Raw genomic sequence first — 144,179 nt, forward strand, 5'->3', positions numbered from 1 at the left:
GGCCATTGAGTGGTACAGTGTTGCCGTCGGACTGACCTGGCTTAAAACTCTGATGGAAATGTCACTTTTTTTTTAAATGAGTCATGAATCACACAGGTTTTAAATCTACTTTTTAGGGGCTGACAGCTTGATGGCTGAAGTCATTTGTATTTCCTTAGAGGGAGCTGAAACTATATTTTATATATATAAAAAATTATTTTTTGCTGAGACACATAATTTTAGAACTTGAAGATTATTCATTTTCCAACTATTTATTAAAATTGATTTTTTGTGTATTGACCTTATATACTATGACCTTGATAAATTTAACTATTAATTCTATTTGGGTTTTTGCACATTTGTTAAGATGTTCTACATATACAATCATGCCATCAACACATACATACAGCTTTCTTATTTCCTCTCCAATCTCTACGCCCTTTACTTTTTTTATTGCCTTATTACACTGATTAGTACCTTTAGCACAATGTTGAATAGAAATGGATTAAAGCAAGAACCCCGGTTTTGTTGCCAAAATTTTCCCTAAGTTTGATGTTGGTGTAGTTTTCTGTTGATGCTCTTTATCAAGTTATAAAAATTCTCTTTTGCTGCCAGTTTTGCTGAGGGTTTTTGTCACAAATGGGTGTTGAATTGTCTTTTTTTTTCTCCTCCAAAATTTTGAGTAACATGATTGTGTGATTTTTCTCCTTTATTCTTTAAACGTGGCTAATTATGTCAATGAACTATTGACTATGAAGACAACTTGCTTGGCCCCTTCAGGATAAGCCCCTCTGGTCATGAGGTATTGTAGTATGAACGTGTTGCTGATTTGGCTTTGCTAACATCAGTTTAGAGATTTTTGTTTCTATCTTCTTAAGGCATAGAAGGCTGTTCTTTCGCTTCCTTGTAATATTGCTTCTGCTTTTGCAGAGTCATGCTGGCCTCATAAAATGAGTTGGAAGCGACCTCTCCTTTAAGTCCTTGGATAGACAGATAAATACGAGATATGGAGATATTAGCCAAATTTAAATTCAACACCCAATAATTTAATCATCGCTGTCATTTCTACATCTGTTTCTGTTGACTTGCTGGACCTCGTTATGGATCATAGTTTCCCACTTCATTATGTGTCTAATAATTTTTTATTATATGCTGAGCTTTGTAAATGTTACACTGTTGAATGTCTGGATTCTTCTTTCTTCCTCTGGAAACTATTTTTGAAATGCTGTTATATTATTATGAATCTGTCTGATTCTTTCATGACTTATTTTTAAGCATTGTTAAGTTTAAGAATAGGCTATACTCTAGGGCTAATTTAAATCTGTCTCACATGAGACAAGCCTAAGGTGTCATACTAAGGTGTGACCTTTCTAGGATCTCTACTGATTGCCACAGGTGTTCACAAGTTCTTTCCACCGTACAGTCAGAACTCTGCCTTTCCCCATACCAACGTGAGCTTTGAGGACTTTTCAGCTGAGAGCTATCTGGTAATCATTTGCCTGATCTCACACACAGTTTAATAGTTGGCAAGAGAATCAAGGGAATTCCTGTGCAGATTTCTGGAGTTCTTTCTCTACATAGATCCTTCCTTTCCAGTGGTATGTCCTGCAAATATCAGCCTTCCTAGCTTCCAGAACTCCAGTCTCTGTCCCCTTCACTCAACAAGCCAGGCACTGTGTGGGCCTCCTCTCCCTATTATTCAGCCTCAAAAGTGCCTCCAGGCAGACAGCCCAAAGGGTAAGAGACTTCGCTTCATTCCGTTCCCTTCTCTCAAGAAGCTCGAGTCAGTGAGGCCTAGTTGTTTACTCTTTGCGGGCAAGTCCAGGACCAGTTAATAAGTGCACTGCATAAGGTCTTAATAATATCTGAGTATTAATTGGAATTTAATACTCATGTATGTGAGTTCTTCAGCACAAAGTCAGGAATAGTGGTGTTAATAATTACTGTTTCCCCTCGCCTGCCCACCTTTCAGTTCACATAGCAATAAATCAACGTTTCGGAAATTATTTAATCACCATGTGTCTGTAAATAAACGAAAATCCACTGATTTGTACACTTTCAATGACTGAATTGTATACTATGTATTTATATTTCAATAAAGTTGTTTTTTTTTTTTAATACATGTGGCTCCCATTTGCAAACCAAGAGCTAAGCTTAGAGGTATCACCCCTAGAGTTTCTTCATTGCAAAAAAAAAAAAAAAAAATAGTGTGCTATTGAAAAAATCTTGAGCGATAATGGATTTAGAACTGGGGAAAAGCAGTGTATGGCAAATGGGAAATCTCACTGCCTTGCGGGATGGTGACAGAAAGGTGATGTCAACAAGAGGAAAGCATATTAATGAGACAGGAATTTCAATTTCCCCTTCCTAGGCTTTAGTCCAGAGAGGAATAGTATCCTAATAAGGAGAAGGGATGTAAGCAGATGCTACTGGTACCCTACCCATTGTCCTTCACTCACCTAGAGTTTACTGCACCTTCAGTGGACAATTTCCATCAGACTGTTGGCATTCCACCCCAAGTGCCTGCATCTCTTTACCTTTTTCAGAATGATTTTTTCTGGCTGCTAGAGTGTTCTTGGCTTGCAGGGACAGGTAGAACTTCATGAGAGTCATTCCTAGAAGCAACCTTTAATCAATGAGGAATGGAGTTGGTGGATAAAGACCCCATCTTATCCCTCCCTCAGCATAAGAATTCTGGACTTCGTTTTCAACAGTGTCTCTGAGGATTCTCGGTAAGGCTGAACTCTAGTTTCCGATAATGGTAGTCCACCGATAAACACATGCCTTATTCCCTGCCTCATCTTCTCAGTCCTTGGAATCACATCCTAAAGAAATCATTTCACCCAATCCTTATTGCATTCCCTGCAACAAGCATGGGAAGACTGAAAGCAGGAAGTACTTGCCCTGAGATCCAGTTGGGGTCTCAAGAAGGAAACTAGGAAGTTACATGGAGGACTCTGCACTAGTATGGACCAGCCCAGCATAGAAACAAAGAATGGATGGGTGTGATAAGGCAGACTATCTAGTTGTCCTCCTCAAGCCCCCCTCAACTCTTGTGTATAGTGGATCCTAAGCGGAGAACCTGTGGAACTGCCATTTAGCACCCTTGGGAGATGGAGGGCACTATCCAGCAGAGGTTGTCAGCAGGCCCCTGGGCCAGGGGGCCAGATGGGGCCATGACATAAGCTGAGAGGCAGCTAGCTAGCAAAACCTGAGGGCAAATAGAGCTGGCGGGAGGAAGATAGCTGCTCCCCCTGAGGTGTATTATCCATGCCAATGTCATGGGTTTACTTGTCCTAGGATGCCACCAGGTTCCCAGTGGCCACTCCTACAAGGGTCATTTGCCAAAGAACAGTGGAGAACAGTGCACATATACACTCCAAATCAGTGCGAGACAAGAGACCCTTCTCCCATTCCACATTTCCCTACACTAATAAACTGGAATGCCATCTTTGCTATAAGAAATAAGAAGGGAGGCAGGCTTCCTGAGAGACTGAGCATTTTTATCCAGGAATTACTGGGATTACCTAAGCATTCTGTTTGCTTCTTTGGATCCAACTAACTTGGAAACTGGGTAATGGTTAAAAATTATATTTCTAGGGACGCCTGGGGGGCTCAGTGGGCTAAGCCCCTGCCTTCAGCTCTGGTCATGATCTCAGGGTCCTGGGATCAAGCCCCTCATTGGGCTCTCTGCTCAGCAGGGAGCCTGCTTCCCCCTCTCCCTCTCTGCCTGCCTCTCTGCCTACTTGTGATCTCTGTCAAATAAATAAATAAAATCTTTTAAAAAATTTTATTTCTCAAAATATATATATTTCTCCTTGCTACCAGCAGGTGGCAATCAAGATAAAAGTAATTACAGAAAAACTTATCTCAATTTCAGATGTGAGTTAAACTGTGAACGCAACTGTATACACATGAAATTACAATTTTGTAGAACCTCCATATTAATTTTAACAAATAGACTGTGCTATATCCCAGAATGTTAACTTACTTAATCTTTACTAATTACTTTCAGGTTATTTCCAATATTTGCGAATTATAAACAATACTCCGGTGTAAAGAATATACTTAACTATCAACTTCCCACACAAATTTCTCTATCTACAGTTTACAAATTTTTTTTAAGGTTTTATTTATTTATTTAACAGAGAGAGAGAGAGAGAGAACACAAGTAGGCGAAGAGGCAGGCAGAAGGCGGGGAAGGGGATGGAGCAGGCTCCCCGCTGAGCAGAGAGCCCGATGCGGGGGCTCAATCCCAGGACCCCGAGATCATGACCTGAGCTGAAGGCAGAGGCTTAACCCACTGAGCCACCCAGGCGCCCCTACAATTTTTTTCTTATTTCTGTAACATAAATTTCTAGTTAAATTGCTTGTCAGACACTTTGTAGTTTGTTGTTGTTTTGACTGTTAATTGTGAAAGTCTTCAGACATATACAAAAGTAGAAAGAATAGCTCTTAAAACCCTTATGTCCCCAGTACCAAACTAGAACAAATGTGAACACTGGCAATCTTGTTTTATTTTTATCTCCTCCCATTTAATTCCCCTCCCTATCAGGGATCATTTTAAATGAAATAATCACAGTGTCATTTCACCCACAAATGGTTAGGATGTGTCTCTAAAAGAAACATACTCTCAAAATCATAGCAATAATGCCATTACCATACCTAAAATTTAAACATGATTCCATCATCCATTTTGAGATGAAAAAAGTAGTCTTCTGAAAGTTTTTATTATGAATGGGTGTTGGATTTTGTCAAGTGGCTTTTCTGTGTCTATTGATAAGATTATGTGATTTTTCTTCATTAGCCTGTTGGTCTGGTGGATTAACTAATTGATTTGTGAGGATTGAACCAGTCTAGCATTCCTGGGATGAGTGCCACTTAGCTGTGGTGCATAATTCTTTTTATACATTGTTGGATTTAATATTTTTCCTGCATAATAATGAAGTTGAGCTCTTTGTCATGTATTTATTGGCTATCTGGAATTTTTTTATATTGTCTGTTTAAGCTTCTTAACCATTTTCAATAACAGGTTGCCTATCTTACAAATTTGTAGCAGTTTCCAAAAATATTGTGGATATGTCTTTGTCAGAAATATATCTTGTTAATACCTTTTCCTATTCCACGGTTATAATTTCAATTTTTTATTGATGCATAATATTCACAGAGTATACTGAAGAGATATGTACAGCTTAATGAATCCACAGTTATGTATACACCTGTGTAACCACAACTCAAACGAAAATATAAAACATTTTCAATAGCCCAGAAAATTCCATCATGCATTCTCCCAAATGAAAACTCTCCCCAAAAGTAACAATTTTTCTGACCGCTATGATCATGGATTCATCTTGCCATGTTTTTCCACTTTATGGGTGTCAAAAATATGTACGTTAGACATGCAAATGTACTCCTTTGTTTTGAGCTTTTTTTATACTCTGTGAACTTTAATCATGATAGTTCATTATTTCATTGCTGTTAGCATTCTATTGACTTAATATAACACAACTTAATTCTCCATTATGTTGTTGCTAGATTTTTAGATGGTAGCTAGTTTGGAGTATAATAAATAAAGCTGCTACAGACCTTCTTTACATGTCTTCTGGTGGATTTAAGTATTTAAAAATTGTTCAGTCATAGGGTAAACTAATGTTTAGACTTAGTAGCTCATATCGAACAATTTTCAAAGTGTTGGTAATAATTTTCAGTCCCATCAGATGTGGATGAGTGTTCCACTGGCTTCTTTCCTTTCTGTATTGTTGGTCATTTCACGTCTACCATTTGGGTAGGGTTGTACTGGTCTAAACGGCATCTGTCTTATGACTAAGGGTGCCGTTTACCTTTCCATAGTTCATTGGTAATTTGGACTTTGGCAAAATGATTAAAGTTTTTTGCCCACTTTTAAAAATTGGGCCATCTCTTTTTATTATATTTACAGAACTTATACATATTCTGGGTACAAGCCATTTTGGAAATACTTTTTCTTTATCTGTGGCATATATTACCACAGTCTTAAGGTCTATTATTGAGTAGAATTTCCTAATTTTAAAGAAGTTAAGGTATCTTTCATTTCTTTAACGGTTATTGTTCTGCCTATCCCCAGCCATGAAGATAGTCTCCTGATTTTGGTAATTTGTGATTTCTCTTTCTCTTGATCATTTCTTGCTAGGTATTTATCAATTTTGTTAGCTTTTTCAAAGAATCAACTTTTGTCTTTGTTAATTTTCTCTGCTATATGCTTGCTTTCTATTTTATTTTTATTTTCTCTTTTCTCCATTCTTTAGCTTTATGTTGCTACTTTTATTCCTATACATTTGAGATGAAGCTTATCTTAATCTATTTTCATAATTTTGTCTAATGCATGCATTAAGATCCAGATTTTTTTTCTTAAAGCAGTGATTTAGCTTCTTCCCACAAATAATGAAATGTCAATATTCATTTTCATTTAAAAATGTTACCTAATATCCATTGAGATTTCTCCTCTAATCCATATGGCATTGAGAACTGTGTTGCTTAATTTCCAGGTATTTTGAATATTTTCTAGTTATCTTTCCGTTGCTGAGTTCTAGTTTAATCCACTGGACCAGAGAACATACTCTAAATGATTTTAGTTCTCTGAAATTGTATTTGCTCTGTGGCTCAGGATATGTTCCATTTTGGTAAATGTTTCATGTGCACCTGTGCAAGAAGGTGTATTTTGCTATTTTTGATGTAATTTTATCTCTAGCTCATGATGATTGATCGCACTGTTAAATATCCCATGTCCTTGTTGCATTTTCTTTTTCCTGCTTTGTCCACCAATTATGAGAGCATATTCTCATGGTTGTGGATTTACGATCCCTTCTAGTTCTACCAACATTTCTTTTATATATTTTCTTGTATTTATTAGATATACATCTTTAGTATGGTTATGTATTCTTTTAAAAATTACCATTTTCTCATTATAAAATATCCCAAATTCTAGTTATTATATTTTGCCTCACAATCTACTTTGCCTGACGTTTGTATAAATCTATCTTATTTCATTGAAATTAGTGTTTCCATGGAGTCTCTTTTTTCCATTCTGTGCCTTTCAACCTCTCTGTGTCCTTGTATGTATAGTCTCAACAGACAACTCTGGGATTGTACCAAGGCTTCTTATCTTTGGCGGGCCCTGAATTTAAATATTTTTCCCAAGCCCCAAGTCTGTTGAATGCTCAGCTCAGCTTCTCTCCCTCTCAGCTCTTACTTTTGCTTTTGGAATCTCCAATTTCCTCAAGGAGAAAAATCACCACAAACACGGGCTGGTCTTGCTCACTAGGTTTTCCTCCCCTCTCCTGGATACTGACTCTAAAAGGCTGCAAGTCCTCCTTGGCTATGTAGTTTTCTGATATTTTCAACTTTTTAAAACATTTTACCCAGCTTTTCTAGTTGTTCTCAGAGTTTCCGTGATCTGAACAAAACCCAGGCTATTACTACCGGAAGTGTAATTTCTTGTTGCTAATTATAAAAGGGTGGGTCTAACATATTCCCATTAAAAATAATGTTTTCTGTAAGGCTTTCATTAATTTCTCCTCTTAATTCACTTCTCCTTCCTTTTCCTGTTTACATTGCTGTTCTCTAACTTCTTTTGATGCTTAACCTATTTTTTCCTTTGTTCTGTTTGAAGAGCCTTACTGAAGTCTATACACTTTCCCTGAAAGCAACCCACCAGTATTGAGTACACTCACACAATTTGAGCTGCTCAGTACTTTTGGTTCCATGTAATTAGAATTATCTTCTATTTTCTATTTTTTTAAAGATTTTATTATTTATTTGACAGAGAGAGACACAGCCAGAGAGGGAACACAAGCAGGGGGAGTGGGAGAGAGAAAAGCAGGCTTTCGGCTGAGCAGGGAGCCCAACGCGGGGCTGGAGCTGGATCCCAGGACTCTGGGATCATGACCCCAGCTGAAGGCAGACGCTTAACAACTGAGCCACCCAGGTGCCCTTCTAGTTTCTATTTTGATTGATTTTTTTGGATTCATACGTTATTTCAAAATCTGTCACATAATTTTCTAGTTATTATTATTGTTTTCTCATTTCATTTTATTGTAGACAGAGAAAATTACCTTCGGATTGATTTTAGTTCTTCAAAATTTTCTGGTTTTGTTTTTGTTTTTGTTTTTTTATGGCCTTGCATTTGGTCAGATTTTGTACTGACAGTGTTCTTAGAAAGTCCTATTCTTAGTTATTGAATACAACATTTTATGAAGGCAGATTGGCTCTGTTTTTTAACCACATCATTCAAATGATCAATAGTTTCATTAATTTGGCAGTTTTGTTTATATGGTAGTTTTGGTTAAGCTGGAGCTGTAATTCCCACTCCCTTATCTGGTGTCTGGTGAGATTGGCAAAAAAGGCGGACAGAAGGGAAGCCGCTGCTCTTTGCCTCTAGAGAGCTTTGCAGTGACTGATGACAGGAATCTGGTCTCACTCTTCTCCACTGCATGTCCAGACCTTGCTGACCAGCAGGGAAGCTGGGCTGCAAACCACAAAAGTAGCTGTACAGAAGCAATGACCTTCCACACTTATCTTCGCCAAAAGCAAGACTCCTTCACTCGCCCTCCTTCCCAGTCTCACTTCAGCTCTTGAATATCCGTACCTGCTCGCATTTGTTCACCGATGGCAGCCTTCCAGGAGAGGTCAACAGTGTTTTTTTTCGGACTCTCTAAATCCCACTTCCGCACCATTGTTTCCCACTTTCTTCCACAGTTTCAAAAGGCCTATTTTTCTATAACAAATTCTTTATTCTACAATATTCATCATTTTGCTGTCCTGATTAAATTCTGAAAATCTGTGTACTCTTTCAACCTAAAATGTGTCTTTCATACAGAGAATGAATTCACCTTGATTTCTGGCCAGTGCGCACTTCTCTTTTCTTGAATACATTGGTAAAAGCAAATGTGTTTTATTTTATCCTCTCTCTCTTTTTTAATTAAGTAGAAACTACAAGTCTAGGGCTCTTAAGGTATAAAATTTGTATAACTTCTGCACACTGCAGAATTAGAACAGTTCTATGAACTTTGAAATCCTGAGTTTACCAGCCCTGACATATTTCCTTGATGAGTTGGAATGACAAGTTTGAGAGTTATTATGAAAAAGTGCTTTAGTAAGACTAGGAAATTTGGCATTCTTAGGAAACTGAGTCTTATACCCACCAAAATGTAACTTGGGAGATTTTTTTTTAAAGCTCCTCTCCCAAAGATTTTGTTCCTAGAGATCTGGATTAGGACCAAGGGATATGAATTTCTCACAACTATCCCAGATAATTCCAATGCATGTGGTTGTGGATTTTTCAGACCTTTATTCAGAATATAGGACTTTCTATTCACCTTTATCAATTTTCCAAAGTAGACAAAAATAGAGGCAAAACTATGAGAAGTACCGCTTTCTCCAAATTTTCTGGACCCCGCAGCCTCTTACTTTGAGGAATTGGCATCTCTACATGTGACAAACACGTAATCTGGTGAATTAAACATGTTAAAAGCAATATTTAATATTAATTGTTAATATTTAATATTAATTGCATTTAATATTTCTAAAAAAAGAGGTCTAAAAACCTTCGAGAGCACTCAAATTCAGAGCATTCAAATTATATCAATGTTTACTGGAAGAATAAGTTGAATTCATGTCAAAGTATTACTTTATTCACTGCATGAGTCTGAATCTCTTGAGGTTTATATACCCGTTACTAAAGAGCAACTTTCCCTGCATAACCCCATTCACATCCCTTCGGGGGAGGGGAAAAATGGAAGAAAGAAAAGAAAAAGAAGCACTTATTTTCTTGGTTAGGACCATGGCACAAAATCACTCATAGGAAAGACATTCCTAGTCAAATGTTTTGGAGTGGGGGAATGGGAGAAGGTATCTCATATACATTGAACCATGCTATTCTTTTTAATATTCTCACGGATTTCTGCACAATGCTGGAATAATTGACATACTTGAATTATCACACATAAAGCAGAAGAGTAAAAATTTGTCTAGAAAAGGAATAAGATAATAGTTATAGTGAATCCTGGTAGCAGACTTCCAAGCCTAGCCAATGGTACTTCTGGAAACAGTCTCTTCCCTATTAACATTCTTTGATAACTTAATAACTATTGCTAATTAAAAACAACTGTTATGGAGGGGTTCTTTCAAAACAATAGATTCCCCTTTTGAAGAAGCAGCATGAGCTCCTCACCCTGGACTGGAGTTGATCAACAGAGATTCACGGCTCTGCATAGCACCTGACAGTACAAAATCACTTTGGAATCAAAGTTTACTTTTGACAGGTAACAGTTTTCAACATGAAACTTCTTTGGCTTTTCTCTCACCCTCACTAAGATGGCTTAGGAGAGACATCCCCCTTACCACCCACGGCGCGCCATGCGGCCTCACCAATGCCTCCCCCCATGGAAGCATGCACGGCTTTATATGGAGAGAACTCTTTTACCCTGTTCATCCTCTGTCCCTCCTCCTCTTTATCATCTTCTTTCCATCTTCTCCTGGAAAACTGACTTAATGGCTTCGTTAAGAGAAGAACGTTAAAGCCAAGAGGAGTCATGAAATGTAGCAAAACTAGGACAGCATTCCATCTAATTAAGATACTCCCTTCTTGATGGAGTCCTCTAGAATAAATGTTTGGAAAGGATTCTGCTTCTTGTGTGCAAAGAAAAACTGATGAAGGCAAGGATTAGAAATGACATTTGAAAGAGTTACATAATTTTTTTTTGTTTTGCACTTTAAATTATTTCAAATAAAATCTCCAATGTTTCCTGGAACATTTCTGAAAAAAGTAAGTATGGGTTTGATCCGATGATGATAACACATCAGCCGTGCTGATAAATATCCACTTACACTTGGTGGTCAGGTGCTCTTAGTTCAGCCCTCCCAGAATAACATGAGTTTAATTAGATGGGCCAAATCTACCTGAATTGATTTGACATTAGATTTTGGTCAGCAAGCTTTTAGGAAAGTGAGGGATACTTTTATTTCATTTTAAAATCTGTGAAACAAGGAAAAGGTTCTTGGTAGAAAATTGAAACACGAATACAAAGTATTTATTAATAACATTTTAAAAGGAAATATCTACCAATCATAGGAACTATTTACTTGTCTTAAAACTTATTTCCTCTCTTGCCAGTTTCTCCATACATTCTAGAAACCCAACACGCGAGTTGGTTTGTTTTTAAGATTGCAGTGTACTGATAACTTTGTGAGTTAAATTTGTCTTTATTTATCTTAACACTCTAGGTCTATAAATACTGTTAAGCCATAGAAACTAAAACTTATATCCAAGAAACCGATTTCCACACTCTTCCTTATTTTTATTAGCACCTAGGAAGAAAGTAATATGTATGAGCTGTGCAAAGGGACAACATGGTAGTAACACAGAGTTCGATATGACAAGCCAAAGATACTGCATCTGTGGCTTATTTCATAGTAACACTCGTGTCCTCAAGCAAGAACTAGGCCTCCTCCTCCTATGAAATCATTCTTCAATAATGAGATCATTTTAAATTACACAAAAATGTTTTTTTTCAATAAAATCTACCCAATGGATGACAAGTTATTACTGCCAATATTGGGGTAACTGTCTCATGGTTTTATAAAATTCATAATCCTCATTTCTACATGTTTAATATCTATCATTAGTTAATACTACCTGCATTATAATTAATATTGGCAATTCTACAAAAATGAATTAGTATCAAATAATAAAACTACTTTAAAAATATCTTGTGATAAAGTTTCTTCTTTTGTATGGAATTAAAAAAAAACACTATTCTTTTGGAACTGAAGTGTAATTGAAAGCTAGAGATGCAAGTACTATATCTGAACTGTATCCCTCACTTTGTAGTGTTAAAAATGTATATGAAGTATTTTTCATAAGAGAAAAAGGAACTGGTGTATATGTGCCATAGGCCTAAGTATAAGAGAAATAATGCAATTAATTTTTTTTTCCACTTAGCAATCAAAGCCATCACCCCTTTCTTACTTGGTTGATCTACTTTTGGTGTTCAACTCTGTGACTGATGTTAAACTGACAATTTCTGTACAACAAGCTAATATTTGAGATGTTACATCACATCACATGAACAGCACAACCACTTCCTGTGTGTCAAAGGTAGAGGGACAAGGCACTGAGTATTGTATGAAGTGATGCATCAATAGAAAACAGGGTAAACTTATTAAAAGATTCAAGATTGCTTCAAACAGATCAAGTTTCATAAACAACTTGTACCTAACTTATACAAAGAGCTAATGTTCAAACAGGCTTCATGATGCAAAATACGCATTATAGAAGAAAAATGATTTTTTTAAAAATAAAATTTTTTTCAGATTAAGATCAATAAATTAATCAATATTCATTGTCTTGCATTTGTTAGCTACTAAGAAGACACATTTACTTCTCTATAATATCTTTCATTTACTTGAAGAGCTGAAGCAACCTAACAACTTGTTAAGGCTGTTTTCCAGATAAGACAATCCAGCCTTGAAACTACTATTACCAAAATGTTATCTTTAAAGACCAGAGTTGTTAGTCTTTCGTTGAAACCCAAATGTTCAGTCTCTTGAAAAATCAATTCTGCATTGACCTGGAAGGGGAATCTGGGATTCTGATGGAAGTTTAACTTAACTTACTCAGGATGATTTCAGAAACAAACCCCCGCCATGGTATCCACCCAACATTTTTAATATGTGAGTTTTCTTAAGTCGTCTGATTTTGTTTTTTCATTCACATAGTCTGCAATGGCAGGAGATACATGGCTCAGGAGGCCACTTCAATTCCTTTCCTTTTGTACCAACATTTTTCTTGATGGGAAGGAGTTATAAAACAACCCAACAGAAGACCATGAAAATGTGCAGATGCACTGGAACGTGATGGGACAGCCCAAGTCCAGTGTTTAATTCTAAACTGCAACATTCCATGATTTTCCAATATTCTGATTCAACATGCACTTTTAACAATCATTTCTAGAACTCTACAAAACAATATCTGGGAAGAGTTCAGCCAATAAAGCAGACAAGTGGTATTCTTCCAACCTCATAAAGTAGGCCTCTGTAAAAGTGTACAAAAACTCTGAATTAAAAAAGAAGAAGGAAGAGGACGTGGGGTGAAATTGACACATGCCTTCTGGCCTCTACCCAAAACCCAGGGAAAGTTGTGACACCAGAGAGGCAACCAACTGCTTGCTCGTTATGGTGATTAGACTGCTGAGTTAGCCAGTTGTGCTTTGTTTTCCTCAATCAAGACTTGTTTGGCAAGTTCATTAGAACTAATTTTCAAGTTCTCTTTTAATTTGTGAAGCTCAAAGTCATGAAGAATCTTGACAGTCATTAACTTTTCTCGCTTGATTCTGTCCAGAACAACTTTTGGAACATCAGGGATCATCCAGGCCAACAAAAATTTAACTAAAAACACAACATGCTGGAAGAAACATAAGAGAAAATCAAGGACACTGTTAGAACTGTCAAATGTTCAGCAGGAAGTTCTTACAAATCACTTCATTCATTCAATAAACTTTGCTCAATACAGAAGGTATCAGGAACAGCAAAAAGATAAGGTTCCTGTCCTGGAACTTTCCCAGAAAGACAGAAAGACAAACATTGAACAAATAAATGCTTATTAAAATGCATAATTACAGAAATTCCAGGTGATCATGGTTATTGAATATACTGTTTAACTGTACTCACTCCTGAAAACCTAATAAGATACTTGGAAGGGAATTTTAAAAAATGGTGTAACTCACAAAGACAAAAAAAAAAAAAAGGAGGGAACAGCGATAACAGATTCAAGAGAGTAAAGAAAGCTGGCACTTCAGCTTGCAATTGATGATATGATGGTGGTAAAACCCAACAAGTCAAAAGCCAACTTTGTTTAGATCTTCAATAGAGTTCAGGAAAAATGGTCCTAAGGACTGTGAAAGCATACCTGTGGGCAGCTAACCAGAGGATTAGCCAACATCTGGTATAAGGAAAAGCTGGAATTTTCAGGACCTCTCTCCCATTGCCATCCAGGTACTACTTCCCTCCAACCTCACCCTGGCAGCAACTGAGTAATTTGTGCAGAAATCAAAACAGAAAGCCATGAACTCAGGAGCACCAGAGACAGTGGAGGATGGAGGAGTGGCGCCATACTGAAAATAGGGCAAGTAAGTGAAATTCAGTGAATCCTAAGATCCTTAGTCATCTTTGTCTCACTCAGGTCTCAGAACACAGGCAGCCGTAAAAGAGCACAACAGAAAGGAGTTTGGAAGACTTTTCTCTGGGGAAAGTAAGTAGTCTGTGAAATTACAATGGCAGATACCAAATTTTGTAGGTTTCAGATGAAAAGGTCCCCTCACTACCTCATCACTCTACAGTGAAACCTGCCAAGTGACATTACTCCTGTAGGCACACAAAGGTTATAATTAGCTTTCACTTATTTGCTCTTAAGTAGAAGCAGATTGCCAAGAATCAGCAGGTATGTAAAAGAAAATATCTAATGCAAAAGAAAAAGACTGAAACAGACAAATAGAAACTAAGAGGAAACAGAGATAATGAAGAAGCAAAACAACTGCAAAACAAAAAGATAAAAATATGAGTTCATCTAAAGGACAGAAAATAATTACAATTTCAAAACAGGAAGTATAACACCTGAGTAATAGAACTTCTAGGAAGACAGAACAGAGAAAAGAAGGAAATAATTCAAAAAATAATATGTACAAGCGAATTTTCTCAACTTGAAGGGTAAGTACCTTTTCAGATTCACAAGGCTCAGCAAGTGTCCAGAAAAATGAATATTATCCAATAATAAGAACTTGTGATTTTTCATAAAAGAAGGACTAGTGAGAGAATCCTTAAAGCTTACTGATTTATAAAAAGATCATAAACAAAGTCTGGGGAATTGGAATTGTATCGCATTTTTTAACAACATTGAAGCAGACAGAAAAAAGAGCACTGTCTTCAAAAATGTCAGGAATAAGAAGAGTAAATGAAACAAGATGGGATTGGGAGGGAGACAAACCATAAGTGACTCTTAATCTCACAAAACAAACTGAGGGTTGATGGGGGGAGGGGGGTTGGGGGGGGTGGGGTTATGGACATTGGGGAGGGGTATGTGCTATGGTGAGTGCTGTGAAGTGTGTAAACCTGGCGATTCACAGACCTGTACCGCTGGGGATAAAAATATATTATATGTTTATAAAAAAAAATGTCAGGAATACCTAAATAAAGTTAGTTGAAAATTTTTCAGGGAAAATGACTTTTAATCTCGAATTCTATGCCATTTAGTCATCTGTGAGGAAAGAAAAAGAAATATTCAATATTCTCAAAAGTTCTCAACAATTGACCACTCATAATTTTCCTCAGAAAATTGCTGAAAAATGCACTTCATCAAAATAAGCTAGTAAACCAAGAATGGGAGAAACACAGACCACAGAAAATCATTTTCAGTACAAGAGAAGGTGAAGAGAAGGTGAAAGTCCCAGTGAGTCAGATGGGCATATCATCACAGATGGTGAGTCAGAGCCTGGCATAATTAAAAACATTAATAAGAATAATAGACAAAAATAAAAAAATCCCAGGTGCAACTGACCAGGGTGAAAGGTGATCTAAACTTACGATGGAAAATATGAGAACAAAAGAGTGATAAGGTCACAAAGAACAAGAGAGAGAAAGAGAGAAGAAAAACATAGGGAAGGATATACATAAGACTGCTCTCTTTTTCATCACATAGAATTTGTATGTGTTTGCAATAGACTTGACTACTACTGAACTTCACGGCAGAGTGAAAAAGTGCCTTCCCTTTATTTCTCTTTCCTTCATTGGCCCTCACGTCTTTTGATATAGAACGTCACCATGAAACTTACCCAAATCCCCCCTCTGTATTTGTTCTCTTTTAATGCATGCCCTATATCTACAATAAGAGTTGATATTCCACAAAGGGGGAAACATAATATAGTGGACAGAGCAGAGGCCTGGGAGGGATATGTAACTGGCATGGAAGCCCAGCTCCAACATTAGCTGATTATCTTTAAACCCACTGCCAATTCTGCTGAGTCTCAGATTCATTTTTCAGGAGTGAACAATAAAGTCTAACCTACAAGGTTATCATTACAATGTCTGGAACCAGTATGTAATAGCTGTTCAGTAAAATCAGTGCATTCTTTGTCCTTTTCCTGACCTCGAGGGAAGAGGCCCTATGTTTTCTTTTCATTATGTCACCTGGATATTTTCAACAATAGTAGGTGAATAATAGGCAACAACACATTGTACTGAAAATATCCCTATGTTGCTTTTCAGGACAACGAATACCTCCTTCAAAACAATTTCCTGAGATAATACTAATTTTCTGCCGAGCAGATACCATTAGAAATCTGGAGGGAGAGGACAGATTAAGTGGAATGTAAGTTAAGGGAGACTTACTTCCATAACAATGATGAAGGTCATCTTGGCAGCGAGGACGTGCCAGTACTGCATATTATGAAAATATTTCTGATCATGATCAGGAGGATACCTGTAATCTCTGTACCTGAAAAACAGAAGTAAATGCAAAAAATTAGCTATCGCTTCACATAGAGACCTAGCGCAAATTCTTACCATTTCTCTTAAGAGACACTTTTAATTTACTACAAAAGTCAAGTCATAGGAAGGTAACTGCCATTATGATACATTTCATTTTTGCACAGATAAAATCATGGCCACATGTTATTTATATATAGTTTGGTGTAGCAGGAGACACAGGTGAAACTTCTATCCTGCCCTTCAAAGTCAAATTTCACAAAAGAGTCAGCAAAATGATTCTGTCTCCATTCGCTCTCTTCCTACTCCTTAACACACTTAGTTCTGTCCACCACTCCACTGAAACGCGTTGTCTCCTGTCATTAAACTGACTAAACATGCTAATCCTTTTTTGATATTTCGAGAACAGGACTTGATATTGTTGACTGTTCTTATTTTTATTTTTTAAACTCTACTTTCTTTTGGCTTATCTGACACTGCATTGTTTTTATTTTTCTTACTATTCTTCTGGATTTTTCTTAGTGCTCGACTTTGTATGCCCACTGTTTTCTGCAAAGTTACTAGACATTGATGTTCTTCAAAGTCCACCTAGGAAGTGATGAAATCAAGAAAATGGACACATGCCCATGCTCATAAACACCATACTATGATTCCTCTATATGCAGATCTAAAATCGAACAATGGTTTGGCTACCTGTATGTCTACCAACATTTTGCTGTCTCTTGCTGTTTCCCAGAAGAAGTAGCTCGCTTAAGGTTTAAGTTAAGTGGTCTTGATGTACTAGATATATATTATATGTATAATCTTTATGTACTATATATATAATCTTTATGTCATATATATTTATCATATATAATCTTTAAATTAGATTAAAAAGACCCTCATAGCACAGGAGATGCTGAGTATGGAAACAGGTTCACAAACCTAATTTCATGCTCTCTGCCTGGAGGAAAACTTTTACATGGGACAGATGGTGAATTTATCATATTATTTCTCCTTTTCTCACTCTATCTCTTTTTAAGAACATATAGTTATATTCAAGTAGGTTTAATGCAGATATATGATCATGGTGTAAATTCAAATAGGTTAAATGCAGATACACTATGATCATGCTGTATGATCTAATAGATATTATTATATCGTGGTGCCAAGGGGCATTCATTGGTGAGATATCTCTCCAATAAATTTAGAAAATAAGAAACAATTCAAAATTGATACTATTTTTATCCATAATATCCTTTTACTTTTGGCCTTTCTACTTTTCCAAATAGTAAAGTCTAAAATCGATGCACTTTACCCAGGATATTTATTGCCCTAAGTAAATCCTTTGTATCTCAAGCCATGGGGGAAATGGAGAACTTAAAAAACACATTTTAAAAAGCAAAATTAAAAGCTAAGAAATTAAGAAGAAACCTGCAAGTGACGAAGTCTCGTTTTTCCGAAGGTGCAGTGTGGTTTGGAAAATCAGCTATAAGGAATGTTGACAGACTGTCATTAACATATCCTCTCATGGGTTCAGTGTCATCCGTTGAGTAGGCATAGTAGTAAACTAAACGGGGAATGATGTCCGATGTAAATGCCACAATAAAAGCCTAAAAGACAAAGCAAGAGGAAAATCTTGAGCTAACAATCTAGTTTTTAAGAAATGTCTGATTTGCATATTTCTCGGTTCCATATGGATGCAGGCAATTAAAATGCTATTACGAGTTACGTTAACATAGGAGTCTTTGGCCTGCAACATGAAATAGTCCTTTTCAAGTTTGTGATTAGTATTCCAAGACTTCCAAGCTAGAGAGCGGCCATGATGAAAACTGAACCTAAATGTATCTGGCTCCAAAAATCATGCTCTTTCCACCATGCCTTGTTATTTCTTACATCTGTTTCACAGCACATTTACACCATCCTTAGCCAAATTCATTTGCCCAAACCAACTCCATAAGCTGGGACCATGAGTGTGCACACATCCGTGCGTGTGTGTTCATGCCCTCGCACTGGTAGGTGGTTGGTGGTTGGTGGGGAGGGGATGGAGAGAGAAGACCATGCGATGGTTAATGTCCCACAGTTCAGTGCAATTAATTTCAATATTTGATTCTACAGGAATGGTATTTTTCCATCCTTCCCCAAGCTCTGGAATGGTATAAATATCATGTTTCTTTTTACCAGGTAAGTCCATTTAAAACCATCTGGCTCTGCCCTCTACATTTTTACTGGTAGGTTCTTTTGTTTAGTTTTGTTAACGATTTTATTTATTTGTTTGAGAGAGAGAGAGCGAGAGAGCAAGAGAGCGAGAGAGAGAGCATAAGCAGGGGGTAGAGGGAGAAGCACACTTCCTGCTGAGCAGGAAGCCCAGTGCCCATGGGGCTGGATTCCAGGACCCTGGGATCATGACCTGAAAAGAAGGCAGAGGCTTAATCACCAGAGCCACCCAGGCGCCCCTTAGTGGTAGCTTTTTAAAAAACTTTTAATACTTTGATAGCTACTGGTCCAATCAGGTTTTCTACCACTTACTGAATAAACTTTGGCAGTCTTTATTTTCTTAAAAAGGTGAGAATTTCAAAAATAGATTTTAAAATTTATTGGAATAAAGGAACATATATCAGTCTCACAATTTTCTCACCTGTATAACTCTTTTTCTTGATGGAGATTTTCAGAGTTCTATTTACTTTATATGTCTTTTCAATGAACCAACTCTTAATTCACTTAGTAATTATACTGCTTTTTATTTGTTTTCCATTTTTGTTATTTCTGATTGTATCTGTATTAATTTTTTCTTACTACTTTCTGTTGATTAGTTTTACATTTTTCCTTACGTTTCTGAACTAATGCTCAGCTCATGCTTTCAAGTCTTCTTATTTTAATAATAAAAGCATTTATTGCTATGAATTTTTCTGTAACTGTGGTTTTAGTTAATTCCTATTGGTTTTCATCTTAGTTAAGTGCTCTTTATAATTTCAATTTTGCTTCCTCTTTATATAATAAAGCTTACTTAGAAGTGTGAATGTTAGGTGGTTAGAGTTTTTTAAATTATCTTCATTATCAACTTCAATTTTTATACCATTTTTATATGTAAATATATATGTAAAAATTTCTGCTTTGGGGGAATTTAGTTTTATAATCATTTTTTAATAAGTGCTCTATAAACATAACATGTAAATGTTGTATATTCTCTATTTGTAGTATACAACATCATGTACAATCAAGCTTTAACTGTGTTATTCAAATCTTTTATGTACCATTACATATTTTCTATCTACTTTGTCATGTGTTATAAAACTGTACCATGGTATTTCAAGGACAGTGGTTTTACAATTTTCCTTGTATTTCTAAGAGTTTGCATGTCATAAATTTCTCTTTGTTGTTTAGTGCATAAAAATGAGGGGTGCCTGGGTGACTCAGTCAGTTTAGAATCTGACTCTTAATTTTGACTCAGGTCATGGTCTCTGGGTTGTGAGATCGAGCCAGGTGTCAGGCTCTGTGCTAGGTATGGAACCTGCTTAAGATTCTCTTTCCCTCTCCCTCTGCTCCTCCCCTGACCTCTATTTACACATATGCTCTCTCTCTCTCTCTTAAAAAAAAAAAAAAGCATAGGGATGATGTATCTTATGGACTGTCACCATGATGAAATCAACATAGCTAAAGATTGAGTTAAGCATCATGCACATCTTCCCATTGCCAAGAAAACAAAATGAAATACAAAGCCGCCCAAGCAAAATGGGCCACTTACATTAGTTGCCACAGAAAGGACAGCCATTCCATAAAGAATGTCTTGCCAAACACCTATGCTGTGAGCTTTAGCAGCCACGGGTCTCCTATACTGAGTTGTAAGTTTCCAGGCATCCACTCGGATCTCTATAATATTATTCAAGAGAGCAAGAAGAGGAGCCAGAGGAAAAGAGGCCACAAATAATGTAACAAATCCAAACTGGGTAACTGTAGGAAAAAAAGAAAAATTAGTGAACTCATTATCGTGAAGGAGAAAAGGGGAAAAACTCTGCCCAAATTCCGCAACGTCCTCCTTTTGGAGAGATATACACCAGCAAAACACTCCAGGCCTCTTTCCATTGGCCCACTTCCTCCTCCCCACTGGAAGCATAGTGACTTAGTTACTGGCTAGCACAGAGAGGAGAAACTGGGCATATATAGCTCAGTTCTGTCCTTGCTGTTTTCTTTTGACATCTGCTTGTCTGAAGAAAGCATCTCTTCTTGTTAGAGAAGAGATTCTTTTTATTCTTCTTAAAACCCACCCTTTTATTAGGGGCTATGTTTAGGTCTATGCTGGTCTAGTCTTTACACTGGTAGTGACACATTAGTGGGGCAATCAAGTTCTTCCATCTCGAGGAATCTATGAGATCAGTGAGAATGTCTGATTCATTTGTGTGTTTCCAAGAGCCAGCGTGTGTTGATTATACAAACATACTCAACTACAACAGTGCACAGACTACACTGTTTAAGGTTTGAAGGTGCTAACAGATGACAAGACAGTGCAAAGGAAGATGCTTGAGAATGAAACAGAAAATGAATCATCTAAAGCATTACAAACACATATAAATTATATGTGGGCCAAGGAAATATAACACAATTTTCTGGAAAGATGTATTTATGTATTTGTTTAGGTCCTGGTCCTCTATACTATCTTGACATTTTTCTAAATAAATTGTATTTTCTTTCCTCATTAAGACTTAACACCTATGTAAGTTAACTTCTCTTCCCATTTTTTTTTTTTTTTATTTCCAACAATGACTGAGGTACAAGCATACATTCAACTGGCAGTCTGGGCTTCCCCCATAAGTGGAAACCATATAATAAGAGATACAGGAATGGCTTTCCACTGAAGGGAGAGAGGAAGGTGCTTCTACTAGTCCTCTATTTTCAGATGAATCTCAAGTGTTTCTGGATTTCAACTCTTCTCACAAAAGTTTCTCAAAGGAATTAGTCTTGCCACTTTCCAACCCAGCTGAACACCTCTTCAGAGGAAGCATTATGTAGAAACAACTTGAATTTTCTGTGTTCAAATCCCACATTTTACTTAAAATCTTTTTGGCCCATAGCATAAATTGACCCATCCTAATTTTAGTATCCTCTAAAACAAAATGCAGTGAATGATGAGTTCTCTGTGGAATGTTTCAAGATGCTATGATGTATACAAGACATCCACAATAAACTAACTCAGCTGCACCTCAGTAAATGGTAGTTAATTTTCTTATGAAACTTTTATTTCATTTTTTAATTTCAGTGATAATCCCTAATGCATTTATGCACAAATGCATTTGATACACAATTAATTAAAAATTAGAGCCTTATCACCCCATAAAGCAAGGACTACCCAATTTTACAACTGGTTATATGAAACAGGCTGCTCTCAGTTTGTCCTAAATTTACCTATTTCATTTCAGGTATCTTGTGTATGTATCACAGTGGAGAAACCAGTAGCAATTTCAGGTCACTTTTTCATTTCACCATGCTTTCATGGGCCTTAAGAGTCTTAAGTAAAGCAAACTGTCCTCCTTAATTTCATCACAGAAGCAGAGAAGTAACTTCAGAGGAAACATTTACATAGACTTTACGAGCAGTCTCCTCATCATCCCTCCTAAAATTTCACCTCAAAGTCTCTTCTCTGTTCAATCCGTAGCATTTTTTATGCATTTCTTGTGTTCAATGTGAACTCCCCCTACACAACTGTTTTTAGCCTTCTTCTTTTCAGCCTGAAATAAAGGACTTGCTCTAAATGTATGTCAGACTCTGGAAATGTCTACCAAGTTATTCTCTCTCTGGGCTGTAAGTGAGGCAAACAGGGAACTATGCAAGCTAATCTGAGAGAGGAGTTAAAAAAAAGTGATTCTTCCTTTATTTGGTTTAACAATCTTAACATTCAGTTGACAGGAAATATATCTCTAACATGGGTGTTTGAAACTCAGCTTCATTCTGCATTCTACCTAGTAAGGAATACAACCATCCACCTGTCCTTTTATCTACATTCCAATGGTTTATTGGACACCTACTAGCTACAAGGCAGGAAGAAACATTAAGAGCTAAAACAAACAAACAAACAAACAAACAAACAAAAACCCCCAAAACTTACTTTACTCAGCCTGACTATGTTTCAAGACAGTGGTTAAAACTTACCTGTTTCTAAGTACTCATAAAAGAGCCCAAGAGATCCGAAAGTTTCAAGGTCATGATCCTGCTCCCATCGACTGTACAGCTTTTCAGAGTTGGTCCGAGCTTTTCGACGTCTCCACCAATTCAGAACCATACTGTTGGAAGTGATAAAAGTAAATACATGATTAGAATTTAAAAGAAAGTGGTCAGAAAACCAGGGTGTTAGATCTAGAAATTGGTGGTGAGAGAGGTTAAGTAACTTAAGATCACAGAGCAAAGAGAGTATAACTACAGCTAAAGTCAAATTAAGAATCTAGTGTTTGAGGTCAAAGTTCTTTATTGGTGTGTTAAGAAAATAAGACTACCCTGACTCTCCCCATGGAAATACTTTACTCAGAGACAGTTCTGTTAAAGATTATGTGGAAGAGAGGGTCACCATAGGACCACTTTTTTTTCCATTTAATTTACTAACCTTTAAGTTGTCATGATACTCAGAAGTATGCTCAAGGAAGGGAGAAATTGGTTACAAGAGAAAATATATAACAAAGGAAACACAGAGGCCCATCAAACACATGAAAATAAATGCAATAACCCTAAGCAAAATATTACCTAACTAAATTCCATAGAATTTGAAAAATAATGTATCATGGTAATGTTGGAATACTTTAGGAACAGAAAGGCTTTTTTATTAGAAAAGCAATCAATATAATAAATGACATTAACAGATTTAAGCAGAAAAATATAAAATTATGTTGACTAATGAGAAAAATGCATTTGATATATTTCAAGCACCTAGTAAAACCTATTGATGACAGAAAAGCAGAAAAAGAAGGAAATTACCTCATCTGATAAAAAACATCTGCCAAAATCCTGGGGCAAATATTCTGAACAGGGAAAACCTAAAAGCATTACCTTTAGAATCAAGAACAATGTAAGACATCTTTTTCAAGAATCTATTAGACACAGCAAAGGAAACAACCAACAAACTAAAAGACAACCTAATAAGTAGAAAATACTCACAAATGACATATCCAATAAATGATTAATATCCAAAATATATAAAGCACCGATACAACTCACCACCCAAAAAACAAATATTCCAATTTAAAAATGTCAACATGAAAAGCCATTTCTCCAAAGAAGACATATAGATGGCCAACAGACACATAAAAAGATGCTCAACACCTCTCATCATCAGGGAAATACAAATCAAAACCACAATGAGATATCACCTTGTATCCATCAGAATGGTTAACATCAAAAACATAAGAAACAATAAGTGTTGGCAAGGATGTGGAGAAAAAGGAATCCTCTTACACTGTTGGTGGGAATACAAACTGGTTCAACCATCGTGGAAGACAGTATGGAGGTTCCTCAAAAAGTAAAAATGGAACTACCCTATGATACAGTAATTGCACTACCAGGTATTTTCCCAAAGAATACAAAAACACTAATTCAAAGGGATATAAGCACCCCTATGTTTATTGCAGCATTATTTACAATAGCCAAATTATGGAAGCAACCAAAGTGTCCCCTGATAGATAAATGAATGGATGAAGAAGATGTGGTAGGGCACCTACGTGGCTCAGTTGGTTGAGTGTCTGAATCTTGATTTTGGCTCAGGTCATGATTTCAGGTTGTGGGATTGAGACCCTCATTGGATCCACACTCATAAGAAGCCTGCTTGAGATTCTCTCCCCCTCTTTACTTCCCTCCCCACAACTTATTTTCTCTTTCTGTCTAAAATAAATAAATAAATATTTTTAAAAAAATGATGTGATATGTGTGCATACACACACACACACCATGGAATATTATTCGGCCATAAAAAAGAATGAAACCTTGCCATTTACAACAATGGATCTAGAGAGCATAATGCTAAGCAAAACAAGTGTGAGAAAGACAAGTACCATAGGATATCACTCATATAAGGAATTTAAGAAATAAAACAAACAAAGGGGAAAAAAAAGAGAGGGACAAATAAACCAGACTCTTACCTGCAGAGAACAAACAAATGGTTACCAGAGAGGAGGTGGGTGAAGGAAAAGGTGAAATAGGTGAAGGGAATTAAGAGTACACTTATCTTGATGAGCACTGAGTAATATAAGGAATTATGGAATGACTATATTGTACATCTGAATTGAATACAACACTGTATGTTAACTACATAAATTAAAATTTAAAAAGTCATCTTATTTGAATAAAGTAGCCCTATACCAAGCAAATGTTATGAACTCATGGTCAATTTAATAAAAAAAATTTCTGCAAAAACCAAAAAAAAAAAAAAAAAAAAGACTCTATAGGAGATCTTAGCACAGCAAGATGAAAAAGAAAAAGGCAAAAGAATTGGAAATGAGGAGAAGAAATCTCTGATTCAGATTATGAATAGTAATGAGAATGAAATGCCTGCTTAAAAAACCCAAACGAAGTTCGATAAGAATTATTTTAAAAAATGGAGTTTATCTACGTATTTTATTCCTATATACCCATAAAACACAAGTACAAAACATAATTTTTTAAAAGATACCACTTACAAAAGCAACTAAAATTGAAAGTACTTTTAGATGGTTTTGACAAAAGATCTGTAAGACCTATATGCCTAAGTTTAAATCTCTTTACAGTCACTGAAGTCCAAAATAAACATTCATGAAATAAAAAGACTTGGTATTATTAAAATGCCAGTTGTTTTATTGAAAAAACTGAAATGTAATTTCAATAAAAACATCAAATATTTTTCCATATGAGGTCTGGCAAGCTGTTTCTAAAATCTGTACAGAAAGACAAAAGATAAAAGATAGCCAATATATTTCTATAGATGAAGAATAAGTTAGTAAGACTTGACCCACCAGAGATCAAGACTTACTATAAAGCTGTATTAATTAAGAGAGTATAGTATTGGTACAAGGACAGACAAATCCTGGAACAGAATGGAAACCTAGTACTAGCCTTGCACTTGCTATATGGCATAAGGTAATATGGTAGATCATGGAGAGAGGGGAGGAGGAACTTCTCAATAAATGGTAAACACAACAATTACATATATATGTGCACATGAGAAAGAAATTAAATTTGAACTTCAGATCAAACACAAAAATCTTTTCTGTCTATATTCAAACTTTAAAAGGTAAAGACAATAATGTTAAAATGTTAAAAATTTAGAAGTATATGAAAATATCTTTTTGATCTTGGGGTAGGGAAGGATTTATTAAATAAGACTTGAAAAATGTTAACCCATAAAAGAAAAGATTGGTAAATTCTACTGTATTAAAAGTATATTCTTTTATCCATGTATACCAGAGGTTCTGCAGAGAACACTTACATGCTGCTTATATCCAAACTGAAAAAGAAAGGGCACAGAACCCCTCACATTTTTCAGACAGTATCAAAAAGATGGGCATAGCTAGAACTGGAAAAACAAAGAAAAGGGGACCACCCAGTTTAAACAAGAAAAATCTCCTAGGAACCCCAGGAGCACTTCCATTTACTAACTCCTCAGTTCCCACATGGTAACCATTATCTTGAATTTTAAAATAAGTACTTCCTTGTTTTCCTAAATATGGTTTGATCATCTATGATCATTTTCAGTTAATTTTTAAATGAGGCATAAGATTTATAAGTTTTTCTATTTTGCAAATGGAGGTCCAATTGTTCTAGCATGCATTGTTGAAAGACTGTTCTTTCTTCAATAAACTGCCTTTGCACCTTTGTCAAATATAAAATGGTCATATTTATGTAGATCTATTTCTGCAATACCTACTCTGTTCCATTAATACAACTATGTGTTCTTTCACCAATCCCAACATCTTGATTAATACAGTTTTATAGGAAGCCTTCAAATCTAGTAGTATAATTTTTTCAACTTTATTTTTTATGAGAATTGTTTTCCTATTTTATTTCTTCATCTTCTATATAAATTCTAGAATATGCTACATGTACAGAAAGAAATTCTGCTGATATTTTGATTAGAATAACAAATTTATATTTCAACTTGGGGGATAACCGGCATCTTTACTAATTTGAGTCTTTCAATCCGTGAAGGCGTTTCTCTCCATTCATACAGATTAAAACTTTTTTTCCCCGTCAGGATCTGTAGTTTTCTGTATACTAATCCCATATACTTTTTAGATTCATATCAAAGTATTTCTTTTTTTTTTCTTTTTTTGGTGCTAACTACCTTTGTACTGATCAATGTTTCTTGCATCCCAAACTTTCATTTTGTAATCTTTTCTTGCTCAACTACACCATTCAGTGATGGTCTATGAATGTAAACTCTTGTTTTTAATGTCTAAAAGTTGTCTTTATTTCACCTGTACTTTTTACACTAGTTAAACTGCTTCTAGAAATCTAGGTGTATACTAATTTTACTCAGCATCTTGAAAATATTCTACTGTCTTCTGTATCTAATGCAAGGAGTAAGATATCTGTGGATAGTGTAGATGATATTCTTTTTTTCTCCTGAAAGATTTTAAGATATTTTTAGCTCTCATGTTCTTACATTATAGTGTATCTGGGTATGAATTTAATTTTATTTATCTTACTTCATACTCCAAGTTCTTTTTCATTTCTGAAACTCACATTTTTCTTCATTTCTGGAAAATTTTCAGCATTTACTAATTCAAAGAATTGGTAAGAAAGAATTGGTGAGAGCATTTTTTCCTCCAACATTTACTCAGTTCTCTTTTTCTGGAACAACTAGTAAGTTAATATGGAAACCTTTTTATGTAATATAGCTTCCTATTACTTCAATTTTTTAAATCTCATTGTCACTCTGTTTTATTATACAATGTGGAAATTTCTCAGTACTATTTTCCAATTCATTAATTCATTCTTCAGTTGTGTCTAATCTGCAATCAATGTCATCTACTGCACTCTTTATTTAAAGTAACATGTTTCATTTATGTAGAATTGGTTCTTTTTCATGTTAATTTGTTCTTGTTTCATTTATATGTTTTTAATTAAATTATTTTCTGACCCTTTTAAATAACGGTATTACCTCCTTTTATGTTTTTAGGCTTTGTCAGAATCTTCTAGCTAGAGTTAAGTTCACTTTCTAAAAACTGATTTTGCTAGCAGCCTCTGTAGCATGAAATCTCCTCAGCAGTTTTGGAACTTTGGTTTGTAGGCTTAATTCTACTTGCTTCTTTTTTCTTTTATCTCCCTGAGTGTTTCTTTTCCTCTGTGAATATTTACCCTCCCTCTTGTGTTTGGTTTAGGAGTTATCCCCATTCTGCCCTCCAGATTCTCAATCTAGAGTTAGGACTTAAGATAATAGCTTAGAGTTATTTCTCTATGGTAATTGGATGTGGTTTATCAAATACTTTTTGTAGAGTTACATCATGTTCTTCCTCTGTCAGTACATGAAATAGAACCCCAGGAGAACTAATGAACTGTGGGGAGAGGTGGAAGCAGAGGAGGTCTCAAACGTCTTTCACGAAGAGGTGAGAATAAACCCAATCCCTAACTTCAAGTACAGTTACATGGGCCAAGCCCTGGTCTTAAGTAGAGCACTTAAGTCCACCTGACATTGTAGGTGCTAAACCTTGATGCTGTCACTTCCTAAATAGGAGCCCTGCAAGATGATAGGCTTATGATTCTCTTTTTATTCATGGAAATTTTCAACTTTTATTTGAGATCAACTGTCATTTTGGTTTTCTCTTTTCATAACGTGTCTATTATTGTCATGCTTTTGGAATAGAAAACAATACTTTCATATACCAAAACTTAATTCATGACCAATTTTTGTGCCTAAGGTACACAACACATGGATATTTTTAGAGTTTAACTTTCAGTAATCTAGAGAAGTAATAGGCAACATATAGAATAATGTACAGAGGATAAAACATTTAGATTTCCCAATGGAACCTCCATAGGAGAAGGGAATAATACCTTTTCCTCAATTTCACTCAAGCAATAAAAATCCTTGTTTAACAGCCTATATTACCTCAATGCATTCCTGACTGTTGATTAAAAGTGAGTTTTTGTTGTTGACTCAACCATTTGCTAACAATGATACCATGATAATCACAGAATTCCATCTTCTTCCAGAGGAAATCTCTCAGGGTTACCTGACTCAAGAAAAACTTGTAAGTTGTACATACGGATAAATGGCTTCTTTGACATTTCCAAAGATCTGTTTTCCAGTCATTATGATGGTCAATTGGGCTGTCAATTCTATTAGACAGCCTCCAGGGTCACACTAGTCAGAAGCAAGGAAAAAAAGAAAAGGGAGCAATGAAAGATGGATTTTTGCCAACAAAAGAAATCTTAGACCCAAGATTACAATCTGAAGATTTTGACGGGAACGGATATTAAAGGGATACAGATATTAAGCTCAATAGTTTCAAACAGGATAACTAACCAGTTACAAGACAGCTGCAACACATTTGGATTGCTGGGTCTCATTCTTAGAACATCCTGAATCTTTCTGTTGGGGGTTAGGGGTAGGGGTTGTTATTTTCTCCATGTGATTTGGATGCAAGGCAGGTATGGAAACCATTGATGTGGTCTAGCTCTATGACCCATGGTGGAGCCTTCCTGCTGTACTTCTGGAACGCTATCGCTCATCCTTGGCAGGAAGCCTTCTAGAATAGAGAACTCACTTATTCCATTCCATAGCTCATATTTTATTCCTAAATAATAGGCACAAAATAACTCCTTGCCCAAAAGGAACTGGGACGTCTACCAGATGATAGGATGGTAAGACCAATACTCTCTATGGAGAGAGTTGGTGGCTTACACTTCTCTGGGATCCTGATAAAAATCTGAGTTACTGCTGGGCACACAACAAGTATTTAGTTAATACTGAGTTCCTGAAGCCACAAGCCTCTCAAGACAACTCTTACCTCTTCACTTCTCCACGCATGAAACAAATATGTGTATTTTCCGGGATAGCCCACGAACTTCCCTTTAAAGAAAGCTACGTAGAAGCAGGACGAGTAAAAATTCACAAACTGAAACAGGAACATTTTCAAGGTAAGACTGCTCTCATATTCCTGATAAGTTCGAGGAATTTCTGTTAAGTAATAAAACACCAAGGTTAAATTATGCACTTTCCTGTTTCTCCCTCAATTCTGTATTGCCTGGGACAAGTCACATTATTAGTCATATTATTCTGAGAGCCTGTTGAAATAGGAGCCATTCTTGTCCTAACAGACCAATATTAAGTAACAATTTGTGCTCAGCTTTCTGTTAAGAGGCTTTGTATTAATCCAATCACTGGAGAAGCCTAAGAAGCAGTTATTACTATACTTAGATGGATAAAATACTTTACCTGGAGTCACACAGAATATGGAATTCAAACCCATATCAGACTGGAGAGGCTTATGCTTACCCTGGTACACTGTATGATATCCTGTAAACATAATAGATCTCTCTCTGTCTGTTGTCAATCAGGTTTAAATAAAGTAAAGGGCATCTGCAAGGACAGAGGATGATTTCCAAACTAAATTGTGTTTTCCTCTCATGAATTAATGCTTATATCAATTTTGAAAAGAATGTCATACAATTGGTGGCAGTAATAATACACTTTCTCTCTCCTTTATTTAAAATGCAGGATCATGATCTAACATTTAGTGAATTCCAAAGACAAAAAAATGTTAGATTCCCTTCACATCACAGATAAGCATCAGGAGGTGTGAAAGAGTCAGGGATCATGTTTTTCTGAGCTGATGATCTCCCAGCAGCATGAGCTGATCTAGCCAAAGTGGTAACAGTTTCAATGATACTGAAATGGTAACAATATTATTCTAAAGACGCAGAGAATTCCTCCTTTTTAGAGAAATTATCTGCATTCTTTCAAAATCTCTAATGTGTATTTAAGTGATTTTTCTCACTGAAATCTCTGATTTTTTAGATGCTTTGTTTTTAAGTGCTATATGCTAGATTTTTTTCTTTTATTAACAAAAAAAGCAGTAAAGCTGAGCGAGAACTACAAATCTGAAGATAGCCTTTAATGAAAGTTGCTTCCTAGAGCAAACTCTGGTGCTGAATGAGTAATGTGCTCTTCCTGGTACCGTTGGGTGCAGTGATGGTATACGGACTTGGAGGAGGAACCTTGCGCACTCAGAGGAGAAGCTGACGCCTGGGACTGGGGTCTTGATCTCATTTCCAACTTGCCAGAGGCAAGGCAAGAAGCAACTGTGCTCCACACCCCTCTCCCTGACTAAATCTCCCACTTTGACTATGACTCCTTTACTGTCCCTCATGGCTATAGGAGAACTTTTAATAATTTAAAAGGAAAAGAGGGGCACCTGGGTGGCTCAGTCGGATGTGTCTGACTTGACTTTGGCTCAGGTCATATCAGGGTCATGATCTCAAGCTCCATGTAGGGTTCACCCTGGGCATAGAGCCTGCTTACGATTCTCTCTCTCCCTCTCATTTTGCCCACCCCTACCACAGCACGCATGCACGCTCCTCTCTCTCTCTCTCTCTCTCTCAAAATTAATTAATCAGTTCATTAATGAAGGAAAATAATCCAGGGTCTAAGACCCACGACAACTGAAAAAAAAAGTATTACATTTTAGATATATTCAGGAGGAGCTGATTGTTTTGTTTTTCCCACAATGGTTTTCAAAAGCAAATCCCTTCCAAACACCATATACATGAAATAAAAATTATCTGTGTCTTGAGAAAAGTGAGGCTTTTACTTAAAATTCAACTAGCCTGATCAAGGGAGGATTGAGACAAGAATACTCTGAAAGTTCTACTGAGTCCTAATTCTTCTTTTTAGTTCTTTTTCTTGCTTCCACCATAATGGGTCTAAATGTGGCTGTTAGGGAATTCTGATTACCAGCCTATGTGTCTACCTATAGAACAAAACTGCCTTAGGAGGTGCCTTTAAAAACTGCCTTTAAAAACGGCAGGTGTTGGTGAGTATGAGGAGCAAGGGGAACCCTCCTACACTATTGGTGGGAATGCAAGCTGGTGCAGCCACTTTGGAAAAAGCATGGAGGTTCCTCAAAGAGTTGAAAATTGAGCTACTCTATGACTCAGCAATTGCATGACTGGGTACTTATCCCAAAGATACAAATGTAGTGATTTGAAGGGGCACGTGCACCCAATGTTTATAGCAGCAATGTCCACGATAGCCAACCTATGGAAAAAGCCCAGATGTCCATCAACAGATGAATGGATAACAAAGATGTGATATATATATAGATATATCTATCTATCTATCTATCTATCTATATATATATATATATATAATGGAATATTATGCAGCCATCAAAAACCTGAAGTCTTGCCATTTGCAATGATGTGAATGGAACTAGAGGGTATTATGCTAAGCAAAATAAGTCAATCAGAGAAAGACAATTATCATATAGTATCTCTGATATGAGGAATTGGAGAGGCAGGGCAGGGGGTCGCGGTGGGCAGGGAGGGAAAAAAATGAAACAAAATGGAACTGGGGAGGGAGATAAACCATAAGAGACTCTTAATCTCAGGAAACAAACTGAGGGTTGCTGGGGGGTCAGGGGGAGGGATAGGGTGGCTGGGTTATGGACATGGGGGAGAGTATATGCTATGGTGAGTACTGTAAATTGTGTAAGACTGATGAATCACAGTCCTGTACCCTTGAAACAACTAATACCTTATATGTTAATTTAAAAAAAATGAACTCCCCAAGGGATGGTCCAAAACTGATGTATAGCACTGGTAGAATATTTTTTCAGTGCCACACAGATGACCTGGCCAACTTACCCATTTTTGTAATCCATACAGATATCTTTTCATAAATGAAATTCAAGATCAAGATGACGATAAAGTTCAAGCAGGATCCACTGAGTGACGTGGCTATCTGGGGAGTGAGGAAACTTTTGACATGCTTAAAGGATGCTTCACTTTCCATAAAGCTAGCAAATGTAGCAAACACTGACAGGCGGTACACAATCACAGCTACCATACAGGCGATGACAAGGGCCATCTGGAAAAGGGAAACAAGGAATCAGTCACTCTGGTCTCTATCTCTGCCATGTGTACCCATCTGAAACATACTATTCTCTTCATCTCATTATGTTAAGGTCAGCCCCTCTGACTTGGGAAGCAGACCAAGCCAGTCCCTCTTACATAGATGGCAGGGAAAGAACACTGTTAAGGCAAAAGGTTTATAGAGAAGACAAGACCTGTGGTTGTAGCTGGGTGAGTCTAAAACAGATGAGTAGCCATTGCCCATTCATCATCTGTCAAGCATTGGAAAATTAGGCACAAGGCCAAATCCTGCCTGTGGCCTTACTCACTCTTATATGGTTTTTGAGTTATAAATGGCTTTTTGCTGCTTTTTTTAAGGTTATAGGAAAAAACAAAGATGATTACATGCCAGAGACTGTCTGTGGCCCACAAAGCCTAAAATACATGTGGCCCCTCCACAGAAAACCGTTGCCAAACTGTCTGCCCCAGGTTGTAGTTAAACACGTAGTGTGAAGACCAAGTACTTTCCCAAGAAGGACACATTTAGAGATCCCGTCTCATTTCCCCTCAGAATGTTGCCATTTGTGTTCTGATATGCCTGGTAGTTTAAGATATTTATATAGATGCTACATAAATTTTAAACACTTCCCATATTGCAAAAACCCAAAGATCTGGTGAAGCCTTTACCTTGATGATTGGAAAATCTGACTGTGAAAGTTGAGGGACTGAATCAAATGGAATGAGTACTAGAAATAAAAGATAGAATAATCTTTCTGGAACCACACTCTAGATTATTTCTCAAGCAGTGCCCTGACTTGATTATTGCTCTATTATCAATAAAATATTATTTACACTATTACTTCTCCTCAGTGTCTGTTATATCATCTAAGAAAACACACATTTAAAAGAGAAAAACTGGGCGCCTGGGTGGCTCGGTGGGTTAAACCCTCTGCCTTCAGCTCAGGTCATGATCCCAGGGTCCTGGGATCGAGTCCCGCATCAGACAGCCCACTTCTCAGTCTCTCTCTGCCTACTTGTGATCTCTGTTCATCAAATAAATAAATAAAAGCTTAAAAAAAAATAAAAGAGAAAAACCAATACCTTTAACTAGAAATGTTAAAGATAAAAAATTATGGGATAATACGAACTATAAGGTTAAACTCTAGTCAACAACTGCTAATTATTTATTCTTCAACATGTTAAGCTCTGAGAGGGTTAACACTGCTTCTTTTCCTTAAAATTCAAGGCCAGCTGTGAGAGGACCCACATTTGGAAAGTGGAGGGTGGGAAATGAATTGTGGTGGTGGAGGAATCTGGTAGCTAAAAGGCATGGAAAAAAACCTGACTCCCTCACAATGGGACTCGCTAATTAAATTCTTCAAGTAGAAGTCATACTTTCTTCTATTTATTTCAGCAAGAAAATAAATTTTGACTATATGCTTTTTTTTCTTTGCATTTTGTGTAGATATTTTAAGTGGATATAAAGATAAATCAATGATTTTTTTTTAAGGAAACAAAAACCAAACAGTCTGCAAATGAATCTGTTACATGTGCTGGTTGCTGGGGGAGGGGGAGGGGCAGGCACTCAGATGAGGCACGGGTCTCTCCCCAAGCTCTTCTTACAAGATTCAGTTGTGGCACATCTATGTGGGTCACCCTTGAGTTTATATATGAGCTCTATTCAAAATAAAAAGACGGGGGGGGGGGGGGGGGGAGAGGGGCTCGAGAGCCATGGCAGATGAAACTACGGAGGTTATCCTAATAAGACTGCACATCAAGAGATGAGAGCAGGTTCCCAAACATGCTCACCCAAAATGTCACCGTAGCTCCTGATAAAAAGTACCATGGGAGACGACTCCACAGAGGCATGTATGGTTCCATCTCCTGCAATTTTGAAGAAATCACAGCAAAATTCAAAATCTACCCTCAACATTGGGACGCCAAGCAGTAGTCAAAACCACAAAACCCAGTTAGAGTAGAAACCTCCCCGAGTCCACGACAGCTCATGGGCAGCTACATTCTAGCCCTGGTTCCTTCCCTTCAGGTAGAGACCTTCAGGGCTCTCAGGTGAGATTGTTCACACATGATATGAGCCATAACGGATACACACTGTATCCTCAGGGTTGAATGAGAGTGGTGTTTAGGGCCTGGGAGAGAGGAAACGACGTCAGAACCCAAGAGCTGCTGCTTAAGTGGACATGCTTTAATGATACTACAGCTTGCTTCTAATTGAATTGAATCAAATTGCACTGCTCTATAATTGCTACACATGATATTAAACAGGGCACCATCTTTATATTTACAGGATTGTGTTCTTCTGCACAGTTCAGGGGACCAGGCTTTTCCACCTTGATGTTCTTCTAAGCCATTAACAGAAGATATTCATTATATCAGCTGAAATTCTTAGCTACATCAAGAGCCAGTGAGATCTTACCCCCCCAAAATTGCCATAGAGTAAAAAACAGCCGTCAGCAGAAATCTAAATCATATAATTCTATCTAAAGGATAGGATTTTTAGGGAGGATTTTTATACCTGGAGGATTTTTAGGGAAGACTGAATGCAAACAGAACTTGACAGGCAGAACAGCTGTCCAAGAGCTCTACTGAATGTGTGTGCATGTGTGCACATGTGTGTGTCCAATGTGTGTGTGTGTGTGTGTGCATGCTTTTTGTGCATGTGTGTGTGTGTGTGTGTGTGTGCCCATGCATACATGTATGTGTTCTCAATACAGACTCAAATGTGAGGGCTCTGGCCATACTGACCCGTTGAAGAAGCCCTGCAATTAAGTCAGAACCTTGATTTCAAAACCATTCAAGTGGATGATTCACAGCCAGTCCATTCATACTGTTTTTCAGCTGGTTTCATACGCAAACATTCAGTACCTCTGGTTTTTATGGCAATAATTTTAGGCCTGCTTTTAGTTTCCTTTTTATACCATGAAATATTAATAGATACACATCACATCATTATCATGGCAAGTCTCTTTTAATATGTTTTCTTAATGTCAGACAGCCACCCAAGTCGTTAATATATTGTCTGAGGCATTTTTTCCCTTTGCTCACTTACTGGATTTTTTCGTAATGTCTCAGTAAAGCCAATAGATGCCTAGTGAGTGCATGAATGCCTAAACTGTGAAGATAATTTTGAGTATTATACCACAAGAACAGTGTCCTGAACAGAATGGGAAATTCTGCTAGAGAGACTGTGTTAGAGACATATTCTGTTCTCCCTTTAACAGCTTTGGGCCACACAGTGACTATGGTTGATGGAAAGGTAGGGACGCTAAGAATATGTGGTCGAGTCTGGTCTTTGAAGGCAAAGTACTTTATATTTTTCACATTAAAAAACAAAAAACAAAAAATCAAAGAAAAAGCACCAAGAAGTCAAATTACTCAGTCGACAACATATAGGTGGTTTGCCAGTGAAGGAGCCCCAGACTTAGACATTGCCATCCAGACACTAGTGCAATGATCTTCCCATTATAATAAATTAAAAGAGACTGGGTGAATAAAATTTGGTCTAATAAAACAATCACTCATAAGTTCACTATCTTAAAATAATACTATTTTAATTTTGGTGTGTTAACTTAGTATCATTTCCATGTATATATATTTATATACTAAGTCCATTGCATATACATTCTTTTCCATTTTCCTTTTATTCCATTTGTTACAAAACTATGTTATATCATGACATGATGCTTTGTATTTGCTTCAAAATCATCCCATGGTGGAGAGGAGCAAGTGTAAATGTAACAAGACAGTCCGTGAATTAGTATTCACTGAAGCTGGGTGACAGGTCCATCCTGGGGTTCATTATACTTCTCTATCTACTTTTTTCGTATAGATTTTAAATACGTACGAGAAACAAGGAAAGAAGTTTGTAAGATTTCTCTGTTGGAAAATATTTTAAAAGCAAATTAAAACATCCACTATTATTTGTGTGGTTGTCCAGAGCGGGGACTCCACTGAGATATGCTGGCCGTCAGCGCGCTGACCCACCTTAGTCACTGCATTCATCTTCCTCTGTTTACACATAGCTTCAAACTCCGGTCTCAGCTGAAGCTGCTGCTGTTCCTCTTCAAAGTCCACCAGGTCCCACTCATATTCCATTCTGGCCTGTCGCTGTTTCCAAAACTCCAAGAACAATGTGACTGTAGACAAAGAAAAGCATAAAAACAACTGTAATCAAGGGATGGAGAATAAAATGCATAAGAAAATAATCTGGGTTTTTTTTCTCCACTTTAAAAAAAATGTTGGTTGAATGATGGTTCTTCTGTCACTACTATGTTGGCTTAATAACATGTGATAACACTGACGTAATTCATGTAAAAACTCAAGTCAATTTCATAGCAGTCCATGCAAGATAAACAATTTCAGGCACATTACTCTCTCTTCATTCAAATAATCTGAAGTAATATTAAACTTACCTTTTTGCTAAAACCTAGATTTTGTTTGCATGGTTGTTTTTTGTTTTTTTTTTTTTTTTCCCACTGAAATCATTCAAGCAATTATACAAGTTTTTCAGGCTTAGGTAAATTTAAGGAAAACATGAGAGTCATTCCCATAGCACAATCTCTGTCTCTCTGTCCCTGTCCACCTCTCTCTCTCTTTCTCTCTCTCTCTTTGTATATACATATAATTTTTAATAAACTTTCAATTGCATCATAACATACTCACAGAAAAGTACATAAAACACACCTGTAAAATTTAAAGAATTTTCACAAAATAAGCATTCCCATGGAACAGCATCAATATAAAAAAATAGAACATGACCAGCACCCCTAAAAACACACCCTATGACTCTTCTAAGATGTAAGTATAACTAGTATCCTAGCTTCTAACGTCATAGGATAGTTTCACCCATCTTTGAACTTTTCATAAATGGTCACATAATATAGGTAGTTTTTGCATTAGGTTTTGTTTCGGTTCAACTTTTCTTGTAAACTGAATCCATATTGGTGTGTGTAGCAAAAGTTCATTTATTTTCATTGCTGCAGTGTTCTATTATTTAAGTAAACCATAATTTTGTTTATTCTTGAACTCATAGACGTTTGGATTATTGCCAGGTTTTTTGTTATTACAAATACCGTTGCTGTGAATATTCTTGTACATATCTTTTGGTGGGCATATGCATGCCTTTCTGGTATATATCTAAGAATGGAATACTAACACAATCAATATTAACATATAATTTTATCACCTGTGATTCAAATTTTAATGTTTCATCTGACTCATTCCCTGCTTACTTTTATTTTCTTTAATTTTTTTATTTTTAATTTTTATTTTTAAATTTTTAAAAATAGGATCTCTACCCAACATGGGACTTGAACCTACAACCTTGAGATCAAGTCCTGAGCTGAGGTGAAGAATCAGACACTTAACTGACTGAGCCACCCAGGTGCCCTTTTTCTTCCTTTAAAAAAATTATTTTATTGTAAGAACAGCTAACCTGCTTTGTATCCTCTTAACAAATTTTAAGTCTATAGTACCTTATTATTGACTAGAGGCATGAGATTGTACAGTAGCTCTCTAGAGATTATTTATCTTATAACTAAGACTCTACGGCCTTTGATTAGTTACTCCCCTTTTCCCTCATTTCCACTAACCCCCAACAATCTCCATTCCACTCTCTGATTCTATAAATGTGACCATTTTAGATTGCTTCATGTAAATGGAATCAGGAAGGATTTCTCTGTCTGTAACTGGCATATTTCAAAGATCATAATGTCTTCAAGATTGATCGATGTTGTCACATATTTCAGAATTTCCTTCTTTTCAAGGGTGAATAACATATCAAATGTATATACCAATAGTATATATATACATATATACATATGTATATACACATAACACATTATATATATACATATATATGTATATATGTATATGCATAATGTGTGTGTATATATATATATATACACACACACACACACACATATATATATATGATCACAATTTCTTTATCCATTCATTTATCCATGGACATTTAGGTAGTTACTACCTCTCACTTACTGTGGATAGTGCTTTAATGAACACAGGAGTCCCAGCATCTCTTCAAGAACCTGATTTCAATTATCTGGAGTAAATTACTCATGAGTGGTATTGCTAGATCATATAGTAGTTCTATTTTTAGTTTTCTGAGGAATTTCCATACTGTTCTCCAGCTGCACTATTTAGCATACCCACTAACAATGTACAAAAATTTATGATAATTCTCCACATCCTCATCAGCTCTTGTCTTTTGTTATTTTGGTAATAGCCATCCTGACAGGTATGAGTTGACTTCTCATTGTGATTTCTGATTTGCATTTCTCTGGTAACTAGTAATCCTAAGCATTTCTTTATGTACCTATTGGCCATTTGTATATATTCTTGGGAGAATATCTATTCGAATCCTTCGTCCATTTTAAAATCAGGTTATTAGGGCTTTTTCACTATTTTTAAAAATATTTTATTTATTAGAGAGAGAGAGAGAGAGAGAAACAGCATGAGTTGGGAGGAAGAGAAGAAGAGGGAGAAAGAATTTGAAGCAGACTCCAGACTAAACACAGAGCCTAATGCAGGGCTCAATTCCATGACTGCAAGATCGTGACCTGAGCCAAAAGGGAGTCAGATGCCTAACCGACTGTGCCAACCAGGTGCCCTGGGTTTTTCCATTATTGAGTTTCAGGAATTCCTTAAGTATTTTGGAGATTCGCCCCTTATCAGAGATATGATTTGCAAATATCTTCTGCCATTCCATGGGTTGTCTTTTCACTATGCTGTTTTCTATGCTGCACAGAAACTTTTTTAGCTCAATGTAGTCCAGATTGGTTTTGGTTTCTGTTACCTGGGCTTTGATGTTATGTACAGGAAATCATTGCCAAGATCAATGTCATGAAGTTTTTCCTTAAATGTTCTTCTAGGAGCTTTATATAGTTTCAGGTCTTACATTTGATATTTTATCTGATTCTGAAGTGATTTTTGTGCATAGTGTAAGATAAAGATTTAATTTCATTCTTTTGCATGTGGATATCCAATTTCTCCACATCATTTGTTGAAGAGACTAGCCCTTCCCCATCGTGTATTCTTGGAACTCTTGTCGAAGAACAGTGAACCATACATGCGTGGGTTTATTTCTGAACTGCTGTCTGTTCTACTGGTCTGTGTATCTGTCTTTATGCCAGTGCCATATTGTTTTGATTACTGTAGACTTTGCAATTTTGAAATCAAGAAGTGTGATGTCTCCAGCTTTGTTCTTTCTCAAGACCGGCCTGCCTACTTCAAGAGTCTTGTGATTCCACATGAATTCTTTTCAGTTGTTTTTCCCATTTCTGTAAAAAATGTCATTGGGATTTTGGTAGAGATCATATTGAATATTTAGATCACTTTGGGTAGTATGGAAAAATTAATAATCTTAAGTCTTCCAATCCACGAGCATGGGGTGGCTTATTATTCCTCCAGATATTTAGCAATATGGGTATTGTTTGCTTTGCATGGTTCTAGTATGCATATTCCAGTTTCCATGGGTTAGTGACACAACACAAGTCCCCCAGCATGACTCAAAATTCAGGTACTACACTATATTAACTGTGAACTGTTGCATAAATAACAGCATAAATAACCTAACTTTAGACCACAAGAAACTAGAAAAAGAAGAATAAACTAAGCACAAAGTTAGTAGAAAGAAGGAAATAACAAAGATTAGAGTGCAAATGAATGAAACAGAGACTAAACAGACAATAGAAAAGATCGATAAAACTAAGAGCTGGTTTTCTTCTTCAAAAGATAAACAAAGTAGACAAACCTTTAGCTAGACTTATCAAGAAAAAAAATAGAGAGGACTCATATAAATAAAATTAGAAATGAAAGAGGAAACAGAACAACTGCTATCACGAAATACAAAGAATCACAAAAAGACTACTATGTATGCCATCAAATTGGACAAACTAGAAGAAATGCATAAATACCTATAAACAACAACCTACTAAGACTGAATCATGAAGAAATAGAAAATCTGAACAGACCACTGACTAGTAAGAATCTTGAATCAGTAATCAAAAACCTCCCCACAAAGACAAGTCCAGAAGAAGATAACTTCACTGGTACATTTTACTAATCATTTAAAGAACTAATGCCAATCTTTCTCAAACTCTTGCCAAACATATAGTAGGAGGGAAGACTTTCAGACTCGATTTACAAGGCCAGCATTACTCTGATACCAAAGCCAAAGACCTCAGGAGAAAAGAAAACCATGGCTCAATATCCCTGATGAACACAGATGCAAAACACCTGAATAAAATAGCAGCAAGTCAAATTCAACAATACAGTAAAAAGATCATACACCATGACTAAGTAAAATTTATGCCAGGATACAAGGATGGTTCTACATGCACAAATCAATCAATGTGGCATACTACATTAATAAAATGAATGATAAATCTTACAGTCATCTCAACTGATGAAGCAAAGGCATTTAAAAGAATTCATGATAAAAATTCTCAACATTATGGGTATGGAGGAAATGTAACAACATAATAGGAGGAAATGTACCAACATAGTAAGAGTCATATATGACAAGCCAACAGCTAAGATCATTCTCAGTGATGAAAAGCCAAAAGGTTTTCCTCTACCAAAGGATGCCCATTCTTGTCACTTGTTTTCAATAAAGTACTGAAGTCCTAGCTAGAGCAATTGGCCAAGAAAAAGGAAGAAATGGCATATAATTTGGAAAGGAAAAAGTAAAACCTTCTCTATTTGCAAATGGCAGTAAATTATGTATAGGAAGTCTAAAGAGTCCACCAAAAATAGAATAAGGGAATTCTGTAAAGTTTGAGGATAAAAATTAATATACAAAAATTTGTTGTTTCTATAAACTAACCACATACTGTCAGAAAGATAAATTAAGAAGACAATCCCATTTCCAATAGTATCAAAAGGAATAAAATATCTAGGAACAAATTTAACCCAGGAGGTAAAAGATATGTACACTGAACACTACAAGATACAGATAAAAGAAACCAAGAATACACAAATACATGGAAAGATATTCTACACTTATGGAGTGTAAGAATTAATATTGTAAAAATGTCCATATTACCCAAGCAATCTTCAGATTCAATGCAATCCCTATCAAAATTCCAATGACATTTTTCACAGAAATAGAACAAACAATAATAAAATTTGTATGGAACCACAAAAGATCTGGAATACTCAGAGCAATCTTGAGAAAGAAGAACTAAGCAGTAGCCATCACACTGCCTGATTTCAAACCTACAGTAATTATATAATTTTATATTTTATAATTTTATACTTTATAATTTTATATTTTTATATATTTATGTTTTATATTTTTAATTTATAATTAAATTAAATTTTATAATTTATAATTTTATAATTTATATTACAAAGCTATATTAGTCAAAACAATAGAAACCTTCAAAAAAACAGTCACATAGACCTATGTATCATCATCAATAGCCCAGATATAAACCCATGCATGTATGATCAACTAATATTTAACAAAGGAGCCAAGAATAGTCAAAGGGGAAAGGACTTTTCTTCAATAAATGGTTTTGTAAAAACTGGATATTCAGGTACAAAGGAACAAAGTTTAATCCCTTAGACCGTATGTCCAAATCAACTCAAAATAGATTACAGACTGAATGAGCATAAGACCTGAAACCAGAAAACTCCTGGAAGAAAATATCGTGGGTAATAAGCTCCTTGACATTGCCATGGCAATGATTTGCTAGATTTGACATTAAAGCTAAGGCAACAAAGGCAAAAATAAACAAGTGGGACTATATCAAACTAGAAAGCACAGCAAAGGAAACAATTAACAAAATGAAAAGGCAACCTACAGAATGGAAAGAAATATTTGCAAATTATATATCTGATAAGGGGTTAATATCATATACACAGAGAGAGAGAGAGAGAGAGAAAGAGATACACCTCAACAGCAAAACAAAACAAAACAACAATCCAATAAAAAAATGAACACAGGGGGTACCTGGGTGGCTCAGTGGGTTAAGGCCTCTGCCTTCGGCTCAGGTCATGATCCCAGGGTCCTGGGATCGAGCCCCACATTGGGCTCTCTGCTAGGCGGGGAGCCTGCTTCCCTTCCTCTCTCTCTGCCTCTCTCTCTGCCTACTTGTGATCTCTCTCTCTCTCTTTGTCAAATAAATAAACACAATCTTTTAAAAGAAAATGAACACAGAATCTAATTAGATATTTTTCCAAAGATAAAGAAATGGTCAACAGGGAGGCACCTGGGCGACTCAGTCTGTTAACTGACTGACTCTTGATTTCAGATCAGGTCATGATCTCAGCATTGTGAGCTCAAGCCCCATGTTGGGCTCTGCCCTGGGTGTGGAGCCTGCTCAAGATTCCCTCTCTCCTTCTCCCTCTGCCCCCCAACCCTGCTCACATGTACATATGCGCTGGCTCTCTCTCTTTAAAAAAAGAAAATTAACCAACAGGTAACCAAAAAGAGTCTCAACATCACTCATCATCAGGAAAATGAAAATCAAAACCACAATGAGATTATCACTTCACACCTGTCAGAATGGCTGTCATCAGAAAGACAAGACGTAACAAGTGTTAGGAAGGATGTAGAGATAAGGGACCCCTTGCACACTGATGGTGGGAATGTAAACTGATACAGCCATTTAGGAAAACAATATGGAGGTTCCTCAGAAAAATTAAAAATACAACTACCATATGATCCAGCAATTCTACTTCTACGTATATACCCAAAGGAAAGAAAAATCACGAATTTGAACTGATATTTGCATCCCCATGTTTACTGTGGCATGCCTTACAATAGCCAAGTCAGGGAGACAACCTGTGACCATCAATGCATGATGAACGGGTAAAGAAAATGTGGCATATACATATACAATGGAATGACATTCAGCCATAAAAAAGAACGAAATCCTGCTATTTGGGACAACATGGATGGACCCTAAGGATGTTATGCTAAATGGCATAAATCAGACAGAGAAATACAAATACTGTATGATCTCACTTATATGTGGAATATAAAAAAAAAAACACTTGTAGGAACAGATACAGATTGGTGGTTACTGGAGTTGGGGGTGGATGGGTGAAAGTGGTCAAAAAGTACAAATTTTGATTTAGAAGAGTAATAAGCCCTTGTGATATAATGAACAGCATGGTGATTATATTTAAAACTAAAAGTTGTTAAAGACTGGACCTTAAATGTTCTCATCATAAGAAAAATAAGTGAAATGACGGATGTTAACCAAACCTACTGTGGTAATCATTTTACAATATATAAATATATATGAAATCATCATGTTGTATACATTAAACTGATACAATATTATACGTCAAATATATCTCAATAAAACTTGGGGTGGGGGAGAAGAAGTGACCTAAATGTTTCAATAGAGAACTGGTTACATAAAATATGATAAGCTCATGTAAGGCAATTCTATTCAGTCATAAATACACGTACACACACACACACACACACACACACATCCACTGCTCTGGAAGGAGTCTCCTCACTCATTGTTTAAACAATGAGTAGATTTAAAACTGTGTATAACAGTTATGTAAAATTGTATGAATACACATACCCACACACACAGAGCAGAAGATTCTGAAAAATCATGGCCAAGATAATGTTTCTACTTCTAGTAATGTTAACATTATTTTCTCTCTACTTCTATATACTACTTGAATTTTCTATGATGGGTATGTATTTTTATTATGAACAAAAACGTAAAAAGTACTTCCTTTCTGCCAGTACAAAGCATAGTAAGCATTATTTTCAGGTCTCAACCCCTTGAACTAGTGTTGTTCCTTTAATCTAGGATATTTTATCGTCACACCTATTCCACCAACTCACCCTTTGGTTTGGCTCAATTATTTATTAGTGGTTGTACTAAAACAAATATCCCCAAAGTTCTGTTTTCCTAGAATTTGGCCACAATCCTCAAAAACCAAAGGTAAACCAATTCACTATAAGAGTAAACTTTTCCCAAAGAACAGATGGTGGCACCTTTCACCATATTTCCAGTGTCTGTGGGTCCCCCATGCGGCTGCTTCTCTATCTCTGACGAAATAGAAGGTGGCTGTGGGTGCACCATCTCTCTCATTGGAAACTTAACTGCAAACTATCGTATTTGTTGCCATTGGTGCACCTCTCCTGCACTGCTGATTCCGAGTCACGACAAAGGAAGGACTTGGTGGCCACAGGGATGAAGACACGTGGAGCTGGGCAACTAGAGGACTGTTGGTAAGATTTCTCTGTTCTCTGGTTTTCGAATCTAGGCTGCTCTCTTCAGAGCATAGCAGCTCTGCATTTAGCTCTGCTAAATCCCTCTGCTTCACACCACATCCCCATGTCTGGGTGTCTTTTTGGCTGGATTAAGCTACCCCGGTTCTCTTGCCCAGTTTTTAAATGCACATATTGTTGAAGACTTTTTTTTTTTTTTTTAAGTTGGAAAGAAAAGAAGTCTATTTTTCCCCAGAGTCCCCTGAGATTTGGGACATGTTTTAGAAGGCTTTAGGCTTCTTCCTGCTGACTTACTCTTACATAAAATATTTTCCTCACTGATGGCAGGAACAACTTCATGACACCTCTTCTTCTCATGTAAAATGAAAAAGATGAGATACTGGGACATTTCCAAAATTAAGGGGAACTCCACTTTACATGAAGATTTTTAACAAATGGAACTGGAAGCTGGAATCGGAATTAAACTCAGGGACTTTCAACTCAAACATGGATTTATTAGCCCTCAACAGTTGTTGATTCTTGTTCAACTTTGTGCCCATGATTCAGTGGCTTTCAGCCAACAAATATTCATGTGTACTCTCTCTTGCATTAAGTAGTTGTTGAACTGGGTTTTTACCACAGCCCTGGGAGACAGTGTAAGCTGAATGAATATATACAAAGCTTCAAAAATTATTATCTCAGAGAAATTAAGAGATAATTAATAAAGACCTTTTTGGACCAAAGACAAAGGACTACAGACCACTGATGCAGACTCCATCAGTGTACTGATGCTAGCTGGCAAAGACACAAAGGTCCAAAATCATCTTTGGTATAAGGTATGCCATCTGTATATGTTATACAAATGGGCCATAGAATACATAACACGGAGAAAGTTGTTTTTTATGTAACTATCTACTCACCCCAAATTCCCATGAATATTGCAAAGAACACTGTCGACTCGTTATCAAACAAATGGGAGATCTGTAAAAACGGCAATAACATCACAAAGTCTACTCAGTATCAAATGTCATACAAAAAGAGAGAAATTCCAACTCTTTTCATTGTTCTGTAGTACGTACATACCTTGGAAGCCAAACATGTGGTATTTAGTCTCCAATAATCACACACTTGATCACAGAGTGGGCACATGATAATCTGACCTCCAATTGTAGGGTCACAGATCTCAGAGCTGCAGAGGGAACAGCCAAGTTATTTGCAAAGTGATGTGTTTTCAGGTGGTAGAACCACTCTTTATATAGCTTCTCACATATAGCAGGGGGGGCAACAAAGCAGCAATTTCTGTAGTAGGTCAAGTCATGTTTTGAGAAACAGAACCTTTAGAGCGGATCATTAGAACAGATTGTCCCTAAAGCACCAGGTGAGGGACAGCTGTTACACTGGGATTTTTATTTTTTTAATATAAATTATCTGCCTGCCATCAGGAAACATTCTGAAACACATGCCAGGGAAATCATAGCAACAGCCTCAGTTAGCGTAACAGCAAAGTGTTCTCTCTGTGTGGGCAATTCAGCTGCACTCACCTGTTTGAGTTACTATGCATGGATAATAAGCCGTAAATGAAACACGCTAAGCCAACTATAGCTGCAAAGGACAGCATCTCAGTGTAAAATCCAAGAAAGACAAAATACATGGCAATTTTTTCTCCAAAATAATTCCTATGAAAGAAGGTAGAAATAAGATCAAAGGTTAGAAGCATGATACCCTCCAGAGAGCTTTGGTTTTTGTACTCAGACAAGACCTATATTCCTCTCTCCCTTGCTCTTTAGCCCTGAAATCTTGGTAAAGTTACTAAACTCTCCTCACTTTGGTTTCCAAAGCACAAAATGCAGGAGGGTGCTTATCCACAGAATTGGTATAAGGACTGAAGGAAAGAACACACGTAAGTCAGACACCAACTGAGCATAAGTTAAGCTTTAATTTTGAAACAGTAAGGTAATTTGAAAAGCTTCTAAGTTTTAAGGAGAGTTTAAATGTATTGAAATAAACTGTAGAACATTCTGCAATGTAACTTCTAGCAATTAACAAGATCAAAATCACTTTCACAATGTGAATGGAGTTTCATTTTATTTCTCTTTCTAATATAAAGAAGGTTCTCTGACTACATCAGACAAGAGTGGTTGTATGTATAAACTTCCTTCTTCCTGCAATTTTTAATCTCTGATGGATGTTTATAGGATTTTGAGATAGGTAGCAAAACAAGGAATTAAAAAGGACTACTTAATAAGAGTTCCATAAGGGGCGCCTGGGTGGCTCAGTGGGTTAAGCCTCTGCCTTTGGCTCAGGTCATGATCTCAGGGTCCTGGGATTTAGCCCCACATCAGACTCTGCTCAGCAGAGAGCTTGCTTCCCCATCCCCTCTCTACCTGCCTCTCTGCCTACTTGTGTTCTCTCTCTCTCTCTGTCAAATAAATAAATAAAAATCTTTAAAAAAAAAAGAGTTCCATAAAATACTCAGTTCAGCCATTGCTTTACAAAAAGTTAAAAAGTTAGAGCACTACTTGTCCTAAATGCTTTTTTTCTTGTTTCTGTTTTTGTTTTTAGACCAAGCCCCCCTTAAGGTATCCCTTAAGGAATCTAAGAATATAGTTCTCTCTGTCTCAAAAACCACATTTCTTAAAACCAGATTAATCCTACCTATCCATATAGAGTTCAGCTTATCAAATCTGTGAAACCTTTCCACAGTTTCCAAGACAGATAGGCGTGATCCCTTCTGGGTTCTAACAGCAAGCTGTATCACAATCTATTACATCATTTAATATTAGCTTGTAATGTCCATACATGTTCAAAAAGAAGATAATTATGAACATAAGGGTATAAACTTAATTTCCAAATATTTACATATTTTCTTGTATTCAATATTAATTTTATTGAACCTCATATTCTTCAGTACTCAAAATTCCTAATCTTTTCTAATTAAATAGGCATCTCACTGCTTCTACCATCTTTCATTTCTCTTGCTCTGTCCTCAAATCATTATAAACTTGAGATTAAATCACAACTCCACCATAGTCCCTTGTTAATTTGCCACTCACAAATTCCTTGTTCACTTACATTTGGGACAAGTGAACTTTTTTCTTTTCTTTTCTTTTTTGCTGAAAAATATAGCAATTACTTCAATACTGCATAACATCAAAATCTCTCTTTTTTTTAAGATTTTGTTTATTTACTTGAGAGAGAGAAAGAGAGAGAGCATGAGTGGGGGTAGGGACAGAGGGAGAAGGAGAAGCAGACTTCCTGTTGAGCACAGAGCCCAACACGGGTCTGGATTCCAGGAACCTGAGATCATGACCTGAGCTGAAGGCAGATGCTTAGCCAATGAGCAACCCAGGCACCCCATAACATCAAAATCTTTTAATAAAGGATAAAAATATTTGATTTTGTAGAATTCACTCTTCATCATATCTATTTCTATGTGCTGTTTTTTTTTTTTTTTTTAAGATTTTATTTATTTACTTGACAGAGATCACAAGTAGGCAGAGAGGCAGGCAGAGAGAGAGGGGGAAGCAGGCTCCCCTCTGAGCAGAAAGCCCAATGTGGGGCTTGATCCCAGGACCCCAAGATCATGACCCAAGCTGAAAGCGAAGGCTTAACCCACTGAGTCACCCAGGTGCCCCTCTATGTGCTGTTTTAAAAATTACAAAACCAATCATTTTTTGAAGTGAAGATATCAATACTACTGCTACAGATTTAACCTAAAAATTCTTTGGGAATTTATAAAGAAACCGGATATTTCAACAAACCTTATTTTTAAAGAACTATCTTTTTCTCCCTTTCAATTTTCAAGAATCTTATTCCTTGACAATTAAAAGAAGAAAGTCCTCAAGAACTCCAGACCTTTAATTAGTATTAAAAAAATATTTAAAAGAGAAATTCTCAGATGAGCATTTGTTATATGGAATCATAGAAGTTATTTTACTAAACTTTGGACTGGGAAGCTTAACAATCACAGATTAACAACTAATACATCTCTTACAAATGTAAAATGCAAAAGACATATCTCAAATTTGTATTACGATAAAAATGTACACAGTATTGAAACATTTAAGATGTTAAATTATCTCACTATTCATAACCAAGAAAATGAGAGAACTCTAATAATATGAGATATTCTATAAAGACTCAAATATAAAGAGAATCTTTCTTTTGAGTATTTATTTTTAGAAAAATGAGCCTTATATTCACACCTATAGTGTATGGTACTTCTTAATCTGCCCATTTCACTTAGTAGACTTTGAGCCCATCTGTGGCCCCAGAGCATCTCAACAGCCCACTGACAGGTAGGAGATACTCATTGATATTGTTCGTGAGATCTAGTGAGAAGGTATTGGTCCAATTTTGTATTTCCAAGACTTAGTGTAAGCCATAGCAAATAATCAAAAGAATGATGATATAATTGAGCTGAGTATGGGCTTGAAGAATGAGCAAACATGTGGAAACATTTGGTTAAAAGGGATTCATTTTTATAGTGAATTTATGGACATCTGAGACTCTTAGCTATTAAATTTAATAGCATTTGAATAGCACCATTATACTCACTATAAATAGATTTATTCTAAGCTATTAGCTATATAGGCATATACCAAGTATTAAGTCACTCAAAATAGGTGACATCAAAAGAAAAAATATAGAGAGCTCTTAAACTGGAAAGAAAAAATAGGATTGGAGGGCATATAACACTGAAGACTGATAAAACAATGACAGCAACCTCAGTATTTCTATTTTTTCTTTAAAAATAAAATGTAATGTGACAAAATGACCAGCACCCTAGAGACAGGAAAACTACAAATGTTTGAACATGGAACTTAAGTTTGGTGTAGAGGTCATGCGAACTATGTGAAATCTCAAAAATCAGACTCTTAAATTCTAAACCCCTTTCTACCAAGTCATCCCGTCTTCCTTTTTTTTTTTTTTAATTTTCCATGTTCAATCATCCACTAAATGCAATAAATTTTGTTATAAAAATATTTTTCTAATTCATAGTCTCCTCTCTTTTCTCTTACCAGTATCTTGCATATGACCTTGAATACCTATTACTGAAAATTTTTAATAGCCTCCTTACTTCCCTGACTTCAGTCTTGCATCCATCTTTCATCTTCCTTATTTCCAATGAGGTGATGGTTCTAAAGCAAAACCTGAACCATGTCCTTTTCCTCCTTCAAATGGTTTTTATCCCTTCTTTTAGCAATGTTCTGCATGATGTTGCTGATAAACATTTAAGTCTCACCTGCTTCGGCTCCTACATGAAGAACTAAAGGTGTAAAGCTCTTCCTCAGCCCCGTGCTCTGTACTACATTTCTCTGCCTGAAACATTCTTACCTAACTTGTTTACTTTGGAACTTACTGTCTATCTTTCAAGACACAGCTCCAGAATAAGTGCTGTGAAGAATTTCCCTGAGGTCGTCATAAAAGTAGGTGCTTTTTCATCTGTGCTCTGTTCTTTCATGAGTATCGCTCTGTTATAATTATTATATATTTGGGTGTCTTCCTGTGAATATATTCATATTAGGAAACCATGTTCTGATTATCTTTGTAGCCCTACTCTCTTGCCTGGTATCTAGTGATGTTCACTGGGTGCCTGGGTGGCTCAGTCGGTTAATCATCTGCCTTTGGCTCAGGTCATGATTCCAGAGTCCTAGGATCGAGCCCCACATCATGCTCTCTGCCCAGCATAGCCTGCTTCTCCCTCTCCCTGCTGCTACTCCTGCTTGTACTCTCTCTCTCTGTCAAATAAATAAATAAAATCTTTAAAATAAATCAATAGGGGCGCCTGGGTGGCTCAGTGGGTTAAGCCGCTGCCTTCGGCTCAGGTCATGATCTCAGGGTCCTGGGATCGAGTCCCGCATCGGGCTCTCTGCTCAGCAGGGAGCCTGCTTCCCTCTCTCTCTCTCTCTCTCTCTCTCTGCCTGCCTCTCCATCTACTTGTGATCTCTCTCTGTCAAATAAAAAAAAAAAAATCTTAAAAAAAAATAATAAATAAATACTCATTAAACGAACTGTGTGCATTGTAATCATGCATCTGTGGATAATTCCTTTCTCTTTTTAGGGATGTTTTTCTATCATCTTGCTATCAAGAGCTACCAAATCTCTAAAACTTTTCCTAAAAACCATAAGATCAACAAGGAGAAGAAATAAAACTACACCCAAAACAGGCCTTCAGCATCATGACAAAGAACACCATGATCTTCAAATTACCTGTAAGTAATTAAGCCCAATTCTAACAGAGCATCTGCCACCTGCTGCCACAAACCTGAGGTACCAGAGAGCAAGGAAGAAGATGCTTAAGAAGTTCCAGGTTAAAAAAAAAAAAAAAAAAAGTAAAGTAAGGAAAGACATTAGACAACTTTAGACAAAATAACCCCCAGGGGGAGAAAAAGACGTAATTAAATGTTATAATACTGAACACATGTTGGGACATGGTAATTCCTAGCACTGGCCAAAAGAAAGGGATCTGAAAATAAGCAAGAGTGGCAGCCTCAGAGAAGCAACATTCTGGGGGAAGACTCATATATAAAGGGCGGTACTCCTTAAAGTAGTGGCAGTATAGAGAAAGAAGAAAATAAGAGGGACAGTTAGGATCCTGTGGATCCTGTGGATCCTAGACAATAGCCACACACTATCATTCATAGAAGAAACTGCATGGAATAGTAAAGGACTAGCAGAAGAGTGCACTCTAATGATAGAAACTCTGTGATTTAATTACAAATAGAAAAAAGCAGACCATGTCCATACAAAACTATATTAGAAAAACCAACAATGTTAAACAAATAGTTTCAGCTAATGAATATTTCCCAAAGGAACATAAGAAATGGTGGACTAAAGCACTACAAATTGAATTAAATTTTCTCAAATAAATAATTGAGAACATAAGAAAATACCAGAAATATAAAAACAAGAAGTGTGGGAATTGGAATAAATAAAACAAGAGGTGAAAGAACTCCACAAAGAGAGGAAAAAGAAAAATTGCAAAAGGTTGTATCGGAATTGATGATGAAATTATGAGGCATTCAAAAGGGTAAATAAAGGGGGAATTAAGTGAAAATCTAATAAAAGACAATCAGAAAAACAGGAGACCTATCAGAAGAATGTGAATGACATGGAGAAGTAAAAGACTCTCAGGGAAATTGTTTGATAAAAGGGCAGGCAAAAGAAGACTCAACTTACATATAACTGGAGTCCAAAGAAAATCAAAATACTGGGAAAGCACTGGTATTTAAAAATTATAATCAAAGAACAGCTTCCAGAATTAAAAAAAAAAAAAAAAAGAAGAAGATATGCATTGAAAGGATCCAGTAGGAACCAGGGTAAACAGACTTAGAACAATCACCTCCAAAACATAATGTGTTAAAACTATCAGATTTTAAAACAAATGAGCAAGCAAACAAAACTCTCGAAGCTTCCTAGCAAAATGATAAAGTAATGTTCAAGGACAAAAGAATTTTCTACTCATGAGGACACACTGGAGACTTTTCCACAAGCCAAGGATACCCACTATCTCTACTACTATTTAATACCGTTCTGAAATTACTAGCCAATGCAACTGAACAAAAGAAAATAACTGGAGACCTAAGAATTGGTAAAGAATAAAGCAAACTATTCCTATTTAAAAATGACAGGGTGGGATGCCTGGATGGCATAGTTGGTTAAGTATCTGACTCTTGGTTTCAACTCAGGGTTGTGAGATCATGCTCCACATCAGGCTCTATGCTCAGTGTGGAGTCTGCTTGAGTTTCTCTCTCCCTCGGCCCCTTCTACTCATGCATGTGCTCTCTTTCTCTCAAATAAATAAATAAATATTTTTAAAAACAGTAAATAAATAAATATAAATAAGATATGGTAATATACTTGGATAACCTTAAAGAATCAGTGATAAAACTAATTCAATGAAGATTTCTTCAAGGTATCAGAATATAAAATTAAGATACAAAAATCAACAGCATTCAATATATAAATAATAACAAGTTAGAAGATATAGAATACATAAAATATAACAGCAACAAAAAATATAAAATACCTAGGATTAAGCCTAAGAGAGGTGCCTAATCTATACAAAGGATTGAAAATCCCAATTTAGACTTGAAAAAAGACATACCTTTTCCTTGACATGCCTTTTCCTTGATTAGAATGACTGAATTATTATCAAACTATTAGGTCTACCTAATAAATAAATGAACTTATTTATAAATTTAATGTGATCCCCATATAAATACCAACAATATGCTTTTTCGTAAAGAGCTAACCAAGTTGATACTCAAGTTTATATGGAAGAATAAATATGCAGAATGTACAAGGAAACACTGAGAGTAAAAGCTATGATAAAGTATTAGCCCAACCAGATTTTAAACATACTACGTAGTACTACATAGTAAAACATACTGTGGCAATGGTGCTGTAATGAAAACAGCTTGGTACAGACAATGAGTAGCCAGCCTGATCAAAGGAAAACAAAACAAAACAAAACAAACAACAACAACAACAACAAAAAACCAGAACATCCAGAAAGAAACTCAATTGCATGTAGAAATCTAGTACAAGATAAAGGTAGTACCTCAAATCACTGGGACATCAATAAACTTCTTAATAAATGGTATTGGGACAGTAGATAAAATTAGATCTACTCCTCACATGATATGGAAGAACAAATTCTAAATGGATCAGGAATCTAAACACAAAAATTGAAACTATGCAAGTAAAAGAAAATGTAGGAGAATTCCTCTATAACTTGTGTGTATAAAAAAGGCATTGTCTGGGTGCCTGGGGGGCTCAGCCATTACTCATCTGCCTTCCGCTCAGGTCATGATCCCAGAGTCACAGAATGGAGTCCCACCATCAGGCTCCCTGCTCAGCAGGAGTCTGCTTCTCCCTCTGACCCTCACTCCACTTGTTCTCTCTCTCTCTGTCTCTCACTCTAATAAGTAAAATCTTAAAAAAAAAAAAAGCATTGTCACTAAAAATCCAAAAGCAATGAAAATTTTGATAAAGTCGACTTCATATAAAATAAGAAAATATTCTACATAGCAAAAGCCAAACAACCAAACAAACAAATTTTAAAAATCTCATACGCAAAGTCAAAATGCAAATGACAAACTTGGAGAAAATATTAGCAATATGTGTTGTAAAGGGTTACAAAACCCCAATAAATAAAACACTTAAAAAAACTTAGAAGGCAAAAATTCTATAGAAAAATGGACAAAAGATACAAATATACAATTTATTAAAAAGCCTACAAAAATGTCTCTTAACATATGAAAGGATGTTCAATTTCAGCCATATTAAGGGAAATACAAATTAAAAGTAGACTAAAATACCATATCTCATCTGTCAGCTAGCGAGAATTGGAAAACTTGACAGTGTACTCTGCACTTTCATACATTGTTGGTGGGAATTCCAAATAGTACAATCCCACTGAGAGGGAATTTGGCAATTTTTAATACAACTACATATGCACTTACCCAGCAACCCAACAATCTCACTTCTATGGTTTTACCCTGAAGATACTCCCAACAATACAGAAATACACATATCCATTGTTAGTCACTGAAGCACTTTTGTTTGTAATTGTGAAGTACTGGAAACTACCTAAATGTCTAAGAACACATAATGGTGTACCATAAAGCAGAAAAACGAATGACGATGTCTCCATGAATTCATACACATTGATCTTTAGGACATACTGCTAAGTGAAAAGAGCAAAGTGCTGAGGGGTCTATATCGAATGCCACTTTTGTTTAGCAAGGAGAAATCTGAGAGAATACATATATCTGCTTCTTTTGATAAAGATAAATCAGGAAGTAATGAGGCTGGCAAACTATAAGGGATAAGGAATTAGAGAAGAGGGCAAGGTACAGTAAAAGGGATCTGGGAAGGAGTGCCTCTCCTTCCTTGGACTTTAGCTAATACTAAAAAGTACCTGAAATAAATCTTATTATGCCAGAAGCTAGAAGGGTAGAGTTTTGGGGAGGAAAAGGGAGAGATGTTTAAAAAGACACAGGAACTAGTTCCAAGGGCCCCCTCCCAGTGGAACTTTGGTAAAGGAATGTTGAGAGACAGCTAGTAAATGAGGAAGGAGTGCTGCAGTTGGATACTCATTTTGCAACCAAAACAGTGAATACTGGTGAGAATCCTTCTGTCTGCTAAGTCGAGGGAGAAATTGGAATGAGTAGCAGAACTTCCCACAGATTGTTTATTACTAGCAGGGTAAAAACAGTGGAGCAATCAAACAAATTCTTCAACTGGACAATCAAAATTAATATAAAATGAGGGGCTTATTGGAAGCAAGGGAAAATTATATAGAGAGTTGTGAAACAGCATCACACTATGACCAGATGCTCAAAATTATCATCAACAACCTGGTGCTCTCCGGAGCTAAAAGATAAAACACCCAGAAGATGGTGTTCTTAGCTGGTTCGCTCTCTCTAAAGTCACAGGAGGGGGCCTGTGGGGCTGGGACCCAGGTCTCTGAGGAGGAGGTACTGGCAGGCTGGCAGGCTATCTCAGAACAGACACGAGGTTGGATCTGCAAGTGTTGGCAGAACTATAAACAGCATTCCGCCCCGGCAATAGGAAGGCACTACCACAGCCAGGAAAGAAGCCTTGTTGGAGAAATGCTCATAGGAAGCAAAGAGGGAACACATTAAAAAAACAAAAAACAAAAACAAAAACAAAAAACAATAGAAACGCATCCTCTTCCCCCCCCCCCCGCCCCCTGCCCATCTTTCTGTCTCCTCAGTGCTTCTTGCTGGCAGAGCCCTGCAGTGAGCTAACCAGCAAAGCATACTGGTGACACTCAGAGCTCCAGCCTCAATCTCACAAAGCAGATTGTAGAAAGGTGGGCCGCAGCTGAGAAACAATAGCTTAATGACTGGTACATAAATGAGATCACATTCAGTGTTAATCTAGGAATCTGCTGTCCAATCTGCAGGCCTTGCCCCTCATCTCCTGTGTCATTTCCTTCCAGGCATCCTGGGGAGTGCCCAGATATGTCTCTCCTGTACTAGGAATATCTTTGGGGAACAGCTTTCAGCACTGTCTCCAGGTCACTGTGTAAGGATGGCAGCTCCTCCAAGCCAGTGGTGCTCATTTCTCCAAGAAGGAATTCCCCCTCCCCTCTCTGAGTTTCTCCACCAAACCCCATCTCACCCTCTATCCCAGAAAGTTAATCTTCTAAGAGGAGTGTTTTTTTTTTTTTAATTCAAATTGATTGGGGTATATTTCATATATAATAAAATATACCTAAGTGTATAATTTGATAAGTTCAAATGCACACACTCATGTAACTGAGTAAGAGACAGGTGAGGCTAGGTAGGGGACTACGTGACCAGGCTCACAGAAATCCTAGATGGGTTGGAGCGCCTGGGTGGCTCAGTCAGTTAAGTGTCTGCCTTTGGCTCAGGTCATGATGTTGGGGTCCAGGGATGGAGCCTCACCTCAGGCTCCCTATTCAGCAGGGAGTCTGCTTCTCCCTTTCCCTCTGCCTCCCCCTTCATGCTCTTTCTTGCTCTCAAACAAATAAAATCTAAAAAAAAAAAAAAGAAAAAAGAAAAAGAAAAAAGAAATTCCAGATGTGGAAAAATATTATGCACAAGATATTAACTAGAGAGAAGAAAAAATAACAAATCCCCTTTGTTCTAAATGTAGATGAGATATTTTCACAATATTTGCAAGTCTACCTTGTTTGTCTTAAATGTTATAGACAAGATATTTGCCAAGTTCCCTGGTCAGTTTTCTATAAAAGACCAACCATGAAAGCCCTCAGTGGCCACCCATTTGGGACCCCTCTCTAGAGAGTCTTCCTTTCTGTTCTCAACTTCCCTTAATAAACTTTCAGTTCACCTTATTTTCCATAAGATTTATACTTCAACTCCATGAGACAAGAACCCTGCAACATAACCACCAGCACGATCAACATATGGAGCATTACCATCATCTCAAAAAGTTCCCTTGAGACCCTTGCACTTAACCCCTTCCCCAATACCCAGATCTGGGCAACTCCTACTTTAATTTAGGTGCCTATAGTTTTTCCTCTTCCAGAATAATGTTTTATAAATGGAAACAAGACTATGCAACCTTTCGTGGCCTGCCTCTTTTTCTTAGCAAAATACATTGAAGATTCATCCTTTGATGTTGCATGTATCAGTAATGTATCCCAGAGGAAAAAAATCCATTGTGTGAATACATGATAATTTGTTTAACCATTTATCAATTGATGGACCTTTGGGTTGTTTCCAGTTTTTTCTTGTGAGTTAAGCTGCTATAAACACTCAAATAATTGTGTTTTTGTGGACATGTGCTTCAGTTTTCCTAGGAAAAGACTTAGTAGGGGAATTGTTGGGTCATACAAAAAGTACATATTTAACTTGATAAGAAACTGTCAAATTTTTTAGTAGAGTTGCTCCACCATTTGCATTCCAGCAGTACTTAGAGATTTCAAGTTGCTCCACATCCTTGTTAGCACTTACTACTGTCAATCTTTCAGATTTTAGCTATTAGAATGGGTGGTATACTAGTATCTCAGTGACAGACATTTTAATTTTTTTCCTCTAGTGGATACAGATGCTGTGTATTTCTTGATTACTAAGTGGCCATCCATAAATATCTTTCTTTGGTGAAGTATCTTTTATAATCTTTTGTCCATTTTTAATGATTTTGTCTTATTGAATTGTAAGAGTTCCTTAAATATTCTAGATGTCCTTTGTCAATATGTGTCTTTCAAGTATTTTCTCCAGTCTGTGGTTTGCCTTTTTATTTTTATAATGGTGTCTTTTATTATTTTTTATTTTTTTAATATTTTATTTATTTGTCAGAGAGAGAGAGAGCGAGCACAGGCAGACAGAGCGGCAGGCAGAGGCAGAGGGAGAAGCAGGCTCCCTGCCAAGCAAGGAGCCCGATATGGGACTCGATCCCAGGACACTAGGATCATGACCTGAGCCTAAGGCAGCCGCTTAACCAACTGAGCCACCCAGGCGTCCCTATAATGGTGTCTTTTAAAGAGCACTTTTTTTTATTTTTATGAAGTCAAATTTATGTATTTTTAAATTGTACTTTTTGTTTCTTTTCTGAAAAGTCCATACCAAATCCCAGGCCTTAAAAAATTTTCTCCTAAACATTCTTCTACAGAAGAGATATATATGTTTGTCTATCTGTGTATCTGTATCTATATATCAATATCTATCTTTGGATAATATATAGAGATATATAGAGATATGGATATAGATGTAGATATCTTTTGATGAGCCCTTTGGAAGTAAGTTGGTTGATTATGTCATGGTCCTTTACCCCTAAATAGTTCATTGTCTGTTCCTAGAAAAAGAATATTATCTTACATAAACACTAAAATGAAACCCTAGGGATAATAGCTATTTTCTGCAGTTGTTATCTCTATGATAACATAGTGTTTTCTTTTTTGCCTTTTCAGTTAACTAGTTAAAGACTTTTCACCTAAGTTATCAGTTCCTTAATTAAATTTTGTTAAAATTTTACATTTATTTAAAAATACCATTTCATTATTGAAATGGAAAAGCAGTATAGCTTGCTATAATATTATAAGATGAAAAATTTTTTAAAGTTATTAAATTTATGCTAGATACTGTCACCTGGTTAAATATCTGACTTTTCTTTTTTTTTTTTTTTTTGACTTTTCATTTTGTTGTAAAAGGAAATTTGCAAGGGCTAACAAAGTATTACAGATCTAGCCCCCACTGACCCAACAGGTAATGTGTTTGTAGGGTGATAAGTACGAACCTTTGGAGAATATTCATAGCAGAAACACCTGTTGATAGTTTAAAAATGTTAAGTGAATACATATTTTCTATATATTTTGAACACTAGAAACTATGTAAACCTTCATTCTGATGACCACGTTTCTTGTGAGGATGCGGAGAAAGGGGAACCTTCCTACACTGTTGGTGGGAATGCAAGCTGGTGCAGCCACTCTGGAAAACAGCGGGGAGGTTCCTCAAAAAGTTGAAAATAGAGCTACCTTATGACCCAGCAATTGCACTACTGGGTATTTACCCTAAAGATACAAATATAGTGATCCAAAGGGGCACATGCACCTGAATGTTCATAGCAGCAATGTCCACAATAGCCAAACTCTGGAAAGAACCTAGATGTCCATCAACAGATGAATGGATAAAGAAGAGGTGGTATATATATACAATGGAATACTATGCAGCCATCAAAAGAAATGAAATCTTGCCATTTGCAATGATGTGGATAGAACTAGAGGGTATTATGCTGAGCGAAATAAGTCAGTCGGAGAAAGACAACTATCATATCATCTCCCTGATATGAGGAAGTGGAGATGCAACATGGGGGGTTTGGGGGGATAGGAAAAGAATAAATGAAACAAGATGGGATTGAGGGGGAGACAAATGATAAGAGACTCTTAATGTCACAAAACAAACTGAGGGGGGCCGGGGGGACGGGGGTAGGGTGAGGGTGGTTGGGTTATGGACACTGGGGAGGGTATGTGCTATGGTGAGTGCTGTGAAGTGTGTAAACCTGGTGATTCACAGACCTGTACCCCTGGGGCTAATAATACATTATATAAAAATAAAAAAATTAAAAAAATTAAATGATGACCACGTTTCTTTAAAAATATGCTCTGAAAGCATTCTCCAACGGCCTGATGTCTGTAAATATCCTTGGCATCAGGTTTGTAACAGTAAAAAATCTGGGACAGCCTGTTTTCCGACAGAAGAACAGATAAGTGAATTATGAAACATTTATAATATGGCACTTTGTGTTCTGTTAAAAAGCACGAGATAGATCTAGATGTATCCACAGAAGGAGTACCAATAATATATTATTTAGAGCAAAAAGAAAATGGCCAAAAAAGTAAATAAAGATGCCGTTGTTTTTTCTAAGGAAAAAAATACGATTGCATGTGCATTTTATTATGCATGCACATAAAAATAGAATTGAGTAGATAACACCAAATCAAGGGCAGTTCCCTCTACAAAGTTCAACCGAGGTAGAATTTCACTTAAGACTTTGCGCATCTCTTTACGATTTGAAGGTTCATAAATGTGCTTCTTTTGTCATTTAGAAAATTAAATGGACATTATTCAAAACAAATAAAACATCCACCCAACGAAGAGTTCATATAATGGTTTAGAGGAAGTACCAGCTTACCTATGCTATCTGCCTTTCATTTATTCTTAAAAGTTTCCCCTTACTTATCTTAAAGGAAACTGGCGAGAAAGCCCTTCAGCTGATTTGGATGTGTGCGCCAACACCGGCCTCCTAAAAGGGACACCATGATGGTGCGCTAGCGTAGCACTGCCGGCATAAATCACCGAGCGGAACTCCAGGTGTGGAGCAACCAGAGCACTCACCGGGCTGTTCCTTTACTGAGATCATAGCACGAGTCTCCTGACACCCTGTATGCACGGGGCATTGTTAGGGCTCAAAGCAGGAATCTGCAACACAGGTCTTCTTGCTTAGCCAATGAAATGGTCTAAAGAACTGAGGTCAAGGAACAAGAGCCTTCAGGGATCTCTGAGATTTGCACGTGTGTGCGTACACACACACACACACACACCTCCATACAAAAGCTTTCTGGACTCAGAGAAAAACAAAACAAAACAAAACTAATTTGTACGAGGCACTAAGTGCTAGCCCCTATGCTTAAAAAAAAAAAAAAAATTCATGTCCCATTTCATTATTAAACAGCCCCCTAAGGAAAGCATCATTGTTACTCCCACTTTACAGACGAGCCTCACAGAGGTTAAGTAATTTGGCCAAGTTTATGTAGCCTCTAAGAGGAAGAACTTGGATCTGAACCCAGCCTACCTAACTACCAACACTCAACCTCTGAACTACCCAGCAACCATTGCAGGGTGGTTAGAAGTACTCTGGCAACGGCATTCTCGTCACGACTGACTGAGTGGCAGTGTAGATACAAACCTGGGAAGATGTAACACGCCGTGGATGAAGACAGTGGTAAAAGAAAGGGAATGTGATGCCACGTGAATAAAAACCACATCATCAAGTTTTAATCAGTTTGATAGTATGTAGGGAACTTACCTAACCAAATCTAAAGGTTGCTCCTTGTAAAAATAGGAAAACCGAGCCCAATTCTGGAAAAGTATGTACCTCTCGTTGATAGGATTGGGAGGTTCTGAAGGCTTCCAATATTGACCCTACAGATGTTCAAAAAGAAAGTACTTGAATGACATAGCAGAAGACAGGGGTGAAGTAAATAAACACAGCTTCTACAAGATTAGTGAATGAGGCAAATTTTTCTTTTGCTTTTGATTTGAGTTTTCATATTCCATTGATGTACAATTATCTCCTAAAATCTATAATAAACTATAACAATAGTGATAATCATTAAGATTTGGAAGGGGATCTCTCTCTGCCTGCCTCTCTGCCTACTTGTGATCTCTGTCAAATAAATAAAATCTTTAAAAAAAAAAGATTTGGAAGGGGAGGTGAACCATGAGAGACTATGGACTCTGAAAAACAATCAGGGTTTTGAAGGGGTGGGGGGTGGGAGTTTGGGGGAACCAGGTGGTGGGTACTAGAGAGGGCACGGATTGCATGGAGCACTGGGTGTGGTGCAAAAACAATGAATACTGTTATGCTGAAAAGAAATAAAAAAATAATAATAAAACATAAAAAAAAAAAAAAGATTCCTCCACCCAGTTAGTTAAAAATCCCAGTTAAAATTCGAGACTCTGGCTTGACTCCAGCTCTTCTTTCCTGTGGAATGCCCTTTCTTCTCTACTCAAATCCTACCAGAATATTCACAGCTCAGGGATTTATGCTAACAGTATGACTGTCTGGGACTTTAGAAATACACTAATACTTTTATTCTACAGATGGGAAAATTATACTCAAGCAAGGTTCAGTGAATGATCCAAAGTCACACTACTGTGACAGAAATTTCTTCCAGACTTGTCTGTTCCTCACTGGTAATCACTGACACAATTTCCCAGAAAATTTAAAACATGCATCGCAAACATTAGCACCTAAGAGCCACAGTACTGTGTCATGCATTTCCCCCATTGTTACATACTGAGTTGCCTTATTAATAATATCCCTTTGAGACATAGAGTACCGTCTACACATCATAGTTCAACACATTTTTTAACTGTATGCCCAGACAAGTGAACTGCTGAAGACAACATAAATAAATATCCAATTGAAAATTAAGCACATGAGAAAATCACGATATGATAAGGTATAAGATTTTTTATCACCTAGATTCCAACTTTTTTTCTTTTCTTCTTCTGTAGCTAATCCTACTGAATCTTGAGAAATGAAATAAATAAAAAGGCAGCCTATTTGGGTACCTTGAAAAATGATTCTTTAATGCACAGAAAATCCAGTACCTAACCTAGCACTCAGGATAGAAAAAAAGAAGAAAAAAAATTAAAACTAACAGTAAGTTACAACTACCTCTCACCACAGCTAAGTACCCTTGATTTTCTAGCGATCATAAATGACTCTACTGGGAGGCTGGATGTACAGATTAAAGTTGCTGTTGCCTGAGGATATTAGCTTGGCTTAATGACCTGGTAATAGTAAGAAGAGAATTAATACCCTAAAACAAACCCACAATCCTCAAAATCTTCTAAAAGGAAATGAGCCTTTTGGTGAAGAAAGACTGACAGAGAATCCATTGTATAGTGTTCTTTACCCCACTATATATCTCTCTACCAACATGAGGAAGAATTAAGTAACCTGTCATAAAAGAGGAAGCAAAGCGAAGAGTCTCTCTCCCAACAAGGTGACCTTTTAATGTCAGAGGGAAAATGGGCTCAGTATTTCAAAACCAATCTTATACTTACATCATGGAGTGGATAGGCAGATGAGTAAGTATTAGAAGTTAGCAGTCTTTCAATCCCAAACTTTTTCTTCCCATCTTCTACGCCAAAAGGACATCGTGAGAGAATGTAATAAACCTATGAGGTAAGCATTACACACACATTTCAGAACTTTATGCTATCCATATTTTTTCCCACCCCAATTTAGCAATGGCCAACTTTGTCTGAATGTAGATACAGGCTCCGATTACAGAAGGAACCTTCCCTCTATTGTTTGAGGGAAGATGGGGAGGGTGAGCTTGTGTGGAGTCTGTAGGTAGGTTAGCTCCTGGGTATGAACATTCTCCATTCCTTTGGGGAGAGGCAGGAATGGATCACGATTTATTTTGCTTCTCCTGTCCCAAGCTCCTCTGGAAGTCTTGCGCCAAAATTCTACAATCAGGCCTTCAAGTTTGGAGTGTAATATCACCACTAATGGTTTGTCTGGGGGAACGTGGGATAGAACGGATACTTAGCTAGGCTGATTACTTCAATTACTCTGAGGATTTCTGCAGGGCCCCTTCCTGACACCTGAATTTATTAACACAAGATTACCATATATCTACAACTACTTTGCAATCACCTGTCTCTTTGCATTCAGTTTTTTCCTCCATATAATTTGGGCTTTGGAGTCCTCTGCTTTCATATTCCTGCCATGTCAATTCTACCTGCATTTTGTTTTCCAGCAACTTTTCAGATTTTCTGCTTTTCTGCTGAATTTGGTCTTTTCAGCACTGTTCTCGATCTATTTCCCTTACCTCCCGTTTCTTACATCTCCCATGTTAAAGGTTTGTTGGCTGGTGTGCTAGAGTGCTGGTTGTTTTTGAATCACCATTAGCTAATACGGTAACACCTTTAAGTGCAGCTTACTATTTTATGCTGGCAAATATATCACAATTTATGAAAGCAGTTTTAATTTTTATAAATAAATAGATACTTATTATCTATTTATGTTATAGATATTAATTATTTTATATACTTTGGATTATTTCTTTAGGAAAGGGTCACCAAAATTAGAACTCTGTCCTAGGGTATTAACAAAGTAGAAAATTTTATTCCATCAGATACTGAGACTTATTATGAAGCCATGGTTAAAAAAAAAAATACAGCACGGTACTGTCAAATAGAAAATCTGGACTTAGAAAAAATATTATGTGAAAAGATTATAACAAGAGGAGGAGGGAAACTATTGTGATAGGGAGACCTGTGAACATCTGAAAAGTCAGGCAGAAAGGGACTTTTCATTTTATTCATTCATTCATTCACTTACTCCTTCACTCATTCACTTGGGAGAGGCCAGCCAGGTTCAGGGAGTGTCCTTCTTTGTGCTAAGAAAAGGCTATTATACAAGCCAGTGTTGGCCTGGGTTAAGGGTACAACACAGTTTAGGTTCCTGTGGGAGCAAAGTTTAATTAATGTTAGGTCAATTCAGCGAACACATACTTTGTTTTGATGGATTGGTGGGGATGAAGAGTTCAGCTGGCCGTTTATTAGACCAAGAGTGAGAATATGGAGGGCCTGTTTGACTCTTATTGCTACAAACTAATTACAAAAGGGAGAAAGTACAAGGCTAATTATAAATCTAAAAGAACTGAAATTTCTCTGGTGCCGAAATGTTGTTCTCAGAGCATTTCCTGTAGGGAACTTGTAAGTATAAATTCTTTCTCTATCCCTTTGAGATTTATGTAAATCTGCAGCAAAGCTAAATAAGCCTCCTTACAGTTTACAACCCAGGAAGTGTTTTCCCTTAAGTTTTCTAGGAGCCATCCCTTTTAAATGTAAACATGAAGCAAGATAGCATCCCTACAGCCCTGGCTCTACCGGTAAGGTAACTTGCGCACCTGACTCCAACCTGTAACTACTTGCTTGGCATAGAGATGTGAGAAGCTTAATTTTTTCTTGCTTTAAAAACAACTAACATAGATCGACACTTCCATCGCCAGGTGAATTTATGATAAACTATGTGGCAAGTAGTGCTGTCAAGTCAAATGGGAGATGGGGGCAGTGGTTATCCAGGAATACTCCTACGGTGGACGGTAGTCCTTTACAGGAAACAGTTTCCCAGAATGAGAAGAGTGGGGGATTTCTTTAACGGTCCCTGTTTTCTAGGACTAAGAACTCAAGTAAAGTTCAACATTGTCAGTATCTATACAAAAAGAGACAAAAAGATCAAAGCTGCAGAACTGGACCCAGAACTCGACCTATGAGTATACAGAAACTTGAGTATGACAAAGGTGGAACTGAAAAACGGTATGAAAAGTTGAATGTTTTCAATAATTATGACAAACTGAAGGATCACACGTACAGTGGTAAATGGCACCACGCACAAAAATGAACTCCAGGTGGACACTAGCTTTCCGTGTGGAAAGTAAAATAATACAACCTCTAAAAAATAACATAGGAAATTAACATCATGGTCTTGGTGGTAGTTAAAATATTAAGAGCATGATTCATAAAGAAAAGGCTGAGAAATTGGACTACATTAAAATTAAAAACATCTGATTAGCAAAAGAATCCATTAAAAGAAAGAAAAAGGAAGCATGGGTAGGAAAAGATCAGTAATGTATATGATAAGCATAGGAATACATAAACGATTTCTACCAATCAACCAGGAAAGACCTAACTGAGAAACAGACAAAAGACTTCACAAAAATGCCTATCTAAATAAGCCATACCACATCCAAACACACATTAGAGAAACGCAAATTAAAACCATAATGACACATACACAAATAAACTTCAGTACAAAGTAATGAAAATGAATGCACAAAAACTCACACAAGAGTTAAATCACCCAAACAAGCATTGAACCGAAGAAGCCTGAAGACTCAATATATACTGCATGATTCCATTTTTATAAAATGTAAGTCCGCTTCTGCTGAAGATGATGGGAATAGTGACTGGGAAGTTAGGAGGGCTTCTGGAGGGCTAACAAGTTTGTCTCCTTGATAGGGGTGGTAGTTACACAGCTGTGTAAGCTATTCAGTTACAACTTGGAGGCCTACCTCTATTCATACTATGTCACAATTAAAAAAGAGAGAAAAAGAAAGATCGGTAAATTCTAATGTTAAGAAAGATGTGGAACACAGAGCACTCTCATACATTGTCACTAGGACTCTAAACTAGTACATCGTTTTGTAAAGAGAGATAGTGCAATATAAAATTTTTTTATGTGTGTGCCCTTAGATCCAGAAATTTTGTATCTGGTATCAATTTTGCAGAAAAATTTACATAAATGCTGAAATATGTAAATACCAGGTTGAAAACTACAGAATTGTTTGTAAATCAGGAAAGTTGGGAATAAAGTTAATAGCTTTCAGAATGAGGAATATATACACATGCTAGATATTACAAAATATACATCATGAGGCTCAGATGTCATGATGGTTGTGAAGACACTTTGAGAAGTATGAAATTCAATACCAGTGTAAGATGCTCTTGGAATACTTTCCATGTGTACATACATAAACTCGAGAGTCCTGGATGAGGATAGGAAGGAAAGTTAATCTCCCCAATAGCTTCTTCAACAGAGCAAAAATAGTTCTGCTCCACTGTGAAGGAGGAAAAATTTGTTTTAATGCTGAATTCATCTAAGGCATCCATACTCTTTACACAGAACAAGAGAAATGGATACTGATATGTCTATACCTCATGAGGGTCCTAATACTCCTCCTGGTTCACTGGCCTTTCCTTAGCTACTTTTTAACATTGTAAGTCTATCCAAAGTACTCTACAGTTTGCAAAGTGCTTCACACGGAGTCTTTCATTTGGCTTTGACAATAATGCTAGTATTGACCATCATTATCTCTGTCTTAAGAGAGGTTATCTCATTGAGAAAGCAGCAGAGTTATGACTTGAAACCCGGTCTTCTGATTCCATGTCATATGCTCTTCATTCCCTTAAAAGTTGCCTCTCAGGTTTGTAGTTGTGGTTGTGGTGGTAGTATTTTATTTCTGTTAAGAAAAAGGAGAACACTTTTGGGTTTGTAGATTCCTATTTTTATATGTAAATCCTACACATTGTATTTTGTTTAGTATTCCTGTCTGTGATTAAAAAAAAAGAAAGAAACTAGAAAAATGATTATTTCAAAATCCTTCTTAAATACTGAAGAGTACTGAACCTAAAGGGAATATGGTCTCAAATCCAGAAAGAGAGTAAGTGACCTCCAGGAGGAGGATCCTGTGATTGCTAGAACCTTGGTGATCACATTCATAGGCAACAAGGAGACGGGACACCAAAGAACCAGAACTTTTTTCCCCTCTAAAGTCAGGTCAATAATAATAATACCTAACACTTACTAAGCACCTAGTATATTCAGATACTGGTCTTTCATACTTTAAGTTATGTAATTCTCAGAGTACCCTATGAGGTAGACTTTATTCCTATCTTAACATGAGGAAACAGTGGTAGTGGAAGCATGAGTCTTTTGGGGAGAGGCTTTTCACAGGAAACGTAAAGATGCTAGGAATACAAATAGAAAGGAAATATTATTATTCTAGACTGAAAACGGTTTTAAATGAGAGGAGAAAGTTTTGAGGTTTCTCAAATGCTATCTCTATATAAAGAAATTTTAAAATTCCATTTTCATTTGGAATGGCCAATATTCATCCTGCTGTGCACTGTGCTTATAAAACCCAACTCTAAGTTTATAAAACCATTTTACAAAGAACGAATTAAACCTAAGCCCTGGCTCTCAGTTAAGAGTTTTCCCCAGTATTACATGAAGCCTCTATCTTAACTATGTCTGCACTGTCAAACTTTGGTGTTTAAACAAGCTTGATAAGTCAGTAGGGGAACAGATTTACATGGTCCTGATGGACTTTTGAACCTGCTCATGTACTTATCAAATTGTATGCAGACACACGGTGCAGACAGAGCATCACACATGTATACACGCACAAGTACACAAGCACACGCAGGCACACATGCCTCACTTCAAGGGATGTGACCAAAGGTCTTCTCTACCTACAATTCTGTTTCTCATTGAGGATGGAAAGAAGCTTGACTTGTCTTCAATGAGGAAGAGTTCCTGCCGATGTCTGGTGAATTGAGCAGTGAAATATTCAGGACGAGGGTGCCTCACGTTCTTTGGGAGCTTCAGAGGCCCGAGCATATAACTAAAGGGGATATTCTCAGCTGGAGGAATATCACTCTCTTTAATAGGCATTTTGATTCCCAACACTTCAGCGTAAGTAACCAGTACCTCCCAAGGGGCATGGATCTTGACAAAATAAGTCCTTCCATCTTCGGAGTTCTGTCGAAAAAGGAGGCAAAATAACAGGCAGCATCATGATTTATTTGATACCAATCTGATTAAAGAAACAAAGTTTTATAAAATCTCAAACAAATTAATGATGTCACGGCATTTTCAATTTATTGAAAAATTTCAGCAAAACTTCTCGAGGAACAAATGCTCAAAACACATATCTGTATATTATATTGACATATACGTGTGTGTGTGTGTGTGTGTGTGTGTGTGTGTGTGTGTGTGACAGAGAAAGAATATTCTAAAAAATGTATTTAAGAGTCAATGTACACTAGCCCCAAATCCACAGACACATATGGGATTCTGGGCAAACTCTAAAGTTATTAGTGACTAACCATGAGCTCAGAACTGTGCTTAGGGTATATGAGGGATACATACAAAGTATAAGACACACTTACTCTTCTTCCCCAGCTATACCTACAGGAAGCACTTTTAAGTAATAAGGGTTCAGGACACAGAAGAATGACCTAGTTACACATTGCATGGTAGAACACATATTTATTAGTTCGGTAAAAAAAGATAAGCACTAGAGAACACCGGAGTTTCATGGACAGTTGGGGATCCAAAATAGGTCTTTAAAAACCATTTTGAAGGTAATTCTAGAAAACCAGTGCATGGCAAGAGAATTTTAAAAATAATGAAAGAATTTGCCATATTCATGAGGAGAGAAAGTCAACTTGGCTTACATAGTGGGTTGTGTTATAAGACAGCCAGGTTAACTAGAGTGGGAGATAACAGGCAGCCTTAAAAGTGAGGCATATGGAAAATACTTGTGTCTTCATTTTCTTTGCACCCTGAGTAGAATTATGTCTGTCTATTTTTACAATGTTCCACTCATCATCTTACATTCAGAGCGCTGACCTACTTATTTACCAGGAAGACCACAGGCCCTACCTCTACGTATCTGTAGCCAGAGAAACTACTATATCACTCCCAAACATGAAGTCCATCTGGTCAAAGGCTGTAGAAGAAAATGATGCTTTAAACACCAAGACTCTGGTAAAACTTAACAACTACACTTACCCTTTTGTCTTCAATTTCCAACTCAAGACCTGTTTTTCTAAGATTTTGTTCAAATTCTTTTCTCCTTTCCTATGGAAAAACAAATCGATAGAATTATTTAGGACACTCTTCTTTGCCCAGTGACAAAACAGGCTTATTATTCCAGATGGTCCTCTGCCCCTCCCATGGTTATTCGTAAAAGTGTTTTATGTATTACCTGCATCTTAGCACCATGGCCTGCTATTCACCTGTGCTAAAATTCACAATATAACTATAAAAAATCTAACATATCTAGGAATAATTTCCAGGAAATGTGCAGGACCTCCATCTGAAAATATGTGTAAAACTTTACTAAGTGAGATTTTTTTAAAACTTGGTAAACAGGGAGATATAAACAGCTCCTAGTTAGGAAGACTCCGTATGACAAACACAGCAATACTCTTAAAAAGAAATGATATATTTAACTCAATTTTAAGCCAAAATATCATTATGACTTTTTAATCTTTAAGGACAGAATAGCTTCACTTAGAAAAAAAAAATTAAATTAAATTAAATTAAATTAAAGCGATCATTACTTGTGGGCTTCAAACAATGCACTGATTGCTGAAAAATCCTTTGGCCTTCATTATAATTAAGTGTGAAGAATTCTATAGTTACTGAAAATTTAAAAGCTTTTATAATGATAATATAGAATGTTTACCTTCAAATGGATAGGTCTACCTTGCTATATCTTCAAACTTTACAAGGAGTAAAAGATAATTTAATGTCCTCTTTTTCTCCATTTGCAAAGTTTGCTACAGATGAGAAAAGGTCTGATACTGGTACAAAGTTTCCTCTCCACTACCCCTTCCTAATTGCCCTTCTTTTATGTTATCAGATTGAGGCAAATAGCAAACTTCAAGAAGATCAAAGAAAAAGAGGGGGAGGGGGAAGGGAACAAGGAAAAGTCGAGGAGATATTCAAAATACTCTTATCAGAACTGAGAAAGCAAACAACTCTTTTCATTCTAGTAACAAATGCTTTTCCAATTTACATGGCTGCCAATTCTCTGAGTTCAACAAAAGTGAAGATCTAATAGGACTGTTGCCGATGGACAATTAAACACTACTTTTATGATACACCACTATAATCTGGAGAGAGAATTCAGAAGTCCAAAAGAGATTAAAACTGCTTAAATAATAATCTTTCTATTTCAATCCACTTATTTACCTGAACAAGTTGAATTTATACTACCATGTAAAAACAAGGGAGAAATATAGTTGAAATTGAACCATCTTATTTGGGAGATAATTGTTGTTCATCTATAAATAAAATATATTTAAAGCCCCTCTGTCCATCTCATTAACTGATGAACTTATGATGAGTTTATTTTTCTATGTTTGATGATTGTCAAATTTTATAACACATTCATGATGCTTTATAAATGATATACTTGCACAATTGTTTAAAAAACTCAAAACCAAAGGAAACGTTTAAGGTTTAGACTGTTCTGGTTAAGGGATATAAAAACATTTCAATGTGTATACATATATTTGTTGCAGCAAACTTACAGATGAACAAACAAAAGACTCCCAAAGGTAAAACATTTATCTCAGGAAAAATTTAAGTGGGGAAAATGGGATGGAAATTTGAGGCAAAGGAGAAAAATAAATGATGTAAAATTTCAAATGTGGAAGAAGGATTTCTTCATGTAACACATATTTTTTTTAAATGAATGATGGTGGGTATCAAATTTCCATGATATTTAAGTTTTATGGGCATATGCTAAAAAGTGGTTAACTGGACCATTAGCAACACAGTGTAAATTACATACATACATACATACATACATATGTATGTAAAATACATAGTTTGAGACTTCTGAAATGTAGGATCAGTAACTGTAGATGAGGAAGACCTATAAATAGATCAGGATTTTAGGAGAGGTGGAGGATGTCCAGGAGCGCATTTTGGATCTGCCAAGTCTGAGAGGTCTATGAGACTTCCAAGTGGAGACAAAAAATAGTCATTTGGGAGAGAAGAATGGACCGGAAGGTGAACTTCAGAATTCACACAGATGTGGTTTTACAACTGCCCGAGACTGAATGTGTTGTCAAAGAAACGCATGCAGCATGGGAAAAGAAGAGGATTATGGATTGGACCTGGAGGCACCACAATAACAAAGGATCAGGGAGAGGAAAAGATTGAGAAGGAGCAACTAACAAAATAAGGGAAAAACTAAGAGGATATGGAGTTCTGGAAGTCAAGTGGAGAACATACATGTGAGAAGGGAATGGGAAACTGTGGCACCTGCTGCTAATAAGTCAAGTAAGATGTGGGTTGAGACTCTATCACTGAATTTATTTATATGAAAATGAGCAGAATGGTTGAGGTGATGGCCTGATGGGAATGGGTTTAAATGGGACAGAAAAGAGATTTGAGAAAAGAATAGTAGCTGGCAGGGAAACTGAGATCGAGTGAAGGTTTTTGTTCTTGCAGAGTGGGAAAGGGAACTGAATAAGGAGGTGAAGCATGAGTGCAGAGGCATGGTTGACTCCACTCAGCTGAGGTCCATGCGCACAGACATGAGCTAAAATCTGTAAGCGAACTGTGTGTCCTTTCTGCCTGGTTCTGGTGCCCAGTCGGTAGAAAGGTGAGTTTAACTGCAGTTGCTGTTTTGCCAAGGAAGCACAATGAGAGGGGGCAGGGGTCTGAAGGCAAACATAATAGAATGATTACATTCGTTGACCCTGAGATTTAAGCTGGATCAGCATAGGAAAGCAGTGGGTAAGGACCAGCAATGAAAAGGGGCTTACGGTAATTGTACCTTATCTGGTCCTGCTTGAAGGAAGGGTATTGGTCAGAAATATTTGAGGGGTTGGTCAGATAGTTAGATGCCCGGAACAAGATGATAAAGTCTTGAAGATATTAGTAATGACAAGTTCTAGGGAAGTGAATGGCAGAGCCAGAGACTAAGATAAATGGAAAGGGAGCTCAAGGAAGAAAGTGGATAGGATCCTAAAACAGTCATCTATATAATCAATGTCTTAAGAGAAATATTGGTGGACAGAATGAGAATGAACCAGGAGCTCAAACTGTTGAGAAATAAAATAGAAGACCCAGGGAAAGATTATTAATGACAGCAGCAAAGCAGAGCAATGATTAATCTGATGGGAGTTAAAGTTCAGGGAATTTTAGGGATAAGGTAGGAAGAACAGACTGTAATCAACAATTAGATGGGAGGAGGGCAGGCATTTACCCATCTCCAGAAAAGGTCCCATGAGTGAAAACCAACCACTAGCTGAGCGGACTCTTGGAGAAGGCAATGAACCTTAGTGAAGAGTCCATTTTCAGGGGGACATTTAGAGAAAAGGAAAATGATAACAGTGGGTGGATTTCGGAGGCCAGATAGAAGGGCTTCCAGGGAAAAATGGTGGAAGAAAGGGACAGGGTCTTACGGGATAATATCTATTGTTTTTTATTTTTATTTTATATGATATTTATTTCCCATGTAAGTAGTTAGCAAATGTGTGTACATGTTACACACATAGACTCATTTATCAATTCACTATTTCAAATATCTAATATTTATCGAGCATTGATACTGCCACCGGTGCTTAAGGCATCTGGGTATACAGCAGTGACCAGGACATAGTCCTCAGTCTCATGAACTTAATTTATGGTGCTGGACACAGTAAGCGAGTTAAACAACGAATACACTTAAGCTCAGAAACTGATGTCTTATAATAAAGAAAACAGGATAAGGAATAGAGCGTAATGTGAAGGCTATTTCAGACAGCATGGATTAGCCATACATGTTCAACATGAAAACTGCCTGCAAAAAATGAATATCATATTCAGACATACACCTCAAATTTTGAAGGTTACATTTAATACTGCGGAGTTATATTAAAAAGTACCAGTCACTTGGAAGAAGATAAAGAAGATAGGGTTCAGAAAAGTCCAAAAAAACCAAATCGACTTAACACATTCAATCCATTCTTAGGTTTCTGACCAAGTCTCAGCTTTCAGTGACTTTTATAATTTGATTCCATGGGAACAACCCTGTTGAACTACAGAAACGCCTTCTTTTAATGATTCCCATTTCTCTCACCTAAGTACTTACCGCCTTTAGTTCCGCTTCCTTCTTAATGTCATCAACATAAGAGAGCACAAAATCAATTTGCCTAATCCCATCTCGGAAGAAGATAGAATCTTTGCTTTGTTCATCTTTTTTAAACTGCAGGAGACATGAATGACACAACTTTTACAGTTTTATTTTCAAATGGCAAAAACATGAAAAGAATTAGCTAAAATTTGGTTTAATTTTTTTTTTTCAGTCTTGAAATGTCAGGTGAAGACAAATCACCAGAATTTTTATCAACAGATTATGTTTATTTTAGAAAGTGAAATTCCATAAAGAATATATATATATATAGATATAGATATAGATATAGATATCTGTATCTATATATATATGAAAGATTCAAGATGAGGTTAAGCATTTCCCTACTGCAATTATACCACAATATAAAATAAACATATGTATACATTGATCCCAAAATTCATATTCAGAGGGAGCCTTGTTATCTTCATTAAAACACATGCCAATTAGTCCAACAGATAATTCATGTTCACACACTACTTTGGAGGTGTAATTAATTATAGATCAATTAATGCATCTCACTCTAAGAAAACTGATTGATGACTCATGCTTATACTATTTTCATAAAACTGCCACTCTCCTTAATTCACCTTCCAAAGGGTTAAAATAAAATCAAGGTGCAGTTAAAAATTAGAAAGCAGGTAGCTTGCCAGCTGAGTTTACTGTAAGTAAACTACACTCATGCAGATCTCCTTTCAACACCAATCCCCAAGTGAGCCAGAATCCATCCTTTGCTTAAAATCTATGTTATCAACTCTCTCACTGTAATAGTCAGACGGACAAATTCAATGTTCCCATGTTGTATATTTCATTAATTTCTTCACTTTCAGAACCATAAAATCACGAGAGAGCTTCAGAAGAAAAGATTTCATGTTTGGCTAGTTTGGCTTTCCTCAGTTTATTTGTAATATGCAATATGTAATATTTGGAATATCCCACATACAATACTTAGAATGATGCAAATAGATGATGCAGTAGGTGTCAGTGATCTCTCTAACCCTAAGATGCATAATTTAACATGGGAAATTTTCCAAGTGCTTCAGCCAACTTGTGAATGGAGAACTGTATGTTTTTACATTTCATAACTGGTATTTATGTGAGTTTATGAGTCTCTGTTATGGCACTCTATGCTGTTTTTCACTCAAGGCAGGCCAAGGAGACCTCCCCTAAAAAGGAATGGGTACAGACCAGTCATGTATAAGACAAAAATTTCATGTTTGACCTGGTCTTTGAACAAAGTCACTGTATTTTATCTGAGTGAAGGCAGGGCTGGTGTGTCTTGGGAAAAACTAGCTCCCAATGCGCAGGAGGAAATGAGTGCGAAAATAAACAAAGAAACAACACACAGCCAGGGACTCGCCAGTGTCAATATCAGAATACAGTAATTCAAATGTTATGTCTGAGTTCTCTGTGCCCTAACAAAAGACGCATAATCATCTCCCTTTTCCTAAAAGAAAGTAAAAGAATCTGAGAAAACTCACTCTTATGTTACCTCTTGGTTTATATAAATCACTACAGGAAGGAAAAGCAATAAAACAAAAAAATCATTTGAGCTCTTGTAGATCATCATAATATTGGCATATTCTATGAAATCCACCAAAGCTCATGGAAGCCAAACTGGGGCAGGAAAAAAAAAAAAAAAAAGACTAATTGGACTACACATAATCAAAGCAAAAAATTAGGGGGAAAATAATTATTTTGCTCTTAGTTTGTAAAGGTTGAAATTTGCATGGTAGAGATTATTTTTGAAACAATATATATTTACAAGTGCTTTTATTGTTTGGCAAGCTAAATCTAGGTCCACCTAGAAGTTCTGATGACAGAAGACGTGTACATAGACATCAACAGAAATCACACTCAGAGTATTTAACCGTTAGGGAATAAACGAAGTAACTAGAAGAATAGTGAATCTAATTTTTCTGAGTGTTCAGTCAAAATGGGTATATACACTTCCCTTCTGAAAGCCAAATGCTACCTAGGAAAACCCAAACTTCCTTCATTATGTCATGCCCCAATATTAACTGTAAAATGTTTAAAAATATGGAGAATTCACTGGTAACCTTGTCAATCACCATGAGGCACATGACTTAGTACCATTAACAAAATACTGGTTGAAGGAAACTAGGGGAGAAAAGCCTGATAACCTTGTTACATATAACTGAAGGCTATTAAAAAAAATCATTCTTCTCTTTTGCTCAAGACATGACAATAAGATAATATTTTGCAATGTGTCTACTTATCTGTGTTTATATTTGATTTGTTCTTAGAAATGCCAATTTATAATGAGGCAAACATCCGAGTGCCTTTTCTTTGAATGAGGTAGTTGTTCTAAGTTTCATAGTCCAGGATCCCTATTGGGAGCTCATAAACTTCTAAAACTGTAGGCAAATTGTGTGTATGTGTGTATATGTATGTAATATATGTGTGTGTATGTGTGTATACATATGAACATGCCAAATATAAATATATATTATATATAACATATAATATATATTAGTATACATAATAACTAGAAATATGTATACACACCAAATATATATATTATATATAATATATACATAAATTATATGTATATGAACAGACACACATATACATTTTTTAGAAAAAGGGTCCACAGCTTTAATCAGATCCAGAAACAATTAAGAATCACCATTCTAAGATCTCAGTTGCCTGGGGACTGGGAATCAGTGACAAAGTCCCCCCAAATCACAGGTATACATTGAATAAAAGGGACTGGGGCTATCACTGCAGCCATCCAAAGCATAAGCAGCATCATTCAGGGCTTGTTTTACCATAAGACGTCGCCTCAGGAACAAATTGAATCGCTTTGCAGACTGTGAAACAATCAACAGAAAGTTAGCAAATTCTGCCTGACATTAAAGATCTCCAAAATGCAGGCATGCGAATACACAAACCTTCAGTATGATCACTCAAGTGAGTGTGTGTGTGTGTGTGTGTGTGTGGCAACTAAATCTGGAGGGTGGGATTAAGGAGGGCACATGATATGATGAGCACTTGGTGTTACATGCATCTGATAAATTATTGAACGCTACATCTGAAACTAATGATGTACTATATGCTGGCTTATTGAATTTAAATTTAAAAATTAAAAATAAAGTTCGAGGGTGGGAGAAGCTAGTCAGAGGGAAAGAAGAACAAATATAGGAAGAAAACAATAAAGAATAAAGGAAAGGGGGGGAAAAGAGACTTCAAGGTAAATTTCCCTAAGTTATTTATACAGTAACTTTAAATAATATGTATTTGTGGAACTGAATCAAGGAAGAAAGGAGAGAGAGGAAAAATAATGAAGGAAAACATGAGAAGGATGGAAAATATTAAGTATGCCCACATAAAGCAGGCAAAAAAAGTAAAATCAGTACAATTCTACTATATGGTATGGAAAGTTCACCTCATAGCATAAAATATTTCATAGCCTCCCAAAATACTGGGGTAAAGAAAGGGAAAGACATTTGGTTACTTAAATGCTGAGCTGTCTTCAATCTTCAGTCACTATGACTGTTATTTATTTATTTATTTATTTATTTATTTATTTTTAAAGATTTTATCCACTTATCCGACAGACAGAGATCACAAGCAGGCAGAGAGGCAGGCAGAGAGAGAGGAAGGGAAGCAGGCTCCCTGTTCAGCAGAGAGCCTGATGCGGGGTTCAATCCCAGGACCCTGGGATCATGACCTGAGCCGTAGGCAGAGGCTTTAACCCACTGAGCCACCCAGGCGCACCTATGACTGTTATTTTTAAAACACCAAGGCAATTACCTAAAACATTTGGGAAAATCAATAATATTTTAAAGAAAACAAAACAATGGCACAAAAAGGCAAGTGCTGTGTGTATTTTATAATACAATGAAATATAAATACTCTAATAAAACTGTCGATAAAAAGTTTTAGTTCTCGTCATGGAAAAATATTTTGCCAAAACTGTTGTTTTCTTACAATAAGCTAGACACCTAAGCAAAGGTGATTGCTGCAGTGAAAAATCCCTGTTCTACAAACCAAGGACCAGCTATGTAGAGCCAAGGTAATACCGCTGTTGCTTAATAACCAGAAGGATGTTGGTTATTGCATAAAGCATATTTTTTTTCTATTTTTTAAATCCTTTTATTTTTTAAATTTAAGATTTTATTTATTTGTCAGAGAAAGAGAGAGAGCACACGCTCCCACTGAGCAGGGAGCCTGATGTGGGACTCAATCCCAGGATCCTGGGATCATGACCTGAGTAGAAGGCAGACACTTAACTGACTGAGTCACACAGGCGTCCTGCATAAAGCACATTTTAAACGGCATTTTTCTGCTGGGCTGATATTTTTCATCTTAGCACTTTGATTTTCTTAGGATCTTTCATGAGATCCAAAAGTTACTGTTATTCTCAGATGCTTTTTCCTAAATTCATCACAGAATCATTAAGGGAAAGGAAAGAGTTGTACACTAAGGGGTCATGCAGGACCACATTATAACTTTCAAGGGCTCTGTCTGACCTATTTGCTTTCTGTGGGCTCCTTCCACCATTAAAATTTTTTTTTTCAATTTAAAAAGAAATAAATGAGGGGAACTTGGGTGGCTCAGTCAGTTAACTGTCTTTTTTCTGCTCAGATCACAATCCTGGAGTCCTGGGATGCAGCCTCACTTCAGGCTCCCCGTTCAGTGGGGAGCTGCTTCTCCCTCTGCCCCTGCTGCTCCTCCTGCTTGTACTCTCTCACTCTCTCTCTGACAAATAAATAGTAAAATATTTAAAAATTTTTAAATAAGTAAAATAAATGAATATACATATGTATGTGTATATATATTTTTTCATATATACATATATACAATTATATTTATGGTTTTTATTTAAAGAGTATATTTATTTATTTGACAGAGATCACAAGTAGGCAGAGAGGCAGGCAGAAAGAGAGGGAAGCAGGCTCCCCGCTGAGCAGAGAGCCCAACTCGGGGCTCGATCCCAAGACCCCTAGACCACAGCCCAAGCCGAAGGCAGTGGCCCAATCCACCGAGCCACCCAGGTGCCCTTTTATGGGTTCTTTTTGTTTAATTTTTATTTTAGAAGAAATTAAAACATTTCCATGGGCTCCAAAAAGTGTCGTAGGCCCGAGTAGGCACAGCGTCCACTGTGTCTATACCATAAGCTGGCCTATGGGACACCTGGGAGGCTCAGTCAGTGAAGCATCTGTCTTTGGATCAGGTCATGATCTCAGAGTCCTGGGATCCAGCCCTGCATCAGGTTCCCTCTCATTGGGGAGTCTACTTCTCCCTCTCCCACTGCCTTTCCCCCGGCTTGTGTGTGCTCTCTCTCTCTCTCAAATAAATAAATAAAATCTTAAGTTGGGCCTAGGGTCATGAATTAACTAAGTACCATCCATTTAAGACTTGCTAAGAGTGCAGGGTTTAAAAAGTTACTCAGATGATTGCTAAAAAGCCTTCTGCAATAAATACATCTAATATCAAGTTAGTTTGCAGCTTTTCCAATACATCTCTTCACAATATAAAAGCCAATGGGATCAATACCAGCAGTTGACTGTGAAAACATATTGCCTCAACAGTTAATAGGTTTTAAACTTAATTTTAAATATATTACAAGATCACCAGCAAAGGACTTGATCACAAAAAGATAAAATTATGTTCCAGTGATAAAAAATTAGAGAATTAATAACTTTGTTACAAATTTCCATCATGTGCTATGTTTAAATGGGTAACACTGAAACTAATGAAAAGGCATTTTTTTAAAATCAGTGCTATTTCCTTGTTACTTTAGTAACTATTTGATGTATTTATTTCTGGCTTTCTTCAAGCACTGAATTTTTTAATATAGTAAATCACTTAATGTATGCAGTTTCTTGCCTTTTTCATACTATTACCATAATATTAAAATAAACTTTCATATATTATAAAGTTTTCATAAAAGTTTTCCCTATGTAATTTTAATTCATTAAATTTAATTTATTCATACGAAGACACTTTCTTTAGGAGTAGTGTTGATAACCTGAATTACTGGAGCCACATAGTAGGAGTTGTCAACGGCATCATTCTCTCATTATATGTAATTCTGATCACTCATCTGCATTCCTCTCTCTTTATGTATTTTTTTTCTCACACCCTTCCTTGGCCATTTTTGAATGTCTTCAACAGACCAGCTACTGACCAATACAGGCATTACTCAGTGTGGGAGAGCAGGAAGCACTTGAGAGATTGCTGACTCTGGCTCCTGTCTCAGTTACTATATCACTGGTGACAGTGGAGCAGGGTATGACTGTCCAGTATCATAGACAATTCTGGTATACATACTGTAAGCGAATGAAAATCAGTACAACTCAGGGAGTTGTAATACAGGAAGCCATTCAGTGCTCTGAATTCCTAAGCAAGACAAAGCCCAGCTGCTCTTGAGGCTTTGATTTCACATTTAAATCTACATTAACCCTTGAGGTTAAGGATATAGACACTCAATCTACAAACTATGAAAATCACTTACTGAGTGGATCTTACACAAGTCCTAAATTTAAACAAAAACCACAGCAATTAAAAACTAATTAAAACTAATTAAAAGCTACCATATCTTAATTTCTTTGTGCCGAACACTGGGTACTCTGCATGTTTAATGTTATCAGGTAGATTCTTATTAATTATCAGCAAATGCTAATAAAGACAGAAAATCAACTAGGTACACAAGAGGCTTGCACACCCTTAGTGTTCACCCAATAAAATAATAAAAACAACAAAAAATCAACTACCAGCAAATTCTTATGACACTGGTAAAATATTCCTTCTTGAAAAATATGTTTGTCTAAATCCTAAACAAATTCTAAGTTGTATCTGATAAGTTTTAATATTGTATATGTAAGTTTCAATTTAGTAAATGGAAGTTAATTTGGAGAATCCCCAGTTATGTGTAACCATATCTGGATATGCCAATGCTTATGGATTGAGCAACAGACTTTGCTTTGACAGTATATGTGTAACTTCCTTGAAGATTGCTTTGAGTGTATTTCATAGTCTCAGCCCCTGTGGTCTACATATTTCTATGCTTATACTGTAGCTTCAAAATATACAGTAACAGCCATGTGGAATTTCCTTTCTATCTATTTTTCTAGTTTGAAATATTAAATGGGCTTATCAGACACAGAAATATTTGCATATACTTGCAATGGACCTTAAGAATGTATAGTGAAACACCAAGCTTTAATTAAGACTGTTCCTCAAAGACCAGCCATAAAAATCATAGAATAATTAACCATGTAGTAAAAAATTTAAGGAAATGGATATTTGCACATAAAAAGAGAATCCAACTTATGAGAAGAATCCTAGGAAAAATGACAAAAGATTCTGGTCTTACATGGCAAGAAAAATCAAAATTTCAGTATCTGAATTCCTCAATCAATTTCACCAAGAAGTCCCCTTTAAAAAAAAAAAGTTATTTATTTATTTATTTATTTATTTATTTATTTATTTATGAGAGAGACAGAAAGAGCACATGAGCAGTGGGAGGGAAAGAGGGAGAGTGAGAGGGGGAATCCCAAGCAGACTCCCCACTGAACATGGAGCCCAACACAGGGCTTGATCCCATGTCCCGGAGACCATGACCCCAGACAAAATCAAGAGTCAGATGCTTAACTGACTGAGCCACCCAGGTGCCCCAACACTCCTTCTATAGAAATAGGAAAAATAATGTCAATGCTCCCTCTCATTTGGTCATTTTCTTTGTTTTTGTTTTGGTGTGGTTTTGGGGGGGCAGTTTGCAGAAGAAAAGCTTTGGATTTTTTTGCAAAAAGAATTTAGGATGCATTTCCTGGTGAAGATAGTTCAAATGGAATTTTTTTTTTCCACTCTGAAGACATTTGAAGTGGATAGAACAGATCTCTAAAATTGAAGACATGTGAAGTATTATGACTTCTTGGGAATTTACTGTGAAATGGGATTTTATGAATCTCTAATCCCTTATGCTTAAGATTCTTCCTATTTGTTTATCATTGCTTCACAGGAAAGAAATTTTGGAAGTTCAAATGAATAAAATATATCATTTTTATCAACTATGAGTATATTTGACAAATTTGGCTATACACTATTAACTATAACCTTTCAAAGCTCAATTTTAAATACACCAATGACACATTTGCAAAAGGCCCCCAAACAGGCAACTGCAATTCATTGCTGAGATAGATCAATATGCAGGGATATGGTTGCTCCCTTTTTTCCAAAAATTCAACTAATATAATGTTAAAATATTCATTATTCCTTTTTTTAATAACATACTTACCTTTAAAAATTTTTTAACTAGTAAGAACATATGTGTGTGTGTGTGTGTGTGTGTGTGTGTGTATGTATGCACATACATACATACATGAAATGTAATTATATAAAATGTCCACTGATGCATTTATTTTCTGGCCAACATTTTTACTCATTTCATGATTAAACTTAAAATATATTTTGTCATGCAGGGGAGCTATGTTAAAAAAATTAATTATTCCAGGGTGCCTGGGAGGCTCGGTGGTTAAGCATCTGCCTTTGGCTTAGGTCATGATCCCAGGGTTCTGGGATCGAGCCCCACATCAGGCTCCCTCCTCAGCAGGAAGACTGCTTTTCCCTCTCCCACTCCTCCTGCTTTTGTTCCCTTTTTCACTGTGTCTCTCTCTGTCAAATAAATAAAAATCTTCTGTTAAGATTTTAAATTAAAAATTAAAATTAAATTAATTAATTAATAAATATTAAATTAATTAAAATAAATTAAAATTAATTAAAACAATTATTAAAATTAATTAAAAGTTAAATTAAAGAGAAGAAAGAGAATGAGTGTCTTCCTTCCAGAGGTCAGATTCAGGAAGGCTGTATCCCCCCCACTCAAGGTCATTGAGCCGCTCAAGAATCTTGTCAGTACATGACGCTCTCTTTTTCTTCCCTTCAGTTCTATCAATAATAATTGATGCATGAATACTATAGTTATACATAGTGGCATTCTCTAGCACCCTACATTTGTAAAAGTTTTTCATTCAGACCTCCCCATATTATCCTACTCTGAGTATGGCTGATAGAACCCTAATTGATACAGATTCTTCTTTTGTGATATTTCTGTGACATTAAAAGAAAATTTCCCTGGAGAAATGATTGATTCCAGGACTGATACAGAGAACAAATAAAATGATCTTAGGGCACATTGCAGTGCCACAAAGTAAGTAAATGTTAAAAACAAAGCAAAACAGAGGAGTCAAGATGGTGGAGAAGTAGCAGGCTGAGACTACTTCAGGTAGCCGGAGATCAGCTAGATAGCTTATCTAAAGATTGCAAACACCTACAAATCCAACGGGAGATCGAAGAGAAGAAGAACAGCAACTTTAGAAACAGAAAATCAACTACTTTCTGAAAGGTAGGACTGGCGGAGAAGTGAATCCAAAGCGACGGGAAGATAGACCGCGGGGGGAGGGGCCGGCTCCCGGCAAGCGGCGGAGCAACGGAGCACAAAATCAGGACTTTTAAAAGTCTGTTCCGCTGAGGGACATCGCTCCAGAGGCTTAACCGGGGTGAAGCCCACGCAGGGTCAGCGTGGCCTCAGGTCCCGCAGGGTCACAGAAGGATCAGGGTGTCTGAGTATCGCAGAGCTTACAGGTATTAGAACGGGGAAGCCGGCTACAGAGACAGAGCCGAGGAGTGAGCTCTAAACTCGGGGTTACCTTGAACCAGTCGCAGGCTCGGTCAGCTCGGAGCGCGGCCGGAGGCCAGGGTGACGGGAGTAATTGGGCGCAGTTCTCTGAGGGCGCACTGAGGAGTGGGGCCCCGGGCTCTCTGCTCCTCCGGCCCGGAGACCGGGAGGCCGCCATCTTCATTCCCGCCCTCCGGAACTCTACGGAAAGCACTCAGGGAACAAAAGCTCCCGAAAGCAAACCCGAGCGGATTACTCAGACCGGCCCCGGGTAAGGGCAGTGCAACTCCGCCTGGGGCAAAGACACTTGAGAATCACTACAACAGGCCCCTCCCCCAGAAGATCAACAAGAAACCCAGCCAGGACCAAGTTCACCTACCAAGGAGTGTAGTTTCAATACCAAGGAGAGCAGCGGAATTCCAGAGGAGGAGAGAGCAAAGCATGGAACTCATGGCTTTCTCCCCATGATTCTTTAGCCTTGCAGTTAATTTAATTTTTTTTTCTTTTTCAATTTTTTTTCTCCTTCTGCTAAATTTTTTTAACTTTTACCCTTTTCTTTTTTAAAGTTTTTAACTAGTTTATCTAATATATATATATATTTTTTTCCTTTTTATATTTTTTCTTTATTGGTTTTCTTTTTTTTAATCGTTTCTTTTTTTCTTTCCTTTTTTTTTTCTTTCTGAACCTCTTTTATCCCCTTTCTCCCCCCTCACGATTTGGGATCTCTTCTGATTTGGCTAAAGCATATTTTCCTGGGGTTGTTACCACCCTTTTAGTATTTTACTTGCTCCTTCATATACTCTTATCTGGACAAAATGACAAGGTGAAAAAATACACCACAAAAAAAAAGAACAAGAGGCAGTACCAAAGGCTAGGGACCTAATCAATACAGACATTGGTAATATGTCAGATCCAGAGTTCAGAATGACGATTCTCAAGGTTCTAGCCGGGCTCGAAAAAGGCATGGAAGATATTAGAGAAACCCTCTCGGGAGATATAAAAGCCCTTTCTGGAGCAATAAAAGAACTAAAATCTAACCAAGTTGAAATCAAAAAAGATATTAATGAGGTGCAAACAAAAATGGAGGCTCTGACTGCTAGGATAAATGAGGCAGAAGAAAGAATTAGCGATATAGAAGACCAAATGACAGAGAATAAAGAAGCTGAGCAAAAGAGGGACAAACAGCTACTGGACCATGAGGGGAGAATTCGAGAGATAAGTGACACCATAAAACGAAACAACATTAGAATAATTGGGATTCCAGAAGAAGAGGAAACAGAAAGGGGAGCAGAAGGTATATTGGAGAGAATTATTGGAGAGAATTTCCCCAATATGGCAAAGGGAACAAGCATCAAAATCCAGGAGGTTCAGAGAACCCCCCTCAAAATCAATAAGAATAGGTCCACACCCCGTCACCTAATAGTAAAATTTACAAGTCTTAGTGACAAAGAAAAGATCCTGAAAGCAGCCTGGGAAAAGAAGTCTGTAACGTACAATGGTAAAAATATTAGATTGGCAGCAGACTTATCCACAGAGACCTGGCAGGCCAGAAAGAGCTGGCATGATATATTCAGAGCACTCAACGAGAAAAACATGCAGCCAAGAATACTATATCCAGCTAGGCTATCATTGAAAATAGAAGGAGAGATGAAAAGCTTCCAGGACAAACAAAAACTGAAAGAATTTGCAAATACCAAACCAGCTCTACAGGAAATATTGAAAGGGGTCCTCTAAGCAAAGAGAGACCCTAAAAGTAGTAGGTCAGAAAGGAACAGAGACAATATACAATAACAGTCACCTTACAGGCAATACAATGGCACTAAATTCATAACTCTCAATACTTACCCTGAATGTTAATGGGCTAAATGCCCCAATCAAAAGACACAGGGTATCAGAATGGATAAAAAAACAAAACCCATCTATATGTTGCCTACAAGAAACTCATCTTAAACCCGAAGACACCTCCAGATTTAAAGTGAGGGGGTGGAAAAGAATTTACCATGCTAATGGATATCAGAAGAAAGCAGGAGTGGTAATCCTTATATCAGATCAATTAGATTTTAAGCCAAAGACTATAATAAGAGATGAGGAAGGACACTATATCATACTCAAAGGAACTATCCAACAAGAAGAGCTAACAATTTTATATATCTATGCCCCTAACGTGGGAGCAGCCAACTATATAAACCAATTAATAACAAAATCAAAGAAACACATCGACAATAATACAATAATAGTAGGGGACTTTAACACTCCCCTCACTGAAATGGACAGAACATCCAAGCAAAAGATCAACAAGGAAATAAAGGCCTTAAATGACACACTGGACCAGATGGACATCACAGATATATTCAGAATATTTCATCCCAAAGCAACAGAATACACATTCTTCTCTATTGCACATGGAACATTCTCCAGAATAGATCACATTCTCGGTCCTAAATCACGTCTCAACCGTTATCAAAAGATTGGAATCATTCCCTGCATATTTTCAGACCACAATGCTCTGAAGCTAGAACTCAATCACAAGAGGAAATTTGGAAAGAACCCAAATACATGGAGACTAAACAGCATCCTTCTAAAGAATGAATGGGTCAACCAGGAGATTAAAGAAGAATTGAAAAAAATCATGGAAACAAATGATAATGAAAACACAACGGTTCAAAATCTGTGGGACACAACAAAGGCAGTCCTGAGAGGAAAATATATAGAGGTACAAGCCTTTCTCAAGAAACAAGAAAGGTCTCAGGTACACAACCTAACCCTACACCTAAAGGAGCTGGAGAAAGAACAAGAAAGAAACCCTAAACCCAGCAGGAGAAGAGAAATCATAAAGATCAGAGCAGAAATCAATGAAATAGAAACCAAAAAAAACATAGAACAAATCAACGAAACGGAGCTGGTTCTTTGAAAGAATTAATAAGATCGATAAACCCCTGGCCAGACTTATCAAAAAGAAAAGAGAAAGGACCCAAATAAATAAAATCATGAATGAAAGAGGAGAGATCACAACGAACACCAAAGAAATACAGACAATTATAAGAACATACTATGAGCAACTCTACGCCAACAAATTTGACAATCTGGAAGAAATGGATGCATTCCTAGAGACATACAAACTACCACATCTGAACCAGGAAGAAATAGAAAGCCTCAACAGACCCATAAGCAGTAAGAAGATTGAAACAGTCATCAAAAATCTCCAAACAAACAAAAGCCCAGGGCCAGATGGCTTCCCAGGGGAATTCTACCAAACATTTAAAGAAGAACTAATTCCTATTCTCCTGAAACTGTTCCAAAAAATAGAAGTGGAAGGAAAACTTCCAAACTCATTTGATGAGGCCAGCATCACCTTGATCCCAAAACCAGACAAGGATCCCATCAAAAAAGAGAACTACAGACCAATATCCTTGATGAACACAGATGCAAAAATTCTCACCAAAATACTAGCCAGTAGGATTCAACAGTACATTAAAAGGATTATTCACCACAACCAAGTGGGATTTATTCCAGGGCTGCAAGGTTGGCTCAACATCCGCAAATCAATCAATGTGATACAACACATTAATAAAGGAAAGAACAAGAACCATATGATACTCTCCATAGATGCTGAAAAAGCATTTGACAAAGTACAGCAACCCTTCCTGATCAAAACTCTTCAAAGTGTAGGGATAGAGGGCACATACCTCAATATTATCAAAGCCATCTATGACAAACCCACCACAAATATCATTCTCAATGGAGAAAAATTGAAAGCTTTTCCGCTAAGGTCAGGAACACGGCAGGGATGTCCGTTATCACCACTGCTATTCAACATAGTACTAGAAGTCCTAGCCTCAGCAATCAGACAACAAAAGGAAATTAAAGGCATCCAAATCGGCAAAGAAGAAGTCAAACTATCACTCTTTGCAGATGATATGATACTATATGTGGAAAACCCAAAAGACGCCACTCCAAAACTGCTAGAACTTGTACAGGAATTCAGTAAAGTGTCAGGATATAACATCAATGCACAGAAATCAGTTGCATTTCTCTACACCAACAACAAGACAGAAGAAAGAGACATTAAGGAGTCCATCCCATTTACAATTGCACCCAAAACTATAAGATACCTAGGAATAAACCTAACCAAAGAGACTAAGAATCTATACACAGAAAACTATAAAGTACTCATGAAAGAAATTGAGGAAGACACACAGAAATGGAAAAATGTTCCATGCTCCTGGATTGGAAGAATAAATATTGTGAAAATGTCTATGCTACCTAAAGCAATCTACACATTTAATGCAATTCCTATCAAAGTACCATCCATTTTTTTTAAAGAAATGGAACAAATAATCCTAAAATGTATATGGAACCAGAAAAGACCTCGAATAGCCAAAGGAATATTGAAAAAGAAAGCCAAAGTTGGTGGCATCACAATTCCGGACTTCAAGCTCTATTACAAAGCTGTCATCATCAAGACAGCATGGTACTGGCACAAAAACAGACACATAGATCAATGGAACAGAATAGAGAGCCCAGAAATAGACCCTCAACTCTATGGTCAACTAATCTTCGACCAAGCAGGAAAGAATGTCCAATGGAAAAAAGATAGCCTCTTCAATAAATGGTGTTGGGAAAATTGGACAGCCACATGCAGAAAAATGAAATTGGATCATTTCCTTACACCACACACGAAAATAGACTTAAAATGGTTGAAGGATCTCAATGTGAGAAAGGAATCCATCAAAATCCTTGAGGAGAACACAGGCAGCAACCTCTTCGACCTCAGCCGCAGCAACATCTTCCTAGGAACATCGCCAAAGGCAAGGGAAGCAAGGGCAAAAATGAACTATTGGGATTTTATCAAGATCAAAAGCTTTTGCACAGCAAAGGAAACAGTTAACAAAACCAAAAGACAACTGACAGAATGGGAGAAGATATTTGCAAATGACATATCAGATAAAGGGCTAGTGTCCAAAATCTATAAAGAACTTAGCAAACTCAACACCCAAAGAACAAATAATCCAATCAAGAAATGGGCAGAAGACATGGACAGACATTTCTGCAAAGAAGACATCCAGATGGCCAACAGACACATGAAAAAGTGCTCCACATCACTCGGCATCAGGGAAATACAAATCAAAACCACAATGAGATATCACCTCACACCAGTCAGAATGGCTAAAATTAACAAGTTAGGAAATGACAGATGCTGGCGAGGATGCGGAGAAAGGGGAACCCTCCTACACTGTTGGTGGGAATGCAAGCTGGTGCAACCACTCTAGAAAACAGCATGGAGGTTCCTCAAAATGTTGAAAATAGAACTACCCTATGACCCAGCAATTGCACAGCTGGGTATTTACCCTAAAGATACAAACGTAGTGATCCGAAGGGGCACGTGCACCCGAATGTTTATAGCAGCAATGTCTACAATAGCGAAACTATGCAAAGAGCCTAATGTCCATCAACAGACGAATGGATAAAGAAGATGTGGTATATATACACAATGGAATACTATGCAGCCATCAAAAGAAATGAAATCTTGCCATTTGCGACGACGTGGATGGAACTAGAGGGTATCATGCTTAGCGAAATAAGTCAATCGGAGAAAGACAACTATCACATGATCTCCCTGATATGAGGGAGAGGAGATGCAACATGGGGGGTTAAGGGGGTAGGAGAAGAGTAAATGAAACAAGATGGGATTGGGAGGGAGACAAACCATAAGTGACTCTTAATCTCACAAAACAAACTGAGGGTTGATGGGGGGAGGGGGGTTGGGAGGGGGGGTGGGATTATGGACATTGGGGAGGGTATGTGCTATGGTGAGTGCTGTGAAGTGTGTAAACCTGGTGATTCACACACCTGTACCCCTGGGGATAAAAAGATATTATATGTTTATAAAAAATAAAATAAAAAAAAATAATAAAAAAAAATAAAATTGAAAAAAAAAAAAACAAAGCAAAACAAAATTAATAGGGTTAAGGAAGTTCCAAATAGCCACAGCAACAACAATTTGAGCAAAAAAATAAATAAATAGTATTGGGTTTGTAACACAAAATAGAAAATAAATATCTATGAGTCCATCATGATAGAAATGAATGAATGAATGAATGAATGAATGAATGAATGAGAGATAAATTTTCCATACAGAAGAATTCTAAATAGTTCATTTACCCTTACGGACTTGAATTGCAACCCCCTAGTCCTTAAGTGTAGGCTTCATAGGTTGCCTTTCTTCTAAAGAATATAGTATAGAAAGGGAGAAGAAAAAAGAATAACTTTATGGCAGAGTAAAATGACACACTCTACTTTAAACCAGACAATCAGAGTTAACATCAAGAATGGTAAGTCATGTTGACAGGGCATACACTTGATATAATGTGATGAAAATATCACTTAACTTCTATTGTCTTCCTCCCCAAAACACATTTACTCCAGTCTAATCATGAGAAAAACATCAGAAAAATCCTAATTGGGGGACAGTCTACAAAGTATCTAATTAGTGCTCCTCAACACTGTGAAGGTCATTAAAAACATGAAAAGTATAAGAAGCTGTCACAGCCAAGAGGAGACATGCCTACTGAATGCAGTGTAGTAAAAATAAATCAAAATGGGTTAAAGACCTAAATGTGAGAAATCCTAGAAGATAAGGGGTTATAGGAAGTAACCACTTTAAAAAAAAAAAAAAAAGGAAGTAACTACTTTGACACTGCTGTTGCAACTTTTTTCTAGCTAAGTCTCTTAGAGCAAAGGAAACAAAAGCAAAAGTAAGCTATTAGGATTACATCAAAATAAAAAGCTTCTGCACAGCAAAGGAAAAATCAACAAAAAATAAAAGGCAACCTATAGAATAGGAGAAGATATTTGCAAATATCTTGACATATCTGATAAAGGGTTAGGATCTAAAATATATAAAGAACTGAAACAACTCAAAAAACAAATAATCTTGGGGTGCCTGTGTGGCTCAATCAGTTAAGCATCTGCATTCGGCTCAGGTCATGATCCCAGGGTACTGGGATCTAGTTCCACATCGGGCTCCCTGCTCTGCTTGTACCAGCCCCTCCAAGTATTTCAAAGGACATTCTAACAATACGTCCTCATGGTCAAATAGTTTGTAAATTATTTAAAGTAAATTATTATTGTTCCATTATTCTTCTTAAAGAGTGACAGCAAAATAGCATAAGCTTTAGGTTCCATTAAACCTTATTTGATCTATGGCTTTCAACTTCGGAATCATATAAATGTTTTACATGATCCCCCCCAAAAAAAAGAACCAACAAAGTTTCAATTATTATAATTTGATCACCCCACATCCTTCATTCTGGAACATTACAGATCAGTATGCTAATGGAAAGCAAAATATCACCCATGTTAAAATTGTCAGTATAAGAATATAACTCTATGTCCCCATCTTCCCAAACAGCATCATTTTTTTTTTACTAAGCAATTAGTGAAAATTTTTAAATCCCTTTACCAACCTCTTAATTGATATTCAAATGTGATTATTAAATAAATTGTACTTCATGATTATTCTTAGGCATGTACTCAAAGGAGAAAGAAGTGAAGGGATGAAACAGGAAGAAAGAATACTGAACCACAGTTCAGAAACCCGAGTTCTAGTCCAGGATCCACCTCTTCAACGTCAGGATAATTTTGGTCAAGTCATTAAGCCTCTGAGATCCTTCATTTTTTTTCTCATTTGAAAAACTGATACATTAAAATGCAAGCAAACAACTATGCTTTATATTTATATGTATTTCTCATAGATACGTTTGATGTTACTTTTTTCCCCATCAGAAACTGATTTTTTCCCAAAGTAATAAATTCTCAAATATCACATATGAGGACCTGAAAGATAACTGACCTGGGAAAGAGAGCATCACCCGCTCTGACTACAGAATAATACCCCATTTGTGTCCATGCAGGAAAGTATAGTGATGGCTGCTTACCACTGGTTCTTCACTGATGAGAAAGCTGGTCTCTCTGCTGCTCAGGGACTGCTAACAGTAACATGGGGGAGACAGAACGCTGTTAATAACAATGCAAGTGGGGAGGATATAACTTTCAACTACAAAAACTCTAGGTTCTCAATACAGAAATACAAAACCTGCAATTCAGAGAACTTACAGAACACCTGAAATTGAATGCAAAACTGTGTGTGTGTGTGTGTGTGTGTGTGTGTGTGTGTGTGTGTGTGTGTGTGCAGGGAGAAAGAGCTTGAGAAAGAATGAGAATTTTGAAGGTAGCTTTATCAAATAAAAAAACCCAAGATGTGGGAAGTGGTTAAGAAACTACTATATCATAGAGAAATTAGCAAAGAATACCACCCTTTGAATGATGCTGAGTCGTGAGCAGGACCACAAGGAAAGGCAGAATTAACTGGCTATTTCAGGCCTTTCAACATTTTGGGGGGGATTATTGAACAAATATTTATTAAATTAAATAATTAAATAATTTTATTTATTAATTTATTAAATAAAGTAAATACCTTAGGAAACACACCACCAGAATTCTTAAGGATCTACACTTACAACCCAAGAAAAAAGCCATACTTGGCTATAAATACACACAGAACACTTATAATTAAAGTAATAGCTAGGCCTCTGTATATTGGATTTTAAATCCTCATATTCCCTGATCCACTGCACATCACAGCACACGCGCCTGGAGCTACACCCGAACACTTCTTGTGGTCTCTGGCATCAGGCACCAGGGGGTGCTATGGAGAGGCCGCAGTCAGCAAAAAAGAATCTTAAACTCAGAGCTAGATGGGGAATTCACTTACCTGGTTCTTGGAAAATCACAAACAGCATCATTATACCCAGGTGCCACAAGAAAAAAAAACAAAAACAAAAACAAAACAAAACTAATTTATCTGTTTTCTTAAGGAGGACAAGGAAAAGAATTTTGAACACCTATTGATTTTCATATTACGGTATTCAAAATAAATTCCATGAAAAGATAGATGTCATCTATGGTATTAAAGCTATGCTGAAACAGTTGGAAGAACTATGGTAAACTGAGTCAAAGAGTAAATATATATTCAAAATCCTCTTTTTACTGATGTGTGTTCTGCCTATGGACCTTAAATGAATCCCATTAACTCATCTAAAGACATCAGATATGAGCTAATGAATATCTCCATCCCTCAATTCTAGAGTAGCAGCCTCTATTAATAAATTGTACACCTATATTTCTGCCTTTAAGATAATATATAAATTTATTATAGCTTCACTTTATGCTGACTCCTCATAAAATAATCTTTTTCATTTATGGTAGAAAGCGGACAGTTGTTTACTTAAAAGAAGGTACAAAAAAAAAATACATTAAATGTCCCAAAAGCAACCAGGCTAGTCACTTTACGATCTCTCCCTTTAAGAAATATGAACCTGTTGTGACTTTCCAATCAAAACCTGTGGGTGTATCTTCAGTTTGCAAAATAAAATTCACATAGGTTCCTTCATACTTTTTGCTGAGTATTTCATTGTTTAATTTGTCACTGACCTTAGTCTCAGGCCAAGGGAGAATCCGTGCTGTTCTCAATTCTACATTTCCCCCTTCCATAGCTGTGACTTTCCTGTCTCAGGCTGCCTCCTTCCCGGACCCCAACCATTACGGAATGGAATGAAATGGTACAAAGTGTAATGAAATGAATAAATAGATGAATGATTGATGCAAACTTCCAGTAGCAAAAACAAAAACAAAACAAAACAAAAAGGAGGCAGTATGTAGATCTGTATATCACCATAGAAACTAAGTAGCAATCCCGGCAATTCTAAACATAGGAAGGAATTGTTTGGAAATTGAAATTCAGGGGGGAAAAAGTACTTCTACACAGGATTTTTTAAAGCAGTATTCTTAAAGAGGTAATACTGTAGAGTGATTAAGAGAGCAAGCTCTAGAATCAGCCTGCTTGGGTTCAGAAGCCCAACACCAGAATTTTATGGGTATAGCAAACTAGTTTAGTCTCATTTTAAAGACTTCATAACCTGCAAAACTAATGACTTGATACATAATCAACTTGAGCAAGTTAACCTCTCCATGCCACAATTTTAGTACAGTGAAATTAAATACGGTAACACATGGGAAGTTTTCAATATGTGTTGACATTTTAAAATTAATATTTGCTTAATTTCCAGTGATCATATCATAAGTTTAATATATTTATCATCCCATAAATTTTTAATTCACATGCATTCTCTGGATCTCCAAAAAAATACGAACAATGTTCAGTGATGACCTACATCAACTGTAGATCAGAGGTGATAGTCTAGAATTCAGTCCTTTTCAAGTTTAAGCAATTGTGAAAGAAGGGATCATTTGAAAGTGTAAGAAAATTTTAAAATAGTGAGCCTAGAATTTATATGTATTCTGTCTTGAATTGAATTCAATTGAATTATTCTGGTCATCTTTGCCTCAATCCAAAGCTTGGGTGAATATTCTCTTATTAATATGTCTTTTTAAAAAAATGGACTACAATGTAGATTTTGCATTTTTATAGCATTTGAGCATTTGAGTCGATAAAAGGAAATCAAATTGGCATTGAGGAAAAGTTACCTAAGTTGTATTTATTTTTTCTTTTCATTTTGAAATAATTATAGATTCCTAGAAATTTGCAAAGATAGAGGAGAAATCTCATGTGCCCATTACCCAATTTCCCCCAATGATTAATGCCTCACATACTTATGATACAACCTCAAAACCAGGAAACTGACATGAGTACAATGTGTGTGCATAGCTGCATAGCACTGTGTTGTATCACATCTGTACATTTGAGTAAGAACCAGTCCAATTAATACACAAAGGAATTCTAGCCAGAAGGATCTCCTTTTGCTACTCCTTTAAGAGTTATGTCTATATTCCTCCCCCAAACATCCATAACCACTAACAAGCACTAATTTTTTCTCCATCTCTATTATATTATTTCAAGAGATATAAAAATGGAATCATACAGTATGTGGCCTTTGAGTTTTTTTTTCATTAAGCTTAATGCCCTGGAGATCCATCTCGGCTGTGTGCATATCAATAATTGATTCCTTTTATTGGTGGGTAGTAGTTCATGGTGAGCTATGGCACAGTTGATTTAACCGGTCACCTACTGTAAGACATTCGGGTTATTTGTACTCTGGACTACTACAATAAAAGCTACTCAAAACAGTTGTTCCAAGGTTTTCATGTGATTATGTTTTCATTTCTGTGGGATAAATGCCCAGGCGTGTGATTAGTGAGTCATAGGTAAGTGTATGTTTAGTTTTTAGTTTTTTTTTTTTTTTTTTTTTTTATAAGAAACTGCCCCACAGGGCACCACAGTGGGTTAAGCCTCTGCCTTCAGCTCTGGTCATGATCCCAGGGTCCTGGGATGGAGTCCCGCATCAGGCTCTCTGATCAGCAGGAAGCCTGCTTCCTCCTCTCTCTCTGCCTCTCTGCCTACTTGTGATCTCTGTCAACTAAATAAATAAATTCTTAAAAAAAGAAAAGAAAAGAAAAGAAAAGAAAAAAGAAAAGAAAAGAAACTGCCCCACAGTTTCCTAATGTGACTGTTCCTATTTTCCATCCCTACCAACAATGTATGAGAGCCCCGGTTTCTCAGCATCTCCACCGCTGTTTGGTATCGTCACTATTTTCCATTCTAGTGGTTCTCGTGGGCATATATGATAGCTCACTTTGGTCTTATTTTGCAATTCCTTAATTGCTGGTCATATTGAACATCTTTTATTTGCCAGATGTATTTATTTGCCATCTATATCCTCTTTAAGGAAATATATCATGTATTTCACTCATTGGGGCTGGTTGTTTTTTAATACTGGGTTTTGCTGTTTCTTTATAATACTGTAGATAGGGATCTCTTGTCAGATATGCAGTGTGCACATGTTTTCTCCAGATCTGTGGCTTGTCTGTTCCTCTTACCACGATCTTACATAAAACAAAAGTTTTTAGGTTTGAAAAAGTCCAACTGATCAATTTTTCTTTTACAGATCATGCTTTTGTGTCATGTCTAATAGCTCTTTACAAAGACCTACTTCCCAAAGGTTTTCTCCTATTTTTTCTTCAAAAAGTTGTATAGTTTAATGATTTACATTGAAATATGTGATGAGTGTTGAACTGATTTTTGTATAAGGTGTGAGGCTAAAGTTAAAGTTCATAATTCTGCCTATATATATACAAATGTTCCAGCACCATTTGCTGAAAAGGCTGTTCTTTCTCCATCGAGTTGTTTTTACTCATCTGTCCAAAATCATTTGGGAGTAACTGTGTGGGGCTAGTTCCGAAGTTTCCATTCTGCTTCATTAACCTACATGCCTCTCTCTGGAAATAACACAGTATCTTGATTAAACTGTAGCTAAAAAAAAAAAGGATTCCTCCTACTTTCTTTTTTCAAAACTGTTTATCTCTTCTACTTTCTTTGCATTTTCATATAAATTTTAGAACAATTTTGTCTATGTCTATAAAAAGTCTTGCTGAGACTTTGATAGGAATTGGTTAACCCATAAACTGATTTGGGCTTCCATGTGTTTACTGGTCATATATAGAAATGCAATTGATTTCTTTTTTTTTTTTTTAAGATTTTATTTATTTATTTGACAGAGAGATCACAAGCAGGCAGAGAGGCAGGCAGAGAGAGAGGAGGAAGCAGGCTCCCCTAGAGAGCAGAGAGCCCGATGCGGGGCTCGATCCCAGGACCCTGAGATCATGACCTGAGCCGAAGGCAGCGGCTTAACCCACTGAGCCACCCAGGCGCCCTTACAATTGATTTCTGTATGAAATTAGCTTCTTTGTTCCAGGAGGGTTTTGGGGGGGTTTTGTTTTGGTTTGGTTTGTTTTTGGTTTTTGGAGGGGTTGGTTTTGTTTGTTTGTTTTGTAGTGTTCTTAGATTTTTCTGTTTAGACCACTGTGTCATCTACAACCTGGCAGAGTTTTATTTATTCCTTTCTTATCAATATGTGTTTTGATTGACCTTATTGCAAGAATTTTCAGTACTATGTTTAATAGGAGGGATAAAGGAAGATATTCTTGTCATGTTTTTGACCATAATGGAAAGCATTCAGTCTTTTACTGCTTAATATGATGCTATTGTTTTATGGATGTTCTTTTTCAGGTAAAGAAGTGCCTCTCTATTTCTAGTTTTCTGAGATTAAATATAGATACAGATACAGATACAGATATAGATATAGATAAATATGTGGGTGTATATATAAAATAAATGTTTTTTCTGAAAAAAGTTAAATCCTCTGATTTTTATTCTTTATCCTTTTTATATAATCAAGTACATCAACTGATTTTTGGAAAATGAATGAGCCTTCCATCATTGGAATAAACTTCACTTGGCTATGGTATTATATTCTTTTCATATTCCATTTGCAAAGTATTTTACTAAGGATTTTTGTGTCTGTGATCATGAAAAATATTAGTCTATAGTTTTCTCTCTCTTTTTTTTTGGTACTATTTTTGTTTGGTTTAGTACAAGGGTAACGCAAGCCTCTAAAATGAATTGGGAAGTGTTCATTCCTCTTCTATTGTCTGGAAAAGATTGGTGTTAATTATTCTTTAACCATTTGGTAGAATTCTCCAGTGAAGCCATCTGGGCCTAGAGATTTCTGTGGGGGAAGAAGTCCTTAAGTTACTCATTTTATTTCCTTAATAATTGTGGAACTATTCATATTATCAATTTAATATTGAATGGGTTAAGATAGTTTGTGATTTTTAGGAATTCATCCACTTTATTTAAGTTGTCAAATTTATATGTGTAGAATTATTCTTAGTATTCCTTTATTGTCATTTTGATATCTACAAAAACTATAGTGATATGCCTTATTTTATTCCTGATAGTATGTCTATCTCTTCTCTCTCCCTTGCTCTCTCTCTCTCTCCTGTACTTTTTTGGTAAGTCTTGCTAAAGGTCTGTCAATTTTATTATCTTTTCAAAGAAACAGCTTTTCATTTCAATTATTTTCTCTAACATTTTTCAATTTTCAATTCATTGATTTCTACTCTTACCTTTGTTATTTCCATGGTTTTGTTTTCTCTGGGTTTATTTTGCTCTTATTTCTTGAGATGGAAGCTTATTATTGACTTGAGACTTCTCCTTTCTACTAACAAACATTTAGGGCTACAATTTGCCTCTCAGCATTGCTTTGGCTACACCCTTCAAATGTTAGTATGTTGTATTTTCACTTTTATTCAGTTGAATGTTGTTTTGTTTTGGTTTTGTCTTTTTCTTGAGACTTTCTTTGTCCTTCAGATTGTTTAGAAGTATGTTGTTTAGTTTCCAAGTGTTGGAGCTGCTCCTGTTCTCTCTCTCTCTTACCAATTTTTAGTTTGATTTTATTGTGGTCAGAGAACTAACTCTGTATGATTTGAATTATTTTAAATTTGTTAAGGTTTTTCTATGGCTCACGCTATGGTATTTCCTGGCATATATTCCATCAACACTTGAGGTGGATGTGTATTCTGCTGTTAGGTATAATAGTCAATAAATGTCAATTATATCCCACTGGATAACAATCCTCTCCTATTGTTGAGCCCACCTATATCCTTGCTGGTTTTTATTTAGTTTTTTCATCTGTTGTTAAGAAAGAGGTGAAGTCTCCAATTATAATTATAGAGTTGTGTATTCCTTCCATTATATTAGTTTTTGCTTCACATATTGTGATGCTATTATTTGGTGCATACAAATTTAGCATTGCTATGTCTTACTGTTGAATGGACCCTTTTTATCATTATATAATGTCCCCCTCTGTCCATGGTAATTTTCTTTGCTCCAAAGTATACTTCATAGGATATTAATGTAACACCTCTACTTTATTCTTATTAATATTTGCATATATCTTCAGCCATAATGTATATTTTAAATTCTCTTATTGTCATGCTTTTTAAGCCACTTTTCAAATCTCTGTCTGTCTTACATTTCATGTAATTATTGACACACATTAGAGATTAATTCTTCCTTTTTATTTTTTGGTTTCTATTTGTTCCCTCCATTTTGTGTTTCTCTGTCTTTTCACGACTTCCTATGGGTTACTGAAACCTTATTTTATAATTCCACTTTTATTTATCGAAAGTTTTTGTTTTTGTTTTTTGTTTTTTTTAAAGATTCTGTTTATTTATTTGACAGAGACCACAAGTAGGCAGAGAGGCAAGCAGAGAGAAAGGAGGAAGCAAGCTCCCTGCTGGGTAGAGAGCCTGATGCAGGGCTTGATCCCAGGACCCTGGGATCATGACCTAAGCTGAAGGCAGAGGCTTTAGCCCACTGAGCCACCCAGGCGTCCCTCGAAACAGTTTTTGAATGTATCTCTTCATATAGTTTTAAAAATGGTTGCTTTTTATATTAAATTATATATACATTACTTATCACAGTTTACATGCTTTCTCTCTCAAGTAAGACATAAAATCCTCACCTTTCTTTATATCCCAGACTTTGTGTATAATTATCTTCTATATTTCTCTGCATACACTGAGAACCACATCAGATGTTGTTAAAATTTTTACTTCAACTGTCAAACATAAGTTTGATAAGAGGATAAAATCTTATTTTTATTCTTCCTGTTGTTGTTTTTTTCCTCCTCCCTCATGTTACAAAATTCTTTCTATTTTCTGTTGGAGAACTTCCTTTGATCAATCTGTTAAGGTAGATGTGCTGGTAAAAATTTGTAAAAAGTTTCCTCAGTCTTCTTTCACTTTCTTCACTTGAGAACGTCTTGCTCATTTCTAAGGATATTTTCACTGGCTGTAGAATTCTGGATTGGCTTTTTTTCTTTTTCTTCTTCTTTTTCTTTTCTTTTCTTTTTCTTTCTTTCTTTCTTTCTTTCTTTCTTTCTTTCTTTCTTTCTTTCTTTGTATTTGAAAAAACATGTGTACCAGTGGCTGTAGAATTCTGGATTGGCTTTTTTTCTTTTTCTTCTTCTTTTTCTTTTCTCTTTCTTTCTTTCTTTCTTTCCTTCTTTCTTTGTATTTGAAAAAACATGTGTACCAGTTCCTTCAGCCTCACGATTTCTGATAAGAAATCTACAGCAATTTTAATTATCGTTCCCTTGTAGTTAAGACGTTGTTTCTCTCTCACTGCCTTCAAAATTTTCTTTTTCTTGTATCTAGTTTTGTGAATTGGTGTGAATTTCTTTGGACTTACTTATTTCTGTGGTTCCCTCAGATTCTTGAATTTGTAGTTTTAGGTCTTTTGACAAATAAAAATTTCTATTCTATCTCCAGATTCAGTGATTTCTTTTATCCTTTCCACTTTGCTGTTGAGGGTTTTTTTTTGTTTGTTTGTTTTTTGTTTTTTGTTTTTAATTTCAGTTATTCTATTTTTCAGTTTTAAGCTTTCCATTATGTTCTTCATTAAAACTTCTATTTTTTTTTTTTTTGCTGAGAATTCTATTTTTTTATTTGTTCAAAGAATGTTCACAAATACTCACTGAAGCATTATTATGTTGCTCTACAATCCTTATCTCAATAATTCTAACACCCGGGTCACCTCAGTGTTGTTATCTGTCTTTTCTCATTCAAGCTGCTATCCTTCTGGTTCTTGGTATTACATTTGACTTTCCTCTAGAAGTCTGGACTTTAGAACTTTTGAGTATTATATTATGAGTAGATTTTCTTTAAACCTTTTGTTTTTTTTTAAATATTTTATCTATTTATTTGAGAGACACAATGGGAGGAGAGAGCGTGAGAGGGGAGAGGTCAGACGGAGAAGCAGACCCCCCTGCCGAGCAGGAAGCCTGATGTGGGACTAGATCCTGGGACTCTAGGATCATGACCTGAGCCAAAGGCAGTTGCTTAACCAACTGAGTCACCCAGGCGCCCCAAACCTTATATTTTATTAAGTCTCCTCTGATACTACTCTGGTGGTATCTGATCACTAGCTCATGCAAGTAGAAGTCCAGGTTCCCCACTCAGCCTCTGTGGACATGAAATGGTGGTAAAGGTGGTAGAAGTGTTTCTCATTAATGCTGGCTGGTGTTGGGGGTTCAAACTTACCATCAGACCTTCACTGATCCCAAGCTGGCTAGAAAGGGCAAGGGTGCCTCCTCCTGTTCCCCACATGGCCTTCACTGTCAGGGAGAGATAATGAGGTGGCTTTTCTCCCAGACCGTGGTGAAACTACTGGCTCTCCATTGGGCTACCTCTAATACCAACCCGGCAGAAAAGGGTTGGGCACCTTATTGCTACTGATGAGAGAGGAAGTCTAGCTGCTTACATGGTCTCCACTGACTTCATGCAGGGGATTGTGAGAGATGGACATGTTAACATCCAGTGGGGATGAAAGTCCTGGCTCCTCATTCACAGTTCTTTGACACAAACTCTAGGAGGATTTGGGGCATCCTGTTATCACCAGACAGGGGTTAAAGCCTAGTCTCCTCACTAAAACCTAGCGAACTAACTTCAGTGTTGTCCCTTGGGTCCTGAGGTCACTAGACAGTTTTCTTCCTCTCTCTAACTTTCAGAGTCTTCTTGTTTTATATATAATGCCCAGGTTTTTAGTAGTATTTAGCAGAAGGAACAGGGAAATTTTTTTCTATTCCATCTTTCTGGAAGTAAAAGCTACTTTTGGGCTGATTAATTTGATAATATATTCATTTAATAATTCCAACCTTTATTAGGCATTCTTTAATTATGTTTCAGAGAGATGCTATTTTTACTCCGAAGTACTTTATATGAAAAAAGTTAAGTCAAATGTAAAGCCTTAAAAATCTAAGCAAAATTGTTTCAAATGAAGACCCATCCAAGGTTGAAAGCAAGGAAGCAATATTCGTTGCTTTTTAAATATGCAAAGAGATAAGGAACAGAACAAATATGACTTGATGAAATTGTTTTTCTATTATAGAAGTTTAAGTCTAGAGTGTGTGTATGCAAATGAGAGATACACACAGAAGCAAAGAAATGAACTGTAATTGAAATTAACTTCAGCAATGCATATAGAGATCTGTGAGGAGTATATTACTATTATGTCAATATGAACAACATGAAAATGACAATCTATTTATTACCATTTAAATTGGATCAGTAAATCTCATATGATAACTGTTTCTTCAGTCCATTCCAGAGACATACAATATTTTTGTGTTATTTTTCACATAGTGACCTTGATACACTTACTTATTTAATAAATATGTTCCCTGGGTCATATTACATCACTTTAAGTTGTGGAGACTCTGCTTTGTGACAGTGTTTTCAAACTTCAGTAACAATAAAGATCACTTGGGGTGTTATTTTAATTCATGACTCTATAACATTATTCCCCAGTAATATGATCAGCAGTCCAAGATTGGACCCAGGAGTCTACATTTTAAAGAAAATTTTAATATAATTGTTATTCAGGTGGTCTACAAACTACACTGTAAAAGTCACTGAACTAAATGATTGTCATAGTCTCCTTGGTTGCCATATTCTATTTCTCCCAGCATTCTGGTCACAGGTTTTAAAGGAATCCCAGAACTTCTGTAAATCTTAAGTCAACCAGCTTATTCAGTCCATCTATCTGGTGGGTTGTGTTTTCCACGGTGCGAATTTCAGTCATTCTTAAAAAACTATCTATTTTTAAAGAACTTTTTTCCTATCTGGCTCAACACCCCAACCCAATTCAAAGAAGCCTACTTCTGTGAGTGCTTTTGTGTCAGCTAGAGCCTATCAGAAAGATTATTTTATCCAAAATATCTTTAGAATGCCTATATTCTGTATACAAGACATGTGAATTTTTAGTATATTTTTGCAAGTTTATATAAATAAAATAAGGCCTTTAGTTTTTTTTTTTACCTTTACAACTTGTATTTAATTTTATTATTATTTTATTTAATATATGTACTTAATTTGAGTTGAGTCGTTCAAATGTAGCATAGTCATCAATAAGCACTCTTCACATGCCAATAAGGGTAACATAAAAAGCTGTCACATATCCCACCCACATTATACTCTAACAAAGTTAAGCCAAATATTCTTCTCTTATACTGCAAGACTCAGAATATCTGAGTTTGTTTCACAGGGAGCCTCAAAACTAATCCAAACTTATATTTGCCCCCTTATCACATCTAGAAAGATCGAATATTAAATCTGTATGAAATATGGAATTTGCTTTCCTTACCAAAAACATGAATAGATCAGAGGACAAAATAAGAAGAATGTAGTATGAGTAAATAATAAATTACAAAGACCCAAGTATGCAGATGAAGTACATTTCTAACCTTGTCTTGATTCTCTGTTCTGACTTATAAGAAGCGAATACATACACATTTAACTTACCTCATTCATTCCGAAAACATATTCTGCTTCTATATTGGATAGTCTCTCTAAATTAAATAAGAAAGGAAAAAAAAACATGTTAGAATGACCAACTGATCAGAATAGGTTAAAAGTCTACATGAGGAGAAAAAAGAAATTCCAAAATTAAACAAAAATGTTCAAAGAAAAAATACCGGAAGGAAGCATCCAAAACCTTCCTGGAGCGAAGTTGTTCAAAATAGCTGTCAGTAGAAGTCAGCACCAAAAACTGTCTATAACCCGGGGAAAAATAAGCACTGATGTGTAAAGTATAATCTTACCCACTGAGAAATAAAATTAACTCTAATAAATGCAGTTATTAATCTGTAGCCACAAAACTGCAAAGAGGAAAGCATCCAATAGGGATGTCCATCGTTACCTCTTAGTTTTCACTGTGTGAGATTTAATATTCTGTCAGCGTGGTCTCCTGGAATTGAACCCAACTGTCTGCAAGGAAAGCACTGAAGGACACCACCAGTTCTAAACAGGCCAAATGACTTTCCTCATACACATGAGTATCTTTGTGATAGTTATGTGTTAAGTCATTTGGGCTGAAATACATCCTCGAATAAGTTTCTGATGCTAAAAAAATTAAACATAGAAGATTTTTATTCTCTAGTGATTCTACACTGGAGAAACACTGAGAAATACTTTTCAAGTCAAATCCTTCCTATATAAAAACATTTTTTGGAGAAAATCACAATAGGAATGGAATAAAGGGCCATCCACAGTAACCCTAACCTTGGGAAGTGTTCACATATTTTCTAAAAATATAGAAAATACAAATCTACCACTTGTATACCTCTTTCTATTTCTTTTTTCTTTCTTTTTTTTCTGTCCTTTCCCCATTTTTTTATTGTGTAAAATATAGATAACAAACTTTACTATCTAACCATTTTTAAGTGTATTGTTCAAAGGTACTAAATATATTCATAATATTGAGCAACCATCACCACCATCTATCTCCAGAATTAAATTTTATAAAACTGAAACACAATACCCATTAACAATAACTCCTCATTCTCCTCTCCTCCAGTCCCTGGCAACCACCATTCTACTTTCTGTCTCTACAGTCTTGACTACTCTATGTACCTTATAAAAGTGGAATCATACAGAATTTGTCATTATGTGAGTGGTTTATTTCACCTAGCATAATGTCCTCAAGGTTCATCAATGTTGTAGCATATATCCTTCCTTTTTGAGGCTACATAATATTCTACTGTATGTGTATAGCATCTTTTATTTATCCACTCATCTGTTAATGAACACTTGGAACTGTTTCCATATTTTAGCTATTAGGAATAATGCTGCTATCAACATGGCTGTAAAAATATCCCTTTGAGATCCTCCTTTCAATTATTTTGAGCATATACTGAAAAGTGGAATTGCTGGATCGTATGGCGATTCAAATTTTAGTTTTCTGAGGAAATGCCCTATTGTTTTCCACAGCAACTCTACCATTATACATTCTCATCAACAGTCCTTAAGATTCTAATGACTCCACATTCTCAACAAATCCTTTTACTTTTTTGTTTTTTTGATAGTGGCCATTTTCATGGCTTTGAGGCGGTAGCTCACGTTAGTTTTGATTTGCACTTTGCTAATGATTTTGCTATCGAGCATCTTTTCATGATCTTATTGGCCAATTTTATATTTTTATGTATGTGTATCCAAATCCTTTGCCTGTTTTTTAACCAGAATTTTTTTTATTGTTGAGTTTCAGGAGTTCCTTATATATTCCGAATCAGATATATGAATTGGAAACATTTTCTCCCACTCTGTGGTTTGCTTTTTTAGACTGTTTATAGTATCTTTTGATGCACAATTTTTTTTTCATATTCATGAGGTCATTTTGTCTCTTTCTTTTCTTGCATGTGCATTTGGTGTCACACTGCCAAATCCAACATTATGAAACTTGCTCTCTTTTCTTCTAAGAGGTTGATAGCTTTAGGTCTTACATTTAGGTTTGATCCATTTTGAGTTAACTTTTGTATATGGTGGTGGTAAGGGTCCAATTTCATTCTTTTGTATGTGGGTATCCAAATTTCCCAGCACCATCTGATGAAAAAACTGTCCTTTCCCCAGAAGTCACTTGATCATATATGTGAGAATTTGTTTCTGGGCTTTCTATTCTATTCCATTGGTCTATGTCTGTCTTCATGCCAGTTCCACACTGTTTTTATTACTGTAGCTCTGTGGTAAGTTTAGAAATCAGGAAGTGTGAATCTTCCAGCTTTCTTCTTCTTTTTTTTTTTTTTTAAGATTTTATTTATTTATTTGACAGACAGAGATCACAAATAAGCAGACAGACAGGCAGAGAGGGGGAAGCAGGCTCCCTGCTAAGCAGAGAGCCTGATGTGGGGCTCGATGCCAGGACCCTGGGATCATGACCAGAGCTGAAGGCAGAGGCTTTAACCCACTGAGCCACCCAGGTGCCCCTTATTTTTCTGTTTTAAGATTGATTGTCTATTCAGCATTCATTGAGAGTTCACATGAATTTTAGGATGTGTTTTTCTATTTCTGCAAAAAACATCATTGGAATTTTAATAGGGACTGCACTGAATCTATAGATCACTCTGGTTAGTATTGACATCTTATTAAGTCTTCCAATCTATGAACATGAGGTATGTTTGCATTTTTAAAATTTTTTTTCAGGAGTGTTTTATAGTTTTATTTATATAAGTCTTTCAATCTTTGGTTAATTCTTAAATATTGTTCTTTTCTTAAGTTTTCATTTTAATTTCAGTTAGTTAACAGTGTTACATTAGTTTCAGGTGTACAATAAGAAATTTCAACAGTTCCATACATCTCCCAGTGTTCATCACAAGTGCACTCCTGGATTAAAGACCCAAATGTCAGACCTGAAACCACAAAAATCCTGGAAGGCAGTAACTTTTTTGACATTAGCTGTAGCAACCTTTTTGTCGATATGTCTCTTATTCTGTAAATAGGATTGTTTTCCCAATTTCCTTTTCAGATTGTTCATTGTTAGTGTACAAAACTGCAACTGTATTTTTGTGTAGTGACTTTGTATTCTGCTTTTATCAATGCATTATAGGTTCTAAGAGGTTTTGGGGGGTACTTTTTTAGGGTTTTCTACATATAAGATCATATCATCTGTGAATAGAGAGAATTTTAATTGTTCTTTTCCAATGTGGATGCCTTTTATTTCTTTTTCTTGCCAAATAGTCTGGTGAGAACTTCTAATACTATTTTTAATAGAACAGGTAAAAATGGAAATCCTTAGTAAATAACAACAGACATAACTCACATAAACAAAAGCTCTTTGAGGTTCCTAATAATTGTTTAAAGTATGAAGAGAGATCCTGAGATCAAAATGTTTGAGATGTGCTATCTTAGGTATACTCAAAAGAAATACAGGCATTATGGGAATGTACAAGAATGTCCATAAAAGTATTGCTGGGAGTATCATCTCAATATCTTCATGCTGGGAATCATCTCAAATATCCAGAAATAGTGAAATGGATAAATACAAGTATGTGATATTATAGCCAATAATATATATAATAATACTAGGTATTGTATCTAGTAACAAAATTGAATGAATTTCAATTATATGCAAAAAGATGGATAAATCTCCAAAAAATATTATTTAGCAAAAAAAAGGGGGGGGGCAGAAACTTTAATATTTCACTTACATAAAGTTAATTATGCAAAACCCAAGTATGTTACTTAAGGATGAATACTTAAAGGCAGATATTGTTTAGAGACAATTCTCTGTGGGTCTCTCATGTTTCTGTGTTTCTTGCAAGTGAGACATTGACTGACCTCTGTTCTGGATTATCTTTTAAAGGATCCTGGTTGAGTGAACACCTTGGAAGATACAGCATCTCCTTCTGTAGCAAAGGGCAGGTTTGCTCACATCTGGGAGTACTGCAGTGGTGTCTTCCTCCAGAGCAAACAGAAGGCATAATTACTGACTAGAACAAAAGGCTCAAGTTCCTTAACTTGAGACTGCTCTCCTGTATTACAACCCACCACATACGCAGGTATTTTCTGGGTCTCTTTGAGTTGATTTTTGGCAACTTGGGCCCAAGAAATGGGAAGAAAATCCTGCTACTCAGGCTACTGTGAATGCTGTGAGTAATAAACTGTCCTTTGTCTCTGACCCATGTGTCTTATATCTTCTACCAGTATCCATGAAACTGTAATGGGATATTCTGTTAACTTCCAGCTTCAGACCTTTAACAGTTCTCAATATTGGATCATTAACATAACAATGATAATAATGTGATAATAGCTAACATGTGTTGATTCTCCATTGTTAAGAAGTTTCAGTTCTGCAGAGGAAGCAGACCAAAATTTGAGATAAATGCTATAAACAGAGCTGGGCAGGGGAGTAGTTTAGATATGAGAAATTCAAAAAATCTCTCTGAGGGACACCTGGGTGGCTCAGTTGCTAAGCATCTGCCTTCAGCTCGGGTCATGATCCCAGGGTCCTGGGATCGAGCCCCACATCGGGCTGAGTTGGAAGCCTGCTTCTCTCTCTCCCACTCCCCCTGCTTGTGTTCCCTCTCTCACTGTGTCTCTATCAAATAAATAAATAAAATCTTTAAAAAAAAAAATCTCTCTGAGGCAGGAATATATACACTAAGATCTGAAAGTTGAGCACACATCGCTTCTCAGCCTTTTGGCTAAGATCAAGTATGAAAGTTGAGCACATTCAAGCTGTATGAGAACACATAAATTCTGGAAGGCAGGAATGGTTTTGACGTGTTCAAAGAAGCGAAGGTCAAGCTGGAGATGAGGAGGTGAGGTTGAGGGGCAGGACAGAACAGAGAGGCACAGAGTTGGGGACAGTTTGTGGAAGACTCTGTATACCTGGATTTTTTTTTTTTTCTAAGTAAAATAGCCACAAAGGAGGTTTTTATTTTTGTTGTTGTTGTTGTTTTTAAGTAGACTCCAAGCTCAGGGTAGAGCTCAATGCAGGGGCTTCAACTCATGACCCTGAGATCAAGACCTGGGCTGAGATCAAGAGTCAGATGCTGAACCAATGGAACCACCAGGTCCCCCCACAAAAAAACTTTTAAGTCATATATATTTTTACACTGTATGGAAAGCACAGGTCCCTGAGTGAAGAATGGGTTAAAAGGAAGGCACAGGGATGGACCAAAGAGACAAATTAGGAGTTGCTGCAGTAAACCAGTAAACCAGGAAGAAGGTGTGGCTGTCTCTGCTGCAGTGGGGGCAAGTGTGTGTGAAAACACATCAATGACTCACAGATACTTATGTAAACATTTGAAATAAACTGCTGTCAAATTTCAGATGTACAAGTTGAGGACCCTCCTAGGCTTGAGCAATTTGAGAAGATTCTATTTAATAAAATGGGTAAGATTGTTAATGGTGGGCAAATACAGGAGAGGCTGCCACTGGCTGCCCAGAAGTATCCTTTCTCCACCTTCCTCTTCACTAATAAAATGCTAATTACTGGTGAAGCAATGTGCTCTAGCAAAACCAAAACCAAAACAAAACGCACATATCCCAGCCTTCCTTGCATAAATTGAAATTTATATGCATAAATTGAAAGCCTCCAAGTATCATATATACATGGGATTAATGTCCACCTCATCCGGTCTGTGCAAGCATTAAATGAGATAATGCATGTGAAGTGTTTCATGCAGCTATGAGGGCGCAGAGGTCAATGAATCTAAGTTATTTTTATTAATATTGTTATTATTATTAGGATATATTCTGTTACTGATTTTCAAATCTTAAATTCTTTGAGACAAATTTGAGAGTGTCAGAATAAAGACAAAAGAACTTCCTTGGTATTCAGATCTTTTTTTGTTGCAGGGTCTGCTATTAAAAAGTCAATAGCAAAAGCAATAGCAAAGCACAAAAACTAAACTGTGGCTATAGCTGTATCATTTAACTTTTCCAAGTGCAGGCTTTCTCATCTAAAAGACTAAAAGTATAAATAAAAATTATTTAAAAGATATAAAACATAGTCCAGCACCATCACCAAAATGTTTTACCCATGAGTACTTTCTAGATGTAGAGCTCAAAATTACCCAATATGGTGACCACCTTTCACTGGATTTTTTGAATGAGAAAAAAACCAATCTAGCAAACTCTTATAATAAGTACACAAAAAATAGAATTCCAAGGAATACATGCTTTGTCTTTCAATGTAGAGTACTTGAATTCTGACTGAGGAGAGGCTTTTATTTTCTTGAGAACAAAAAGAGTCATTATGCACAAGAATTGTTCAGAATACAGAGGGAAGAAGTGCAAACCTTAAGTTAGGATTATAGAGTATTTTAGAATTCTGTTTTTTAGAAGAGAGAGTTGAAAAACTGTAAGCACTAACCCTTCCTTCTCCTTAGCGTTTTTGCTGCATTTAACATAAAACAACTCATAGAAACAAAACATTTTCAAGTTGCTATCTGAGCTGGATGCAGTGTGTTTATTTGAGAATGTGGAAAAGGGAGAACACAGCTCCTCCAGGTTATTTCCTACCCCTACTAATTCTCTTACCCATTTCCTTTTCAACTTGCTTTCCTTCCTTAGAACTAACAACTCTCTTCTTCCTTAACTAACTATTGCTCATTTTTCACACTGTATCCTTCCTGACATTCTCCTTTCAGTGCTGGCCTGAAACCTCCTCCTCTGTCCCCTGTGTTTGTCTCCTTCCTGCTCCCCCCACCCCAATGGTGCCCTCTCTGGGTACCCAGCCCAATTACATCACCCTTTGTGAGAGGGCAAGCCCCCAGAGCCAGGTGGGACACACTTTGTAAACTATCCCTTTTTTGAAAAGCAGAAAGATTAGAAAAAAACAGATATATTTCCTCACACACTGTGCTCTCTCTCACACATAGTGCTGACACTAGCTCTGTCTCTCTGACACACACATGCACAATCAGATGCTCGCACATGCCAGAGACACAAACTGTCACACTCACTCACAAAGTATGAAATTGTCATAATTACACATAATCACCAAACCTTTGTCAAAACAAACATATCTGAGGCAGGTTGTGAAGCCAACAACTCTTAAATCAGCCTCTTGTCATTCCTCCGGCATCCTCTAAAATCAGTAGAAATAATTACACTCTTCCTATGGGCTTGAAACCAGAGATATAAAAGGTTTAACATCAAATGCTATGGAGAATCATAAAATATGAGCAAAAGTAAAGCCAACCCAAAGACTGGGCTTTGAGTTTTCTCTGAAAGCACATTGCTAAGAATACACACTCCAACAAACCCTGAGCCCAAAAATAGCCCTTGCATTTACCAAATAATCTTCTCAGTTTACACCTCTTCCAGCAGCCTAAAACAAAATGCATACACTCAAATATTCACAATCCTAAAGGAAGGGTGGTTTGGCTAAATACAATGCTTAAAGCAGTTGTAAAGATTCAAGCAACTTTACATTCAACTTTACTTGTGTCTTTTCTAATGTTAAACCCTTAAAACTGTCTTTTGCCATGTTGAATGTGTCATAAACTAACTAAAGAATGAATATTTCAAATCACAACTTCCTTACAATGTCAAGCAGTCAATAGTTCAATTTCAGCAACACTGACATTTTACCAGCAGTATCTGTTTATGAACTATTTAAACATTGTTATACTTGGGGTGCCTGGATGGCAAGGTTGGTTAAGTGACCAACTCTTGGTTTCCAGTCAGGTCATGATCTCAGGGTCCTGAGATTGAGACCTGAATCGGGCTCAATGCTCAGTGCAGAGTTTGAGGTTCTCTCTCCCTCTCCTCTGCCCCTCTCACTCATTCTCTCTCTCTCACAAAAGTAAATAAATAAATCATTTAAAAGTACACACGCAAACACACATATACACATATATATTTACTCATTGCCTTTACAATTCAGTTTAAAAATTATTAGATAGTGGGAAAACAGCTAACTGGATAAGATTGATTGCTTATGTATTCAATTTTGAAGAAAATAAACAAAGAAAACATAACAAATCCTAGAAACACCTCATTAAATATTATGTCTAAAAGGTAAAATGTTAGCATTCTGTCTCTAGGAAAAAATGTGTGTTCATGCAAAAACATGTCCATGAATTTCAGAGCAGCATTATCTGTGGTGATGGGAAAAAAAGGTACAACCCAATTTTCCACCAACTGATGACTAGATAAATTGTGGTATGTCTATAATGATGGAGTAGTACATCACAATAAAAAGGAAGGAGGCAAATTACAACACGGATGAACTTCAGAAACATTATGGTGAGAGACAGAAAACAGTTACAAAAGACCACACAATATAAGAGTCTGTTTTTTAGGAAGTGTCCGGAATAGGTACATTTGGACAGTAAATAGATTAATAACTGCCTAGAACTAAGTGTAGGAAGTAGGGGGATGGGGAGTGACAGCTAAGGTTTCTATTGGCTAAGGTTTCTATTTGAGGAGATGATTGCAAAACCGTAAATACACTAAAAAGCACCGATTGTACACTTCAAATAGATGACTTACGGTATCTAAATTACATGTCAATAAAATTGTTAAGAAAAGAGAGGAGGACTCAATAATGCATTGTATTTCTTGGTGACTCTGAAGACTCAATAATAAGGCCTACTTGGATGTTTTATCACTTAAAAAAAACTGTTTCCATGTTCAGTCCTAATACCAAACAAGACATGAAAAGAGAGTGTCTCCGAGGGAAGTGAGTGTCATTGAGAGTCCTGGAGATAGTCCCAAAAACATACGTGCATTCTTAGGCATATGTGTGTACTGAAAAAGATCCACAGAACATAGGTCTGTGCAACGGCCTTAGCAAACAATGAACATATATTTCTCAACGGAACTGAAGATTCAGTGAAAGCCAGTAAAACAGCAGCGTTTCCAGGTGCACAAGAATCTCAAGCCCAGGGACCGTAGGGTTCTGCCCCTCGCCTAATTACCAAGGATCTCGCAGCTTGATCAGTAATTGGCAAATGAAGAGAGGCAGAAGAACTCAAGGGCTAGCTCCGTACACCGGGGACCGCTGTCACACATCCAAACCGCGGCTCCGCGTGGGAATCTGAGGCCAGAGCGCCGCAGCTCCCGCGGCCAGCGCTCTCGCCTTGCCGCCCGCATTAGTCCACCGCCCGGCGGCGCACACTGGAGCAGCACGGCGCTCTCGGAACCTCCGGGGTCTCAGGACGCAGGTCCCGGGCTAGCGCGAGCGGCAGGGGAAATCACGGTGCGCTGACACCCAGCCACCCGCCGGGGTTAGGGACTGTGCGTCTTGCAGCCGCTGTCTCGCGCAGGGCACGCCACCCCGAGAACGTCCCCGGGATCCAGGCCGCAGGGCCGCCAACGTCCCCCGGGGTCCCCGCGCTCCCAGCCCGGCCCTCCCCCGCGCCACTGAGTCCGCCGGCTCCTACCTTCCTCCTGCACCATCTCCAGGACATCTGGATCGCCCATCTTGGCCAGCTCGTTAATGACACTGACCGAGTGGCGGCAGATGGGCCACTGCGACTGGAGGTGAGGTCTGGGGTAGACGTTGAATCGAACCGTGGCCCGCTGGCTTTGCTGCCCCGACACCCAGTTGCCCAAGTTTTCGTCAGTCTTCACTTTGAGGACCTCCCTCGGCTCGGTCCCCACCAGTGTCGGGTTCTTCAGCCAGTTGGGCTTCTTCTCCAGCTTGTACTTACTCTGGAACGGCCTCGCGCCCTTGGCCTTGCGCTTCACCTCCCTCTCCCGGTAGCGCTCCTGGGTGCCCTCCCAGTACCGTTCCCGGAGCTTCCTGGGCCCCGGGACGCCCAGGCTCCACAACTCCTCCTCTGGGCTGCTGATACTCACGGCCTCCCGGGACTGCCCCTCGGCTTCCACCCGGTCCCTTTCTCCCCGCCCCTCTCCGCCGCTCCCTCCCTCCAGCCCCGCCGCCGCCCCTCCCCCGGGGGCCGCCCTCTCCCCGCCCCTCGCCTCGGAGGGTTCCCACCCCGCCCGCCCTTCTCTGCTCCCGCCGCCCGAGCCCGTGGGCCTCGGCTCCTTCGCCTCCTCCGTGTCCGTCGCCTCCGGAACCCCAGGGGGCTCCGCCGCCTCCCGGCTTTCTTGGCCGCTCAGCCCCATCAACAGGTCTCGCTGGTCCCCTTCTACCCGGTTGGCCCACACCCGAGACTGCTGTCCCTCCTCGGCTGCCTCCTCCCATCTCTCCGAACCCTCCTTCTCCGGTCTCCGCCGACCGGCCGGGTCCTCCTCTTCCATCTGCCCAGCCCTCCGCCTTCCGCGGGTGGCACTCGGTGGGAACTCCCCTCCCAGTTGAAGAGTTATTTTTTGTCGGGGGAGGAAAAGCCCCCTTCCCTTAAGGGGGCTCCTGCCTTAAGCACGGCGCGTGGGCGGGTCTCCGTAGCCTGCAGCCCCTCCCTCCCCGCCTCTGCCACCTGTCGCGCAACTGCTCAATTTTCTCCCTTGGGCCTCTTTCCTGGGCCTAAACCAATCTCTCTAATATAGTTGGGGGCAAGTGCAGAGGTTTTTTGTTATTGTTGTTGTTTTACCTGAGTTCGAATTCAGCCAATGCCCCTTTCAAGTTGGACGGCATTGGGCTCGTTTCTAGAAGCCTCATTTTGAAAATAAGAACAGCAGCGCTCACCTCCCAGAGTGCTGTGAGGAGCGCAGAGTGGTAGTGCAATGTGCTAACACTTAGCTGCTCTCAGAACTCAGCCACAGGACATTGAGCCCTGCTCCACCGCCACCTTCCTGCCTTGAGCAGAGGAAATGGTCCCCCTCTTCACAGCCTCCTCTGAACTGGTTCTGTGTGGCTGAGACTCTATCAACTGCCAGCTCCCCAATACTTGGAGGTAAGAATCACCGTGCTAGGAGGGGAACTAGAGGAGTGCCGGTGAACTGAGGGTGCGGTAGTGGTCTGAGCGGAAAGCCTTGACGGTGTTGAAAAGGGAGTGACGGAGTTTGGAGCAGGGATGGGGTGATTTAAGAATGAGGAGGAGGAAGGGCGCCTGGGTGGCTCAGTGGGTTAAGCCTCTTATTCCGTGGTGGTCCTGGGATTAAGCCACATGGGCTCCCTGCTCAGTGTGGAGGCTGCTTCTTTCTCACACGCTCCCTCTGTGCTCTGTCTCTCTAATAACAAATAAAATCTTACACACACACACAAACACACACAACACCTCTAAAAAAAGAATAAGAAGGAAAGTCAGAGATGACAGGGAAAACCTGACCTTTCTTCATTTTCAAGCTATTCTTTTTTTTTTTTTTTTTCTATTGACATTTTGGAACTGAGAATTACCTTTTATAGGTGAGGAAACAGGCCCAGAAAGAAATGTTTTAGTGTAGGTCTTGGTTAACTGTGGAACTGAAAATCTTTTTTCTTTCTTTTTTTTTTTTGTCTCTTTTTCTTCTCTCTTCTTTCATTTTCTTTTTCTTTCTTCTTTCCTTCCTCTACTCCATTCTTTCCTTTTCTATACCATGCTATCCGTTCCCTATTTAAACTTCTAGGAATGGCATCAGTTCTGGTCAAGTGAATTGAGACTAGAGGCTATTCCTTACTGGATGCATTTTGAAATTGTGTTTGAAATACAAATGTAGGAGTACCTGGGTGGCGCAGCGGTTAAGCCTCTGCCTTCCGCTCAGGTCATGATCCCAGGGTCCTGGGATCCAGCACAGCATGGGGCTCTCTGCTCAGCAGGGAGCCTGCTCCCCGCCCCCCTTCTTTCTCTACCTGCCTCTCTGCCTACTTGTGATCTCTCTCTGTCAAATAAATAAATAAAATCTAAAAAAAAAACAAGAAAAAAGAAAAAAAGAAAAAAAAGAAATACGAATGTACATAGGTTAAGCAATAGTCTTAAATGTGATCATAATAAATCACTAGTTATGATATGAGTGTTTAGTTTTTGCCCCTTGATTATTAATAACTCTTTGATTCCAATAAGATGTGGAACAACATGATTTATTTCTTGTTCTTCCTCTGCTGGGTGCTGTGGATATGTGATTAAGCAGATGACAATAGTCTTTGTTGTACATAGATTAAATAAAAATAAATGCAATAAAGTTATTTTTTATAATTTTATAAAATTATATTTTATATTTCTTGATTGTCTACCATATTTGAAGTGACACATATAAGAAGACATTTCATATTGATGATTTTGCACAAAAGTAATTGGACTTTTTGATGGTGTATTTGCTGATATTTTATCAGTTTCTTGTAAACTGTTAAAAATTGGAAGGCTCCTTTTGCTCCTTTGATAAAGGTCTTTATCTTACCCACAATTCTTTTAGCTCTTGGAAATTTTCTCTGTATCCTTAACACTGAAATATTTTATGTTGCTTATCCATTTGTAATTTTAGGATCTGTCCATTTCCTCCATTGCTATATCCTACATCTTGTAACAGAATCATCAACCACACATTTCTAGAATTTTGTTCTGAATAATGAATACATGTTCTTTTAATGTAATTGAACACACAGTTAAGTATTGTATTGGGGTCAAAAATTGCCTTTAAGAAAAAAAAAAAGTGTCCTTTTTAGCCCTCTAGATGAATTCTGCGTTTGTTTCAAGATTATTTGGTCTTCGTTTCAGTGTTACTACAATCATCAGGTAGTGCTATTTAAAAAAAAAAATGCCTTTTGTTGATGAGGATTAAGGAATGTACTTATTGTGATGATTAAAATGAAAACTTAGGAGTGCCTAGCTCGTTCAGTCAGTAGAGCAGGTGACTCTTGATCTCAGGGTCATGAGTTTAAGCCCCACACTAGATGTGGAGGTCACTAAAAATAAAAAATAAAAATAAATAACTTGAAAAAATATTTGCTTTTGTTTCTTAGACTAAGGGGGTATGCAAAGGTATTTAAATAATAATGGAAACATAGCTGTAAAGATATATATAAATGGTGATACTTTGAAAATTAAACTGTTCACTGACAGATCAAAAGAATTATTTGCCAACTGACAGTTGAAAGTATGAATTTGCTATTGGAAAGACACTTCAGGGGTGTCAGTATATAATATGTGAAAGCCTGAGGTGTATGGAAGTGAAATGTATACACTTGAGCAACACTTACATATGAGTAATTTTTTATTCTAGCAACTTGATTGAAGAGCTGGATTTAACTCTGAAGAGGACAAGCTCATGAGCTAGACTCTGGAGACCAGAAAAGGCCTTGGGAAGTCATCTGATGAATTCTCCATTCTCCTGGTATTTCAAGAAAGAATGTGGCACCTCCAGTCCATGTTCTAGATCAGTCTGCTTTCTCGATTTCTCTGTATATCATACTTTACTTCCTAGACTAAGTTTCCTTCTTTTGGGCTATTAGGCATTTATTATTTTTTAACTCCTAAAAATTTCATTCATTCTATGTTTAGTTGACCCTCGAACAATACAGGGGTTAGGGGCATCAGCCCTCACACAGTCAAAAATCTGCATATAACTTTTGACTCCCCCAAAACTTAAACAATAGCCTATTGATGATCAGAAACCTTAACAAGGACATAAACAATTAACACATATTTTTTATGTTATATGTATTACATACTGTATTATTACAATAAAGTAAGAAAATGTTAAAATCATAAGGAAGAGAAAGTGGATTTACTGTTTTTATCAAAAATGACCATGTATAAGTGGATCAAACCTATGGGGCTCAAGGATCAACTATTTTTTTAAACTATGTATTGTTAGTCAGCATACGGTACATCATTAGTTTCTGATGTAGAGTTCCATGATTCATTGTTTGTGTATAATACCCAGTGCTCCATGCAATATGTGTGCTCCTTAATACCTGTCCCTGGGCTAAGCTATCCCCTAGCCCCCTCCCCTCTAAAACCCTCAGTTTGATTCCCGGAGTCCATAGTCTATCATGGTTCATCTCCCCCTCTGATTGCCGCCCCCTTAATTTTTCCCTTCCTTCTGCTAATGTCAGCTGTGTTTTTAATATCACTACAATCCTCATAAAAGAGCATGTTCTAAAGTATGGAGTTTTGACTCAGGAATCAAAAGACCTACATCCTATCCTTGTCTCTGTTCCTTAATAAGCAGAACAGCACAATGACCTTGAACTGATGACTTTGCTTCTATGAGCCACAGGTTCCCCCCCCCCCCCCATCTATCAATATAAAAGCTCTTACCGGTTCTGCCCATCTCCCAAAGTTGTGAAGTCAAACAGATGACATGCCTGAAAGGAATTTAGAAAACAAACGTGAGAAAGTTTTATTGACTGACACAAAGTTACAGATTTGCCATTGGGTAGGGGCACTAGTCCTGGGTTGCTTTCCCCCACAAAATGCTGCTTGAACCATCTCCCCAGAATTTCCAGACACTTTCTGACTCCATAAAGATTCCTCACGCTCTACTCCCTGATTTCAGAGGGTCTGCGTCTCTGTAGTTGCAAAACTTATTTCTTCAAATCTTGGCTTGCTTATTTATGTATGTATGTATGTATGTATGTATGTATGTATTTTAAGGTCCAGGACTTTTACAATGAGCCCTAGTCCTATGTATTAGTACCTTTATCACAGCTATCATCTTGACTTCTTCCCTCCTAGAAAAACCTCACTTCACGAGCTGGCTTCTGGAACCGTTGTAGTCATCAAAATAATTTAATACTTAGCCCTCATGCACATGCTTGTAAATGCCCAGGATGCCATGTCAGCTCTGCCTTGTTACTAGGAAAATGGCATTGGTTCCCAGACTAAAGAGGTCATGGGGAAGGGTCTCAGCAGAATATAAGGAACAAAGGTGTGTTATCCTCTCCCATGCCGGCTTGGGACGGCAACTGAGTTAGAAAGGATTCTACAACGCTTGTAATCCGCCAATGGCTGTCTATTACACATAAGGGAAAATGTGAATGCCTTTCTTGTCAGTAGGATTGCAAAGCTCTATTTCCATGATCTCGGCCTGGCTACATCTCTGTTATGATTTCCCACTTCTCCCATCACGCTCCCATCACACTCCAGCCAAGACAGCCATGTCTTATTGCTGTTCCTTAAAATAATAAGCACTTATTCATTACTTCCCCAAGCACTTTGCCCTTGCTCTTCTCCCATAAAGATCTTCACTCAGACGCTTGATCTCTTACTCTTACATCATTCAGTTTCTATGCAGATGTCACTTCCTTGGAAAGAACTTTGCCGAGCATCCTAAGGCAACAATCTCACACAACTATATTCTTGCCCTGTGTTATTTTTCTTCATAGCAGGTCTCTCCTCCTGACTCTATATTTATTTGCTCATGCGGATTTACTTGTGTATAAGCTCTGTGGAGGCTGAGGTTTTGTAGTTGTTTCTGTGGCACTTAGAATGCTGCCTGACCCAGAAAGGCTTTCAATAAATATTTCTTGAGTGAATGATATGGCCAAGGTTTATCATCAAATGTCCTATTCTTTTAGTCTAGCCAGTAGCTGACTCCCCCAACGCCCCATGCTTTCTAGTAGCTGGGCAAATAATCTTATTACACACTTGGAGTGGCTTGTGGCTTTAAAAATGTCAAGTGCCATTGTGAGAAATAATTTCTAATTCTGAGGAAACTATAAAATTTACCCAAAGAAACTACTACAATTAGCGCAGATACCCAGAGTAAATCAGGACTTCATCTCACCATCTGAGCACCAATCTCTTGGCTTCTCTTTGGACCCAGATGCTGGATCTTTGGCAAACAGTGGCAGCAAATAACAAGAAGAGGCAAGTTGACCCATCTGTGCTTTAGTGCGACTATCTTCCTGTACTAATATGTGTCCTTTAATATAAAATAATCACATTTTCTTCTTTAAATGGCAGATGTTTTGTATTGTTATTTTTCTTTGGCATACACATAAACAGGGGATAAAAATTTAAAATAATCCGTGTGCCTACACTGGCTGCATCAAAGAAGAATTGGCATCCTGGGCCTTGAGTGGATTTGCACCTATTACTATATTTCTCTTCCATCTTCCACAGATAAGCTTTTCCATCGATGAGTCTGTACTCACTAACCCTACATTTTCCCTACTGTCACATCTTTTACTGAACCTTATTATGCTCCTGAAAGGTTTTCATTGCCACCCTTAGAGGTTATCCCTCCCTGCTCTGTATCAGTCATTTCATGCAGTTTCTACTTCCAAATCCTCCCCGTGGTTCTCAAGACCTTTGCCATTCCGAGTCCCTATAATTCTCACTCTCCCACTCCTAAAGCGCACATTAAAGTCAGACTCTTCTGGACCAGGCAGACCTGTCTCAGGTTTGATTCCTCCCTCTGCTACCTAGTGGCTGCATAACCTTGAGCTCATGAGTTTACCTCTCTAAATCTTAATTCCTGCATCTATATCACAAAAACAGTTATGAAAATTAAATAGTAATGCCAAGTCCTTGGCACATAAGAGATATTAAATAAATATGAGTTTTCACCTTCCTTTTGTACACACTCAATGATTTCCTAGGCTCTTTCATCTTCTCTCAGCAAGCGGTCCCTTTTATTCACATTTACTATTTTTCCCCATTAACTATTCTTCTTTAAGGCTCTCTCTCAAATATATGGGTCCACACTTATTTCCCATTGAAAATTTGTAAGTTCCGGGGGAGTCTGGGTGGCTCAGTCTTTTGGGCATCTGAGTCTTGATTTTGGCTCAGGTCGTGATCTCAGGGTCGTGGGATTGAGCCCCATGATGGCTCTGTGCTCTGTGTGAAGTCTGCTTGTCCCTTTCCCTCTGCTCCTTTCCCTGATAAGGCTTACACATGCTCTCGCTCTATCTCTCTCTCTTTCTCAAATAAATTAATTAATTATTTAAAAAGAAAGAAAATTTCTAAGTTCCTCAGAAAATTTTTGTCACCTGTGTGTTCTAATATTACCTTTATTTGAACAAATCAGTCTTCCTTCAAATTAGTTCTGCTCCCAGCTCTCCTACTTATTTCAGAGTTATCAGGGTTATCTCAAGCTAGTGGTACTAATTATAATAGCTATTATTATTCATATATGTACTAAATAATGTGCTTTGCATATATTACTACATTGACTTTGCATGATGATATGAGTAGGTACTTATTACAGATACCTTTTGTGTGTGCTGAACATCTTAGTTCACCCTATCTTTTATTTTTTTTTAAGATATCATTTATTTTATCACTTATTTATTTGTAAGAGAGAGAGAGAGCACAAGCAGGGGAAGCAGCAGTTGGAGAAACAGGCTCCCTTCAGCGGGGAGCCTAACGTGGGGCTCCATCGCAGGACCCTGGGATCATGACCTAAGCTGAAGGCAGTCACCTAACTGACTGAACTACCCAGGCATCCCTCACCCCCTTTTTTTTAATCACTTTATTGGGGATAATTTATAAAAATTATGATTATATGAATAGTTAAATTCACCAATTAAAGTGTGCAATTAGATAAGTTTTGTGATATGTATGTCATCACAACATTTACTACATAGACTATTGCCCAAAACTATTCCATGCATTTGTAGTCAGTCCCCTTGTCCCATCCTGTGGCCCCTGACAATCACTGATACTCTTTCTGTCACCAGTACTGGAGCTCTCCTTTCCATTCCAGTTTTCACTATGGCCATTACTTATCCACATGTAAAATTGGAAAGGATCTTGCCTGAACTCCACTGAGAATCTCATGCTTTCTTCCCTAGGGTTTCTCTACCACCATGAAGTGGGGTTCCTAAGTGTGTCTGTGCTGCTACTCTGACACACGTGCAAACCTCTAAGAGGAAGGAAGTTAGCAGGGGCACCTGGGTAGCTCAGTTGGTTAAGTGTCTGCCTTTGGCTTGGGTCATGATCCAGGGGTCCTGGAATCTAGCCCTGCATCAAGCATCACAGAGCTCCCTGCTCAGCGGGGAGTCTGCTTCTCCCTCTCACTCTGCCCCTCCCCCACTCATGCATGCACTCTCTCTCTCTCTCTCTCACTCACTGTCTCTCTCAAATAAATGAATAAAATCCTTAAAAAAACAAACAAAACAAAACAAACAAACAAAAACAGGGAATTTACCAGAACATGGTCAACTGACTAGTAGGGGTTATTGCCATTCTTTGGTGGGGCATTTCTGAGGTATATTTAATGCAGCTCTTCAAGGGTATACCAGAGGGACCATCCCCCATTTGCCCTTCAATCATCTTTTTCTCCCTTCCCTGTGTGACTCTTTCCAGCATTCCCTTCCTCCCCACTCCGCTTCCTTAGAATCTCTTCCCAAAATAATCTTTCTGAACGCAAGTCCTATGTCAGACTATTAGAGAAAACCCTTACTAAGATAGAATGACTTTTGTATCCCTATTTTTTAAAAGCATTTAGGAAACTGAGGCCAAAAAAAAAAAAAATTAACCACCCAGAATTACATGGCTATTTTTTTTTATTTTATTAATATATAATGTATTATTTGCTTCAGGGGAACAGGTCTGTGAATCATCAGTCTTACACAATTCACAGCACTCACCATAGCACATAGCCTCTCCAATCTCCACAACCCAGCCACCCATCTCTCCCCACTCACCCACCAACAACCCTCAGTTTGTTTCCTGAGATTAAGAGTCTCTTAAGGTTGTCTCTCTCCCCAGTCCATCTTATTTCACTTTTTTTCCCTCCCTTCCCCCCAAAACCCCCCACCCTGCCTCTCAAATTCCTCATATCAAAGATGCCATATAATAATTGTCTTTCTCTAACTGACTTATTTTGCTTAGCATAATACCCTCTAGTTCCATCCACGTCATTGCAAATGGCAAGATTTCATTTCTGTTGATGGCTGCATAGTGTTCCATTGTATATATATAACACATCTTCTTTATCTATTCATCTGTTGATGGACATCTAGGTTCTTTCCATAGTTTGGCTACTGTGGACATTGCTGCTATAAACATTCGGGTGCATGTGCCCCTTCAGATCACTACGTTTGTATCTTTAAGGTAAATCCCCAATAGTGTGAATGCTGGGTCGTAGGGTAGCTCTATTTCCAACTTTTTGAGGAACCTCCATGTGTTTTCTAGAGTGGCTGCACCAGCTTGCATTCCCATCAACAGTATAGGAGGGTTTCCTTTTCTCCACATCTTTGCCAACACCTGTCATTTCCTGACTTGTTAATTTTAGCCATTCTGATTGGTGTAAGGTGATATCTCACTGTGATTTTGATTTATAGTTCCCAGGTGCCGAGTGATGTTGAGCACTTTTTCATGTGTCTGTTGGCCATGTGGATATCTTTTTTTGCAGAAATGTCTGTTCATGTCTTCTGCCCATTTCTTGATTGGATTTTTTGTTCTTCGGGTGTTGAGTTTAAAAAGTTCTTTTAGATTTTGGATACTAGCCCTTTATCTGATATGTCATGCAAATATCTTCTCCCATTCTGTCAGTTGTCTTTCAGTTTTGTTGACTGTTTCCTTTTCTGTGCAAAAACTTTTTATCATGATGAATTCCCAGTAGTTCATTTTTGCACTTGCTTCACTTGCCTTTGGCGATGTTTCTAGGAAGAAGTTGCTGTGACTGAAGTTGGTGAGGTTGCTGCCTGTGTTCTTCTCAAGGATTTTGATGGATTCCTGTCTAACATTGAGGTCTTTCATCATTTTGAGTCTATTTTTGCGTGTGGTGAAAGGAAATGGTCCAGTTTCGTTCTTCTGCATGTGGCTGTCCAATTTTCCCAAGCTTGAAGTCTGGAATTTTGATGCTGCCAACTTTGGCATTCTTTTTCAACATTCCTCTGGCTTTTCCGGGTCTTTTCTCGTTCCATATAAATTTTAGGATTATTTGTTCCATTTCTTTGAAAGAAATTGATGGTATTTTGATAGACATTTTCATAATATTTGTTCTTCCAGTGCATGAGCATACAACATTTTTCCATTTCTTTGTGTCTTCCTCAATTTCTTTCATAAGTACTCTATAGTTTTCTGCGTACAGATTCTTTGTCTCTTGGTTAGGTTTATTCCTAGATATCTTATGGTTTGGGGTGCAATTGTAAATGGGATTGACTCCTTAATTTCTCTTTCTTCTGTCTTGCTATTGGTGTATAAAAATGCAACTGATTTCTATGCTTTGGTTTTATATCCTAACACTTTACTAAATTCTTGTATGAGTTCTAGGAGTTTTGGAGTGGAGTCTTTTGGGTTTTCCACATAAAGTATCATATCATCTGCAAAGAGTGAGAGTTTGACTTCTTTGCTGATTTGAATGCCTTTTATTTCTTTTTGTTGTCTGATTGCTAAGGCTAGGACTTCTAGTACTATGTTGAATAGCAGTGGTGATACTAGACAGCCCTGCTGTGTTCCTGACCTTAGCGGGGAAAGCTCTCAGTTTTTCCCCATTGAAAATGATATTCGCAGGGCACCTGGGTGGCTCAGTGGGTTAAAGCCTCTGCTTTCGGCTCAGGTCATGGTCCCAGGGTCCTGGGATCGAGCCCCACATCGGGCTCTCCGCTCAGCAGGGAGCCTGTTCCCCCCCACCTCTCTCTGCCTGCCTCTCTGCCTACTTTTGATCTCTGTCTGTCAAATAAATAAAATCTTTAAAAAAAAAAAAAGAAAATGATACTTGCTGTGGGTTTTTCATAGATGGCTTTGATGATATTGAGGTATGTACCCTCTGTATGTACACTGTGAAGAGTTTTGATCACGAAAGGATGCTGTACTTTGTCAAATACTTTTTGAGCATCTATTGAGAGTATCCTGTGGTTCCTGTTCTTTCTTTTAATGTATTGTATCACATTGATTGATTTGCTTCTTTATAATATACACTAACCAAAATCAGAAGAGACCCAAAGCCATGGGGAGAAGAAAAAAAAAAAAAATACACACACACACACACACACACATATATATGTTTGTGTATATATATATATATGTGTGTGTGTGTGTGTGTGTGTGTGTGTGTGTATGTACATATATATATACATATATATATATGTGATTAGGCTAGTGAATAGAACAGAGCCACACACTTGATTTTGGGGGTATTTTGATCTGTTAGAAGAAACTGCCTCCCACAATTTTAAAGAAAGAAAATATATATATAGACATATGTATATGTGTATATATATGGGTAAACACAATAAAGGGATAGAATATGACTGTAAGGATGAAGATTAAAAAAGATTTTAAAAAAGGAATTGATCAGATAAGAAGTTGGTTGAAGAAGAAAAAAAAAGAGGAAAGAATGTGATCAGGCTGGAGACTAGAACAAAGCCATGTGCTACATTTAGGGTATATTTTGATCAGTTAGAAGAAACTGTATCTCACGATTTTAAAGAAAGAAAAACATATATTTACAAAAAATAAGGTTAAATAGAATGAAAAGATAAAATATAACTATAACAATGAAGATTAAAAAAAAATTTTAAGGTGTTGATAAGATAAAATAATTTAAAAAGGTTAAAACAGGAAAGAGGAAAACTTTTAAAAAATAGAATAAGAAAAAATAAAATTTAAAAAATTTAACTTTGAAAGGCTAAGGAATCATGGGAAAAGAGCCGTGAATTTGAGGTGTTACATTCCCCTAACTCTGGAGTTCCACTGTTCTCATTGATCAGTGAGCTTGGTCTTGGCTGGATGTTCTTGCTGATCTTCTGAGGGAGGGGTCTCTTGCCATGATTCTCAGATGTTTTTGCCCAAGGCGGAATTGCACCACCCTCGCCAGGGGCCAGGCTAAGCAAACTGTCCAGGTTTGCTCTGGGGAGCTTTTGTTCCCTGAACACTTTCCATAGAGCTCTGGAGGATGGGAATGAAAATGGCAGCCTCCTAATCTCTGGCCCATAGGAGCCAAGAGCTCGGGGCCCCACTTCTTGGTGCACCCTCGGAGAAAAGCGGTCAGTCACTCCTGTCTGCCTGGTCTCCAGCTGCGCTCCGCGCTCACCTGGCCTGTGACCGAGCGTTTCTGTCTCTGGCGCACGGCCCCATTTGGAGTCTCCAAATCCAGCTGGTTTCTGCAGCACGCTCCCATGCTGCTCCTCCCGGAGGAGGAAGGAGGAGGAGTCTCTCTGGATCTGCCACTTGTGGGGTCCCTGCTGGAACAGCAGTGGCCTAACTGTGCCTCAGATCATGGTTTAAGGTAACCCCGAGCTGAGAGCCCCCTCCTCACCTCCATCTCTGCAGCCAGCTTCCCTGCTCTGAAACTCAGGCACCCTTGCTCTTTTTGTGACACTGCCAGTCCTGAGACCACACTGTCCCTGCGAGGGCTCCACCCCTCACTTAGCCTCTAGAGCAATGTCCCTCAGTGGAGTAGACTTCTAAAAGTCCCGATTTTGTGCTGCCCTGCTCTGCCACTTGCTGGGAGCCGGCCCCAACCCCCACAGTCTCTCTTACCATATATCACCTCAGATTCACTTCTCCACACGTCCTACTATCCAGAAAGTGGTTGCTTTTCTGTTCCTAGAATTGCGGTGCTTCTTCTCTTCAGTCTCCTTTGAGTTTGTAGGTGTTCAGAATGGCTTGATAACTATCTAACTGAACCCCTGGGACCTGATAACATTTAGGTCTCCTACTCTTCTGCCATCTTGCTCCTCCCTCCCCTGCATTAAAACACAAAGCAAGAGAGCTTAGATCCAGAACAGCCTGACTCTAATCATGCTCTTAACCACTATATCGATTTTCAAAGTGGAAACTAAAATTAGCTTTGATTTTGTCTAACATGTTTATTATATATATCTAACTTACCAGTTTTCTGTCATTTCTTCTTTTAAAAATTTTCAGTCATCAGTTATTGAAAATGCATTTGTCTAATTGGAAGCCACACCAGGTAATTTCCTGCTGCTCTCACTTACAGCCTCCCTTGTAGGTCCCTATGACAGGCTGACAGCTGGTTTTCTTCCTTCCCATCAGACAATACTCTTTAGAGATAAGTGTGTTTGCTTTGGGGTTTGATAGAACTGATTCGAGTCTTAACTCTCTCAGTTATTCACTATGATATCTGGTGAGGCTCTTACTCTGTCTAAGCTTCCCTTCCCTTATTTGTAAAATGGAGAAAATAATTCCTAACTCACAGGATTGTTTGCTGCAATGATATAATAACTTGTGTGTTTTCCTTTGTTTAAATATTAAACCTTGGCATGCCATTTTCATTTTATCACATTTGTTATTATTGTTGTTCAGTTGATTTTAAGTGGTAGAGTTCTGGAAAAGCTAGAGCTGTTTATTGTTAAATGCTTATTCATCCCTTTGTTTTTCATGGAAGGATCTATTTTTATGAGTCTATAATACTTCTAGTAATCTATGAAGTAAACCCAAAGATTTCTGGACTTTGAAATCAAGTGCATGATGCATAAAATGTCAATATAAATATTGCTGGAGGCAATAGAAGGAACTCTTAAGACCCAATGGACTCACATATTGATTCAAGTGCTCCATTATGTGGCATTCAGAGGATCTTTTGTGCTGTGGCAATGAAATAAAAGCTTCTGAGAAATAGTAGATTCCCATTAAAAGATGATTTAATGCTTGTATTCAAATATGCTGTTTGCCAACTTGTGTTCCCTAAAATATATTATACCCATTACTGAAATTCTAATGAAGTCCTTAAAACTTGGGTTAAGTAGAAAACCAAAATTGACTGAAATACACAAGCTTTAAGTTAGTCAAAGTGTACAATTATGTATGCTAAAATTAGTGAGGCCTTTTATAAAATATGTTTATAAAATCATAGTCTATCTTCAAAGTATCTAATTTTGTTATAATTTCAACCATGAGTATAAAGAAAATGTGATTAAAGAGTTTCACTGCCTCCGTGGTCACAACTGGGGTTTTATCTACCATATTAAATCCTCTTTCAAGTACCCAACCCAGTGGCTACATGGTTTTCACCAGTAGCATCAGAAGCATCAAGAATATATTTGACTCTCCCCAAATCATGAGCATACTTGCAACTGATCCTGCTGTGGTTTGTAATTTCAAGTTTTCAGGAGAAAGATTTTAATCACATTCTTTATTTAGTTCCCCCAAGCTAGATACTTATTTGTTGTTGCAAGGTCACAGACAAAATGAGCCCACCCACCATAAGTACATATTTGCTTTACATTAAGGGGATGGTTCTAATCTGAATTGCCAGAAAAGTCATTCTTCAGAGTCCAGAGTGCTAACTGTTACACAGTCATACTTCAAGAACAGAGAAATGGGAATTTGTAAAATAAAAACAGGTCTGCTTCAAAAGTTAACTTATCTGCTAGATAAATTACTAATAATTTATGTATTCCACTGAGGTCAGGGAAGGCCTTGAAGATGACCCCAAGGCAGGGTCCGAAGAACCATGACTTGTCCAAGTAAGTAGAGTGTTGAATCATAGAGGAAAGAACTGATGGGAACCTCAAGTATATTTTACATCTGTAGTTATTTAATTATTTGTTCACTATCCTTTCCTGCATTACCCCATGAGGACACAAGCCGTGTCTCTTTTACTCATCACTGCATCCACCAGAGGCAAGCACCATGCTTGACATATGAATTTTCATGGATGGATAGCCAGATGAATTTCTCCTTCATTGTTTTGCTCTCTTCTAGTTCTTTTGTGATTGTCTTATCTCCCCAACTAGATTGTAATCATCTGAGAGCAGAGACCATATCTCACATTCCTCCAAAATCCTTCCCAATGGTGTTTCATTCAAATCAATGTCAATACCGACTGATTAAGCTGTCAAGGTGTGAATTTGAAAAGAGAGGGAGGCAAGAATTTGAAAAGATAGGTAGGCAAGAGGATTAGCAAGGAGTTGTCATGTCAAATATGTATATAGCATGTACATATACGTATATAGTATCTAGCATATAACTGACATATCTCTAAGTACACATCGAATTATATGAAATTCTCAGATATGACCATTTAATTTCATATTCGTTTCATATGGTTCCTTCTAACTACTAAAGAGTGATAGAAGCTGAGAACCCAAGAAAAACCATGACATTTTGAATGGGCAAACTGAACTTTAAATCATAATTCTGCTACTTACTAGCTTTATAACCTTGCACAAGCTTCCAATTTTTATTGGAGCTCAGTTTCCTCAGTTGTGAAATGGGCGTGGTGACTTTTGGGAAAGTTGTAGAGGTTATATGAACTGAAAACTCTAAAATATCTAGCCCATTACAGAAGCTCAGTGAAAGTTCCAGTCCCCAATATTCTTATGCAAGTATCTTAACATCTCCTTTTCTCAATCTGCTTCTCTGCAAAACAAGCAGAAGACATAAGGGAATTAAGAATGGTTCAGGGCTCCTGCTTATAACTACTATACTATACTATCTATACTATAATATACTATCTATACTATACTATATTATACTACACTATACTATATCATACTATACTGTACTGTACTAAATCATGTTATACAATATGGTACTATAGTTTTTATAATGGTTTTGAATTCAACTTGCATAAAATTAATAATCTTTCAGACAACAAGATATAGACCGAGTCTAAAAGATAAACAGGGGAAAAAATGGTGTGTGTGTGTGTGTGTGTGTGTGTGTGTGTGTGTGTGTGTGGTGGGGGGTTATAGGTGTGTGTCTGGCTCTGGTCACTTTTTTTTTTTCTCAATGCATAAATGAATGACTAGTATGTGTCATACTTTATAAAACTCTGTGTGCCTTACTTTCATTTGGTAGGAGCCTGTCATGTTTCTTTTTGGGTCAGAGTTTGCAACTCAACTCACACTGTAAGTTGAGCTGTTTTGAATAAGAAAAGATTAATAGTACAAGAATATGTGTCCTTTGCTTTACATTTAAGGATATTCTTCTTAATCATTTTAATCAACTGATTTCAGTTGTATCTCTGGCACTGTTCTAAGGACTTTACACATATTAACTCATTTACTCTTTTTAACAACCTCATATAACAGGTGGTATCCTCTCTCTTTTTCAGATAAGGAAACTGAGGCACAGGGGTTTTAGTACCTTGCCCAAAGTCACCTAGCTCATAAGTGATGGAGTCAGAATTTTCATGGAGGTAAATAGACTCCAGAACTCGTGCTGTCCCTTTCTGTGCTCTTCTACCTCCTAATGGTTTATAAATTTTGTACATTACAGCTGAAAACTCCTACTACCTAGCACATGTGTTATAGGCAAAAGTGATTACCTATTACTGTTATGGAGATGCCCCTCAGTGATGTCCTGACAAAGATCACTCACCAACTGCTTCTAAGTGCACCACTAGAGTTCCATTTATTTGTATCACAAGTTATTCTAAGGTGGATGAGAACCTAAGACTGGTCACGGGAGGGGAGAAAGAGAGAAATGAATCCTGGGGCACTGGAGAGCTGTGGGAAGGTCAGAACTGGGTTTGGTGCCTCAGTAAGAGGAAGGCAGAAGGGACAGAAAGGGACTTCCCTATCAGGTAAACTACAACAACAGTGATACCATTACTGCGAGTCCCTGTTTGTGAATGAGGAAACTAAACAGCAGAGAGGTTAGAGACTCATCCACAGTCACATAGCTGGTAAGCAGCAGAGCATGGATTGGAAATCATGTCTAACTGACACCATCTTAAAGTGCTATTTCCTTCATTATCTTTGGTAGCTTCTGGGGAATGGGAGAATAAGGGGCTATACTTCTCTACTTTAGGGTCCTAAAAAGGGAAATAGGAGAGGATAGGGATAAACAAGCCTCTTTCTAATTTTCTAAGATGGTCCTGCTCTCTGACTTTCTATTTATATTCTTTGATTATGAATTTATGTCAACTTGTTATCCTCAATATTCTGCTTTACTTGAAAGGACTTTATTGATCACTTTGATGCACTTTGATGTACTGTTCTTGCTGTTGTATATTTTTGTAGTTGGCAGCGTGGGGTGGTAGTGGGGTGGAGAGATATATATTTTACCTTCTAAACCATCAAAGGAATTTATGATCTGGTTAGAGAAATAATATGCACATTTTCTCCTGGATACAGCCTAAATTTCTGAACCCAGCATCAAGGCTCTTCCCAACTGGACCACAGCCTTCCTTAATGTTCTCAAAACACTCTCCTCCTCATCGCGACCACCCTTGAGAACTTCCGACTATGCACCATGCAGGTTCTTGCCTTTGTTTCCTGGTAAGTACAGTTCTCGTCCCTGCGTCTCTCATTTCAGTTACTTCCCTCTCTCCTAACACAGACACCGCCGGAGTAGCAGCTAAGGAACGGTCAATGACCTTGAGTTTGCCAGTCACATGCTCCCATTTGATTTGTTGCAACTTCAGCAAATGACACAGAAACAAAAGAAGATATGAACGCATTTGCCATGGTGGCATGTGGGATCTCACAGAGGCACCGTGCTCAGGCATGTCCTGGTAGCAGCAGCGCAAGATGGCCCGGTGTTCTGCCTAGACCATTACTACTACAAGATGGCTATTGTCCCTCCTGTTCCTGGGCCCTTTGAAATCGCTTTGATTTGTCTCTTTCCTAAACCCAGCCCTCCTGAGATATGTGGACTCTCTGAGCCCTTTTTGTCTCTTGCTAAGTCCCCTTCTGTTGCTACAACCAAACACAGCAAATTTGTTCTCAACCTGTGAAAACTTTTGTCTCAAGCATTTTCTGATACTGGTGAGCCAAATTAATTATTCTCCTCTTTGTGAAATATGCCGGTTACTATGTGAGGTACATGGAAAAATAGAGCTAACTAATTTGAAAGAATGGTATTCTTTAAGGATATAGTATACTACATAGCAGGTCCTTTTACTGAATAAGGAAGAGGTAAACTCAGGACTTACTGATGAAAGTTTATTGTACATAACAAGAGATCTTCTTGGGTGTTCTACTAGTTCTCTCTTCCTATCCTTCTTTTCTCTCCCTCTTCTGTCCCTGGTCACTCATTTAGCAGACATCACTGAGCATCTGCTTTGTTGACCGGCATTATTCTGAGCTCTGGGGACACAGCAGCAGCCAAGACAAATAAGGCCGCTATTCAAATGAAACATCTAGGGTCTGGAGGAGAGAGAAATAAAAAGGTAAACCATTTAAAATGATTATTTCAAAGGGTTATAGGAATAACAACAGAATAATGTGATCAAGAATTACTGGGGTGGGGGCATGAGGGAGGTTGCTTTTCCTGTAGTTTATACAGGAACATCTAGGACGTCTTTGGGAGGATGAAACTTAAGTTGAGACCTGAATAATGAAAAGAAGCTAATTTTAGAAAGCAGCAGAGGAAGAGTAATCCAGGTAGAAAAAGTAGCATACAGAGAGAGAGAAATGTTCAAGTCTAGGAAAGAAACCAGAGTGAAGGGAATCCAGCGAGGAAGGTGTGGGTGTTAGAAGAGGGGGGTTAAGAGGAAGAAGTAGGGGCTATTTTGTTAGAACATAATGAATCACTGAAATATTTAAATTTTATTCTTTCATTTTCATTGGAATCTCCTCCACCACACCCCATTCTGTGTTTCTGAATTTCTTTTTTTTTTTTTAAGATTTTATTTATTTATTTGACAGAGAGAGAGAGATCACAAGTAGGCAGAGACGCAGGCAGAGAGAGAGGGGGAGGCAGACTCCCTGCCGAGCAGAGAGCCTGATGTGGGGCTCGATCCCAGGACTCTGGGATCATGACCTGAGCCAAAGGCAGAGGCTTTAATCCACTGAGCCACCCAGGCGCCCCCTGAATTTCTAATTAGGAAAGATTGGAGGTGAGTCCCAGATTGTCCTAATCTTTCCTAATTAGGAAAGATTTAATTTAATAGATTACTCATCACCGGAGTTGCTGGTATTAATCAAGAAAAGGTTTACTCTTCTAAGAGATAATCCTCATAATCTCCCTGACTTAATACTGACTGGAAGAGAAGTATATTTCTTTTCTTTCTTTCTTTTTTTTTTAAGATTTTATTTATTTATTTGACAGAGAGAGAGAGAGATCACAAGTAGGCAGAGATCACAAGTAGGCTCGATCCCAGGACCCTGAGATCATGACCTGAGCCAAAGGCAGAGGCTTAACCCACTGAACCACCAAGGTGCCCCAAGAGAAGTATATTTCTTACTCCATTAAATTCCAAGCTAGTTCCAGATCAGTGTCGGGATCTCTCTTTTACTTAATCATTCACAAACCTAGACTGATAAAAGATTAACCATCTTTCACACGTGGCTTTCAAATTTGCCCTGAATGCAGATATCCAGACTGGAAGGGATTAGGAAATTTGGGGAGAGAAGGTGTGATCTCATGCGAGGTTTGATGGGCCAGCTGGAAGAGATGTGAAACACTTCTGCTCATGTCCCTTTGGGCAGAATTTAGTTACCAAACTGCAAAGCAGAGTGGAAAATGTAGTCTGGATGGTGCCCAGGAATAAAGAGTAATGGTTCAATCAATCACGGCCAGTGTCATGAGTCGCCTAAAGCTGCCTTTCTTGGTATGTATTAGTAGAGCACGGTGTAACTGACAGGCATTTGGGGCTTTCTACTCCATGGGGATGGGAGGTGAGTAAAGACAGAATGTATTTTGAAAAATGAGATTCAAGTAAATATGATTTTATCCCTAGAAAATGAAAAACACTGAAGCTTTGATAATGCAAAACTGCACAGAAAATAAAGCTGGAACAAATTTTCTCACCTGGTTGAAATGAACAGAAAATAGAGTGATATTCAATGGAAAGAACACTTCTTTCGCTAGGGCAGTGTAGTGGGTCGAACAGTGCCCCCCAAAAGATATGTCCAAGTCCTTACTCTTGGGACCTGTGAATGTGAACTTATTTGAAAATAGGATCTTTGTAGAAGTAGGGTTTGGGTTAGGGTATTACTGTGGGATCTAAATCCATCCTGGATTTAGAGGTCCCTCTACATGGGAACATGGGGCAAAAAGAAAGTAAATCCCCACCTTAAAATTTCCCTAGTCAGTATTTCCAATGTCTCCCCCTACGGCCTCGGCACACGAAGTATCTCCCCTTACCATTTTGAGGGGTCTTTAAAGAGCATCTGTAAAACATGCTCAAGATTCAGTCTCTCCACTCAGCCCCAGCCAGCGAATGGCTGTGCAGCCTCGGCTGGGTCCCCTCAGCTCCCCCTTGTCCGATGCTGGCATCTCACAGCTGCTCGAAGGAACCTCAGCAGGCCTGGGATAATACACACAGCCAGTCAGGCTAAAGCTGCTCATGTTCCTGGAGGTCCCAGCAGATATTCTTCTTTTTAAGATTTTATTTGTTAATTTGACACACAGAGAGAGATCATAAGTAGGCAGAGAGGCAGGCAGAGAGAGAGAGAGGAGGAAGCAGGCTCCCTGCTGAGCAGAGAGCCCCATGCGGTGCTCGATCCCAGGACCCTGAGATCATGACCTGAGCCGAAGGCAGAGGCTTAACCCTCTAAGCCACCCAGGTGCCCCCAAGCAGAGTATTTTTAGGAAAGAGGGGACACATCCTCTCTTCAGCTTCCTGGTGACTGAGTCCCATGGCAGCAGTGTGGCTTCCTAGACTCTCACTGGGGCCCTCATGACAGGGGTCCATCACGCTCAGGTCCTAACTCCCTTTTGACCAGAAGCTCTCATGGGACCTGAGGGATCTTGTGGGGGGCAAACATCATCCAATTGCCTCTACTCTTTCCACCTCTTCCATTGTCTTGGCACCTCTTTCTTAAAAAAAGACAAAAATAAAAACAAAAAACTAAGCTGTGTTCCTTCAGCCAAAGCAAAAGCGCCACGAGCCCCACCTATAACAAATTAGGTAAAAAGAACCTTGGTGAGAGAGAAGAATGTCGCCTAACCACACATCGCTCCACTCCAGGTAACATCCCCTTTGCGTAAGGAAAAAGAAGGGAAGGAGAGGATTGTTGGTATAGGGTAAGTGTGGGGTTGTCAGAGACAAACAGCTTCTGTCCTATGGTTCTGCCTGTTGTGCTGAAGAGCCATCAACAACCTGAACTTGTACTCCAGGTTTTGCGCTGCTACAGGATTTCTTTGTTTGGTGCCGTCATTCTTGGTCATGTTGCTTGGAAGAAAGAAAAAGTAGATGGACCGAGAGTGGTGGGCAGCAAAGCAGTTTATTGAATGATAGTTCAAAACTCCAGAGCGGGGAGGGGACCCGGGAGGGTTGCCACCAGAGTTTCTATGTCTAGGGGTTTTTTATGTTCTAATCTGATTACCCTCCTTGGGCCTTTTACCCAATCAGGCTTTTGTCACCTACCTACCACGTGGTAAAGGGTGGGGAGCTCCTTCCAGGATGGTGTAAAATCCCTTAAAGGGTGGTTAAGGGTGGTTTCCTCTTAGGAAGTGGTCCCCTTGCCCCTGCCTGCTTTCTTCTGACTATCCTTCATTACTGTCACTTGTTACTATTTCCAGTGCCCACCTAGAGGAAGGCAGTTCACTTCTCCAAGTCTTGGTGGGATATTCGTTGATGAGACGTTTGTCAGGTATAGTTTCCAGGCTTTGGCCCAATTCAGCCACAGGATTTGGGTTGAGAATAGAAAGGATGGGATTTGGTGGTCCATTAGCCCAGTGAAAGAGATCTCAGGAAAAGCACCAGCATCCATTTAGATCGATTTTGTACCCATAGAAGAGAAAAGCAGGCCCAATATAGGAGAAGAGATGCCAATTACAACTAAGGAAAGAAGCCAAGAGCAATAACCAAGAAGAAGAATGAATTAGGTTTGAGGAATGAGTCCTGGGTCAGAAACAGAGAACAGGAAGGAAAATTAAGTGTGATATGTCAAATAGGTGATATTGTATTCATTTGCTAGGGTTACCTTAACACGATACCACTGATTGGGTGACTTAACAGAAATTTATTTTCTCCAAGTTCTGGAGGCTAGAAGTCCGAGATCAAGGTATTCACAGTTTCTTTTCAGTTCAGTTCAATTTCTCCTGAGGCTTACACATGGTCATCTTTTCTCTGTATCTTCACATGGTCACCCCTCGGTGATGTGTCTCTGTGTACTCAAATTTCTTCTTCTTTTAAGGATACTAATAATATTGGATTGGGGCCCATTTTATCAGCCTTATTTTAACTTAATTATTTCCTTAAATAAATACTTTATCTTTAAACATAATCACCCTAAAGAACTCCATTCCAAGACAGCCACATTGGGGATTAAAGCTTTAGCACATGAATTTTGGGGACACAGACATCCATCCAGCCCATGACAGGTACAGAGGCATCATGATTAGGCTGAACAGCTTTGCGATCTCAAGACGCCTTAGCAATCGCCATCAGTGATCACCTCTTTCCATCAATTCCCTTGACCTGGGTGGATGCTCCATTATTCTAAGTAGTTGCTTATAGTTCATTTCCTTAGTCCCCAGGAATCTATTGGTGAAAACCAACTTTTTGCAGCTAGGGCTCCTCTGCACTTCCTGACAGCTTTGTTGGAGAGGCCCCAAGAGAACCCAATACTGCCTCTTGCTCCTGCATGCTTTACCTCGTGGAAAGTTCGTGGAAAATTCTCATTTCCCTTGCTTCAACAAAGTCCGAGAGTTCAGGCCTATGCCAGTATGGACAGCAGAGCTCCCTCTAGGACTTTGCTGCCATAGACTATGTTGGTATTCTCAGACATAAATCAGTTACTGGTCCTCGGGGTTTCTCAATTGCAGAAACACATTTTAAATCTTGGGCGTGGTCCTGTAAATATTATCCTGCCTCGATAAGCTTCAAGTAAAGGTTTATTCAGTGCCTGGGGTGGGGTGGAGTGAGGACTCACAGGGTAGAAACAGCTCTAATTAAGGACATGTCTTCATTAATTCTTCTGCCCACTTTCTAGTCCTATATTCTCAATGTGGTTGATGTTTTCAAGAGTCAGTTAAGACTTCACATCTGTTTTATTTTGGGACACATATACTCACCCAAAGAGAGTCCGTCCATATAAGAGAAAGGAAAAGGAACGCAAAGAACTCCATTTGAAAGAAATGGAGAGAGAAATGGATACAGATAAATAAGGAGAGAGGAAAGAAGAAAAGGAGGAAAGGAGGGAGAGAGAGAGATACGTTAAAATATTGAAGGTACTTATGGCAGAAATGGTGGGAAAATGATTTAAGTTTTCCACTCCATAAACTTTGCATTTTCCAAGTATTTTGTAGTGATTTTTAAAATAGAATATTTATTTTAAAATACTTTTAGACTTATAGAAAAATTTCATAGGTAGTAGGGAGTGTTCCCATATACCCTACAACATGTTTTACTTATTATTAATGTCTTACAATAGTATAATACATTTGTTACATTAATAAACCAAAATTAGTATACTGTGATTAACTAAAATTCGTATTTGTTCAAGTTTCCCTACTTTTTACCTAATGTCCTATTTCTGTTGCAAGATCCCACTGAGATACCACATTACATTTAGTAGGTCATGTCTCCATAGGCTCCTTTGGCTTTGATATTTTCTCATTTGTTCCTTATTTCTGATGACTTTGGCAGTTTTAAAGAGTACTGGTCAAAATTTTGTAGAATGTCACTCAACTGGGATTTGTCTGATGTTTTTCTGATGATTAGACTGGGGTAATGTATTTTGGGCAGGAAGAGGTAAAGTGCCACTTTCATCCCATTCTACCAAGGGTAAATAAATCAACAGGACTTATCACTAGTGATGTTAACCTTGATTAATTGGATGAGGTAGACTTTGGTAGATTTCTTTAAATAAAGTCACTTTTTTTTAACTTCCTTTTTATACTGTACTCTTTGGAAGGAAGTCACAGTGCACAGCTCACACTTAGTAAAGAGTTTTGCTCTACCTCCTTGAGGATGAAATAACTCCATAATTATTTGGAATTCTTCTAAATGGAAGATTCATCTCTTGTTCCCTGTTTATTTATTCAATTATTTACTTGTATCAGGATGGATTCTTTGATATTTATTTTATACTTTAGGTTATACGATGCTTTTCATTCTCAAAAATAAACATTGTAAAAATGAAATAAGTGAAAATATTTCTAAATTGGCATTGAATGGAAATGCATTAATAAACCCATAAGAAACTTCCATTTAACTTTTTAAAAAAAAAGATTTTATTTGTTTGAGAGAGTGAGATCACAAGCAGGGGGAGCAGCAGAGGGAGAAGCAAACTCCCCACTGAATAGGGAGCCAGATGCAGGGCTTGATCCCAGGACCCCGAGAACATGACCTGAGCCAAAGGTAGAGGCTTCCCGACCAAATATAATTTTCTTTGTAAAAAAAATAATTTTTCAAATAATACAGTCACAATGAAGAAGATAAAAAGATTAACCAAATAACTTCTAAAAATATTTTTAAAACTCAAATAACTTTTAGGCTCTATCATTCTAAACACAAAAAGAACAGTAAACTAAGCCTTCACTCTAGTTGGTAAATTTCGCAGTAGTATGAGTATAGTAAATCTGAAATTATTCTTTGTTTTGCAGTATTGAGTGAATAAGTAAAGACACTGAAGATATTCAGAGTCAGGGTTTTCACTCTTAGAGAAGGGAGATACTAATATGGAAGGGAAGAAGGCTACAGAGAACGCTGTACTGTTAGACTGGAATTTTCCATGGTTGAGACAGGAAAAGTACAAGACGAGTTTGGAACATTTTGTGGTGCCACTAAGTAAGGAAGTGCTGAAAAAAAAATGATGGGAGCTTATCAATAGGACAAAGGGCTCTCCTGAAGGGCTTCCAGTGGTCAAATCTGGCACAATTGGATACCAAAATTAAAAATAGTAATAATGGATTATAACTCATTGATTAAAAAAAAGAATCCATATGCCTATACTGCTAATATAGATGAAGAGAAAGCACAACTTTTATAATAGAAGAAAACTATTAAAGAAGAAGGAATGATGGTATTGAAAATCACCATCTTGTGATTAACTTAGGAATATTTGATTCAGGCATAAATCATCAAAGGATGATAAAACTATAGTGTAAATTTTGATGAGCTATAGGCTATGTACATTATCTCAAAGCATCTTTCCAGAAATTAGTTATTAATCACCAAGAATGGAACATCTGATGTGATTCACTGAGAAGAAACGTTACGTTTTTGTTGTCCCAGACAAAAATGTATAACCTGAACTGGATTATAAGCACAAAAAATACCCACAAACTGTTGAGAGATGTTCTGCAAAGTAACTGGATTATGGTCTTCAAAAACAGTCAGTGTTGCCAGGGACAAAGAAAGCCTGAAGAACTGTTCCAGATTAAAAGCAACTAAGGGAATATTGCAACTAAATGCATTGTGTAATCCTGGATTGGTTTCTTGATTGAAGAAAAAAAATTCTGAAATGAAAATTTTTGGTATAGAGGTGAAATATGAATATGGTCTGTGCATCATACAGTAAAAATTCACTGCAGTAATACAATTACTAATGGCCAAAAATATCATAAGTCATATTCAGCTTCAACAATAGACAAACAAGGTAATATAAAATAAAACAAATTATATTATTCAATGCTGATAAGTACATTGCAAAGTAAGTACTCTCACATACCACCCATATGTGTGTGTGTTGATAGACGGATGGATGGATGGATAGATAGATGGCAATACATGTTTTAACCTGAGTATTTTCAGCTCTTTAAGCCTATCCTAATAACATTTTCTTTTACTATCCTTGAATATTTTGGGAAATTTTTTGCTTTTTTCAAGATACAAGTTAAGAGCATTCTTTTCTCTAATCATAAGATTGGTATGTTTAGAACATTTAGAAAATGTGAAAAGCTTAGGAAGAACATAAGAAGTATCTGTAATACTACTATATAAATCTAACCACCATTAATAAAAGAATATTTTACAATGTATTGGAAACGTACTGGGTAAATACTTGTATTTTCTATTTTTTTTTATTTAACATTATATTATGATTTTATCAAATATCATTTAATAATTTTGAAGACATATTTTAATGAAAGCATAATATCATATGGCTCTAATAGTAATTTATTATAACATTTTCTTTACTATAAGATACTAAGTTTACTTCCACTTTGTTATTATTATATTGGTCTGGCAAAATGCCTCTGTACATTTATATTTTAATTATCTCTTATTATTTTCTTTTTTTTTTAAGAATTTTTTTTAAAGATTTTATTTATTTGACAGACAGAGATCACAAGTAGGCAGAGAGGCAGGCAGAGAGAGAGGAAGGGAAGCAAGCTCCCCGGTGAGCAGAGAGCCCGACGTGGGGCTCGATCCCAGGACCCTGGGATCGGGACCTGAGCTGAAGGCAGAGGCTTTAACCCACTGAGCCACCCAGGTGCCCCATCTCTTATTATTTTCTTAAGGAAGCTTTAAAGAAGTAAAGATTTTCAGGTTAAAAGCATCTACCTATTTATCTATCTACACATATGATCTCCACATTGCTTTCTGGAATTTTTTTTAAACCAAGTTAATACTCCTGCCAATGGTATATGAAGGTCCCTATTATATAATATAATTACTAGCTTTTAACACTATCATCTTTTGTTTTATCTTTTATTGCTTTTTACTAGATGGACTTTTTTCCTTATTTTTCTTGCCACGTTATTACTATGATTCCTGTTTTTATGTTTTACTTACTTTTCTATTGAGAAGCTATAGTTCTCACTGTTTGCTTTATGTGACATGAAGAGACATATTGATAAACATATTGATAGTCCTATATCTAGAGATGGAGATAGAAACAATGGCATAAGTATAGGAGGGAAAAGGGAGAAAAGGAGAGAAACAGAGACAGGGAGAGAATAGCAAGGATGTGTCTGGTACAGATACAGATTTTCCATCTGTTCAGGATTCCTGAGGAAGAGATTATCTTTTCTGGTTAGTTTTTATTATAATTCTGCTGATAGTAATATGTTTCTCTAGAGTAAAATAAATATATATTCCCCATATCTTAAAGTTGCATATACATTCTACACAGGCTTTTTCAAGAGTATGCACAGTGTATTATTGTAACTTCTTTGCTCCCTCTAGTGAGAAAATCTATTTATGTGCAGTTTGTAACATTTCTGATTTCTTTTCCAGTATTTAGTGCCCTCTGCTGTTTGCAAAGCAGAAATAACAATATATTTTGCCTCTAACTCGTTTCTTGCTTATAAGGACTCCTTGGCAGGAATGGACCTATTTATAAATATCCATATTCAGAGGTAACGCTTGAATATTTTCAAATTCACTTCAGAAACAAAAATGAGTGAGTCAATTAGTTATTTGAGGAAAGTTCTGGCATTTTAAAAATGTCTGCCATCTCCATCTGGAAAATGACAGAATGAACATTGCCTGGGAAACTTAAACTTATGAGAAATGGTTGTCCTTTACAAAGCCAGATAGTGAGGCACTCACGTTCAGTCTGTGAAGTCCATTCTTGCTAACATAACAAATACTATGGAGTAAAAGCAGCAGCAGGAGGAAATGGGAACTACCAAGGAGGAGGAAGGAGGAGAGGGAAAAGAACCGTTTTGCTTTGTTATTAGAGGACTACTTACATTTTTCCCAAGGAATTTTCCTCCTCTTGGGGATTCTTTATTTTTTCCTCAAATATAGAGATTGTACATTAGCCACCTCTGCAATTTGGAGTTATTTCACTGACATAACGTGGTCTTCTATTTTCTTATCTGGCCATTGAAATTTACTAGTTCAGTCATTTTTTTCTTTCTTTTTTTTTTAAGATTTTATTTATTTATTTCAGAGAGAGTGGGAGAGAGCACAAGCAGGGAGAGGAGTAGAGGCAGAGGGAGAAGCAGATTCCCTGCTGAGCAAGAAGCCCGATGCGGGGCTCCATCCCAGGACTTTGGGATCATGACCTGAGCTGAAGGTAGAGGCCTAACCCACTGAGGCACCCAGGCACCCCTAGTTTAGTCATTTTCAAACCTTTTTGATGGGGAAGGAGAGTGGACACTTATTAAAAAAAAATAGCCCATAGAAGTCTAATGTAAATACAGGAAAATTGAAGTTATCTGGTTCAAGTGTGGGGGAGGGGCTGACAGGGGTTCTGGTTCCCCAACATGTAACCTTCTCTTTGTTTAATTTCAGTTGCGCTCTGGATCGGCTTAGAGGCTTTCCAAGTTCTTGAGGAGCACATTTTGACCAATAAGGGAAATTTACAAAATTTACAAAATGCCTCCTTCCCATAAAGGGTTAAATGTTATCCTCAAATGCAGAAAGTTTGTTCTCTTGTGAGTGATTTTTGTATTCAAAAATAAGTAAAATTTCTTTTTTTTAATTTATGTGCTTAACAAATACTTAATGACAACCAGACACTATGCTCGATTCTGATATGCTCCCTGTCCCCTGTAAGTATATGGTCCTGTACGGAAGATTAGATTAATGAAATTATTACATAAATAAATATAATGTTTTGAAGGTGTACCACTATAAAAAGAAGTGAACACTACCATGGTGTCATATAATAAGAAGATTTGATCTAGACAGGAATATTAGGAAGGCTTTCTAGGGGAGGTGATGAGTGAAGTGGGATCTGATGATAAGCATTTCTAAGGTAGGGGAGCCTGGGTGCCTCAGTCATTAAGCAGCAGCCTTCGGCTCAGGTCACGATCCCCAGGTCCTGGGATCAAGCCCCACATGGGGCTCCCTGCTCAGTGGGAAGCCTGCTTCTCCCTCTCCCACTCCTCATGCTTGTGTTCCCTCTCTTGCTGTATCTCTCTCTGTCAAATAAATAAATAAATAAATAAACAAAAAAAATAAATAAAATCTTAAATAAAAGTTACCAGGGTAAAGCAAAGAAGTAGGAGTATTTCATGCAGAACACAAGACAAGAAGCAGCATGACACTTCAATTCATTGAAGGTGAAGGTGAAAAGAAAGCAAAGGACAGGGGAGAAATGGGGTGACCAGGGGGCAGGACAAAAAGAGCCTTGTAAACTACTCAAGGATTCTGATCTGTATCTATATCTATATATCTATATCTATGAAAATGGACAGCTACAAAGTGTTTTAAGCAGAGGTAACATCATCAGATCACTCTGGTTATTTATTGGGGGATGTACCAGGGTGGGCGAAGCAAGAAGTACAAACAGGGACAGGGATACATGTGTGGACATATTTTAATGTCTGGTAGAGAGATTATGTTGTCTTGGACTGGGATTTGTTCATGAAGACAGAAAAGTAGGTATATTTCATTAAGTCTTAAGGGACAGAATTGACTCAGCTGGGTGATGGATTGGATATAGAAGGTATGGGAAAGGAAGGTGTCAAGGATAACCCCCAAGTATCTGTTTTATTCAACTGAATGGATAAGAGATAGACCATCGAAAGAAAGGTGCAGCTTCTGGCTATAGGAGGGGAGTCATGAATGTGGTTTGGCTGTGTTATGTCTGAAGAATTTTTGAAACAATTTTTCAAGTTGACTATTGCAAATTCACACTTGAAATGCAAAGGAATTATCCATGATGAAGAAACGGATCTGGGAGTCATCTATGTTTGGGAGCAATGGAGACATGAGTGTAGATGATGGTTCCAAGAAAGACAGTGCAAAGTTACAGTTGGGGCTCTGATAGAACTTTTAGTAGTTTTGATGTCAGATGGCTAAGAAAAGAAGGCAAAGAGGTTAAAGAGAGCAGCCACAGCCAAGAGAGTATTGGATCCTGTAATAATGAGCAAGAAGATGCTTCAAGAAGAAAGAAGTAATCTGCAGAATCAAATAATGCTGAGAAGTTAAAAGAGGCTTACAAATATTCATGGGCTTTAGCAACAATAGGTTTTGAGGGCCCTTTGGGAGACCTGTTTCTGTTCAATGATGGAATCCAAACTCCAGATTAGTGTAGTTAGAAGAGTGAGTTGGAAATGAGTTGAAACATTTCTTTGTATACATCCGGCCTTAAAGGTGAAGAGAGAGAGAGATTCCTAACTGGTGCAGAATGGTTGCATTTGAGGAAAGGATTTCAATTTTTAAATAATAGAGACTTGAGTATGTGTAAACACCAGTGGAACAATCCAAAGAGATGTCACAATGTATAAGGAAAAAAAAAAAGAATAAGGGGGATTATCAATAATGCAATTTAACACAGAAGAGTGAAGATGATAAGATTGAAAACATACAAGGAGATACTGCCCTTGGATGGTCAAAATAGCTGTACATCCTCTCTATCCAAGGAGAAACACTGTTAGCTTACTTTGGTATACATGGTGAGTTCAAATACTTGGTGGCAAGGGAAGCAGGTGTGTGTGTGTGCCTATATATACATATATATATATATATAAATCTTGTATGTTCTCTGTAAAGTAAATGATGACATCATCTGCTTAATTTTGTGAAAGAGAAAGGAGAGTTAAGATTTGAGGTTTCTGGTACCTGGGTGGCTCAGTTGGTTAAGCGTTTGCCTTCAGCTTGGGCCATGATCCCAGAGTCCTGGGATGGAGTCCCACATCAGGCTCCCTGCTCAGCGGGGAGTCTGCTTCTCCTTCTACCCTTCCCCCTTGCTTGTGATCCCTCTTACTTACTCTCTCAAATAAGCAAATAAAATCTTAAAAAAAAAAAAAAAAAAGATTTGAGGTTGAGGTCAAAATAATAGAAGAAGTTGACCAGACAAATGTAGGAGAATAGACTGTCAGTGTTAACTGTATATTAAGGTTGGTTACCATGGATTTATGGGTATCCAATCTGCTTTCCTTGTCTGACTCACCTTTATTTCATTTTGTCTTTTACCGCATACAGTTTAGCTGGGACAAACATAATAAGTAGGGAACCATGGAAATAAAATTTTTTATCTATTTCAAACAGTTTGAATGGTGTTCTGCCCATGCATTATATATAATAACATTCTGAAATTCCCTGGAGCCACACCTGATGTAATTGAATATGTACAAATGTAAAACAGTGATCTAATCATTTAGCATATAAAAGCCATTTGGAACAAGAAGAAAGAGGACAAAAGAAGCACGTGACCACAGAATCTAATGGGGCAGTAACATTTTGATATAACAACCCTTCTTGAGGTTGGGGAGGCATGAAAGAGGCAAAGAATGGTGTCTTCCTGCTTTCAGAATGCTTGTGGAGGCAAATCTACAATGAGATGAAGCATGCTAGTATACACAGATGAAAATGTTATTATGCAAAAGGAAGGAAATGGGGATTTAATGCGACTAAGTTCACTTCTAAATCCATTTTTCATGCCATTGTACGAAACCTTGGGTCCCGAAGCTAAAAGAACAGGTAAAAAATGGTGAGGTAACAAATCCTATAACATTTTGCTGCTACCTCTTCCTTTTTATATGCAAGCTATTATCCTTTCCATGAGACTGACCTTATGCAAGTGGTTATTTTTTTCTTTCCAATAAAATCTGGCTTTAGTGTAACAATGGCTGCATTTTCTTTTACCTCAGCTTTCCAATGTGATTTGGTGCATGTGTAGTCGGGAATCTGACCTGCCCAAAGTGACGTTCAGCCTCTGTTCCAGATTCCAGAGGAGGTAACCTCTACTCCTTCATTATTTCCTGAGTGATAGGAGTATCTTTGTTATTCATGATGGGCTCCTGGGACCTCACGTGATAACTTAGGCTGTGCTACCAAGGTGGCTCATGGGCAGGCCCTTCTGGTCATGTGATATTAGCTCAATCTCCGGGGAGGGAGTAGGTACTATTGATGGAGTTCAATCACATGAATAATGATTCAATCAAACATGCCTGTGTAATGAATCCCAATAAAAAATTCTGGCCATCAAAGTGCAGGTAAGCTGTCCTGGTTGGCAATACTGATGCTTATTGTCATACATCATGGCTAGGAGGAGGTAATGCTACCTGTCCATGACTCTACAGACTATGGTGGTGGGAGGGATGCTTAGAAGCTCCATGTTTGGGCTTCCTAGACTTTGCCTTACATATCTCTTCCTTTAGCTGGTTCTAATTTGTATCCTTTTCCTGTAATGCATGTGATTTTAAGAATAACAGTGAGTTTTGTGGGCTTTCTAGTGAATTATAAAACCCAAGTGGTTTTGGAACCCCCAAACTTGCACTTAGTGCCAGAAGTCTTGGGCAAAGTTGGCATTCTGGAGGAGTGTGCCCTTAACCTCACAGTTTAGCTGATTCCTAATAATGCAAATCCAAATCAAAGCTTTTGAATGCCCCTCTTAACTATTTAGATGATCTTGAATTCTACAAGGCTTATCTTTTTTTTTTTTTTCATCCTAAGTGAAGGTTTATCTGTTCTTCAAATGTAGTTTTCTTCTAAAGGCCTTATTAATCTTTCCTAACATCTATCTTCAGAAATAATGCCACTCTGGGAGGCTTAGCAGTGAGATTAGAAGTTCTCTTTCCTAATAACATCACTTCTGAAATCAGCATATATGGGTCTCAAAATCTTAGAACGGTGTTATTAGTCAATGACTTACCAGAAGACAGAAACTACACAGTATTGAATAGGGAAAATGTAATCTAAAGAATTATCAACAGTAATGGGATTAGATTAACAAGGGTTTGGTGAGGGAGAAGAACAGAGAGTTCCAAAGAATACAGAGCTAGTACATACAAGGACCAGCTAGCCCCTCTAGGACTGAGATAGGACACCTAAGGGAGATCCTCCCCCTAACCCCAGGGCTGGGTCTTGTCGGAGAAGGCTCTTCTGTGGCTCACAGGATGATAGAGAAATTGCTGTGGTGTCTCACTGGTGGAACTTGCTGGGAGCCCGCCTTCTGAACTTGCAGGAAATTGACCATCTAGGGGCTA

General features: G+C 37.4%; 1 protein-coding gene across 1 annotated transcript; it reads right to left on the bottom strand.

The window, feature by feature from the left end:
* Positions 1–13,195: 13,195 nt before the first annotated feature.
* On the bottom strand, positions 13,196–112,026 carry LOC111150017 (anoctamin 5). The gene is made up of 23 exons (XM_022507331.1): positions 111,204–112,026; positions 101,836–101,882; positions 91,388–91,393; positions 90,552–90,602; positions 75,761–75,802; positions 72,930–73,043; positions 68,846–68,914; positions 67,526–67,810; positions 62,542–62,655; positions 60,773–60,888; positions 46,267–46,401; positions 45,809–45,914; positions 45,646–45,706; positions 36,499–36,650; positions 34,306–34,380; positions 32,290–32,512; positions 29,433–29,602; positions 28,689–28,786; positions 22,615–22,745; positions 20,216–20,421; positions 17,905–18,083; positions 16,396–16,501; positions 13,196–13,417 (listed from the first exon to the last, which is right to left on the bottom strand). Exons 1-23 carry the CDS (start codon positions 112,024–112,026, stop codon positions 13,196–13,198), a joined length of 3,531 nt encoding a protein of 1,176 aa, XP_022363039.1.
* Positions 112,027–144,179: the final 32,153 nt, after the last annotated feature.

Source organism: Enhydra lutris, unplaced genomic scaffold (assembly GCF_002288905.1).
Source record: "Enhydra lutris kenyoni isolate GAN:26980312 unplaced genomic scaffold, ASM228890v2 scaffoldscaffold22, whole genome shotgun sequence".
Lineage (NCBI taxonomy): Eukaryota > Metazoa > Chordata > Mammalia > Carnivora > Mustelidae > Enhydra > Enhydra lutris.

Coding starts and splice junctions, on each gene's coding strand:
- LOC111150017 (XM_022507331.1), bottom strand. CDS start 112,026: ATGGAAGAGGAGGACCCGGCCGGTCGGCGGAGACCGGAGAAGGAGGGT. Junction 75,803..90,551: donor TCATCAGTGAAGAACCAGTG/GTAAGCAGCCAT, acceptor ATTGTTTCACAG/TCTGCAAAGCGATTCAATTT. Junction 34,381..36,498: donor AGATGAATGCAGTGACTAAG/GTGGGTCAGCGC, acceptor TCAAAATTGCAG/GAGATGGAACCATACATGCC.